At 38.9% G+C, this 144179-nt stretch overlaps 5 protein-coding genes, 3 long non-coding RNA genes and 1 pseudogene across 8 annotated transcripts; 1 reads left to right on the top strand and 8 right to left on the bottom strand.

Annotated features, from left to right (window-relative positions):
• Positions 1-7324: 7324 nt before the first annotated feature.
• On the bottom strand, positions 7325-25737 carry LOC114280328 (cinnamoyl-CoA reductase 1-like). The gene is made up of 6 exons (XM_082922410.1): positions 25453-25737; positions 25031-25200; positions 24131-24316; positions 23816-23978; positions 7864-8053; positions 7325-7647 (listed from the first exon to the last, which is right to left on the bottom strand). The coding sequence occupies exons 1-6, from the start codon at positions 25568-25570 to the stop codon at positions 7515-7517; spliced, it is 960 nt and encodes a 319-aa protein (XP_082778536.1). The 5' UTR covers positions 25571-25737; the 3' UTR covers positions 7325-7514.
• A 15292-nt stretch (positions 25738-41029) lies between these two features.
• Positions 41030-43322, bottom strand: LOC114280329 (increased DNA methylation 3-like). Its single transcript, XM_082917780.1, has 2 exons — positions 43013-43322; positions 41030-41268 (listed from the first exon to the last, which is right to left on the bottom strand). Exons 1-2 carry the CDS (start codon positions 43320-43322, stop codon positions 41030-41032), a joined length of 549 nt encoding a protein of 182 aa, XP_082773906.1.
• A 16911-nt stretch (positions 43323-60233) lies between these two features.
• Positions 60234-61775, top strand: LOC145823133 (transcription factor bHLH35-like). The gene is made up of 2 exons (XM_082922396.1): positions 60234-60432; positions 60703-61775. The coding sequence occupies exons 1-2, from the start codon at positions 60397-60399 to the stop codon at positions 60943-60945; spliced, it is 279 nt and encodes a 92-aa protein (XP_082778522.1). The 5' UTR covers positions 60234-60396; the 3' UTR covers positions 60946-61775.
• Positions 61776-66812: 5037 nt separating this feature from the next.
• On the bottom strand, positions 66813-69877 carry LOC145822270 (acid phosphatase 1-like). The gene is made up of 3 exons (XM_082918891.1): positions 69702-69877; positions 69213-69422; positions 66813-67046 (listed from the first exon to the last, which is right to left on the bottom strand). Exons 1-3 carry the CDS (start codon positions 69875-69877, stop codon positions 66869-66871), a joined length of 564 nt encoding a protein of 187 aa, XP_082775017.1. The 3' UTR covers positions 66813-66868.
• Positions 69878-70099: 222 nt separating this feature from the next.
• LOC145823139 (uncharacterized) lies at positions 70100-108076 on the bottom strand. Its single transcript, XR_014365340.1, has 2 exons — positions 107703-108076; positions 70100-70653 (listed from the first exon to the last, which is right to left on the bottom strand). It is a non-coding gene; the product is annotated as an uncharacterized LOC145823139 (long non-coding RNA).
• A 5526-nt stretch (positions 108077-113602) lies between these two features.
• Positions 113603-117567, bottom strand: LOC145822269 (AT-hook motif nuclear-localized protein 10-like; annotated as a pseudogene).
• A 4435-nt stretch (positions 117568-122002) lies between these two features.
• LOC145823138 (uncharacterized) lies at positions 122003-122662 on the bottom strand. Its single transcript, XR_014365339.1, has 2 exons — positions 122538-122662; positions 122003-122456 (listed from the first exon to the last, which is right to left on the bottom strand). It is a non-coding gene; the product is annotated as an uncharacterized LOC145823138 (long non-coding RNA).
• Positions 122663-122730: 68 nt separating this feature from the next.
• Positions 122731-123422, bottom strand: LOC145822268 (uncharacterized). Its single transcript, XM_082918890.1, has 3 exons — positions 123172-123422; positions 122973-123017; positions 122731-122832 (listed from the first exon to the last, which is right to left on the bottom strand). Exons 1-3 carry the CDS (start codon positions 123379-123381, stop codon positions 122731-122733), a joined length of 357 nt encoding a protein of 118 aa, XP_082775016.1. The 5' UTR covers positions 123382-123422.
• A 2716-nt stretch (positions 123423-126138) lies between these two features.
• Positions 126139-126773, bottom strand: LOC145823137 (uncharacterized). The gene is made up of 3 exons (XR_014365338.1): positions 126555-126773; positions 126350-126442; positions 126139-126246 (listed from the first exon to the last, which is right to left on the bottom strand). It is a non-coding gene; the product is annotated as an uncharacterized LOC145823137 (long non-coding RNA).
• Positions 126774-144179: the final 17406 nt, after the last annotated feature.

The following is a 144179-nucleotide window of genomic DNA, read 5'->3' as shown; positions in this document are numbered from 1 at the left end:
GTGAATAATTTCAATAAATATTATTCCAAGACCCTTTTTTTCTAGTATTCTCAACATGCAATACTATGCTGATAAACATCATGCATAAAAAGAAAAAAAAAATCAATAAAAGTATCTCAATGGTACCACCACGTAAACAATATCACAGGTATTCATGAAATATCTAATAATTTTTCTTATTGTACAACATGTGATTTGTGACTCGTAAAAATTCGAGATTTACTTTAAGATAGTGTTTGGTTCACTAGAATGAAATGAAATGGAACGATCATTCCATCAAAATATTCATTTTCATATTTGGTAGATTAAAAAAATAATAACAAAATACATTATAAATAAAAATAAAAAGGTTGTGACCCCCTTTTTGAGAAACCTCCACCACCCCCAATGCATTGTGATTGGTCAACTTTTTATTTTTTATTTTTTTGTTTTTTTGTCCTCTTATCTCTGGCTGACATGTGTTTGTAGGGGTTGTGGAGATAATAATAATAATAATAATAATAATAATAATAATAATAATAATAATACTAATAATAATAATAATAATAATAATAATAATAATAATAATAATAAAAGAGTTTGTATTATTTCTGTAAATAAAATCATCATTGACCATTTCAAGAGAATGATCATTCCATATAAGAGCTTAAAAAATTATCGTATTATTTCATTCCAGTGAACCAAATAAATAAGGATGATTTTAAGTATCCGGCAAGATTAGCGGGAAAATAACAGAATGACACGAGGAAGAGGAAGAGGAAGAGATGCGTATGAGAAGGAACACATACATCATGCTTCCACCATGTACTAATTTAATAAAACCATATAGACTTTCAACAACCCTACTCTTTTGTAAATCTCGAACTGAGCTGCAACAATCGAGAACAATTACGAGGCAAAGCAGAACACGACATAAGCACTTGAAAAAATTATTCAGGATTTCACCTATAACTGATATGCGTGGACAAAGTTCATTACCTACAACACACTAACTTTAAATATACATCATAAATACTCCCTTCATCCCAAAATATTGGTCCCTTTTGGGGAATCCAACTTTTTTTGGTAGTACAATTATTGCATTTGAAAAAAGTTGATTTTTCAAAATTACCCTTTTGATAGTACATTTTTTGGGAATATCAATGTCATAATTGTACTTTTTATATTGTTTATTAATTTAAAAGAAGCGCAAAATAAGAAATTTACATTATTTTTGTACTTGATTTTTGAAGAGGGACTAATATTTTGGGACAATAAAAAATGGAATAAGGGACTAGTATTTTGGGACGGAGGGAGTATTTCATTTTCAATGTTGAAATTCTGGTTAAAGTTTTCATGCTATCTTCTATCTAGAATTATTGCTTGAGGCAGATAACAAATCTAACACCAGGTACAACCCACACAAAATTGAAATAGTCAGATACTAATACCAAACAAAAAATATATATCCATCATCAAATTCAAGTTCTGAGAATGTACAAAGTAATAGGGGGAGAAACAACAATTGATCCAGCTCTGAAACAATATGGCCCCCCAAGGACAAATAATATGACAGAAACAACTGGAAAACAGGACAAGGTTCAAATTCACAATTGGAAAGCGATACAAACCAGATATGTGGGGCCTCCAATGGTCAAAAGTCACTAGGGAATGTATGTCATGCTTAGAGATATAGATAACGAGTAAAGTACAACCAGGCAAGTTAGCACCATCACACGATTGCCACCTTTACAGCTACATCAAGAAGCGATCTCATATGGGTATCGTTCCTCTTCCCCAATTTTGCCTTCTCAGCCTCTTTGAATGTTTAACTTTCGTCTTTCCTCTTAAGAGGCAATTTTTGAGACATCTTTGCTTGATCTGTTGTATTTCATGTGGCTCTTGACAAGCTGCCCAGCTGCAATGGCGGACATCAAGGAGAGCTCCCCTGCCAAAACTGAACCAGCTACTATGGTTGCTAAAAGCCTTGAATTCGATCCTGGGGACTCCTTGCTTGCACCTTTCACGCCAAGAAGGTTCAGGCAAGCCGATTGAGATGCAAGTTGAGTCCCACCTCCAACTGTGCCCACCTAGAACAAACAAAAAACCAAATAAGTTACAGTTAGTTCAATATTCTGAATACATTCTGGTTCCCTAGAAGTAAAAAATATAAGTAGCAATGCTTCACAATTAGTTGCAAAATGAAGTAATAGTGTAACAGAAAAGCACTCTTCCTTAGAGGTCCACAGATGAGGCTACATGTAACACCCTCAAAATAATAACATTAAACCCATCAATATAGACATACATTGATATATATAAAAGTTCCACATTCTTCTATTCATCAGAGTTTCATTACAAAAAGTATTACATGTTAACCACAAAAGCAAATGCCCTAAAGGCTTACAGCTTTCCAAGCTAACACTTGGTTACAACAAAAGAGTACTAACTCATTTACACATTAAGCCCTTGGCTTGAATATACATGCAATACATCAAAAGGGAAAAGACAACAAAAGTCTGCCCGTCTCTAGCCTCCCAAGCTACGTCCTTGGAGGTGGCATGCTACCTGTACCTGAAAATGATGTTCCCATATAGGGTGAGCCACAGCCCAGCAGAGATATACTAAACCAACTATGAGCAATGACTAAAAGATTAGCAATTGATAGATGGCCGATACATCCGCATATATCACGTCACAATTTCATAACATACGAGTCTGTGTCACTTTCCATTTTCCATCCTTATTTAATAGATAAGCATATTAGCTATATCAACACATCAACAGATAAACATCTTACGCATCAACAGATAAGCATATAAGCTATATCCACACATCACTAGACAAGCATAGGAGTTGTATCTACACTTCACTAGACAAGCATATGAGCTGTATCTACACTTCTCAAAGATAAGCCTATGAGCTGTATCTTCACTTCTTTAGACAAGCATATGAGCTGTGTCTACGGAGTTCATCCCCCATCTCCTCCCGATCCTATCCGGTTTAGAGGTACATCCCTCATCTTCCCCTAAACCGCGGAGTACATCCCCCATCTCCTCCTCTACACACAATGCATATAAACACAAGGGTTCTATACACAATCAATCAATACATAGAATTAATGTATTCAATTCACCGTCATACTCTATGACACATTCACTTGATTAGTTTTAGTTTGCCTAATCATCATGCATTGTCTACAACAATCAAGACTATCCTCCACCGATAGCCCAAAGCAATTATTTCTAAATAGAAAATAAATGCACAAAATGGATATTAAATCGACATTTCAATTAGGTGAGCAATAAATGATCCAACCACACTCTTTAGTCCCATACATTCCCGATTTCAACATTCTCAATTCAATTCCGCATTTCCAACAATTAATTATACAAATTAATTAACCAATGTAATTAGGGCATATTCCATAATTAACATCACAACCCTTAGGTTCCATTTCCATTAATGTTTTAACATTAATTTCACTATTCCATGCCAAACATGCATTTAGGTTTTATATGATTAAAACCCCAACTTTTGTAAAATTACACAAAGGCCCAAACTTTCTCAATATTACCCAACAACTCCCAACATATCAAAATGCCAAAATTTAAAGACAAAACCCATAAAGACGAGTAGGATATCCCTACCTCAAATTCGGAGTTCAAGGGGTGAAGATGAAGAAACTCAACGTGCTCCAAAACTCGATATTTTCGGATCAAAACGTAGCCCTCGACGATCAACACAACTTTTGTAAAGGCCAAAGGTGAGGAAACAACTCTAACTAGATCAATACCTAGAGAGAAGGCAAGGTTCTAGAGAGAGAGGCTCAACAATGGAGTTTTGGAAAAGTAAGAGAGAGAAATGAATCTGAAAAAGTGATTGTAAAAGTCAAAACACGGAGCTTTAAACCCGACGCCCCGCTCGAGCGTGGAAACTTCCGCTCGAGCGTCACTCACAGACTCCCGCTCGAGCATCCAAACTGCCGCTCGACCGCCGAATACACACTCTCAGTACTTTTACAGAACCAGGCCTCTGCTCGAGCGTCCAACTCCCCGCTAGAGCGTAACACACAAACTCCCGCTCGAGCGTCCAAACTCCCGCTCGAGCGGACAACCCTGCAGAGAAAATAATGGAAGGGTGATTTTCCCGCTCGAGCGCCAAAAGCCCCGCTCGAGCGGACAGACCAAAATCTGGGCATCTACACTTGGTTCCTAAGCTCAACCAACCTGTTTTACACCTGCCCAACACAACCCAAGACTCAAATACAAAGAGTAATGGATGTAAACGAGATGTACACAACAACCAATGAAAAGGGAAACCGGGATCGCTATACTACACAACGCTCGCAGCACAACAGTACAGAACCAAACAAACAAAAAAACACCGATATTTGGTCAAGATGGCAATACAAGCAGTGCATTGGATTTCCCTACTCCATTCTGAAAACAAACCATTCCTATTTCATCTATTCAATCCACAAAACACTAATTTCCCAAAGAAAATCTCATCGTAGGCCCCAAAAAACTCTCAAACTGTAACCCTAGATTCACATCGCCTTACCACCATCGTCGGCCACTGCTATTCCACTTCATCTCACCGCTACGAAGGTTTACATCGGAAGGAGGGTGGTTCGTTGTTCCGTGTTTCCCGTCGGTTGACTGAGTGTGGTCCATCAATTTCCATACCCACCCACAATGAGGAACAAAAGTAAGCAACATCATTCCACCTTCTGTTTTTCAATCATAATGTGATCACCGATGTATATATTTACATTGCCTATTGCTATTGTTATTTTTGGATTTGATTTTGTAAACATCAATGATGTGAACATTCACATTACTATTCAGTAATGGATAAACACACATTAGATTAGTTAGTGAGTAAATATTCAAACTGTGACATCAATGTCAGACTTGTTAGTGTTGTTGGTTATTGATGGTCATGAAATAATAAAAGTCCAAACTATGGATGGTTGTCAATCTTGTTTTGGTTACATGTGAATTCTTGTAGGCATGTTGTAAATAATATCATATTATTTCACTTGTTATTGATTAACATCAATGTCAATATGCACATTCTAAACATAATGTCAATAATTACATTCTAAACATAATGTTAATATTCACATTGTAATATTCTGAACATAATTTTAATATTCACGTTGTGAATATAATGTTAATATTTATATTGTCACATTCACATTGAATATTCACACCATATATTTGGCTATGAATATTCACAGTCAAACATATAAGTGTGATGATGTGAAGATTAACATTGTGTATACGTCGTGTTAGTTTAATAGTTGTAATGTGTGACTGTTCTCACATCTTCATGTGAATGTTGGTTTGTCATGTGCTATCGCATCTTCACGTGAACATTTGCACCAGCTATTCACATACTATTTCACCATCACCATCCCATTATTCATATGGCATATAATAATTTACACTTATCATCACTATTCATTTGTGAACAGTAATATTAAATTTGTTTGTATTTGAACAAACAGGTCTTTCCTATAGATTTGATGGCAAAAGAAAGAGAGAGGAATCCCGTGCCAAAGGCAAACTCGATCAAACAGCTAGTTCCTAACAAGTGAACATGAAAAAGGTCAACTACCGGTCAAATATTGTCACGACCCAAACCCGCCCTTAAGGGGTTAGCGTCGTAACCAGCCAGTAATCCATGATTACTAAAGGCCTGTTTTACAATAATGACAATAATACAATATAAAGGGGCAAGCGGAAGCCAATCAATAGTAACATACATCATCCAATGAGCTGTGAGGACCTGAATGGAAATAAACTTTCATACACACACATATACCAATGCACACATAAGTCCAAGTCTATGTCCAACACATATATAAAAGCTTAAGTCCAAAACATCCAAGACATGTTAGGGAGTAAAACCCCAAGCCAAAAACTAAATGTAAAACATTTACTTAGACATTAAACAACTCTCCAAAAAGGGCGGAAAAAGATCACCCAAAAAGCCTTGATAACACGTTGTTTGGTTTTAATTTTTTTAAAAATTAATTTTTTTATTTTTCGTTCTTTTTATTTTTAATAAATATTTTTAAAAATTTAAATAATTTTTTTTCTTTTTTTAGATGCACTTTACTCAGATGTATCTAAAAAATAATATTTTAAAAAATCAATAAATACATAAGAATACGAAAAATGTATTAAATTTTCGTATTTTTTTTTATATTTTTGGTATTTAGTAAATTTTTTAAAGATTTCTTTTATAAATATTATATTTTATAAGTGTATTTATGTTAGGTGTATCTAAAAATTAAAAAAAAAATTGTTTAAAATATTAAAAAAATTTAGTAAAAATAAAAAAATTAATTTTCTGAAAAATAAATCCTGAATTATGAAACCAAACAAAATATAGCTTAGTTGGTCAGAGTCTAGATGCAAGACATTCCCCCCTCTTCAGGTTATGGCCTTTGATGTACCAAAATAAATAAATAAACATGACTCGACTTGCTACTAACATTCCAAGCTCCTACAACATTTTTGGATGGTGATATTTTTAACCATTAGTTATGCAATAATGCTATAGTGACTAAATTTGGAATGAAATGTAATACATCAGTAACACATTAAATGATATTCAAAATTTGATGGCCATATATAAGGGAAGAGTCACAATCAGAGAGTGTTGGTGGGATATACAATAGTTGAGCCATTTTGAAGCCAGCGGCTAGGGTTTAAGGTCACTCAGGGAAAGGGGGTCCCAAATACAATACAACATGTTCTGTGCCATGCTGACACTACTGGTGCTGCTGCTGAGCCCTGCATATGCATTTCATGGGACCACAACACATACATACATACATACATACATACATATATATATATATATATATATATAATAGTGAATCTTTACCTTTTCGTGGTTGCGGATGAACCCTGATCTGGAAAGCCCACCAGGTAATATTTGCTGCTGCCATGACTTGTCCAATCATTTATTACAACGTGACAGAGGTAAAAAATGGGCGGGCTTGCTGTTGGTCAAAACGGATTACGTATTAAACAATCTAATTTAAACTCGTCCATTTAACAAACAGCTTTAAACGGATTAGATTAAACTAGGTAAGTGTAAAACAAATCAAGAGAAGCAGCTAAAGAAACTATGGCCCCTAAAATTGTGTTTAGATTATGGATAATCCCTGTCCAAATTCATAATTCTCACTTTCTTTCAAAATTACTACCCAAATCTATGATCGAAACAGTCACAAGACAAGACAAGTGACCAACAAACAATATACATCCTCATATCCTGTCCACAGCATCAATTTCCACAAAAACTAAAGTTCCATGTAATCGTGTAACATTAATTGCAGTGTTCAAATACCATATTTCAAATTAACTGGAGTCATGAGTCACAACGCTATTGCAAAATGAACAAGGATCGTTTACAACAATACCCAATACAACATCTATAGAACAAAGAGGTTCTGGATATGAGAATGCTTGATGATACAACTTGTAAAAACTACAACAGAATGCCAAGATCATTTAGTCCAGAAGTCCGGCTAGTTTACAGATTTCAATGGAATCAACCAGAGTTTCTTCTATCGGTCTGTAACTCCAACCCAGCTTCTGCAATTTCTCTGAACTGAGCTTTTCTTCTTCCTTTCCCTCAGTAAATCTGGCAATGTGTAATTGAATGAAACAGCAAATTTTAACCCAACAAAGGTAACCCATAGTAATAATTCAGCTACACTTATTGGTGATAGACCACAGATATAATTCAACTGCTAATACCTAATCTATTATATAATATAAAATTAAAAAAATGAAAAAGTAATTCGTACAGCAGGAAAATCCTTTTAGATGAATATATTATGGAGAGACAGAAACTTACTTCTTAGGATAATTGTAGTTCGGGTAGTTTTTCTTGAGTATTTCCACCAGATCTTGTGACTTGATCATGTAAGCTGTGCATATATACCTTCCTTCGGCTTCGGGCTTCTCATATGCCAATAGCAGTGCTTCAGCTACATCTCGTACATCTACTATCATCCTCAAATTGTTTTCGAATTCATCATATCCCTCTGTAAATAACAGGATTGCCAGAAGTCAGGACATCAAGTGCTACAGTTTTCACTGACAAACCATTTTCAAGAAGAAAAAACTATATACCAGATGACAAGTAATAAGCAACGTATTGATGAAGTCATGGCACAACTTATGAAAAATTATGCACTGCTTGAGTGCCTTTCAAGTGCGCTCTGAGCAAGCCTCTGTGGGCTCCCATTATGCAGAAATCCCAGCACCCTGCTCAAGCACACTTTCAAGTGGGCATCAAGAGCAGCTCTATGGACTTCTGTGAAGTTGAAATGTCACCACATTTCTTTAAACCTAGGGCTCTAGACATATGCAGAGCTCCCAGGTGTAACGCCCTCAAAATTAACCCATTATATATCATTGACATGCATTATTTAAAGAAGACATTTTATTAATTCATTCATCAGAGTATTATTAAATAATCGAATAAAATGCCCTACAGGCTTACATCTTTCCAAGCCAACACTTGGATACAAAAATACGAGTTCTAACTCAATACAAGAAAAGCCCTAGGCTTGAGTGTTTACATGTACTAACAAATAAAAGCAAACAACAGAAAAATAGTCTTCAGAATCCAAGTCCTTCCAAGCTAAGTCCTTGGAGGTAGCTTATCCCCTGAACCTGAAAATGATGTTCCCATAAAGGGTGAGCCACAGCCCAGTAGAAATATACTAAACCACATATAAGTAATGAATAAAGCAATAGCATTCAACAGATGGTTAACCAGGATGATCAATTACTTCATTTTACAGTCTCATGACACTATTGTCTAAGATACGTTTTACTTCCCAGTTTTATCAACATGGCTCAGAACCTGGCCAAACTTACAACAGTGAATTACATATAACGTACTCACATCCTTCCAATATCAACAAACAAATGAGACTCAAGCTCAAATAAATCAAAACACTTCATACTTCCAGATTGATACACATTTTAGTGCTGTATCAATAAAACACTTCTATATAAATAAGCACACATAAAAGTGATGCTAATGGAGTCCATCCCCTATCTCCTCCCAAACAAAATCCGGTTTAGAGGTCCATCCCCTATCTTCCCCTAAACCGTGGAGTACATCCCCTATCTCCTCCCACACACAAAACAATGTATGCAAATGCAATGCTCAATCAATACACGTATTTTCTATCAATGCAATAGTCAGAATTTATGACTTAAACAATGTGATTAGTTTCAGTTAATCCTAATCCACATGCAATGTCTACAACAATCACGACTATCCTCCACCGATAGCCCAAAACAGTTATTTCTAAACTGAAAATAACTATGTCCATAATTCAATAGACAAATGATTCAAATTATCCAATTATGCCATTTAATCAATGAATTCCCCAATTCCATGAATTTAACCATCTTTTCCCAATTCCATGAATTACTCATACAAATCAATTCAATAATTCAACTAGGGTTTTTCCCAAAATTTACCAAAGTATTCCCAACATATTAAAATACCAAAACTTAGAACATAACCTATAAATTGGAGTAGGAAATCCCTACCTCAGAGAAAACAACCCAAATGGTGAAGACAGAGATGAGTGCCCAAAGACCAAAATGCTCCAAATTGCCAAATGTTCAGATTAAATGAAAGCTCTCGACTCCCTCTATCTTTTTAATAAAGCAACTAGGGTTGAAACACTCTCTAAATAGATCAAACCTAAGAGAGAAGGTGAGTAGGGAGAGAGAGAGGTCGAACCTAGGGTTTGGAATCAAAAGAATATGAAAAAGACTGATCAAATCCCGCTGCTGTGTATTTAAACTGGACAGGCTCGCTCGAGCGAAGACTTGGTCGCTCGAGCGACCAGACACAGAGAATCTACGCTCGAGCCAAGGAAGCCTTGCTCGAGCCAACAACCCAAAAGCTCGCTCGAGCGAAAGAAAGCTCGATCGAGCGAAGAACTCAAACCCTCAGGTCTGAAACCAGACTCACGCTCGAGCGAAGGAACTATTGCTCGAGCGAAGAACAAACTAACTCGCTCGAGCGAAGAAAAGCTCGCTCGAGCCAAGAATGCAAAGCTACAGGTCCAACCCAGACGCAAACTCTCGCTCGAGCTACCAAACCCCGGCTCGAGCGAAGAACCAAAACAACATCTCGCTCGAGCGACAAACTCCTCGCTCGAGCGAATAACCAAAATTCTGGACAGCAACACTTGGTTTCTAAACCCAACCAACCTGAACAAACCTGCCCAACACATCCTATAATTCCAAATGAGAAAATAAGGAACAACAACAACAACAATTATACAATGACAGAATCTACGGAACAGTCCGGATACAATAATCAAATGGGAAAAGACCGGGGTCGCTATACCAGGGGGCACCTCGCTTGAGCGCTCTTCGATCGGTGGCCTTGGGACTTGCCCAATTAATCTTGTTTTGAATAGTTTCCGATCATAAAGACCACAAGACTAAGCATAAGTTATTCTAGTCAAACTATTACATGAAAAGCATGTGTCCTAGACTAATACAAGATATCATATGTAAGTAGGATCGAAGCACACTTTGCATTATCTCTAAAGATCTTTAATCTTGATCAGTTACAGACACTAACCTATTCTCACTAACACGCATTTTGTCTATGGAAATTAGCAAGGCATTAAATCACTTTACAAAATACTCAGGAATAAAGGGAACATGATCTCTATCTGCTGGCAATTCATTTGCATGATGTCATCTTGTGTAGCGCCCTCAAAATCAACCCATTATATATATACCATTGACATGCATTATTTAAAGAAAATAATTTATTAATTCATTCATCAGAGTATTACTAAATAAAAGCTTTACATGTAACATCGAATAAAATGCCCTACAGGCTTACATCTTTCCAAGCCAACACTTGGATACAAAAAGATGAGTTCTAACTCAATACAAGAAAAGCCCTAGGCTTGGATGTTTACATGTACTAATAAATAAAGACAATTAACTAAAGATAGTTTTCAAAATCCAAGTCCCTTCCAAGCTAAGTCCTTGGAGGTAGCTTATCACCTGAACCTGAAAATGATGTTCCCATATAGGGTGAGCCACAGCCCAGTAGAAATATACTAAACCACATATAAGCAATGAATAAAGCAATAGCATTCAACAGATGGTTAACCAAGATAATTAATTACTTCATTTTACAGTCTCATGACACTATTGTCTAAGACACGTTTTACTTTCCAATTTTATCAACATGGCTCAGAACCTGGCCAAACTTACAACAGTGAATTACATATATCATATTCACATCCTTCCAATATCAACAAACAAATGAGACTCAAGCTCAAATCAAAACACTTCATACTTCCAGATTGATACACATTTTAGTGTTGTATCAATAAAACACTTCAATATAGATAAGCACACATAAAAGTGATGCTAATGGAGTCCATCCCCTATCTCCTCCCAAACATAATCCGGTTTAGAGGTCCATCCCCTATCTTCCCCTAAACCGTGGAGTACATCCCCTATCTCCTCCCACACAAAACAATGTATGCAAATGCAATGCTCAATCAATACGCGTATTTTCTGTACCAATGCAATAGTCAAAATTAATGACTTAACCAATGTGATTAGTTTCAGTTATTCCTAATCCACATGTAATGTCTACAACAATCACGACTATCCTCCACCGATAGCCCAAAACAGTTATTTCTAAACTGAAAATAACTATGTCAACAATTCAATAGACAAATGATTCAAATTATCCAATTATGCCATTTAATCAATGAATTCCCCAATTCCATGAATTTAACCATCTTTTCCCAATTCCATGAATTAATTATACAAATTAATTAATTAATACAACTAGGGTTTTTTCCAAAATTACCAAAGTACCCCCAACATATCAAAATACTAAAACTTAGAACAAAACTTATAAGATGGAGTAGGAAATCCCTACCTTGAAGAAAACAACCCAAATGGTGAAGACCGAGATGAGTGCCCAAATACCAATGTGCTCCAAATCGCCAAATGTTCAGATTAAATGAAAGCCCTCGACTCCCTCTATATTTTTAATAAAGCAACTAGGGTAGAAACACCCTCTAAATAGATCAAATCTAAGAAAGAAGGTGAGTAGGGAGAGAGAGAAGTCGGACCTAGGGTTTAGAATCAAAAGAAGATGAAAAAGATTGATCAAAACCCGCTGCTGTGTATATAAACTGGACAGGCTCGCTCGAGCAAAGACTTTGTCGCTCGAGCGACCAGGCACAGAGAAACTACGCTCGAGCCAAGGAAGCCTTGCTCAAGCCAACAACCCAAAAGCTCGCTCGAGCGAAAGAAAACTCGATCGAGCGAAGAACTCAAACCCTCAGGTCTGTAACCAGACACATGCTTGAGCAAAGGAACTATCGCTCGAGCGAAGAACGAACTAACTCGCTCGAGCGAAGAAAAGCTCGCTCGAGCCAAGAATGCACAGCTACAGGTCCAAATCAGAAGCAACCTCTCGCTCGAGCTACCGAACCCCGGCTCGAGCGAAGAACCAAAAAAAAACTAGGTGATATCTTCAGAAAGACATGATCACCCACCTCAAACACCAAAGATCTCCTCCTACGGTCGGCATAAGATTTCTGACGACTCTGTGCTGTAACAAGTCTCTTACGGATAAGCTCAACTTTCTCCGTTGTTTCCCTCACCAACTCCGGACCCAACAGAGGTGCATCACCCACCTCGGCCCAACAAACAGGAGATCTACACGGTCGGCCATACAAGGCCTCAAATGGTGCCATACCGATACTAGACTGGAAGCTGTTGTTGTAGGCAAACTCCACCAACGGCAAGTGCCTCTCCCATGACCCACTAAAGTCTAGAACGCAACCCCGAAGCATATCCTCAAGGATCTGAATAGTACGCTCGGACTGCCCGTCAGTCTGAGGATGATAAGTCGTGCTAAAGGTCAACTTAGTGCCTAAGGCACTCTGCAAACTCTGCCACAACCTGGCAGTCAAACGAGGATCTCTATATGAGATGATCGTCACTGGAACCCCGTGTAACCTCACTATGTCCCGAATGTACAAGTCGGCAAGATGATCTACCGAATCTCTCACGCGCATAGGAATGAAGTGCGCCGACTTAGACAACCAGTCTACAACCACCCAAATAGCATCACTACCCCGCTGAGTCCTCGGAAGACCCATAACGAAGTCCATAGTGACGTGTTCCCACTTCCACTCGGCAATAGGCAAGGGTTGCAACAAACCCGCTGGCCTCTGATGTTTGGCCTTCACTTGCTGACAAGTAAGGCACTTAGATACGAAAGCTGCCACATCTCTCTTCATACCCTGCCACCAGAACTAGCGACCCAAATCCTGATACATCTTAGTGCCTCCCGGATGCACCGCAAGGCGTGAATGATGAAAAACTTGGAGTACCTCCTCTCGACAAGACTCCGGCACAAACAGACGGTCTCGGTATCTCACACTGAGGTCGGGATACACTGTCAAACCCTTCTCAACCTTCCCACCAGAAATCTTCTCACGGAGGGTTTCTACCTCAAGGTCACCCCTCTGAGCCTCTAACACTCGAGTCACGAGTGTAGGCTGTACAACAACAGAAAACAAGGCCGCAGCCTCTACGGATTCGCCTAGAAGTAAGTCAAACTCCCCAAGTGTACCCAACATCTCCCATTCCCGGATGGCTATACTAGCTATGACACCAACAGGTTTTCTGCTAAGGGCATCGGCCACCACATTGGCCTTTCCCGGATGATAATGCAACTCAAAGTCATAATCCTCTATAAATCTCATCCACCTCCTCTGCCTCAAGTTCAAATCTTTCTGTGTAAACAAATATTTCAGACTCTTGTGATCCGAGAACACCTCGAACCTCTCACCATAAGATAATGCCTTCAAATCTTCAAGGCAAATATCACAGCTGCTAACTCTAGATCATGCGTAGGGTAATTCTACTCGTGAATTTTCAACTGACGTGAGCCATAGGCAACTACTTTCCCTTCTTGCATTAACACACAACCCAGACCCTCTCGTGAGGCATCACAATAGACTGCATAACCCAACCCTCTCTCTGGAATAATCAATACTGGAGCGGTGGTCAGTCTAACTTTTAACTCCTGGAACGACTTTTCACAACTCTCACCCCATACAAATTTGACTCCCTTCCGAGTCAATCTAGTCAATGGTGACGCTAACCTGGAGAAATCTTTCACAAACCGACGGTAATACCCAGCTAATCTCAGAAAACTGCGGATCTCAAACACACTCTTAGGCTGTGCCCAATCCTGCACTGCCTCAACCTTGGATGCATCAACAGACACCCCTTCCCCGGATACTACGTGACCTAAGAATTTGACTTCCCTCAGCCAGAACTCACACTTCCCAAACTTGGCATACAGCCTATGGGCTCTAAGTAACTCAAGCACCACTCTCAAGTGTTCCTCGTGCTCCTCCTCAGAAGGCGAATAGATAAGGATATCATCCACAAAAACGACTACAAACCGATCCAAGAATTTCCGGAAGATCCGGTTCATCAAATCCATAAAAACTGCCGGTGCATTGGTGAGCCCAAATGGCATCACCAGAAACTCATAGTGGCCATACCGTGTACGGAATGCCGTCTTCGAAATATCCTCCTCCCTGACCCTCAACTGGTGGTAACCCGATCTCAAGTCTATCCTAGAGAAACAACGGGAACCCTTCAACTGGTCAAACAGATCATCTATACGAGGCATAGGGTACTTATTCTTAACCGTAGCCCGATTCAATTTCCGGTAATCTATACAAAGTCTCAAAGCACCACCTTTCTTTTTAACAAAGAGGGCCGGTGCTCCCCATGGCGAAACAATAGGACGTATAAAGCCCTTATCTAGCAACTCCTGGAGCTGAATCTTCAACTCAACTAACTCGGCTGGGGCAAAATGATAAGGTGCCATAGAAATCGGCGCCGTGCCGGGCACTAAGTCAATAAAGAACTCAATCTCCCGATGTGGTGGCAAACCAACAAGATCCTCGGGAAAGACGTCCGAGTACTCACAAACCACCCTTGGCAACACAATCTGAGTCTCAACATCCTCACTAATCGAAAGGTTAGCAAGTAGACCACAAAGCTCACTCCGCCCTCGCGGAACATACCCCGGTGGCAACACATTACCCACCCGGTCCCCCAGAAAATGAAAATACTCTCCGCTCACGGTACAACAAGTGACCCTCTGGCGGTAGCAATCAATAACTGCCCGGTATGACGATAACCAGTCCATACCCAAAATAACATCGAAACCTCTCATAGGCATAACTACAAAGGAAAATGGGATTCTATGGTAATCAACCTCTATATCACAACCCCTAACACCGTGTTTCAAAATCAATTCACCCCCAAGAGGTGACACTACACAAATAGGAGATGCTAACTGTGCTAACTCCAACTCCAAAACAGATGCAAATGCAGCAGACACAAAGGAATGAGATGCACCCGTATCAATCAAAACATTAGCAACCGAGTTGCAAAACAAGAAGGTACCTCTCACAACTGATGGTGCTGGCACAAGATCCTACGCGGTAACAGCATACACGCGCCCAGACGACCTCTGATCAACTGGCTCAACCCTAGGAGCATAAGATTGCTGCACCGACTGAGACGATGAAGCCCCCTGATTGGCCCTCGAGGCCTGACACGACTGAGCTAGCTGCTGACCCTGAATCTGCCTCAAACCAGATGCACCAGATGTGCCACCCAACTGCGGGCAATACCTCTTCATATGCCCTGGCTGACCACACTGATAACACGAGAGTGGCTGGCCTCTACCCTGACTCTGGCTCTGAGATCGAGCCGAAGATGATACTGCTCTCTGCACTCCTCCCCTCTGAGGACAAACTGGAGACTTGTGGCCCAGCTGGCCACACTTGAAACAGGTAATGTCTCCCTGACTGCCTTTTCCTGAACTGGCACTCGGCACAGGAAAAGTCGATCTAGAAAAGCTACCCTGAGACTGCTGAGGATTAAAACCCTTCTGTCTCCTACCATCACTCTGACGATCCTGACTCCTTTTGGAGCCCTTCTGTCCTTCCTCCTCCTCCTGCATCATAATTTCCATGTGGGCTGCAGCATCAACCATACGCCCATAATCCCGAATCATAGTTTCCCCCAACTCTCAACTTGAGGCCACGCCTCAACTTCTTCTCAAACTCAATACAACGGCGTTCCTCAGACGCCACCAACTCAGGTGCAAACCTGGACAAACTAGTAAATGCAGCCTCAAACTCGGCCACTGAAGCACTCGACTGCTTAAGCTGACAAAACTGGTCTCTCAGCTTCTCCCTGACTGCTGGAGATAAGAACTTCTCCTGGAAAGCATTCACAAAAGCTTCCCATGTACCTCCTATACGACCCTTAGTAAACTTCCACCACTAACCCGCATCCCCCTTCAACTGGAAAGATGCCAAGGTCACTTTCAATCCCTCGTCTTCGATGCCAAGCATCTCAAACGTCTTCGTTGTCTGTTCGAGCCATTCATCTGCCTTAAGCGGCTCTTTAGGATCACCCACAAGTTCATCCGGGTTAGACCGGAAGAACTCCCTCTTCAGAAAGGAGGGTCCTGCATCCGCAACAACAACCTGAGCTTGATTCTCAGCTCTGAGAATGCCTACTGACTCCCTGAATGCCCCTGCTATCTCTCGGGCTAGAGCGCCCATAGCCTGCTGGCCTACTGGCTCGGCCACATTGGCCTAACCAATTCCCTCCTGAACTGCCGGAATCTCCTCTGGCACAGGCACCTCCTGCCTACCCGGCCTACCACGCCTACCGCGTCCTCGTCCTCGTCCTGACATCCTAATAAAGGAACAAAGACATTAGCACATTAATAAATGTGCTGAAGCTAAACACTTACGTCCTAATGCATGGGACAAAAATAATACATTCCACGTAAACACATAATCACATAAGCACCTATGAATTTCATTCCTGGATAATGATAGTCCCAATGCGTTACTATAGTTCCAGTTGGAAGCAGCAGTGATCAAGTGCCTTTCCAACAAGACTACTAGAAACTCAAGGGTCCAATCAACATCCTAGAAACTACATTCCATACCCCCATAATCACATAAACATGTTATCACATAAGCATATAACGTTACACTAAGTCTCTATCAAACGAGACGAACCCATTGTGATACTAATCACTTCCCACGTACCCAAAGTATTCAAACCTGGTACGCTCTGATACCAAGTTGTAGCGCCCTCAAAATCAACCCATTATATATATACCATTGACATGCATTATTTAAAGAAAACAATTTATTAATTCATTCATCAGAGTATTACTAAATAAAAGCTTTACATGTAACATCGAATAAAATGCCCTACAGGCTTACATCTTTCCAAGCCAACACTTGGATACAAAAAGATGAGTTCTAACTCAATACAAGAAAAGCCCTAGGCTTGGATGTTTACATGTACTAATAAATAAAGACAATTAACTAAAGATAGTCTTCAAAATCCAAGTCCCTTCCAAGCTAAGTCCTTGGAGGCAGCTTATCACCTGAACCTGAAAATGATGTTCCCACATAGGGTGAGCCACAGCCCAGTAGAAATATACTAAACCACATATAAGCAATGAATAAAGCAATAGCATTCAACAGATGGTTAACCAAGATAATTAATTACTTCATTTTACAGTCTCATGACACTATTGTCTAAGACACGTTTTACTTTCAAATTTTATCAACATGGCTTAGAACCTGGCCAAACTTACAACAGTGAATTACATATATCATATTCACATCCTTCCAATATCAATAAACAAATGAGACTCAAGCTCAAATCAAAACACTTCATACTTCCAGATTGATACACATTTTAGTGCTGTATCAATAAAACACTTCAATATAGATAAGCACACATAAAAGTGATGCTAATGGAGTCCATCCCCTATCTCCTCCCAAACATAATCCGGTTTAGAGGTCCATCCCCTATCTTCCCCTAAACCGTGGAGTACATCCCCTATCTCCTCCCACACAAAACAATGTATGCAAATGCAATGCTCAATCAATACACGTATTTTCTGTATCAATGCAATAGTCAAAATTAATGACTTAACCAATGTGATTAGTTTCAGTTATTCCTAATCCACATGCAATGTCTACAACAATCACGACTATCCTCCACCGATAGCCCAAAACAGTTATTTCTAAACTAAAAATAACTATGTCAACAATTCAATAGACAAATGATTCAAATTATCCAATTATGCCATTTAATCAATGAATTCCCCAATTCCATGAATTTAACCATCTTTTCCCAATTCCATGAATTAATTATACAAATTAATTAATTAATACAACTAGGGTTTTTCCCAAAATTACCAAAGTACCCCCAACATATCAAAATACTAAAACTTAGAACAAAACTTATAAGATGGAGTAGGAAATCCCTACCTCGAAGAAAACAACCCAAATGGTGAAGACCGAGATGAGTGCCCAAATACCAATGTGCTCCAAATCGCCAAATGTTCAGATTAAATGAAAGCCCTCGACTCCCTCTATATTTTTAATAAAGCAACTAGGGTAGAAACACCCTCTAAATAGATCAAATCTAAGAAAGAAGGTGAGTAGGGAGAGAGAGAAGTCAGACCTAGGGTTTAGAATCAAAAGAAGATGAAAAAGACTGATCAAAACTCGCTACTGTGTATATAAACTGGACAGGCTCGCTCGAGCGAAGACTTTGTCGCTCGAGCGACCAGACACAGAGAAACTACGCTCGAGCCAAGGAAGCCTTGCTCGAGCCAACAACCCAAAAGCTCGCTCGAGCGAAGAACTCAAACCCTCAGGTCTGTAACCAGACACATGCTCGAGCGAAGGAACTATCGTTCGAGCGAAGAACGAACTAACTCGCTCGAGCGAAGAAAAGCTCGCTCGAGCCAAGAATGCACAGCTACAGGTCCAAATCAGACGCAACCTCTCGCTCGAGCTACCAAACCCCGGCTCGAGCGAAGAACAAAAAAAAAAAACAGCTCGCTCGAGCGACAAACTCCTCGCTCGAGCGAAGATCCAAAATTCTAGACAGCAACACTTGGTTTCTATACCCAACCAACCTGAAATAAACCTGTCCAACACATCCTATAGGTCCAAATCAGAAAATAAGGGACAACAACAACAATTATACAATGACAGAATCTACGGAACCTAAGTCCGGATACAATAATCAAATGGGAGAAGACCGGGGTCGCTATATCTTGAATACTGTCATGGAATCTGTGAAAATCCAAATCATCTATAAAAATTTCTACAAAATGTTAGTTACCTCAATTTATTTGGCTGTGGAGCTCACTAGGTTGGAATGTTAAGTATTTGCACGTGCCTTCTCTTCCCATTTTATTTTTTTATTGCATCTTTCTTTTACTTTTTTCCTGTGTGTGTATTTTCAGGGGTGGGGGCATAGGTTCCACAAGATTGATATCCAGCTTCAAGTGTTCCATTTAAGTGCAACCAAAGTTGACATGCTGTTTCAACATCAACCCACATCCAACGCTTTAACATTTTTGCTTTTTTTAAGAAAGCAAAAACGCAGCATGTGTTTGCACAACATTTATTTGTGCATCCGTACACATCAAATTATACACATGAATGAGTATGATTATCTGTACGTACACATGTACATTTATTATTTATACATGCTTTTATGACCACTTATATGCCTATAAGTTCTCACATAAGTATTATACATACCTTTATGCCTATATATACGCATATTTTTCTACATAGAGATGCATCGTAAGTACTTTTATCCATACATATATGCTACACATGTCTTACTAAGGCTTGGTTTGGCATAACTAAAAAAAGCCAAAAAGTCAAAAAGTCACTATCCTATTTAAGTCACATCATCTTATTTAAGTCACATCACCTCTCTACCACATCACTTCAAACCCAACCCATATCCAACCCATATTTCATAAAAGTTAAAAAATGCACTTATTTAGTTTATCCCAAACAATACCTAAATTGATTTTTAAATGTATCCATACCTAATTGTACATTATATGACCACATGCTATTATCAAAAGTAATTTCATATGCATATTAATGAAGATCATGGAAAGAAAAAAAATAGCAAATCTGGAATTTTACATGAAACACATTTAAGACATCAAGAATTAAATATTTGGAATAATTTCAAGTCTTCATATCATTATAGTATGTTTTAGTAATTAAGGGTATAATGGTAATTCCAACAATTGTTAAACATAGGTTGTAGGGGTCGCCCATGTGTTTTATTTTGGGTCAAATTATTAAATGGATCATTATATATGGGTTTTATTATGTCTAAAATAATTTTAGTAGTCAAAAGTTCAAGTTTTCTATTTTGATATTGGAGTAGAATTAGAAATCATTACAGTTTCCTATTATGATTGAAGTAGAATTAGAAGTCATAGTTGGTCTAGATCTAGAATATTAGTAGTTGTTAAATATTTTTAGTTTCTATTTGATTTATAGTCCTTATAGAATTAGGAGAGTCTTTAGCCTATAAATATATGTGTAATCTCAATGATTGAGGAAAAAGAGTTAATATTATGAAAATTTAAGATTGTGTTTGTGTGATTGGCATATTCGTTGTGAGGGTGAAGCACCTTTCTCTCTCTCTTTTCTTCTTCTTCTATCCAGCAAGATCACTGTTCACAGTGCTTAGAACAACCACCTAACAGCCTCTAAACACTTGTGTTTTCATTCCCAAAACCCTACCCCTTTACAAACCCTTAAACTCCTATATTTTTAAATACTTTTGCAGTCACAAACTCCCACCAAATCTAGCCCTATAAGTCTATTATTGTTGCTGCCAGTATAGTTAACCCGGACTCACTACTTGTAGGAAAGTAATCCATACTCGTCCTACATTAGTTTGGTATCAAAGTGTCAAGATCCTATCTTGTTCGTTACCAATCTTTTGATGAAATTTCTTTCTTTATTACAATGTTGACAAGCATTGAATTAAATTTGAAATTTGAAGCCTCGTCAACAAATTATAGAGCTACTAAGAAAGATGTTGTGATGTTAAAAGAGGATTTTGGGATAATTAAGGAGCATATTGCAACAATAAAGAGTGATGTGCATACTATCCAGACAACTTTGAATGGATTGAAAGCTTTCATGAAAATATTAGTGGCTGCTGCTTTGGAGAAGATTAATATCTAAGAGCAAAAGGATGATAGTGTTGAAGATTTTGAAGAAACTATAAAAGAGCAAGATGAACATGTTACTAATATTGAAGATCTTGAAGAAATGAAGGCTAAAATTAATTTGTTTACTAAAGAAAGCATGAAAGATCATCATGATCAAGAATCTAAAGCCAAGAAAGCCAAAGAAAATAATAAGAATTCCATTGAATTTTCTGGTCTTCACAAGAAAAATGAAGTTCACATTGAGTTTGTTATTCCTAATAAATTTGATGTGGTCAATGGAGTGATGACAACATTGAATTTTTTGATTTTCTCATCGTTCATTCAAAACAATCAATTTAAATGTTTGCAAGTGCAAGATTTCATAATCCTCATACTTCAACATTATAAAACTCGAGGTCGAGTTTTTTCGAATGCAAGGGAGAATGATGAGAATCATGGAGAAAAAAAAAGAAAAGCAAATCTGGAATTTCACATGAAGCACATTTAGGGCATCAAAAATTAAATATTTGGAATAATTTCAAATCTTCATGTCATTATAGTAAGTTTTAGTAATTAAGGGTATAATAATAATTCTAATAATTGTTGGGCATAGGTTGTAGGGGTCGCCCATAGATTTTATTTTGGATCAAGTTATTAAATGGGTTATTATATATGGGTTTTATTTAGGGATGGGCACGGGTCGGCTGCGGCCATAGAACTTCTAATTCATCATCTGTCCATCAGATTGGTGGATTGGAGAAAATCAATCCGCATCGGTCCGCTAATCCGGCAGATGTGGATTGAGCGGATTGGCAGATAGATGCGAATCGATTTGGCGGTTTAAAATTTTATAAATTTTCAACATAATTCAACTTGTGCACTTCCTAAAAAAAAAAAGAAATATTACGTCAATGACTTAAAAAAGTATTAAAATCACTGCATACCTCATCCACATATTACAATCACAACATGCCTCATCCACATAAAATATTACAATCTGTGATTCCTAAAATATAAAAATAATTCAAACCACCAAAACCATGAATAGAGTAATGGTAGAGATTTTATGTCTCTGTATTGTTACATCTATATCTATTTTTAAAAATAAAAATCAACTAGTATATATCATCTTTTTTATTTATTACTTTCAAATTTAGATTTAAAAACCAAAAAATATAGATAAATAGTACATTTATTTTTTTCAATTCAAAAAATATATTCAAGTTGAAAGCTCTTTTTCAGCAGACTATATTCAACAGAATATTTAAACTCTTTTTCAGTTGAAAACACAAACAAAATATTTAAACAAATTGAAACAGAGTCTTATAAATTAGTAGAGGTGCTGGTGGTTAGGCGGTTCGGTTGCGGCCAACGGAACCTCAAATCCGTCATCTGTCCAAAATTAGGCGGATTGAAAAAATCAATCCGCAACTATCCGCTCGTCATCACGCATCCGTTCAAAATGCGGCGGATTTATTCGGTTCAGTTCGGTCGGTTTGGATGGATCAGTATATCCACTGCTCACCCCTAGTTTTATTATGTCTAAAATAATTCTAATGGTCAAAAGTCCAAGTTTTCTATTTTGATATTGAAGTAAAATTAAAAATCATTAAAGTTTCCTATTATGATTGAAGTAGAATTGGAAGTCACTGTTGGTCTAGAATATTAGTAGTTGCTAAATATTTTTGATTTCTAAATTTGAGTTATAGTCCTTATAGAATTAGGAGAGTTTTTAGCCTATAAATATATGTGTAATCTTAATGATTGAGGAAAAAGAGTTAATATTATGAAAATTTGAGATTGTGATTGTGTGATTGGCCTATCCCTTGTGAGAGTGAAGCACCTCTCTCTCTCTTTCTCTTCCCTTCTATCCAACAAGATTACTGTTCACATCACTGTTCAGAGTACTTAGAACAGCCACCCAACAATCCCTAAACACTTGCATTTTCATTCACAAAACCCTATATTTTTACAAACCCTTAAACTCCTATTTTATTAAATACTTTTGCAGCCACAAACTCCTACCAAATCTAGAACTATAAGTCTATTTGTTGCGGCTACCAGTATACTTAACCCGGACTCACTACTTGTAGGAAAGTAATCCATACTCGTCCTACATCACATATACTTCCATATATGGCCATTTCATCCTTATGTAATGACTTTAATAGGAAAGCATAATTAAATTCTATAGGGTGACTTCAGTGCTTTTGAAAGGGTTCAATCAAAGCATTGCAACACTAAACTTTGGAGCTCAATTGGCCTCACCTTCTAGAAGTTCAATCATAATGAGAATGATTGGAAAAACAAGCATCACCATTTCTCAAGGCTTAACATCACCAAAACTCGGGCATTATATATATATATACATTTATCCTTTTAATACAAATTGGAGTCCTAGATTGTAGGCTTAAAGCATAACAAGAAGGATAAAGCAGAGCAAAAATGCTTCCCATATGGAATGTAATACCAAAAGTAACTTCTCAAGCATTAAAGTTCAAAATTTAACATTCCACCGCAGCATATAAACATGCATAGGAACACATATGAGCACACCATTTAGAATAAAAGAAAACAAGATTTACATGGATAAAAAATGCTACTTCTTCCTGAGAAAATAAAATGATATAGGTTTTATTCAATTAGGTACCTTTTGAAAGCTTAATGAGAACCAAACTACTAGCATTTGCTGTGGACTGGAGCATTGGTCCCAAAACATGGGTTGGACACACTCTTACAACATCAAGCCCACTTCTTTTCGCATACTCAAAAGCCTCACTTTCTGCTTTTGTTTTGGAAAGACAATACCAATTCTAGGGCAAAGAACCAGAAAATCAATATAAATATAGAAAACATTAGCATGGAACCTACAATTTTAAATAGCTTTGAATAATATCAAGCAGAAATGCACTACAATCGCAACATAATCATTACAAGTTTAAAGTTGGCTTGTTTAATTGATTACATTAGTTCTTCTGCAGTATTCCGTATCAGACCAACAAGTCTCGTCCTTCACTTGACCCTTGGGCCATTCAGGGTTCAAGGAAACAGCAGCTCCAGAAGATACAACCACCACTCGTTTGACATTTGCTTCAGAACATGCCTTGAGTACATTAAGAGTACCCTTCACAGCAGGCTCAATTAGTTGCACCTGCACTAAAGCTATTAGATACTATGGAAAGGAAAATCTAAAGCAGTTAAGGAGGTTAAAATTAAATTGAAGGCTTACAATGCTCTCTATCTTGAGTTGTAAGGATGGAGAACAAGATGCATAAGATGAAGAGAAAGAAAAGACGAAGACCAAGTTCAGGTAACAATTTGGATATTATCTATCTACTATGTCACCAATGAATGGTGGGACTCATTAAACCAATGGGTTGGTGACACAACAAGTGGTATTCAAAATTTGGTACCCAAAAGTCACCATAGGATAACTTGCTCAAAAAATGAACCCATGTAGGCAACCCCAATTAATTGGGACAAAAGTTTTATTGAGATGAATTAAGAATTGAACAAAACACAAGCATGGTCGGACCGGTATCATATTTTCACGATTCTTATTCTCGTAAGTTGGCTCAGTCCAAAAAAGTAGCAAAATCAAATAGCTAAACACATTAGATAAAGAGATGCAATATCCAGAAATTCTCGCCGCCATAAGAATCCAAGTTACAGTAGAATTGAAGCCATATGGGCTGATGCAGGCTGAATGTATGGACTATGAAGTAGTGTTACGTGGTCCTCCTAATATCAAGATGAGGACAATATGCAACACTCCACATAGGTTCAGAAGTCAATATAGATATAAAATTGCCAAGAAGAATGCAAATGATTTCAATAAACAAGTTCAATCACAAGGTATTCTTGCCTCCGGATTTGGCAAGCTGCCGGGGGGAACTGGACTGGCGACATAGAACACTCCGACACACCCCGTGATGGCTGCAGAAAGAGAGTTGTAATCCAGCAAGTCCACCTTGAAGAGTTTAAGCTTGTCGGATGCTTTTTCAAGTTTTTTCAAATGAGAATTTTTCTCATCATCTGCAAGATAAATTGAATAGGATTTACAAATCCATATGAAAATCTTTTAGATCAAGGAATATATGTTCATAAACATGTTATTCTAAATTAAAACAAAAAGAGCATCAACTAGAGAGAGAGAGCTACAATAATCATACGAGTTGAATAGATGATGAGATTGGTATGTAAGAGATATAACAGTGGTTAGAGAGGCGATGGAAAGTTGAGGAGAGGAAGAGGGATAGGGATAGGCATAGGGATTGGGGGACTTACAAGGATCTCTGACGGTTCCATGGATGGAGTAACCATTAGAGAGAAGAAGCTTCACCAACCAAGAAGCTACGTACCCTCCCGCCCCTGTCACGCACACTGTGCCCTTCTCTTCCGCCATTCACTCGCTAAGTCAACCACTACTATGCCCTATAGCCACCACAACCCACTCATACTGCCCTCACCTCATCAAAAACACACAAGTCTTATAAAAAAGATAATTACGAGTCGGTTACGGAGGCTTTTCCCATATTAAGTCTATTTTGTATCTTAATTTTTAAATTAGGTCTACTTTAGACGGAATTCTCAAATCAAGCTAAAGTGTTATTACAAATCGCACTTTCACTGTTTGGGGTCGAAAAGTTGTTGAACATTGAAATCGCTATTCGAAATCGCGCTTTTAATTAAGAAAAACCACGCTTTTAACATAAATTTTTTTCTGAAAAAAACGTGATTCCAAACCACGCTTTCACTGTGCATCTCGTTTTAATTTGTGTTCTGAATTTCACTGTATAGCGACCCCGGTCTTTTCCCACTTGATTATTGTATCCGGACTTAGGTTCCATAGATTCTGTCATTGTATAATTGTTGTTGTTGTCCCTTATTTTCTCATTTGGAATTATAGGATGTGTTGGGCAGGTTTGTTTCAGGTTGGTTGGGTTTAGGAACCAAGTGTTGCTGTCCAGGTTTTTTTGGTTCTTCGCTCGAGCGAGGAGTTGTTCGCTCGAGCGAATGGTTGCGTTTGTTTTGGACCTGTAGCTGTTCATTCTTGGCTCGAGCGAGATTTTCTTCGCTCGAGCGAGTTAGTTCGTCCTTCGCTCGAGCGTGTGTCTTGTTGCAGACCTGAGGGTTTGAGTTCTTCGCTCGATCGAGCTTTCTTTCGCTCGAGCGAGCTTTTGAGTTGTTGGCTCGAGCAAGGCTTCCTTGGCTCGAGCGTAGTTTCTCTGTGTCTGGTCGCTCGAGCGACAAAGTCTTCGCTCGAGCGAGCCTGTCCAGTTTATATACCCAGCAGCGGGTTTTGATCAGTCTTTTCTTATTCTTTTTGGTTCTAAATCCTAGGTCCGACTTCTCTCCCTCAAAACTCATCTTCTCTTTAGGTGTTCATCTACTTCTAGTGTGAATCCATCTTAAGTTCTTTGTAAGAAAGATAGAGGGCGGCTTGGGCTTCATTCTAATCTGAACATTTGGTGATTTGGAGCACATTGGAATTTGGGCATTCATCTCTATCTTCTCCATTTGGGTTGTTTTCTTTGAGGTAGGGATTTCCTACTCCATTATATAGGTTTTGTTCTAAGTTTTGGTATTTTAACATGTTGGGGATACTTGATAAATTTTGGGAAAAACCCTAGTTATATTATTGAATTAATTTGTATAAGTAATTCATGGAATTGGGAAAAGAGAGTTAAATTCATGGAATTCATTGATTAAATGGCGTAATTGGGTAATTGGTATCATTTGTCTATTGAATTGTTGACATAGTTATTTTCAGTTTAGAAATAACTGTTTTGGGCTATCGGTGGAGGATAGTCCTGATTGTTGTAGACATTGCATGTGGATTAGGAATAACTGAAACTAATCACATTGGTTAAGTCATTAATTTTGACTATGGCATTGATACAGAAAATACGTGTATTGATTGAGCATTGCATTTGCATACATTGTTTTGTGTGTGGGAGGAGATAGGGGATGTACTCCACGGTTTAGGGGAAGATAGGGGATGGACCTCTAAACCGGATTTTGTTTGGGAGGAGATAGGGGATGGACTCCATTAGCATCACTTTTATGTGTGCTTATTTATATAGAAGTGTTTTATTGATACAGCACTAAAATGTGTATCAATCTGGAAGTATGAAGTGTTTGATTTGAGCTTGAGTCTCATTTGTTTGTTGATATTGGAAGGATGTGAATATTATATATGTGATTCACTGTTGTAAGTTTGGCCAGGTTCTGAGCCATGTTGATAAAATTGGAAAGTAAAACGTATCTTAGACAATAGTGTCATGAGATTGTAAAATGAAGTAATTGATTATCTTGGTTAACCATCTGTTGAATACTATTGCTTTATTCATTGCTTATAAGTGGTTTAGTATATTTCTACTGGGCTGTGGCTCACCCTTTATGGGAACATCATTTTCAGGTTCAGGTGATAAACTACCTCCAAGGACTTAGCTTGGGAGGGTTTGGCTTCTGGTTTGAAGAAGACTACCTTTAGTTAATTGTCTTTATTTATTAGTACATGTAAACATTCAAGCCTAGGGCTTTTCTTGTTATGAGTTAGAACTCATATTTTTGTATCCAAGTGTTGGCTTGGAAAGATGTAAGCCTGTAAGGCATTTTATTCAATGTTACATGTAATGCTTTATTTAGTAATACTCTGATGAATGAATTAATATATTGTCTTCTTTAAGTAATGCATGTCAATGATATATATAATGGGTTATTTTTGAGGGCGTTACAACTTGGTATCAGAGCGTACCTGGTTTGAATACTTTGGGTACGTGGGAAGTGATTAGTATCACATTGGGTTCGTCTCGTTTGATAGAGACTTAGTGTAATGTTATATGCTTATGTGATAACATGTTTATGTGATTATGTGGGTATGGAATGTAGTTTCTAGGATGTTGATTGGACCCTTGAGTTTCTAGTAGTCTTGTTGGAAAGGCACTTGATCACTGCTGCTTCCAACCGGAACTATAGTAACGCATTGGGACTATCATTATCCGGGAATGAAATTCGTAGGTGCTTATGTGATTATGTGCTTACGTGGAATGTATTATTGTTGTCCATTGCATTAGGACGCGAGTGTTTAGCTTCGGCACATTTATTAATGTGCTAATGTCTCTGTTTCCTTTATTAGGATGTCAGGACGAGGACGAGGACGCGGTAGGCGTGGTAGGCCGGGTAGGCAGGAGGTGCCTGTGCCAGAAGAGATTCCGGCAGTTCAGGAGGGAATTGGCCAGGCTAATGTGGCCGAGCCAGTAGGCCAGCAGGCTATGGGCGCTTTAGCTCGAGAGATAGCAGGAGCATTCAGGGAGTCAGTAGGCATTCTCAGAGCTGAGAATCAAGCTCAGGTTGTTGCTGCTGATGCAGGACCTTCCTTTCTGAAGAGGGAGTTCTTCCGGTCTAATCCGGATGAATTTGTGGGTGATCCTAAAGAGCCGCTTAAGGCAGATGAATGGCTCGAACAGACAACGAAGACGCTTGAGATGCTTGGCATTGAAGACGAGGGGTTGAGAGTAACCTTGGCATCTTTCCAGTTGAAGGGGGATGCAGGTCAGTGGTGGAAGTTTACTATGGGGCGTATAGGAGGTACGTGGGAGGCTTTTGTGAATGCTTTCCAGGAGAAGTTCTTATCTCCAGTAGTCAGGGAGAAGCTGCGAGACCAGTTTTGTCAGCTTAAGGAGGCGAGTTCTTCAGTGGCCGAATTTGAGGCTGCATTCACTAGTTTGTCCAGGTTTGCACCTGAGTTGGTGGCGTCTGAGGAACGCCGTTGTATTGAGTTTGAGAAGAAGTTGAGGCGTGGCCTCAAGCTGAGAGTTGGGAGAACTATGATTCGGGATTATGGGCGTATGGTTGATGCTGCAGCCCACATGGAAATCATGATGCAGGAGGAGGAGGAAGGGCAGAAGGGCTCCAAGAGGAGTCAGGATGGTCAGAATGATGGTAGGAGACAGAAGGGTTTTAATCCCCAGCAGTCTCAGGGTAGCTTTTCTAGATCGACTTTTCCTGTACCGAGTGTTAGTTCGGGGAAAGGCAGTCAGGGAGACATTACCTGTTTCAAGTGTGGCCAGCTGGGCCAAAAGTCTCCAGTTTGTCCTCAGAGGGGAGGAGTTCAGAGAGCAGCATCTTCTTCGGCTCGATCTCAGAGCCAGAGTCAGGGTAGAGGTCAGCCACTCTCGTGTTTTCAGTGTGGTCAGCCAGGGCATATGAAGAGGTATTGCCCGCAGTTGGGTGGCACATCTAGTGCATCTGGTTTGAGGCCGACTCAGGGTCAGCAGCCAGCTCAGTCGGGTCAGGCCTCGAGGGCCAATCAGGGCGGGGCTTCATCGTCTCAGTCGGTGCAGCAATCTTATGCTCCTAGGGTTGAGCAAGTTGATCAGAGGTCGTCTGGGCGCGTGTATGCTGTTACCGCGCAGGATCTTGTGCCAGCACCATCAGTTGTGAGAGGTACCTTTTTGTTTTGCAACTCGGTTGCTAATGTTTTGATTGATACGGGTGCATCTCATTCCTTTGTGTCTGCTGCATTTGCATCTGTTTTGGAGTTGGAGTTAGCACAGTTAGCATCTCCTATTTGTGTGGTATCACCTCTTGGGGGTGAATTGATTTTAAAACAAGGTGTTAGGGGTTGTGATATAGTGGTTGATTATCATAGAATCCCATTTTCCTTTGTAGTTATGCCTATGAGGGGTTTCGATGTTATTTTGGGTATGGACTGGTTATCGTCATATCGGGCAGTTATTGATTGCTACCGCCAGAGGGTCACTTGTTGTACCGTGAGCGGAGAGTATTTTCATTTTCTGGGAGACCGGGTTGGTGATGTGTTGCCACCGGGGTATGTTCCCCGAGGTCGGAGTGAGCTTAGTGGACTACTTGCTAACCTTTCGATTAGTGAGGATAATGAGACTCAGATTGTGTTGCCAAGAGTGGTTTGTGAGTACTCGGACGTCTTTCCCGAGGATCTTGTTGGTTTGCCACCGCATCGAGAGATTGAGTTCTCTGTTGACCTGGTGCCCGGCACAGCGCCGATTTCTATGGCACCTTATCGTTTTGCCCCAGCCGAGTTAGTTGAGTTGAAGATTCAGCTCCAGGAGTTGCTAGATAAGGGTTTTATTCGTCCTAGTGTTTCGCCGTGGGGAGCACCAGCCCTCTTTGTTAAAAAGAAAGGTGGTGCTTTGAGACTGTGTATAGATTACCGAAAATTGAATCGGGCTACGGTTAAGAATAAGTACCCTATGCCTCGTATAGATGATCTGTTTGACCAGTTGAAGGGTTCCCGTTGTTTCTCTAAGATAGACTTGAGATCAGGTTACCACCAATTGAGGGTCAGAGAGGAGGATATTCCGAAGACGGCATTCCGTACGCGGTGTGGCCATTATGAGTTTCTGGTGATGCCATTTGGGCTCACCAATGCACCGGCAGTCTTTATGGACTTGATGAATCGGATCTTCCGGGAATTCTTGGATCGGTTTGTAGTCGTTTTTGTGGACGACATCCTTATCTATTCGCCTTCTGAGGAGGAGCATGAGTCACACTTGAGGGTGGTGCTTGAGATACTTAGAGTCCATAGGCTGTATGCCAAGTTTGGGAAGTGTGAGTTCTGGCTGAGGGAAGTCAAATTCTTAGGCCACGTGGTATCCGGGGAAGGAGTGTCTGTTGATACATCTAAGGTGGAGGCGGTGCAGGATTGGGCACAGCCTAAGAGTGTATTTGAGATCCGCAGTTTTCTGGGATTAGCTGGGTATTACCGTCGGTTTGTGAAAGATTTCTCCAGATTAGCTTCGCCTTTGACTAGATTGACTCGGAAGGGAGTCAAATTTGTATGGAGTGAGACTTGTGAAAAGTCGTTTCAGGAGTTGAAAGTTAGACTGACCACCGCTCCAGTATTGATTATTCCAGAGAGAGGGTTGGGTTATACAGTCTATTGTGACGCCTCACGAGAGGGTCTGGGTTGTGTGTTAATGCAAGAGGGGAAAGTAGTTGCCTATGGCTCACGTCAGTTGAAAATTCACGAGCAGAATTACCCTACGCATGATCTAGAGTTAGCAGCTGTTATATTTGCCTTGAAGATTTGGAGGCATTATCTTTATGGTGAGAAATTTGAGGTATTCTCGGATCATAAGAGTCTAAAATATTTGTTTACACAGAAAGATTTGAACTTGAGACAGAGGAGGTGGATGGAGTTCATAGAGGATTATGACTTTGAGTTGCATTATCATCCGGGAAAGGCCAATGTGGTGGCCGATGCCCTTAGCAGAAAACCTGTTGGTGTCATAGCTAGTATAGCCATCCGAGAATGGGAGATGTTGGGTGCACCTGGGGAGTTTGATTTACTTCTGGGCGAATCCGTTGAGGCTGCGGCCTTGTTTTCCGTTATTGCACAGCCTTCACTTGTGACTCGAGTGTTAGAGGCTCAGAGAGGTGACTTTGAGGTAGAATCTCTCCGTGAGAAGATTTCCGGTGGGAAGGTTGAGAAGGGTTTGACGGTGTATTCCGACCTGAGTGTCAGATACCGAGACCGTCTGTTTGTGCCGGAGTCTTGCCGAGAGGAGGTACTCCGAGAGTTTCATCATTCACGCCTTGCGGTGCATCCGGGAGGCACTAAGATGTATCGGGATTTGGGTCGCCAGTTTTGGTGGCAGGGTATGAAGAGAGATGTGGCAGCTTTCGTATCTAAGTGCCTTACTTGCCAGCATGTGAAGGCCGAGCATCAGAGGCCAGCGGGTTTGTTGCAACCCTTGCCTATTGCCGAGTGGAAGTGGGAGCATGTCACTATGGACTTCGTTGTAGGTCTTCCGAGGACTCAGCGGGGTAGTGATGCTATTTGGGTGGTTGTAGACCGGTTGACTAAGTCGGCGCACTTTATTCCTATGCGCGTGAGAGATACGGTGGATCATCTTGCCGACTTGTATATTCGGGACATAGTGAGATTGCACGGGGTCCCAGTGACGATCGTCTCAGATAGAGATCCTCGTTTTACTGCCAGGTTGTGGCAGAGTTTGCAGAGTGCCTTAGGCACTAAGTTGACCTTTAGCACGGCTTATCATCCTCAGACTGACGGACAGTCCGAGCGTACTATTCAGATACTTGAGGATATGCTTCGGGGTTGTGTTCTAGATTTTAGTGGGTCGTGGGAGAGGCACTTGCCGTTGGTGGAGTTTGCCTACAACAACAGTTTCCAATCTAGTATCGGTATGGCACCATTTGAGGCCTTGTATGGCCGACCGTGTAGATCTCCTGTGTGTTGGGCTGAGGTGGGTGATGCACCTCTGTTGGGTCCAGAGTTAGTGAGAGAAACGACGGAGAAAGTTGAGCTTATCCGTAAGAGGCTTGTTACAGCACAGAGTCGTCAGAAATCTTATGCTGACCGTAGGAGGAGACCCTTGGTGTTTGCGGTGGGTGATCATGTCTTTCTGAAGATATCACCTAGACGGGGTTTAATGAGGTTTGGGAAGAGTGGGAAGTTGTCCCCTCGGTTCATTGGTCCGTTTGAGATCCTTGAGAGGATTGGCGAGGCTGCTTATCGTTTAGCTTTGCCGCCGCAGTTGTCCGGAGTACATGACGTGTTTCATGTGAGTATGCTTCGGAAGTATGAGCCGGATCCATCACATGTGTTGGATTGGACCGATTTAGTGGTTGATGAGGATGTCTCGTATGAGGAGAGACCGGTTCGGGTATTGGATAGGCGGGATCAAGTTTTGCGAGGCAAGACCATCCCTTTGGTAAAAGTTTTGTGGAAACATCATGGAGTGGAGGAAGCCACTTGGGAGCGTGAATTGGAAGTCCGCGAAAAAATACCCGGACATGTTTATTCATTTGTAATCTTGTATTTAGATTTTGTAATGTTGTTGAACTTAAGAGCTTTACATATGTCTTAAGTTGTAAAACGTTGAGTATGTTTTGGTAAATGGGTGTATCTTGAAACTTACTTCATTATAGAAGTTTAGTATAGCATTGCATATGTTGTTTACATTGCTGAGTGTGTTATATATATCATGCAATTGAATATGATATGGGGATTGTTAACATTGAAAGGAATAATGCATAATAATGATACAGGTTGAGATTTATGTTGTGTTATATATTTAATATGAGATGCCTCTTGATAAAGAGATGAAATGACCAGTTTTGGGTTAAGATGTTTACTAATGAAAAAAAAAAATTGTTTTCAAAAACTTATGCTTAATTTCGGGGACGAAATTCTTTGAAGGGGGGGAGGTTATAGCGACCCCGGTCTTTTCCCACTTGATTATTGTATCCGGACTTAGGTTCCGTAGATTCTGTCATTGTATAATTGTTGTTGTTGTCCCTTATTTTCTCATTTGGAATTATAAGATGTGTTGGGCAGGTTTGTTTTAGGTTGGTTGGGTTTAGGAACCAAGTGTTGCTGTCCAGGTTTTTGGTTCTTCGCTCGAGCGAGGAGTTGTTCGCTCGAGCGAATGGTTGCGTTTGTTTTGGACCTGTAGCTGTTCATTCTTGGCTCGAGCGAGATTTTCTTCGCTCGAGCGAGTTAGTTCGTCCTTCGCTCGAGCGTGTGTCTTCTTGCAGACCTGAGGGTTTGAGTTCTTCGCTCGATCGAGCTTTCTTTCGCTCGAGCGAGCTTTTGAGTTGTTGGCTCGAGCAAGGCTTCCTTGGCTCGAGCGTAGTTTCTCTGTGTCTGGTCGCTCGAGCGACAAAGTCTTCGCTCGAGCGAGCCTGTCCAGTTTATATACCCAGCAGCGGGTTTTGATCAGTCTTTTCTTATTCTTTTTGGTTCTAAACCCTAGGTCCGACTTCTCTCCCTCAAAACTCATCTTCTCTTTAGGTGTTCATCTACTTCTAGTGTGAATCCATCTTAAGTTCTTTGTAAGAAAGATAGAGGGCGGCTTGGGCTTCATTCTAATCTGAACATTTGGTGATTTGGAGCACATTGGAATTTGGGCATTCATCACTATCTTCTCCATTTGGGTTGTTTTCTTTGAGGTAGGGATTTCCTACTCCATTATATAGGTTTTGTTCTAAGTTTTGGTATTTTAACATGTTGGGGATACTTGATAAATTTTGGGAAAAACCCTAGTTGTATTATTGAATTAATTTGTATAAGTAATTCATGGAATTGGGAAAAGAGAGTTAAATTCATGGAATTCATTGATTAAATGGCGTAATTGGGTAATTGGTATCATTTGTCTATTGAATTGTTGACATAGTTATTTTCAGTTTAGAAATAACTGTTTTGGGCTATCGGTGGAGGATAGTCCTGATTGTTGTAGACATTGCATGTGGATTAGGAATAACTGAAACTAATCACATTGGTTAAGTCATTAATTTTGACTATGGCATTGATACAGAAAATACGTGTATTGATTGAGCATTGCATTTGCATACATTGTTTTGTGTGTGGGAGGAGATAGGGGATGTACTCCACGGTTTAGGGGAAGATAGGGGATGGACCTCTAAACCGGATTTTGTTTGGGAGGAGATAGGGGATGGACTCCATTAGCATCACTTTTATGTGTGCTTATTTATATAGAAGTGTTTTATTGATACAGCACTAAAATGTGTATCAATCTGGAAGTATGAAGTGTTTGATTTGAGCTTGAGTCTCATTTGTTTGTTGATATTGGAAGGATGTGAATATTATATATGTGATTCACTGTTGTAAGTTTGGCCAGGTTCTGAGCCATGTTGATAAAATTGGAAAGTAAAACGTATCTTAGACAATAGTGTCATGAGATTGTAAAATGAAGTAATTGATTATCTTGGTTAACCATCTGTTGAATACTATTGCTTTATTCATTGCTTATAAGTGGTTTAGTATATTTCTACTGGGCTGTGGCTCACCCTTTATGGGAACATCATTTTCAGGTTCAGGTGATAAACTACCTCCAAGGACTTAGCTTGGGAGGGTTTGGCTTCTGGTTTGAAGAAGACTACCTTTAGTTAATTGTCTTTATTTATTAGTACATGTAAACATTCAAGCCTAGGGCTTTTCTTGTTATGAGTTAGAACTCATATTTTTGTATCCAAGTGTTGGCTTGGAAAGATGTAAGCCTGTAAGGCATTTTATTCAATGTTACATGTAATGCTTTATTTAGTAATACTCTGATGAATGAATTAATATATTGTCTTCTTTAAGTAATGCATGTCAATGATATATATAATGGGTTATTTTTGAGGGCGTTACACACTGTGCATATAATTTTTTTTTCCCTGAAGAAAGCACTATTCAAAATCACGCTTTTACTGTTCACTACAAGAAGCGTGGATTGAAACCACGCTTTCACTGTTCATTTAATTTAATTTTTTTTCTGTTGTCATTGTTTTGGTGGTAATGTAATTCATTAAATTTTTTTTTCTTTTCCCTTTGTTTTGGGTTAGAAGGTGTAATTGAGGAATTTTTTTTGTCTTTACTAAAGCCGTTTTTATGTAATTTTTTTTTGTTTTTTGTTTTGGGTTAGAAGGTGAGAATGTAAGTCATAAATTTTTTTTGGCTTTAATAATTTTTTTTTTGGCTTTACAAAAAAATATGTACTAAAAAATTACATAAATTAGTGTATAGGAGAAGATTGGATGGAATTGGCGGTATAGTGGGCTGAATCCAAGGACAGCGTCGGCAGAGTAGAGGCTAGGAGTTGATTTCTTACTTTTTGGACATTGAATTGGAGGTGCTGTTCGTTTTAGAGAGCGACAGCAACGGGCTCTAGGGGAATGCGACGGAGGATCCGGATTCATTTTGGCAACGCAGACAGAAGCCACAGAGAGAGAGAGAGAGAGAGTGACAGATTCTTTCCTATTCCCTGACCAACTACGCCGTGCCACCTCATGTTTTGAATGAGATCACCCGCCACTTGGCCGATGATACCCGAGTACTAACAATAAAAGGCCCATTTTACCTCTCTTGCCTATGCTCTCTGCTACCCTTCCTTGTGGGGTCTTTCTACTAGTATTACCATATCTATCAACATTTTTTTTCACCAATTTTACACTACATTTTTTTTTCACCAATTTTACAGTGATTTATTTAGGACTGAGCATGAAATCCGTGAAATTCATAATCTGATTCAGTTTAGTCCAATTCGATAGATTTAGATTGATTTTTTTAATCCGTGGTTCGGTTCTGAATTGAACTCCACGATTCCTATAGCGACCCCGGTATTTTCCCATATGATTATTGTATCCGGACTTAGGTTCCGTAACTCCTGCCATTGTATTTTGATTGTTACCATCCTTTATTTTCTTTTTCTGAGTTGGGGGATGCAATGGGCAGGTTTGTAGCAGGTTGGTTGAGCTTGGGAGCAAGGGGTTGCTGCCCAGAATTTTGACTCTTCGCTCGAGCTAGCAGTTATTCGCTCGAGCGAGCTCTTTGTTTTGGTCCGTCGCTCGAGCCAGGATTTCTTCGATCGAGCGAGGATCGCATTTTGTAGTAAGACCTGAGAGCAGAGGTTTTTGGCTCGAGTGAGCTTTTCTTCGCTCGAGCGAGTTAGTTCGTTCTTCGCTCGAGCGAGGGTTCCTTCGCTCGAGCGTGTGTCTGGTTGCAGACCTGAGGGTTTGAGTCCTTCGCTCGAGCTAGATTTCTTTCGCTCGAGCGAGCTTTTGGGTTGTTGGCTCGAGCAAGGCTTCCTTGGCTCGAGCGTAGTTTTTCTGTGTCTGGTCGCTCGAGCGACCAAGTCTTCGCTCGAGCGAGCCTGTCAGGTTTAAATAGGCAGTAGCGTGTTTCAGATCTGTTTTTCATACACTTTCATATTCCAAAACCCTAGTTACGAGTTTTCTCTCCCTCTACACACCTTCTCTATTAGGATTGATCTACTTAGGGTGTGTTTCTACCCTAGATCCTTCATTAAAAAGAGTGTGTGAGTCGAGGGTTTCGTTTTAATCTGAATTGTTGGTTGTTTGGAGCACTTTGAAGTTTGGGTCTTCATCTCCACCTTCTCTTTTGGGGCTATTTCTTCGAGGTAGGGATTTCCTACTCCATTCTATAGGTTTTGTTCTAAGTTTTGGTATTTTGATATGTTGGGGATACTTTGGTAATTTTGGAAAAACCCTAGTTGTATTAATAAATTAATTTGTATAATTAATTCATGGAATTGGGAAAATATGGTTAAACTCATGGAATTGGGGAATTCATTGATTAAATGGCGTAGTTGGTTAATTTAAATCACTCGTCGATTGAATTGTTGTTATATTTATTTCTAGTCTAGAAATAACTGTTTTGGGCTATCGGTGGAGGATAGTCGTGATTATTGTAGACATTGCATGTGGATTAGGAATAACTGAAACTAATCACATTGGTTAAGTCATTAATTTTGACTATTGCATTAATACAGAAAATACGTGTAATGTTTGAGCATTGCATTTGCATACATTGTTTTGTGTGGGAGGAGATAGGGGATGTACTCCACGGTTTAGGGGAAGATAGGGGATGGACCTCTAAACCGGATTTGTTTGGGAGGAGATAGGGGATGGACTCCATTAGCATCACTTTTATGTGTGCTTATTTATATTGAAGTGTTTTTATTGATACAGCACTAAAATGTGTATCAAACTGGAAGTATGAAGTGTTTTGATTTGAGCCTGAGTCTCATCTGTTTGTTGACATTGGAAGAATGTGAATTTTATATATATATATATATATATAGTTCACTGTTGTAAGTTTGGCCAGGTTCTGAGCCATATTGATAATGTTGGAAAGTAAAATGTGTTTTAGACATTAGTGTCATGAGACTGTATAAAGAGGTAATTGAATATCCTAGTTAACCATCTATTGAATGCTAATGCTTTATTCATTGCTTATATGTGGTTTAGTATATTTCTACTGGGCTGTGGCTCACCCTTTATGGGAACATCATTTTCAGGTTCAGGGGATAAGCTACCTCCAAGGACTTAGCTTGGAAGGACTTGGTTTTTGAAGACTATTTTTAGGTATTTGTTTTTCATTGTTAGTACATGTAAACACTCAAGCCTAGGGCTTTATTTATATTTGAGTTAGAACTCATACTTTTGTGTCCAAGTGTTGGCTTGGAAAGATGTAAGCCGGTAGGGCATTTACTTTGATGTTACATGTAATGCTTTTGTTTAGTAAGACTCTGATGGATATTATAATGAATTATTAAAGTGTTTTCTTTAAATAATGCATGTTGGTGATATACGTATAATGGGTTTATTATGAGGGCGTTACAATTCCGAATTGGAACCGATCCAGACCATATACAAATAGTCTATATTTTTATTATACACCATACCCCATAGTATCTTCTCTTATTCCATATAAAACCTAAACCCAAACCTAAACTCGCATAGGATCTTTTTTTATTACTTTTGTTTGTTAGTTTTTAGTTTTAATTTGTAATGGTCTTAATACTTATGGTGAAACCAGTTTTCTTATGGTTGTTTAAATTCTAGAACAATATGTCACTATTATAGAAAGATATGTTGCTATTGTGAAACTAATATAGTGTTATGTCTATATTCTTATGAAATTAAAGTGTTATATATATTTTTTTGTTAATTAATTATGTGAATCTGTGATACTAAACCGATCCAATCCGTGTTTAAATGGATTGGTTTGAATTGGTTTCATGATTTAAATGGATTGGATTGATTTCAATTTTTCTAGAACTATTGATAACGGATTGGTCTTGGTTTTACCTCAATCCGGTCCAATTCGGACCATGCTCGCCCCTAGATTTATTCATTTAAATATCAATTATAAAATAAATTTTAATTATTCAATAACAAAAAATTAAAGCCTCATTTGACAACTCAGTGCTTTAGCCTAAAAATCAAAAAATTAATAAAAAAAACTAAAAAGCCAGCAATTGATACCAAAAAATCAAAAGATCTCTTTTCTTTCTACTTTTTGCATATTTTTTCATATAAAATTAAAAAGTCATTCCAAACATACTAATTTTTTTTACTAAAATAATATGTTCCCAAACGAGGCCTAATTGCTTCAATAAACTCTTTTTATTACTACATAAAAAGTAAAAAAAAAATAAAAAAGTTCAAACAAAATTGAGTTATGAGGCAACATTACCTTCAAAATAAAAGAAATTTTTTGTGTGCAAAACGAAATTAAAATTGAAATAAAAATACTAGGTTGTATGAGAAATTTTCATATAAAAAAAAGTTGTATGTTTTTTGATTTTTTTTTTTGTTTAAGTAGTATATTCTGTGCGCTTTCCACCTTTCTCATCATTTGGTGAAGTATCTCTGTATTTTTTTTAATGATATTATGGCTCATTTTTTCATTCAAGGAAGAACTCTTCCAGTGTTAAGGTTTGACTCCCATGGAGCTAGACCACAAACAAGGGTAACCTCTGTGATTGTACAATTGTTGCTGTGGATTTTTTTTTTATATTTAAAAATATATACATTGGAATACAAATACAACTTTTGAAATAAAAAATCAGAAAGAACTTACGCACGCACGTACGTTGGGAGAGTAAAAACCCTTGATTTTCTAGTGAGATAGAAGATCAAGTGCTTCGGCTAACTGGGTATATCAACGGGGGTTATGCTCTAGCAAAGTGGGGTTATGGAGCCAACCAACCAATACTTCTTGCTTTTACTTCCAGACCCCTTGTATGTCCCCCTATTATACGTTACTCAGCACAAGAAACCAAATAACCCAATAATGGATAGGAAAATCTACAGGAAGTGTTGTTCTGTATATGGTTCACGGTTTCCAAGATTCACTGAATTACAGAACATGAGGTATTACTTGTTAGAACAATCTTCTGTGTAAAAAAAATAAATTGAAACTAAATCAAACAAAATAAAATAAATAACTTACAGAATTTATTTTATTGAACCGAATGAAAAATAAAAGACCAAGTCGAGTGTGTGACACTCTGTTCTTAAGACAGATTCGCCCCACTTCGGTGCTTACGGACTAATGGCGTCTATCTCCCAAGATATAATTATCTTCACAAATTCATAGTAGCACTCCAAATAAACTTGTCCGGCGAACTAGAACCTTGTGTTCTATACTCTCTTTAATTTTTCTCTAAAACTAGAATGAAGAATAAATAATGAAAACAGAGCAAAGTTGGACAGCAAGAAAATCAATTTTTTCTGTCTATTTTCTGGATGCAAAGACTGCAGAATAGATCTAAATTTATAGGCATCTAAAACTGCCGAACAGGTGCAGTATTTTGAACTGAACAGGTAAGGTTTCAAATGAACAGGTGCAAACACCAATTGACCAGATAACTGCTGGAAATAAGATCTGTTTGAACTGTGTAAACCTATCGAACAGTGCAGATTCAGAACTGTAACTGCTGGGTAGTTATGAGCAGTTTTATGCAGTTAATCTGTTGAAAATACCGACTGAATTTGGTAATATATGGACAGAAAATTAATTTTAATTTTGACACAAAATTGGAATTTAATTTCATTAAGATTTTCTGGAAAAAATTCAAATAAATTTTATCCAAAAAATTAATATCAGAACCGACCCACAACCGCGCACGGCTCGGCTCGGCCGGACGGGCGGCGGCGCGCGTGTGGTAGTTTGGGCTAAGGTTCCATTTGTCCATAACTCCTCCCTTCTACAAACTTGAGGTGCCCCTTGGGGCCCAACCCAAGTGTTGTAGTCTAGAGCTTATATACAACAAAAAAACTTTCTTAAAGTTTCAATGTGGGACAACCCATTTTAAGGAAATCCACATTTAAATCTTTAAATGTCCATTCCACGAACCCGAAAATAACGTCAACTTCTCATTCACTCATAAATGGTTTTGACGAACCGTCTTCACCGTGTGCCTTGCCACGCGGCAAGGAACACGTCACCTCTTTAGACCCACCCCAAAAGACGTTTGGAGCCCACTCCATTTTGGGCTCAAAGTTGGCCCAAAATAAGCCTGATAAACCAAATTTTCCAACATTACTCGTATTTCAGGACGACAGCTTCAAGAATACCATCAGATCTGAAGTGGGGTGAAAAAAGCCTTGGATCAACAGGTCCTGGCAGACTGAAGGAAAGTGTGAATGGACCGGGTGGGCATTGTTGCTGAAATTTCATTTCATAAATGCGGGAATGTCTCAAAACAGTTTTACCACCAGTTGATGTCACACCCCGTACATGGACCTTCCCATCACGTTCAATCTCATAGCTGAACTGACCTGCTAGAACAGATGCTATCAAGTTCTTAGAAGTAAACACAGAGTCTCGTAAAGAAAGCCACCAAAAGAGCAAAGAAAAAGATTTTTTAGATCACTCAAATGAAATACAATTACATTATCCCAAATGCAAGACAGATTTTGGTTTTAACTCGTGAAAGACTAAAAATAGAAGATCATGCATAGCATGTGTGTACATGCTTCTTGAAGCAAAAGAGTAGTCATAGTTATTAACTAAATTTAAATGGTCTAATGCAAAAACAAAGATAAACTAAGGATAAATGCACCATAAAGAAATTGTTTATCCACTCCCAAGGCATACGTAAATGCACCAAAGTACGTTCTGAAAAATAAACTAAGCATAAATGCACCATAAAGCAATTGTTTATTGACTCTCAAGACATACATAATTGCACCAAAGTATGTTCTGAACAAATAATTTCAAACTATCCTGTTTATAGATTCCACTGCAAAATTTTAGTAAACAAATTGACCACATGCTGGAGACGAATCTCGTGAATCTCTTTCTATAAATGTTGTCTAGATAACTCCAGCACTTCTATTTTACTGCTGGCCTTTCGGGAATAATCCAAACCTAAGTACATACTAAGCAAGTTGACCCGCTGGAGACAAACCTTGTGATTCTCTTTCTATAAAGGTTGTCTAGATAATGCCTGTCATAAAAAATAAAAACGAAACCCATAACTAATTAGTAGGCTCCATAATTTCCAAGAATGTAGATCCATTAACTGGCAGTGCCATTTTTCATCCAACAATTGTAAACCTTGTGGCGCAGCATAGTGTTCTTACCACCTTCTTTGCAGATTTTTTTCCGGTGGAGTCAAGAGAGTTCCTTACACAGTCTTATCAATCTAAATAACATGTTTGGCAGATATGTAGTTTTATGTAGAATAGTAAGCCTAGGCTGCTGTATATTCATCCTTACAAGATGTTATGGTGGTCTGTGTAACATGCAGTTCCATACCATAAAAAATAACGTGCTTATAGTCCTTTGAGTGTCTGGCCATGCTCATGCCTAGATTTGTTGGCATGTATGTAAGTTTATGTAGTATATGACGTCCTACTTCCTCATAGGTTTTGTCCTTTCTTGGTTTTGTTTTGAGTGCAGTTTTCTAAGTGATTTGTATATGCACACAGAAGTTTAGTTTCTAGGCTTCAGTTTTTGTATAGGGTTTTCGCCCCTTTAAGGTGGTTTTGGTAATAAATTTATGCTTACAAAAAGAAAAAAGGCCGTCTTGCTTGCCAAATAGGCAATATTTTAAGTTTTTAAAAAATTTAGAACAAAGCAAGGGAAAGGAAACACTATCCAAGAGAAAATTGCTTGAAAGCATTATATTGTTACAGGCATCAGTTGCAATTACGTTAAATGCACTAGATCAAAGTGTCAGGTGTACATGGTTGTCTCCAGGAATCAGACTCGTGCCCAAATGACATAGATACTTCAGCAGCATAAAAATATTTCTGCCAGAAGATGCAAAAACACACAGGGTAGCCCAATGCCTTGGATTCCTTGCACTGGATAGAAAGAACATGTCTTCTCATCCTTAGATGCAACAGAATCTTTTTGACCCGGTTCAGCATTAAGAAAAACTTGGATTTTTAATCCCCTGTAACTTAAAGGAGTTGCCTTGTTGGTAAGCAAGGACTATTAAATAGTACGACAATTAATATTATCATAATTTCTCTATAAATATAGCAAAAATTTAAGAAAAAGAGAGAAACAAACCAGGATCCTTTCTGACCCCAGGCAGAGCAACTTGAAAAAAATAGGCAGATTTGCTAACACCAATGTCCACAGCTCCAACAGCTGGTACAGTTCCCCCTCTTGTAGCTGTTCCAGTCAAGATAACAGATGCCTTTGAATTAGACTGTGACGCATTTGGAACCGGTAAAAGGGGCATCATGAAGGGCCCATCCAAATTGCTTGTACTTGGGACCAGTGACGTTTCAAAAGGATCACAATGCTGCCCTTTTTCCATTTCATGTTGAAACTTTGCCGATGAGTTTCCATTTGCAAGCGAATCTTTTCCTTCCATGGTCTCCCACAACTTGTTCATATAACCCTCTTAACCTTCTTCTCTAAATCTCTGGTCAAAGTGTTATGAATTTGGAATTCCGAGAGTTAAACTTGAAATTATATCTCCCAGCTAAGCGTTTAACCTTTCAAGGCTAGCCTCTTTCATATAAAATTAAGTTGATCATGAATAATAACAATCAACAAAATCTTGGGCCAAAGTAAAAGAACCGAAATATAGATAAAAAACTCAGTCCCTAGCCAAAACTTAATATTAAACTAAGAAGTATGGACACAGACACGTGACACGACACGGATACGCCGACACGTTAATTTTTAAAAAATACTAACCACGACACGTGAGGGACACTCATGAAATATATAATTTTATATATTTATTATATGTTATATATATAAATATAAGTATTAATTTAAGATTTATTAGTGCATTACCCTGAATTAAATGTTATTTGTCACGCCCCACTTTTTATTACTCGAAGTCATTACCAAATTCATTAACTTAATTCAATTTCAAGGATAACATGCGGAAATAAACTCATTCATTCAATCCGTAGAAGTGATTAACAATGCTCTCATTCGTATGCAAAGTAAATATTACATGAACATACTTAATAAATTGCCCTTGGGCTTACATCACTTAAGGTACAAGACGAAAGGTGTAACCCTTTTACAACAATGGCATTCCGCCAACATAACATAGGCCCCGTGGCCAATAAATAAGTAGATCCAAATCTTGCAGCTCAACCTGCTTAATACCTGAAAAAGATTCAACAACGTGGGATGAACATATAGTCCAGTAGGGATCTCAACATGGCCCTCAACAATTACAACATACAGATAGCTATGATCATGAATGCTTAATCTCATACATGAATAGTAATGTGACAGTTTATACAAAATATATATACGTATAAACTTTTCTCGAAAACAACCATTTCATTCAATGCTATAAATGATTCATCTTTCTTTTCTTTTCATTAAACCTCGTTCCCAATCTTTCATAACATTAACAATTCCTTAGGGATTAAATTCACTAAGCCCACTACCCACTTCCATTTTCCACACATACTATAGATGTGCCTTTTTCAAAACAAGTTTCTAAGGTGTTTGGTCTCTTTCACGTTACCAAAAGACAAAAGGGATTTTGGTTCATTCCCAATTCAATTTTAACTATGCATGCACAAGATAAACCAATGAGGCAACTCGGCCTTCCAAGACTGTAACCAACACAAATCATGATGTTCTCAGATACATTGAAACTACAACATCAACCAAACTTTGCTCAACTAGCTATGTGCGTAGTAAGCCAAAGATACACCTTTCACAACAACAAGCCAGTTTACCAGGCGCTAGCTGGAGGGGTATGGTACCTTTGATTATTAGCGCAGACAGTTCTCCAGGCGCTAGCTGGAAGGTCACGGTACCTCTGATTATTAGCGCAGGGTATAACACCACCAACCAAATGCAACAAGGCACAACCAACATGTATAACACATATACATAAACCATCCGGATACAAACAATGTGTTAAAGTATATAAACACATAACTACCTCTTCCCGAGCAAGCATACATATATAACGTATCTCAACAATTCATCACATACGATGTTCCATTAACAATGGTATAATGCATACACGACAATTCAACACAACCATGTCATCCTCCACCGATGACCAAGGACAAAACCTCTAGATGCAAATATATTGTACATCTATTAACAGACTCAATTATCATGAGATCACAAACCCATTAACAACCCAAGCATGGTAGTTACAATTTATTCCCCCAAATGTGTACACTCGACCCGCATGATACAACAATCCAATTCCCATATTTATTTTCTATGACTCACATAGAGTTAAAGTTTCATCCTTCACTTTCAAAATCAACTTTCGTAATTTTCCAAATCAATATGTTCCACCACTTATTCCAAAAACACTTTTCTCATTTTCCCAAAATCAATTCCATTCCTTCCATAACCTTCCAAACTAATTATGCAAATTAAATCATAATCATTAAGTTAGGGTTTTCCTCCCTCTTTTAATTCATCATAACACATATAAATTAGGGCTTTTCTATATTTCAACAACAACATGCTATTTCACGCCACAAATAGTCCAATGAACACCCAAAGACAATAAATCCATTTTTTATCAACCAACTCTAGGTTCCCTCATGATTTTCAAACAAACCCAACATAGGTATGGTTTTCATGCAATACAAAACTACCACATGTCTATCTATAGACGAAGTATTGAAAAAGAACAAGGAAATCCCTACCTCAAATGGAGAACTCAAATGGAGAAGATGACCCAAAATCAAAGTGCTCCAAATCCCAAATTTCTTGGATCACAACGAAGCCCTCGACGATCAACACATTTCTTGCAAAGGCCCAAGGTGAGGAAAACACTCTAGCTAGATCAATCCTAAGAGAGAAGTTAGGTTTTAGAGTGAGGTGCTCTCCAATGGCTTTTTTGGAAAAGTAAGAGAGAGAAAGGAAATCAAAAAGTGATTCAAAAAGCTGACTCTCGGTGTGTTATACAGGTCTCCCCGCTCGAGCGCCAAAAACCCAGCTCGAGCGTCACTCACAGACTCCCGCTCGAGCGCCAAAAACCCCGCTCGAACGGCGGATACAACCATCCAGAAGTTTTGCAGAACAGGCCCTTGCTCGAGCGTCCAACTCCCCGCTCCAGCGTCTCACACAAACTCCCGCTCGAGCGTCAAACCTCACGCTCGAGCATCCAACACAACAGAGGAAATACTGGGAAGATGATTTTCCCGCTCGAGCTCCGAAACCCCCGCTCGAGCGGAGAGGTCAAAAACTGGGCAAAGATTCTAGGTTTTTGAACACAACCGACTTATTCCCAACAAGACCAACACAACCCAAAACTCTAAGATAAAGAGTAAGGGACGGAAAAGAGGGTAAGACAACAACAATTCTACGGAATCGAGTTCGGATTGCAGTTCAATAACAACAGGGAATATCGGGATCGCTATAACATTCGTCATTTTAATCTATTTTTTATTCTTCCAAATTTTAACATAAAAAAAAATAATATTTCACTTCGCAGACAGGGCCTGTTTTCTGCAAAAACAAAAACAGAGAGACAGAGAGTTAGAGAGAGAGAGAGAGATGCATTTGAGCGAGAACGAGGGGATATAGGGTCAAACCTTCGTGGTAGCCGGAGGGCTTGGATTTGTTGGGTCTAGTCTTTGCTTGGAGCTCTTAAGAAGGGGTGCTCACCAAGTTCGGACCTTTGACCTTTGTACCACTTCTCCCTGCTCCCATCATCTCCTCAACAAGGGAGTCCACTGCATCCCAGGCATCTCTCTCTCTCTCTCTCTCTCTCTCTCTCTCTCTCTCTCTCTCTCTCTCTCGGGTCTTCTTTCTTTTTTCTTTTCTTTTTTTGTTTCCCTGAAAATGATGATTCAGGATCTTGAGTTCCGTTTCTGCTGAACAATTCTTTGATTACTTGATTCAGGATCATTATGTAGGATTTTTAATTTATATATATATATATATACATACATACATACATGTATTAGAATACTGATCCAAGTAAAGTAATTAGTCAAGTTAAAGATGGATTGTTGCCCCTCAATGAGATCCAGTGGATTGTCTGTTCCGGTAACTCTGAAAATGAGGAAAATAAAATAAATAGATTAATTTTTTAATCTTGCAAATTGTGTTGTTTTGTTTCCCAGAAACAGATGATCCGAGTAGTGAAATTAAATTTTTTTTAAGTTGCTCTTTTCTTTTCCTCATCTTTCTCAGCAACCAATGAAGCACTTGGAAGCTTCCGCCAGATGCAATATTTTCTTCCTTCTCTTGCATATTTAGTTCATAACATAGTCCACACACTGTTTTGAATCTACAAAACATGATTGCTTCAGAATCTGTTTAATAAAACTAATATGTGCTGTATGACTGTATCTCACACACATTTGCTTAGATTTGCTTTGCTATGAATATGATATTAAGGGAAAGTCTATAGTACATTTTGTTTAAAAAATGTATGGTACATCGAAAATCAATGGCTCAGATTGAGCCACATCATTAAAAGTGACCTGGTAAGCAAGTCACTTTTTGTAGTTATGAGCCAAAATCATATTTGTTCATAACTAGAATCAAATTAATCATAACTTAGTTATGAGCTCTCATCACTTATCTCATAACCAAATCTCATAACCAGTACCATTTTGTTGATAACCAATATCACATATTTCATAACTACAATCACATATCTCATAACTACATCTCATAACCAATATCCTTTAGCTCATAATCACACCACTCTGATCATAACCACTATCACATATCTCATAACTATTAATCACATATCTCATAACTACTACTCATATAGCTCATAACCCCATCTTATAACCAATCCCCATAGCTCATAACCACATCTTATAACCAATCCCCTTTTGACTCATAACCAACATTACATATTTCATAATCAACACCCTTTTGCTCATAACCACATCACTTTGATCATAACCAATATCACATATCTTATAACTAATAACCACATATCTCATAACCAAACACCCTTTTGACTCATAACTACATCACTTTGCTCATAACTAAAATCACATATCTCATAATCAACAATCATATATCTCATAACCATTACCCACGTATGTAACGCCCTAAAAATTAACCCATTATATATCATTGACATGCATTATTTAAAGAAGACAATTTATTAATTCATTCATCAGAGTATTACTAAATAAAGCATTACATGTAACACCGAATAAAATGCCCTACAGGCTTACATCTTTCCAAGCCAATACTTGGATTCAAAAATATGAGTTCTAATCTCAATACAAGAAAAGCCCTAGGCTTGAATGTTTACATGTACTAATAAATAAAAACTATTAACTAAAGGTAGTCTTCTTCAATCCAGAAGCCAAACCCTCCCAAGCTAAGTCCTTGGAGGTAGTTTATCACCTGAACCTGAAAATGATGTTCCCATAAAGGGTGAGCCACAGCCCAGTAGAAATATACTAAACCACATATAAGCAATGAATAAAGCAATAGCATTCAACAGATGGTTAACCAAAATAATCAATTACTTCATTTTACAGTCTCGTGACACTATTGCCAAAGATATGTTTTACTTTCCAATTTTATCAACATGGCTCAGAACCTGGCCAAACTTATAACAGTGAATCACATATATCATATTCACATCCTTCCAATATCAACAAACAAATGAGACTCAAGCTCAAATCAAACACTTCATACTTCCAAATTGATACACATTTTAGTGCTGTATCAATAAAACACTTCTATATAAATAAGCACACATAAAAGTGATGCTAATGGAGTCCATCCCCTATCTCCTCCCAAACAAAATCCGGTTTAGAGGTCCATCCCCTATCTTCCCCTAAACCGTGGAGTACATCCCTTATCTCCTCCCACACACAAAACAATGTATGCAAATGCTATGCTCAATCAATACACGTACTTTCTGTATCAATGCAATAGTCAAAATTAATGACTTAACCAATGTGATTAGTTTCAGTTATTCCTAATCCACATGTAATGTCTACAACAATCACGACTATCCTCCACCGATAGCCCAAAACAGTTATTTCTAAACTGAAAATAACTATGTCATCAATTCAATAGACAAATGATTCCAATTACCCAATTACGCTATTTAACCAATGAATTCCTCAATTCCATGAATTTAACCATCTTTTCCCAATTCCATGAATTACTTATACAAATTAATTCGATAATACATCTAGGGTTTTTCCCAAAATTTACCAAAGTAACCCCAACATATCAAATTACCAAAGCTTAGAACAAAACCTATAAAATGGAGTAGGAAATCCCTACCTTGAAGAAAATAACCCGAATGGAGAAGATAGAGATGAATGCCCAAATTCCAATGTGCTCCAAATCACCAAATGTTCAGATTAGAATGAAGCCCAAGCCGCCCTCTATCTTTTTTACAAAGAACTTAAGATGAATTCACACTAGAAGTAGATGAACACCTAAAGAGAAGATGAGTTTTGAGGGAGAGAAGTCGGACCTAGGGTTTAGAACCAAAAAGAATAAGAAAAGACTGATCAAAACCCGCTGCTGCGTATATAAACTGGACAGGCTCGCTCGAGCGAAGACTTGGTCGCTCGAGCGACCAGACACAGAGAAACTACGCTCGAGCCAAGGAAGCCTTGCTCGAGCCAACAACTCAAAAGCTCGCTCGAGTGAAAGAAAGCTCGATCGAGCGAAGAACTCAAACCCTCAGGTCTGCAACAAGACATACGCTCGAGCGAAGGAACTATTGCTCGAGCGAAGGACGAACTAACTCGCTCGAGCGAAGAAAATCTCGCTCGAGCCAAGAATGCACAGCTACAGGTCCAAATCAAACGCAACCTCTCGCTCGAGCGAAGAACCAAAAACCTGGACAGCAACACTTGGTTTCTAAACCCAACCAACCTGAAACAAACCTGCCCAACACATCCTATAATTCCAAATGAGAAAATAAGGGACAACAACAACAATTATACAATGACAGAATCTACGGAACCTAAGTCCAGATACAATAATCAAATGGGAAAAGACCGGGGTCGCTATAACCTCCCCCCCCCCCCTTCAAAGAATTTCGTCCTCGAAATTAAGCATAAGTTTTTGAAAACAGATTTTTTTTTTTTTAACAATTCATTAGTAAACATCTTGACCCAAAACTGGTCATTTCATCTCTTTATCAAAAGGCATCTCATATTAAATATATAACACAACATATGTCTCAACCTGTATCATTATTATGCATTATTCCTTTCAATGTTAACAATCCCCATATCATATTCAATCGCATGATATATATAACACACTCAGCAATGTAATCAACATATGCAATGCTATACTAAACTTCTATAATGAAGCAAGTTTCAAGATACATCCATTTACCAAAACATACTCAACGTTTTACAACTTAAGACATATGTAAAGCTCTTAAGTTCAACAACATTACAAAATCTAAATACAAGATTACAAATGAATAAACATGTCCGGGTATTTTTCGCGGACTTCCAATTCACGTTCCCAAGTGGCTTCCTCCACTCCATGATGTTTCCACAAAACTTTTACCAAAGGGATGGTCTTGCCTCGCAAAACTTGATCCCGCCTATCCAATACCCGAACCGGTCTCTCCTCATACGAGACATCCTCATCAACCACTAAATCGGTCCAATCCAACACATGTGATGGATCCGGCTCATACTTCCGAAGCATACTCACATGAAACACATCATGTACTCCGGACAACTGCGGCGGCAAAGCTAAACGATAAGCAGCCTCGCCAATCCTCTCAAGGATCTCGAACGGACCAATGAACCGAGGGGACAACTTCCCACTCTTCCCAAACCTCATCAAACCCCGTCTAGGTGATATCTTCAGAAAGGCATGATCACCTGCCTCAAACACCAAAGGTCTCCTCCTACGGTCGGCATACAATTTCTGACGACTCTGTGCTGTAATAAGCCTCTTACGGATAAGCTCAACTTTCTCCGTCGTTTCTATCACCAACTCTGGACCCAACAGAGGCGCATCACCCACCTCGGCCCAACACACAGGAGATCTACACGGGCGGCCATACAAGGCCTCAAAAGGTGCCATACCGATACTAGACTGGAAACTGTTGTTGTAGGCAAACTCCACCAACGGCAAGTGCCTCTCCCACGATCCACTAAAGTCTAGAACACAACCCCGAAGCATATCCTCAAGTATCTGAATAGTACGCTCGGACTGTCCGTCAGTCTGAGGATGATAAGCCGTGCTAAAGGTCAACTTAGTGCCTAAGGCACTCTGCAAACTCTGCCACAACCTGGCAGTAAAACGAGGATCTCTATCTGAAACAATCGTCACTGGGACCCCGTGCAATCTCACTATGTCCCGAATATACAAGTCGGCAAGATGATCTACCAAATCTCTCACGCGCATAGGAATAAAGTGCGCCGACATAGTTAACCGGTCTACAACCACCCAAATAGCATCACTACCCCGCTGAGTCCTCGGAAGACCTACAACGAAGTCCATAGTTACATGCTCCCACTTCCACTCGGCAATAGGCAAGGGTTGCAACAAACCCGCTGGCCTCTGGTGCTCGGCCTTCACTTGCTGGCAAGTAAGGCACTTAGATACGAAAGCTGCCACATCTCTCTTCATACCCTGCCACCAGAACTGGCGACCCAAATCCCGATACATCTTAGTGCCCCCCGGATGCACCGCAAGACGTGAATGATGAAACTCTCGGAGTACCTCCTCTCGGCAAGACTCCGGCACAAACAGACGGTCTCGGTATCTCACACTGAGGTCGGGATACACCGTCAAACCTTTCTCAACCTTTCCACCGGAAATCTTCTCACGGAGAGATTCTACCTCAAGGTCACCTCTCTGAGCCTCTAACACTCGAGTCACAAGCGTAGGCTGAACAACAACAGAAAACAAGGCCGCAGCCTCAACGGATTCGCCCAGAAATAAATCAAACTCCCCAAGTGCACCCAACATCTCCCATTCTCGAATGGCTATACTAGCTATGTCACCAACAGGTTTCCTGCTAAGGGCATCGGCCACCACATTGGCCTTTCCCGGATGATAATGCAACTCAAAGTCATAATCCTCTATGAACTCCATCCACCTCCTCTGCCTCAAGTTCAAGTCTTTCTGTGTAAACAAATACTTCAAACTCTTATGATCCGAGAACACCTCGAACCTCTCACCATAAAGATAATGCCTCCAAATCTTCAAGGCAAATATCACAGCTGCTAACTCTAGATCATGTGTAGGGTAATTCTGCTCGTGAATTTTCAACTGACGTGAGCCATAGGCAACTACTTTCCCCTCTTGCATTAACACACAACCCAGACCCTCTCGTGAGGCGTCACAATAGACTGTATAACCCAACCCTCTCTCTGGAATAATCAATACTGGAGCGGTAGTCAGTCTAACTTTCAACTCCTGAAACGACTTTTCACAAGTCTCACTCCATACAAATTTGACTCCCTTCCGAGTCAGTCTAGTCAACGGTGATGCTAATCTGGAGAAATCTTTCACAAACCGACGGTAATACCCAGCTAATCCCAGAAAACTGCGGATCTCAAATACACTCTTAGGCTGTGCCCAATCCTGCACTGCCTCTACCTTAGATGTATCAACAGATACTCCTTCACCGGATACTACATGGCCTAAGAATTTGACTTCTCTCAGCCAGAACTCACACTTCCCAAACTTGGCATACAGCCTATGGGCTCTAAGTAACTCAAGCACCACCCTCAAGTGTGACTCATGCTCCTCCTCAGAAGGCGAAAAGATAAGGATGTCGTCCACAAAAATGACTACAAACCGATCCAAGAATTCCCGGAAGATCCGGTTCATCAAGTCCATAAAGACTGCCGGTGCATTGGTGAGTCCAAATGGCATCACCAGAAACTCATAATGGCCATACCGCGTACGGAATGCCGTCTTCGGAATATCCTCCTCTCTGACCCTCAACTGGTGGTAACCTGATCTCAAGTCTATCTTAGAGAAACAACGAGAACCCTTCAACTGGTCAAATAGATCATCTATACGAGGCATAGGGTACTTATTCTTAACCGTAGCCCGATTCAATTTTCGGTAATCTATACACAGTCTCAAAGCGCCTCCTTTCTTTTTAACAAAGAGAGCTGGTGCTCCCCACGGCGAAACACTAGGACGTATAAAGCCCTTATCTAGCAACTCCTGGAGTTGGATTTTCAACTCAACTAACTCAGCTGGGGAAAACGGTAAGGTGCCATAGAAATCGGCGCCGTGCCGGGCACCAGGTCAATAGAGAACTCAATCTCTCGATGCGGTGGCAAACCAACAAGATCCTCGGGAAAAACGTCCGAGTACTCACAAACCACCCTTGGCAACACAATCTGAGTCTCAACATCCTCACTAATCGAATGGTTAGCAAGTAGACCACTAAGCTCACTCCGTCCTCGTGGAACATACCCCGGTGGCAACACATCACCAACCCGGTCCCCCAGAAAATGAAAATACTCTCCGCTCACGGTACAACAAGTGACCCTCTGGCGGTAGCAATCAATAACTGCCCGGTATGACGATAACCAGTCCATACCCAAAATAACATCAAAACCCCTCATAGGCATAACTACAAAGGAAAACGGGATTCTATGATAATCAACCTCTATATCACAACCCCTAACGCCTTGTTTCAAAATCAATTCACCCCCAAGAGGTGACACTACACAAATAGGAGATGCTAGCTGTGCTAACTCCAACTCCAAAACAGATGCAAATGCAGCAGACACAAAGGAATGAGATGCACCCGTATCAATCAAAACATTAGCAACCGAGTTGCAAAACAAGAAGGTACCTCTCACAACTGATGGTGCTGGCACACGATCCTGCGCGGTAACAGCATACACGCGCCCAGACGACCTCTGATCAACTTGCTCAACCCTAGGAGCATAAGATTGCTGCACCGACTGAGACGATGAAGCCCCTCCCTGATTGGCCTTCAAGGCCTGACCCGACTGAGCTGGCTGCTGACCCTGAATCGGCCTCAAACCAGATGCACCAGATGTGCCACCCAACTGTGGGCAATACCTCTTCATATGCCCTGGCTGACCACACTGATAACACGAGAGTGGCTGACCTCTACCCTGACTCTGGCTCTGAGATCGAGCCGAAGAAGATGCTGCTCTCTGAACTCCTCCCCTCTAAGGACAAACTGGAGACTTGTGGCCCAGCTGGCCACACTTGAAACAGGTAATGTCCCCCTGACTGCCTTTCCCCGAACTAACACTTGGTACAGGAAAAGTCGATCTAGAAAAGCTACCCTGAGACTGTTGGGGATTAAAACCCTTCTGTCTCCTACCATCATTCTGACCATCCTGACTCCTCTTGGAGCCCTTCTGCCCTTCCTCCTCCTCCTGCATCATGATTTCCATGTGGGCTGCAGCATCAACCATACGCCCATAATCCCGAATCATAGTTCCCCCAACTCTCAGCTTGAGGCCACGCCTCAACTTCTTCTCAAACTCAATACAACGGCGTTCCTCAGACGCCACCAACTCAGGTGCAAACCTGGACAAACTAGTAAATGCAGCCTCAAACTCGGCCACTGAAGAACTCGACTGCTTAAGTTGACAAAACTGGTCTCGCAGCTTCTCCCTGACAGCTGGAGATAAGAACTTCTCCTGGAAAGCATTCACAAAAGCCTCTCACATGCCTCCTATACGCCCCTTAGTAAACTTCCACCACTAACCTGCATCCCCCTTCAACTGGAAAGATGCCAAGGTCACTCTCAACCCCTCGTCTTCGATGCCAAGCATCTCAAACGTCTTCGTTGTCTGTTCGAGCCATTCATCTGCCTTAAGCGGCTCTTTTGGATCACCCACAAATTCATCCGGATTAGACCGGAAGAACTCCCTCTTTTGAAAGGAAGGTCCTGCATCAGCAGCAAGAACCTGAGCTTGATTCTCAGCTCTGAGAATGCCTACTGACTCCCTGAATGCTCCTGCTATCTCTCGAGCTAAAGCGCCCATAGCCTGCTGGCCTACTGGCTCAGCCACATTAGCCTGGCCAATTCCCTCCTGAACTGCCGGAATCTCCTCCGGCACAGGCACCTCCTGCCTACCCGGCCTACCACGCCTACCGCGTCCTCGTCCTCGTCCTGACATCCTAATAAAGGAAACAGAGACATTAGCACATTAATAAATGTGCCGAAGCTAAACACTCGCGTCCTAATGCAATGGACAACAATAATACATTCCACGTAAGCACATAATCACATAAGCACCTACGAATTTCATTCCCGGATAATGATAGTCCCAATGCGTTACTATAGTTCCGGTTGGAAGCAGCAGTGATCAAGTGCCTTTCCAACAAGACTACTAGAAACTTAAGGGTCCAATCAACATCCCAGAAACTACATTCCATACCCACATAATCACATAAACATGTTATCACATAAGCATATAACATTACACTAAGTCTCTATCAAACGAGACGAACCCAATGTGATGCTAATCACGTCCCACGTACCCAAAGTATTCAAACCCGGTATGCTCTGATACCAAGTTGTAACGCCCTAAAAATTAACCCATTATATATCATTGACATGCATTATTTAAAGAAGACAATTTATTAATTCATTCATCAGAGTATTACTAAATAAAGCATTACATGTAACACCGAATAAAATGCCCTACAGGCTTACATTTTTCCAAGCCAATACTTGGATTCAAAAATATGAGTTCTAATCTCAATACAAGAAAAGCCCTAGGCTTGAATGTTTACATGTACTAATAAATAAAAACTATTAACTAAAGGTAGTCTTCTTCAATCCAGAAGCCAAACCCTCCCAAGCTAAGTCCTTGGAGGTAGTTTATCACCTGAACCTGAAAATGATGTTCCCATAAAGGGTGAGCCACAGCCCAGTAGAAATATACTAAACCACATATAAGCAATAAATAAAGCAATAGCATTCAACAGATGGTTAACCAAAATAATCAATTACTTCATTTTACAGTCTCATGACACTATTGCCAAAGATATGTTTTACTTTCCAATTTTATCAACATGGCTCAGAACCTGGCCAAACTTATAACAGTGAATCACATATATCATATTCACATCCTTCCAATATCAACAAACAAATGAGACTCAAGCTCAAATCAAACACTTCATACTTCCAAATTGATACACATTTTAGTGTTGTATCAATAAAACACTTCTATATAAATAAGCACACATAAAAGTGATGCTAATGGAGTCCATCCCCTATCTCCTCCCAAACAAAATCCGGTTTAGAGGTCCATCCCCTATCTCCTCCCACACACAAAACAATGTATGCAAATGCTATGCTCAATCAATACACATACTTTCTGTATCAATGCAATAGTCAAAATTAATGACTTAACCAATGTGATTAGTTTCAGTTATTCTTAATCCACATGCAATGTCTACAACAATCACGACTATCCTCCACCGATAGCCCAAAACAGTTATTTCTAAACTGAAAATAACTACGTCATCAATTCAATAGACAAATGATTCCAATTACCCAATTACGCTATTTAACCAATAAATTCCCCAATTCCATGAATTTAACCATCTTTTCCCAATTCCATGAATTACTTATACAAATTAATTCGATAATACATCTAGGGTTTTTCCCAAAATTTACCAAAGTAACCCCAACATATCAAATTACCAAAGCTTAGAACAAAACCTATAAAATGGAGTAGGAAATCCCTACCTTGAAGAAAATAACCCGAATGGAGAAGATAGAGATGAATGCCCAAATTCCAATGTGCTCCAAATCACCAAATGTTCAGATTAGAATGAAGCCCAAGCCGCCCTCTATCTTTTTTACAAAGAACTTAAGATGAATTCACACTAGAAGTAGATGAACACCTAAAGAGAAGATGAGTTTTGAGGGAGAGAAGTCGGACCTAGGGTTTAGAACCAAAAAGAATAAGAAAAGACTGATCAAAACCCGCTGCTGCGTATATAAACTGGACAGGCTCGCTCGAGCGAAGACTTGGTCGCTCGAGCGACCAGACACAGAGAAACTACGCTCGAGCCAAGGAAGCCTTGCTCGAGCCAACAACTCGAAAGCTCGCTCGAGCGAAAGAAAGCTCGATCGAGCGAAGAACTCAAACCCTCAGGTCTGCAACAAGACATACGCTCGAGCGAAGGAACTATTGCTCGAGCGAAGGACGAACTAACTCGCTCGAGCGAAGAAAATCTCGCTCGAGCCAAGAATGCACAGCTACAGGTCCAAATCAAACGCAACCTCTCGCTCAAGCGAACAACTCCTCGCTCGAGCGAAGAACCAAAAACCTGGACAGCAACACTTGGTTTCTAAACCCAACCAACCTAAAACAAACCTGCCCAACACATCCTATAATTCCAAATGAGAAAATAAGGGACAACAACAACAATTATACAATGACAGAATCTACGAAACCTAAGTCCGGATACAATAATCAAATGGGAAAAGACCGGGGTCGCTATAACATATCTCATAACCAACACTCTTTGGCTCATAACTAACATCACATATATCATAACTACTAATCACATATCTCATAACACCCTTTAGCTCATAGTCACACCACTTTGATCATAATTAACATCACATATCTCATAACCATTAGTCATATATCTCATAATCAATACTCTTTGGCTCATAACCATACCACTTTACTTATAACCACTAATCACATATCTCATAACCAACATTCTTTGGCTCATAACCACACCACTTTACTCATAACCACTAATCACATATCTCATAACCAACATTCTTTGGCTCATAACCACACCACTTTACTCATAACCACTAATCACATATCTCATAACCAACATTCTTTGGCTCATAACCACACTACTTTACTCATAACCACTAATCACATATCTCATAACCACATCTCATAACCAATACCTTTTGGCTCGTAACCATACCATTTTGATCATAACCACCATCACATATCTCATAACCACATCTTATAACTAACATCATTTTCACCCATAACCCCTAACTTTGATCATAACCAACTCAAAACCACTAACCACATATCTCTATTTTAGATTTATTTACTAAATACAATAAAAAGGGTAATATACAAACAATATACATTTTAAAATATTTACATACACATAGACATACATATAAATAATTTGACTAAATTTTAATAAAAAATGTGTTGAAAAATTTTATCTACGATTCACTACAAGAAAAGTGGGCTTATGAGACGGAACTTTTTGCGACGGCACAACTTGCTGTCTCAAACAAAAAATGTGACTTTTTGAGACGGCATAACTTGCTGTCGCCAAAAAATGTGACTTTTTCAGACGGGACAATTTGTCGTCGTAAAAAATAGAGTATTTGTGACGGCAGAAATTGCTGTCGTAAAAAAATAGAGTATTTGCGATGGCAGAGATTGCTGTCGCAAAAAAAAAATAGAGTTTTTGCGACGGTACCAGCTGCAGTCGCAAAAAAAAAAAAAGAGTTTTTTGTGATTGTAATACGTACCGTTGCAAAAAAATAAAAAATAAAAAATAAAATATATATATATATATATTGTGGCTTTGAGACAGCTTCATATATATATAGTCATAAAATTGTTTAAATAAATGCAACGGTATTTTTCTATTGCAAAAAAAAATAAAAACGACGTCATCTTACTCTTTTGAACATTTCTCTTTTCACTCATTTTTTCATCTTTCTATCTCTCTTCTCTCTCTCTCTTGCACTCATCACTCTTCTTTGTCTCTCTATGTCTCTGTCTCTCTTCTCTTTCTCTCTCTCACTCATCACTCTTCTTTGTCTATCTGTCGGTCTCTCTTTCTCTCTGTGTCTCTCGTCCATCTCTCTTCTCTTTATCTCCCCCGTCTCTCTTCTCTTTATCTCTCTCGCCTATCTCTCTCTGTCTCTCTCTAGTTTATCTCTTTTCGCTCTTCTCTCTCTCTCTCTATATCTTTTCATCCATTTTTTCATCTCCATCTCTCTCTTCTCTTTCTCTCTCTCTCTCTTACTCATCACTCTTCTCTCTCTATTTGTCTGTCTATTTCTGTCTCTCTCTCTGTGTCTCTCACATATCTATCTCTTCTCTCATCTCTTTTCTCTCGCTGTCTCTTTCGTTCATCTCTCTTCTCTTTATCTCTCTCGCCCATCTCTCTTCTCTCAATCTCTCTCATCTCTCATCTTTCTCTGTCTCTCTCGCTCATCTCTCTATCTTTTTCTCTGTCTCTCTATCTTTCTCATTGTCTCTCTCATTCATCTCTCTTCTCTCTCTCTCTCTCTGTCTCTCTCGTCTATCTCTCTTCTCTCTCTGTCTCTTTTCTGTCTCTCACTCTCTATTTCTATCTCTATCTCTTTCTCTTTCTCTTTTTCTCTCTCTCTCTTCTCCCACTATGTTTGCGTTGTTCACTCTCTCCCTCCCGTCTTCTCTATTTACTGAGCTCCCTCTCGATTTATCGATCCACTACAAGAAAATGCACTTTTAGCGACCACTTTGTCTCTCTCTCGCTCATCACTCTGTCTCTCTTTCTCTCTCTCTCTCTCTTTCTCTCTCTCTCTCTCTCTCTCTCTCTCCTTTATCTATCTCTCATTCATCTCTCTCTCACCACCCATCTCCTCTACCACCTTCACCACTACTGCAAACGCCATTCCACCACCACCACTACTTCCACTGTTGCCACTTCACCTCTACGACTACCATGACTACTGCCATTGCCACCACTCCACTACCACCACTTCTACTACTACTATTACCTCACATCCACTACCGCCACTCCATCTCCCATACCACTACCACAACTTCATCACTAATCTCCTTCGCCATCACCACCACCACCTCTTATCCATCACTTTCACCACTACTGTTGCTCCATTTCCTCTACTACAAAAAATTTGTTTGGTTATGGTTTTTTAATAGAGTGTTGAATTGAGTTTTGAATTGTATATGGAATTGAGTTTTGAAAGTTTGATGTGACATGTCAAATAAAAAAATTTGTTTGGTGATGAGTTTTCAAAATAGTTTTCAAAACTTAATTCAACATATAATTGATAATCAAACACACAACTCATAACTCGATATCCGTATTTTTGATCAATAGTCATAACCAAACTATTTTTAAAATACTCAAATAAAAAAATGTTTTTTTTTCAATTAATTGTTTTAAAGTAATTTTTTTGAATATTTTTTTTTCAAATCATTTTTTTTTTCAAACAACTTCTATGTCAATTATTTTCTGTCAATTAATTTTTTTGTCAATTAATTTTTTAGGCCTGTATAAACATTAAAAATATTTAAAAAATTAAAAAATTAAATATTAAGAATATTAAAAATATTCCGAAAATCTAAACCTAACAAAACCTCAATTTCCCCCTGTTTTTTCCCCGTCTTTCCCCCTTTTTTTTTCATTTCCTTTCAGGTTTGTAGAGCCCAAGTTTCGGAGCCCTAACTTTCGAAACAACACACTCTCTCTCTCTCTCACGGAGGCGACGACGAGCGGCGATAGTGGTGGCTAGCGACGATCGGCGATCGGCGACAATGGCGGCGAGCAGCGATCGAATCATCGATTCGAAGGTATTCTTCTCTTCTCTTCTATTCTCTTCTTCTCTGCTCTTCTCTTCATTGCTCTATGACATTGGGAAGTGAAGGTGAAGAAGATGTGAGATGGCTTGACAGTGGTCTACAGGAGGCTATGGATAATTTGATCAAGTGTTGTGAAAATTTGAAAACTAAAAAAAGAGATGTTATGAAAATCACAGAATCTATTAAAATGTAAATCAAATTAGAAAAATTGATGTTTAGTCAATTTAATTTTGATGAAGTGTTGTGGTGATGTTGAATTAGATGGACAAGGAATCCATAATCAAAGATGCAATTGACTACATCCAAGAATTGCATGAGCAAGAGAGGAGGATCCAAGCTGATTTAATACAGCTTGAATCTGGAAAATTGAAGAAAAATGCAGTTTTTGACTTGGATCAAGAGATTCCAACCTTGTCAAGACTCAAGAAAAAGGGAATTGATCATAGTTATGATTCAAGGAGATCAATCACTTCTTCCATTGAAGATCTTGAAGGAAGTCTTTGATTAAGATTTGATTAATAATTGTTTAGTTTCTGGATAATTTTGTTTTCGGTAGTTAATTTGTTCATAATTTATACTATTTTAAGAAAATGAATAGAGGGATAAATTGGACATGTACATATGTATTAGTGATGTGATGTGTAGTTGAAATTCAGTATTAAAAATCTTAAAAGTGATTTTTTGTACCTGGCCATTAAATCTTAGTTACACAACACATCACTTATTCTAAAATTACTTCAATAAAAAAAAAAATCACTCTAAAGGATCCATACTAAAATTTTATATCAGAACTTATCCAAAAAATTTAGAAATGGGATTGTCTCCAACCAATTAGAGCATCTAGTCTGGCCTACTGTCATCCCATTTTAGATAAAATTTGACAATCCGATATCTAATCAAATTAATTTTTAGTATAAATGATATGTTCGAAAGGTTTGATCTCAATCTGAATTTGGATTTCATTAGTTATAGGACGTTTTGATTTGGGCAATTACATGAAGATATTTTGGAAAGGAAAAAAAAAATGTGACATCTACCTCAATTTTGGCCTTCCCTTTTAGATATAGATATGTATATAGAAAGGAAATCGAAATAGAGAAAGACTCAAACAAATGCAAGAGCCATGCACATGTTATTTTAGAATGGTCAGTTGAACCCTAGAAGGTGCAGAGGCTCTAGCACTATGTGCTACCCCATTTTGGTTGAATTTCTTTGATTTATCTGAAATTTGTGAATTGAACTTCACTCTTCTTCTTCTTCTTCTTCTTCTTCTTCTTCTTCTTTCTTTCTTTCTTTTTATTTATTTTTTATTATTGAATGAGGATGCATTAAAATTTTTATCAATTGGAAAGTAGTGTTCCTTAATTCAATTTTTATTGACTCAATCGCAATTTTTTTAAAAAAATTTACACACGCATCGCGTGTGCCTTAACCGCTAGTATTTATTTATTTATTCTTGTGAACTTCTGTTAATTTTCAAGTTTTGCTTGTGAAAATTCTTTGACTGAAATATGAATTTCTTTGTGGTTCAAATTTTATTCTTTGGCTTTGGGTTTGGTTTTGTTACAAATCTATGACATAAGAATGGGTTTCTATGAATAGATATGTTATGTTATTATTTGGCTTTATATATTTGGTAGTTTAGCATTATTAGTCCTATTTTGTTCTTAGTTAGTTAATTTTAAATTTTAATTTGTTATGGGATAGTTTTTAAAATTTTCACTATGTGTACATACTTTTAGTCCTATTTTTCATCCTTTTTGGCCTAGCAATAAATAAGTAAATAAAACTTCAATTTACACCTATCAAATGAATTTCAGTTTATTTATTAGTTGAGTTTTATAGGCATGGCAGCATGGGCTAGATTTACGCTAATTGGTAGGCTCCTGTTGACTGTGATACATGCTGCTGATTGTGATTTTGAGCAAGTCTTCATGAAGGGGGAATTTTTTTCTTACTTCTTATTTTAGCTCATTTTTGGTATTAATAACTGTTTGTTTACTTTTTAACAAACCATTAATAACTGTTTGTTTACTTTGGTTATGAAGTGTCAGTTTTCTCTTTGCATAAACCACCTCCTGCAAACAAACATGGGCAATTAAGTTATATATATTTTACTCTTTTTGTTTTTATTTTCTATGTTTTATCCTCAATACTTGAAATTGCAGAGAAATTTTATGCACTTAATTAGTCTGCTTTTCTAACATCCTGTGCTTTAGTGTTTTCCAAAACTAGCATGGAAGACATTCATAATGTTTACTTGTAGTTTGCATTTCTGGAATGTCAGTATGGGCCACTGATTTTCTTGAAGGTTCTGGGGATCTTTGCTTAGTTGATCACAAGAATTGACGATGTGGCCTGCATACCCGAGGTATATTTTTTTATTTTTTAAAAAATTTGACCGGAAGGAAAAGGAACTGGACTAAATTTCTGAGTGATTTAAAAGAACAAGCTTGATTTTTGGAGTGGGGCTTGTAACCCCCTAGCATATGATGAATCTGCTAGTTCTTTCTGTTGCCAAATGTGATTTTGGGCAAGTCTCCATGACCGTAAGTGTTTTCTGTAGTAGCAACATAATACAGAACATTCTGTTGGATTCATTTGCTGTTGATTATGTTGCTGTCTTCTTTCTCTAGTTCTATTTTGTAGTTAATTCTTAGCTTTAATTAGTCGATTTATAAGCAGTATTTATGTTTCTTGATCATAAGCTTAATTGGAAGATATAGAAGCACTGTTTTTGTAGGTTAGTCATATAAGTATGTTATGTTGTGTTTGGGACATTGTGTTGCTGAGAAAATATGCAATGAGGGAAAGAAAACGAGACTGCAAGTCTATTTGGGTGTGTTTTTTTTTTTTTTTTTTTTGTGTGTGCGTGTGTGTGTGTGTGTGATGTATTTGTGCTTGAAGAAGATAAATAATTGCTAATTGTTGCTTATTTCGTGTAATTAGTAGATCTATAAGCATGTACTATGCTTGGTTGCTGAGAAAATAAGTTCAGTGAAAATAAGGAAGAAGGAAACTGAAATGCTGAAATCTTTCCTTAATTTTATTTTTGATTTCCCAAAATTGACAACTTACCATATGCCCTTATGGTTTTGGATAAACTATATTGACAAAGTAGTTTACGATTCTAGTTTTTAGAGGGCAGTTATAGTTGCACTATGCAATTATGAATTCCTCATTTATTTGTCAACGTTCTTGTACACTCACAATGTTGAGTAGCAGCAGCCAAAATCCTCATTCGGGATCGTTTTTGTACACACACAATTTTGAATTGCTTTTTTTTTTTTACAAGAATTGTATTTGAGGGATAGAACAACAAAAAAAGTTTGGTCTATGGAGTTGTGAATTTGTTTAAATATGGGACAATGGTGTTTTAGCCAATCGCCGAAACATCCCCAACTATTCACACCCCCAAAACATCGCATTCAACTCTCTGTCTCCCACTCGTTGCTCCTCACCTTGCCGATCACCTCCACCTCTATCGCTGTTAGAGTTGCCAATCGCCGCTAGTGGTACCGATCATCACCGCCACGGCCACCGCCACCGCTAGCCCTACCCTCCTCTTAGATTGCCTCACCGCTTGGCAATTTGGTAAGTTTCTTTTTCTTTCTCTTTGCTTTCTCTCTCTCTCTCTATGCTTTTTGCCATGCTATCTTTGCTGTTGGCTCTTTCCCTTTGGCTTGGGCTCTTTATCTCATCCTATTTCTGGTAAGTTTTTTTTTTTTACTGACTTGATTCTATTATTGTGAAATTGTGAGAGGTTGAAAATTTCTTATATTTGATGAGCATTTGTGAAACAAATATAAATGTACTGATTTAACTTAAAATATTTGTAAGCTTTTTGGTTAAAATATAAATGTAGGTTGTTTGGTTAAAATTTTAATGTAGGGTGTTTGGTTGAAAGATTAAAATATATATATATATATATATATATATATATATTTGTAAAAAATATGAAATACAGAAAAAAAAAAAAAAGGAAGAAAAAAGTATTGATTTAGCTTAAAATATGAATGTAGGGTGTTTGGTTATATTTGATGAGCATTTGTGAAAAAAATATAAATGTACTAAAGTTTAGGAATGTTGCTTTAGTAGTTACTTTGCTATTTTTTTAGATTTTTCTCTCAAAATATCAAATAAAAAAAATGTTATATATGGTGTTGCTTCAATAGTAACTTTGCTTTTGTTAGATTGTGGCTTCACAACATTGGTTTTTAAATGATGGTTTGCAAATCCTTAGCCACTATATTTCATAGTTTTTGAAGCAGATTTAATGCCTTTGTCTTTGGCTCTTCATGATAGTGTTGAGTTCACTGGTTTTTGCTGTTCTAAATAAACAAATTCTTTTGTTGGCCCTTCTTATAGCTAGGAAGGCACCTCTTTAGGCAAGTAAATTCTTCTCTACTTAGTGAATTAAGGCTTGAATTATGGTTATTATAGTTATAACAATTCTTGTGTTTTTTAGATTCTTTGTTATCTTAATTAATTGATGTGTAGCGAAATTTGTAGGTACCAAAAGAGTATTGAGCTCCTGATATTGAAGCTTCCATTCAAGAGGCTTGTTCATGAAATTGCTCAAGACTTCAAGGTAATTGAATGGTCGCAATAGATAAATAGTGTCATATTTATCGTAATTGTTTAGGGTTTTTTTTAAAAAAAATGTTTTTGATTAGTAATTTTTTGTTCTAAACAAACAAAATGTTTTTTTTTTCTTTTTCTTTTGATTATGACAATTGATTTGTTTCATTTCCAGGATATCATGGAAGAGCCTTGTGTTGCTACTGATGGGTACACTTACGATCGCAAAGCTATACAGACATGGCTTGAGGAGAATGATAAATCCCCAATGACAAATTTGCCATTGCCAACTAGGAATCTAATTCCAAATTATACACTTCTTTCTGCTATTAGTGAGTGGAAATCTGGAAAACAATGACATTGTTTTGTTTGTAACTTTTTTTTTTTTTTTTTTGTGGGGTGGGGGTAGAATTTCTTAGAAGAATTATTCCTTTTATTTAGTTGGATTTTGTTCCAAATATGAAGGTTTTAAATTATTAGAAATATGTATATAATAATTTGAAATGATAGGATTGTGATAGAACAATATGTACAGGTTGCTGATGAACAATAAGAATGTTCTGTGTGTTGCAAGTAGAGAGAGTGATAGCTATAAGGTGCTTGAATGAGAATACTTGGTGCTAACATGATGCCTGTTGTCAATACATGGGTTGGTGGATGATCATCATGATGATAGTTGCTTCTATTCTTTTCTTTTCTTTTCTTTTTCCCTTTTTTTGTGAATTAGAAAGGAAATTACATTGAAGTATAAAAAAAAAAAAAGGTTCATACAAGGAACTATTTTACTAAGAAGGGAACCTAATCTCTCAGATAATAAAAGAAGATACAAACTTGACAATAAAATTAGCTTCTCGACAGGCAAATATGCCCCGGAAATTACTGTTAGTTGTAGGCACTTGTTCAAACAAAAGTTGGTTTGTTTAGTTATTGGCTTTCTGGTTGCAAAGATGTGTAGTGTTTTTCATGAATTAGATTCAATAATTAACCATTGGGTGTTAGCTTGAATAGTCTAAATTTCAGCTGTATTGTTACTTGTACCAATGGGATATTCGAAAGCTTAAATGCAGTGACCAGTATTATCTCTAAAGATGCCACCAATGCTTGCTCGACCAGGGTTACCTTGACAAGCACCATCCGTGTCGAGTTTGTTAACCGAGAGTGTGTACTTTAAAAGTGTTCATCAGAATAGAGAGTGCAAACTTAGCAGCATATGATATCTTGTGAAGGTGTAAAGGTTGATTTTCAAGAAGCATTTTATTCCTAGTTGTCCACATTTGCCAAGAGTAAGAAAAGTTTAAGTGAAGCATGATTGGTAAAGTTTAGATTTAGCCGAAATGATAGTGCCATTAGGGAAATAATTGGATTTAAACATCAAAGCCCATAAAGATTCAGAATGTCTCAGTAAGTGCCATCCCAACTTCATCATGTAGGGCTGGGTAAGCATCGTTAGGTTTTAATGCCTAATCCTCCATAATTAATACGGTGACAAACCGTGGACCAAGCTGATGTACTTCGTCGATAATATCCCAAAATGTTGATTTAGAAACTAGTGACCAGTTTCTAGCAATTGATAAATTGAATACATGCATCTACCTAGTTGAAGACAGCAATCTAATTCTGCAGAATATGATACAGTTATTTACAGTTAATCTCATGAACCATTGCCAGAGAGAGACAGAGAGAGAGAGAGAGAGATTATGCACAATTTATATATTAATTAAAAACTTAAATCAAGTATAGTTATGCACAATTTATATATTAATTGCAAACTTCAGTCAATGAATCGAATGTACAAATATTTGTTTGACTAGAAAGGATTAGAAAAGCTTAATAGGAACCTGTCCAATTAGGGAATATAATACATGGGATTTGGGAGCTTGAACGAGCGGATGGAAACTGATGAACCCAAAAGATCACTCCATTGGTCTCCAGAGTTGCCCAAAATCCAGTATCCCTCTTCCACCATCTCATTCCTCTTCTTCGACTTGTATATTGTCGCTAGCTTCCCATGGTCCTCAGTTGCTCTGCACGGTTTAAGACACTTGAAATTTAGTAAAAATATGCAACAAAGGAGACCATCTCTAATTTAATATTAAAAATAAAAACCATATTTAAATTGGAGGTTTAATTCCCCATCAAAGAAGGCCCATAAATTTTTTTTTTTTTTTTTTTTTTTGTTGATAAATCAGAAGGCTCATCATGTTCACCCTTCCATCATTGAAAATTAATCTGTGGCCCAAAAAACACATTAGACAAGATCATAAGGAAATTGAATTCATCCTATAAGAGGGACAAGTTAGTCACTCTTTAAAAAAATTGGCAAAAGTTGCCTTTTAGCATTGAGTAAAATTGAAATAACTTTCTTTATAAAACTAATGCTATTAAAGCAGATGAATATATTCTATAGACCATCACATCAGTGTAACATTTGAGGTACAAATTTCATAATATGAGTAGTGACAATTAACTAGCTCCTAACATCAAATCTTCTAGGAAAAAATTATTACGGTTTGATCACACAAGGTAGGCCTATAAAGGAATTGGCTATGGGCTAGCTTTAGTTGAGCCGAATTCAATTGAAGAAGAAACAAATCAGATTGGAATTTAATTTACATCATTAATTTGGCCGTTAATTCAACAATTGCTGCCACATTCATGAGTCTAGATTTGGTTTGCAATATATTTTCAACAGGAATTGACAGAATTATCAATTCACAAGAACCAAAGAACGAAAACAAGGATGTTTGTGTGTAAAAAAAAATAAAATCAAGTATGCATTTTCCCATTTGTACAAGCGATAGATGCATTACTAGATTGAGGTTTTATTCACTGAATTAAAAAAATATCCAATTTGATTCTTTTGTCAATGGACACATATTACATCACATATGCCACTGGAAGGAAATATTTCCTGGTGTATAATCGTGCAATTATTTATAAGCATTTTAAATAGTAGTAGTTGCACACATGAAAAAAAAAAAAAAAGAAGAAGAAGAAGAAGATAGCAAACCATATTTACCGGAAACCTTTTCTTATGATGGAATTTTGTATTCTGTAAACCCTATATATGAGAAAATTCTAATAAAACCTAAGGAACCATTTTCATGTTTATTTTCCAAACTTCTATGTTCCAAACTTACTATTGATTTCTAGTAGCAGACATTAATACCACACATCAGAAAGAAAAAACCCTAAAGCCTATGACTAGTCAAACATCATCATTCCTCATGTGTCAATAAGGCCCTGCATAAATGAGAGGCCAGCTCTAAAATTCAATTATGATCTCATTAAAAGCAGTCTATAAAATATGAGCTCTAACCTAAAATAATGACATATAGAAAAAGAAATTACTAGATCATTGTTTTGTATACAATCGTTTCAATATGATTCAAAGACCCACATCAGAAAGGCATTGTTAACTAGAACTTCATACCCTAATGTAGTGATGAGGAAAAATTGGAAAGTTTGATTTTGAATCTAAGATTTGAAAATTGGAACACTTCCAATCTAGGTCTAGAAAGTATAGGAACATCGTCTCTGTGATATATTCTTATAAATGTGACATGAAATTTGGGGTGCTTTGCAAATTTTCTAAGCTTCTGAGCTATGTAACAATTTTTCATTTTTGTAATTCCCCTGATGTATACTAAAATCCTAGCCAACAAAGACTGATAACAAGTTTGTTCATTTGAATAATTCTACAAGAAGATAAATTCAACTTTGAAAATCAAAGAAGATGTACAGCATCTTAAACAATAAAAATAGAGTTTGCAGTAAAAAATTTAGATATTAATATCTGTAAAATAGAATTGACTAGATCAATAAAATTGCAATAAAACAGAAGTCATTCAAGACAATACTCTATGATATGTGAGTTTGTTCACTCAAACTAAGATTTCATGAATGTAATGCTGATATTAAACATATGTTGCTTAACAAGAAAAGGTTGTACCACACGTTTTTCTTAATAAAACAAAAATTACATTTTTTTTTTCTTTTTTTCTGGAGAACCCAAAATGTTAGCCACTAGCAATAGTTGATAGTTGAAAGATGTGCAAAGCTAATAAGAAAATTATAATGATCTATCAAGCAAAATAAAAGGCATTACATCAAACAAGTTTATCCTGTTAAATCATAAACATAACAAACCCTATCAGCAATCTATGACAAAGAACAGTTTGAAAACTAACCTCAATATGAGCTTGTCCCAATCCTGAAAGCCCGAATTGATCAAATTTGCAACAGTAACACCACTTTGCTGTTCACTGCGCCCGGTAAGCAAGAAAACCTTGAATCCCAACTTCAGAACCTCTTCATAAAGCTTCAGACTGGACTCTATTGGAGGTGCCACAGCCTTGTCAACCCACTTATCAAACTCCACACCATCAAAAACCTCTAACCTACAAAATTCCACCAAGAACCCATCTCAGAATTCATATCCTCAATTTCTAGTATTTTTTTTCTATAGATAAGTTATAGTAAGTTAATAAGTTAGATTATATCGAAATAACAATCACAAAAAACAACTCTATGAACCGCTGCCATGTTCCTCAATTTCTAGTTATTTATCAGAATATCTAATATGTATCATAAAATACATATCAAAAGTGTAAATGATATACACTATTTGAAATGTATATGTCATAACATGAAAATAAAGATGTGTATTATAGCATAACCCTTCCCTTTGTTTTGTGTTATCATTAGAAACACTACAAGAAATTTGAGTTTTAGTGGTGTTTTTTAAAATGTCGCTAAAAGCCTGAAAAATGCTGTAAAATATTACAACAATGTTTAAAATTTTCGTCATTGATATGACCGCCGCAATAGCTTTACAACGTTTGAAAACCGTCATTAAAATTATTAGATGGTGTTTTTTAAAATGCCGCAAAATCTTTTACATCCGCTTCCATTTCCATCACAAACTAACGCATGACGTCATTTAGTAGCGTTCTAAAAACGTCACTTTTTTTTTCTCCTTGATTCTGAAATATGAGAAAAATTACAATCAATATTTTGTCCAAAGCGTAGCATTTCAGAAGATATGCACTGAAAGATTCAACACAATTATGAGGCCCCGTTTGCCAAGATTCTAAAATATAGTACAAGCCAAAGAATTTAACTAAAGAAGGCAGCTTGATGTAATAACAAACAAATCTAAGCCAAATAAGTGCAAAAAAATATTTAAACTAAATAAGTCCAAAAAAACAACAAAAATTTAATGCCTTTTTCACAATTTTAGTAAAGGATTATAAGCAAATGTCTTTCTTTGCCTCAAAGAACTCGCCTTCTCCCTTCTTTTTCTTCTTCTCGACTTGCTTTGCAAAATACTTGTCATCAAACTTTTCAACATTGTCCAGTTCCAAAAAAAAAAACTTTTCAACATTGACGCCAGAGATGTCCACCTTGGTCGAAGTATCAATCAAATAAGATTGATTTACATGTCTAAGAGGAACACCATTAAGCTTGAAAGGTCCCGTAGAAGCAATGGACAAAATGAGACAGTAATTCAAAAGCTACTCAACAATATCTTACCAAACCAAGTGAAAAAAACACGCCTAATGGAAATCGTAGGGCTGCCCTTGGGAGTGCACAATTCCACAATGGTATTCTTTACCAAACGAGCTCATACTACCAACAAAATCAAGCAATGGTAATGCTATCTATCAAGACCAGATCAAGAATTGCAATCCTTCCAAATCATATATTGCATAAGTCATGAACAAGTAAATTTTCCAAGGACCAACCACGGATCTCATGAGAATATGGCAATCAATACAGCCAAGTCATGTCAAACTAATATTTATGCAACAAAGCAACAGTGATCATACTCTATGATTCCACATACACAATTTTATGTGACTAAGCAACACCATTCATAGGATATCCAACATCAAACTATGCAGCATCACATAAACTAACAGGTATTTGCCATCATCAAACCCAAGAACATAAGAGAGAATAAAAATAAAATAAAAACCCACCCTGCAAAAATTAAAAATTAAAAGATACAAATTTAGTACCTTAGGTAGTGATGACGCAGCTCTTGCTTGGAGAAGACATTTTTTAATCTAAAAGTACTATGTATTTACCAACTTGCCAAGTTTACAACAAAAGAAAAAAGATGCAAGCCCTCAAATATTCAATTCCCTATAGGTCTTAAAAAAATTCAGAATTCAAACCTAAGAACCCAAAACAAAAATTTGAACATGTGGATTCAGCTATGGCAAAATCAAAAGATGGTAGGCACACTACAACATATAAAAGTTTTAGAGACCAAATGTTTTTGGTCTCTAAAAGTGAAAATTTTGTTGTAAAAGACATTTAAAGACCAATTTCCATCTTCATGAGGATAATTGCTACAAGGTCGTCCCGAAAAGTAAAAAATAAGGCATTTAGCGACAAAATTTTGAAAATGTCACTAATAAATAGACTTTTAGGGACAAAATAATTTGGTCTCAAAATGATTTATTTTTTGAGACAAAAAATTTGATCTCAAAAGGATAATAATTCATGACTAATGTCCAATTTTTGTTGCTAAAATTATAATGACGACACTTTTCCAACAAAATTATTTGGTCTCTAAAAAATAATTTTGTCCCTAAATTTTGGTTTCTAAAACCTTAATTTTTTGTAGTGACAATAACTTGAGAGAAGAAATCAACAGAAGTATCACAAATTTAAAACTAATGAGAAGGTGCATTATGTTCTTGTATACAGCTTGTTATTGAGGTGGTTGTTTGTAAGCAGCACGTCACCTATTTCTTAGTGCAATGGTTGCATATAGGACACATGTTAATAGGTGGCTACATGCAAAACCATGTCACTTGCCATTGATGTTTGCATGAACATCATGTGTCACTAGCTTGTTATGGAGTGGTTGCATTGTATGTCTACCACTAGTCCACTTGTTATTTTGTAGTTTTTCTATTCCAAAGTACTTCATAAGGAAGTAACTTCCTTGGCTACTTATATATAGGGTTGTAATTACTCTTCTTAAGGATGTCTTTGAAGAACTGAAACTTAAGATTTTGAGATTTTATTTTAGCCTTACTTTGTTATTTCTTGTGGCTTGGTTTTGAGACCCACAGCTCATGGAATTTGACCCTTACTTGCTAGATTTTGCATAAATCAATCTTAAAATTTGATTTTACAAAGTTTGAGAAAACTGCCCCCACCCCCCAAAAGAGGAGTTTTTTCCAAGTTTGACCCTAGTCAATGTCACGCCCCACTTTTTACTACTCGAAGTCATTACCAAATTCATTAACTTAATTCAATTTCACGGATAGCATGCGGAAGTAACTCATACATTCGATCCGTAGAAGTGATTAACAATACCCTCATTCGTATGCAAAGTGAATATTACATGAACATACTTAATAAATTGCCCTTGGGCTTACATCACTTAAGGTACAAGAAGAAGGGTGTAACCCTTTTACAACAATGGCATTCCGCCAACATAACTGAGGCCCTGTGGCCAATAAATAAGTAGATCCAAATCTTGCAGCTCAACCTGCTTAATACCTGAAAAAGATTCAACAACGTGGGATGAACATATAGTCCAGTAGGGATCTCAACATGGCCCTCAACAATAATAACATACAGATAGCTATGATCATGAATGCTCAATCTCATACTAGAATAGTAATGTGACAGTTTATACAAAATATACATAGGTAAGAACTTTTCTTGAAAATAACCATTTCAATCAACGCCATAAGCGATTCATCTTTCCCTTTCTTTTCATTAATCCCTGTTCTCAATCTTTCATAACATTAACAATACCTTAGGAAATAAATTCACTAAGCCCATTACTCTCTTTCGTTCTCCAAACATACTGTCACACCCCACTTTTTATTACTCGAAGTCATTACCAAATTCATTAGCTTAATTCAATTACAAGGATAACATGCGGAAATAAACTCATATATTCAATCCGTAGAAGTGATTAACGATACTCTCATTCGTATGCAAAGAAAATATTACATGAACATACTTAATAAATTGCCCTTGGGCTTACATCACTTAAGGTACAAGAAGAAGGGTGTAACCCTTTTACAATAATGGCATTCCGCCAACATAACTGAGGCCCCGTGGCCAGTAAACAAGTAGATCCCAATCTCGCAGTTCAACCTGCTTAATACCTGAAAAATATTCAACAACGTGGGATGAACATATAGTCCAGTAGGGAACTCAACATGATCCTCAACAATAACAACTTACAGATAGCTATGATCATGAACACTCATTCTCATACTAGAATAGTAATGTGACAGTTTATACAAAATATATATATATGAACTTTTCTTGAAAACAACCGTTTCATTCAACGCTACAAGTGGTTTGTCTTTCCTTTTTCCTTTCATTAACCCCCATTCCCAATCTTTCATAACATTAACAATTACTTAGGAAGTAATCTCACTAAGCCCGATACCCACTTCCATTTCCTATACATACTCAAATGTACCTTTTCAAACATGTTTATCTTTAAAACATACGTTCTCCTCCACACTTTCCAAAAGACAAAAAGACATTTTGGTTCGTTTCCATTTCTATCATAACTATACATGCATATCTTTGTAAAAATATAAATTTACAACCCACCAACATGTATACAATCAACCAATGGAGCAACTCGGTCCTCCGAACTGTAACCAATCAAAATCCATGATATTTTCAGTTACAACGAAACAACAACAATCCCATTTCACTCTACTAGCCATGTGCGTAGTAAGCCAACAATACACCCCACTCAACAACATTAACAACAAGCCAGTTTACCAGGTGCTAGCTGGAGGGGTATGGTACCCTTGATTATTAGCACAGTCAGTTCTCCAGGCGCTACTTGGAAGGGTATGATACCTTTGATTCTAAGCGTGGTCAGTTCTCCAGGCGCTAGCTGGAAGGGTATGATACCTTTGATTCTCAGCGCGGGGCATAACACCAACAATCACAGCATATCAAGGCATAACCAACATGTATAATGCATATACATAAACTATCAAGACACCAGCAATGTGTTAAAGCATATGAACACATGACTATCTCCTTCCGAGCAAATATACATATATAAAATGTATCTAGCACTTCATCACATACGATGTTCGATTAATCAATGGCAAAATACAAACCCGACAATTCTACACAACCGTGTCATCCTCCACCGATGACCAAGGACAAAACCTCTAGATGCATATAGTTAGTACATCTATTAAAAGACTCAAATTTCATGAATCACAAACCCAACAACAATATTAACATGGTAGTTAAAGAAACAACTTCTACATGTGTGTTCAACACTCAAGACACAACAATCCAATTCTTAAACTTATTTCGAAAACACTTCCCTCATTTTCACAAAAACGATTCCAATTCCTTTTTGTTATCACAAAACCAACTCCACTAATCTTGTTTCCATAAAATCAACTCCAAAGCCATGGATAATCCCTTAGGCATTAACACCCTTACCACACTCATCTTGACAAAAGAGATTTACACACAATGGTCTACAAACCCCCATTATAATTTACCCAATCAAAATATAATTTAGGGCTTTTCTTTTATTAACTATAACATGCTAATCTATATTCTAATTAGCCAAGACAACAATCAATGAAGCCAAAACCATTCTCCACACAACCAACCCTAGGTTTATTTCATGATTTTCAAACAAATCCAACATGATACAATTTTCATGCAATACAAAAATTACCACATGTCTATCTATAGACGGAGTATTGAAAAGGAACAAGGAGAATCCCTACCTCAAATGGAGAACTCAAATGGAGAAGATGACCCGAAATCAAAGTGCTCTAAATCCCAAATTTCTTGGATCACAACGAAGCCCTCGACGATCAACACACTTCTTACAAAGGCCCAAGGGAAGGAAAACACTCTAGCTAGATCAATCCTAAGAGAGAAGTTAGGTTTTAAAGTGAGGTGCTCTCCAATGGCTTTTTCGGAAAAGTAAGAGAGAGAAAGGAAATCAAAAAGTGATTCAAAAAGCTGAATCTCGGTGTGTTATACAGGTCGACCCGCTCGAGCGTCGAACTCCCCGCTCGAGCGTCACTCACAGATTCCCGCTCGAGCGCCAAAACCCCCCGCTCGAGCGGCGGATACCACCATCCAGAAGTTTTGCAGAAAAGGTCCCCGCTCGAGCGTCCAACTCCCCGCTCGAACGTCACACTCAAACTCCCGCTCGAGCGTCAAACCTCACGCTCGAGCGTCCAACACTACAGAGGAAGTACAGGGAAGGTGATTTTCCCGCTCGAGCGCCGAAACCCCCGCTCGAGTGGAGAGGCCAAAAACTGGGCAAAGATCCTAAGTTTTAAAACACAACCAACATAACCCAACAAGTCTAACACAACCCAAAACTCTAAGATAAAGAGTAAGGGACAGAAAAGAGAATGAGACAACAACAACAAATCTACGGAACCGAGTCCGGATTACGGTTCAATAACAACAGGGAATATCGGGATCGCTATACATACAAAGATAACCCTTCTCAAAATTTATAATTTCTTTTAAAGAAAATCCGTTTCCTTCACACTTTCCAAAAGACAAAGATGACATTTTGGCTTCTTCCCGATACAATCAACTCTATATGTGCACTGTTATAAATAGAGATAACAACTCACCGACATGCGTAAGATAAACCAATGAGACAACTCGGCCCTCCAAAACCATAATCAACACAATCCATGATATTTCCCAAAACACGGAAACATCAACAACAAAACTTTGCTCTACTAGCTATGTGCATAGTAAGCCAAAGATACACTTCTCACAACAACATGCCAGTTTACCAGGCGCTAGCTGGAAGGGTGTGGTACCTTAGATTCTCAGCGCATTCAGTTCTCCAGGCGCTAGCTGGAAGGCAACGGTACCTCTGATTATCAGCGCAGGGTATAACACCAACAATCGAAATGCAACAGGGCATAACCAACATGTACAACATATATACATAAACCATCCAGATACAAACAATGTGTTAAGGTATATGAACACATAGGTGTGTGGAGTCCATCCCTTATCTTCTTACACACACTGGAGTACAACCCCTCTCTCCTCCCTAATAAGTATACATATATAATGCATCTCAATATTTCATCACATAAGATGTTCAATCAACAATGGTGTAATGCATACACGACAATTCAACACAACCACGTCATCCTCCACCGATAACCAAGGACAAAACCTCTAGATGCAAATATTTAGTACATCTATTAAAAACTCAATTACTATGAGACCACAACCCGACAACAACATTAACATGGTAGTTCAAGATACAATTCCACACATGTGTGTGTTCAACACTCATGAAACAACAATCCAATTTTCATACATATTTCAAAATACCTTTCCCATTTCACAAAACAAGTTCCATATTCCTTCTGTTTTCACAAAATCAACTCCATCCCTTTTGTTGTTACAAAACCAAATTCATTCCTTTGTTTTACAAAACCACTTCCATTGATAATAAAGTCATAACTCACATTAGTCCACTACATTCATTTCAAACCATTCCAAAGCCAAAGTTAATCCCTTAGGCATTAACACCTTCACCCAACGCACATCAACACTAGAGATTTACAATATAGATTCACTATCCTCCATTTTAATTTATCAATCAATATGTGATTTAGGGCTTTTTCTTCCATCATGTAACGCCCTCAAAAAATAACCCATTATATATCATTGACATGCATTATTTAAAGAAGACAATTTATTAATTCATTCATCAGAGTATTACCAAATAAAGTATTACATGTAATATCGGATAAAACGCCCTACAGGCTTACATCTTTCCAAGCCAACACTTGGATACAAAAATATGAGTTCTAACTCAACATAAGAAAAGCCCTAGGCTTGAATGTTTACATGTACTAATAATTAAAGACAATTAACTAAAGGTAGTCTTCTCCAATCCAGAAGCCAAACCCTCCCAAGCTAAGTCCTTGGAGGTAGTTTATCACCTGAACCTGAAAATGATGTTCCCATAAAGGGTGAGCCACAGCCCAGTAGAAATATACTAAACCACTTATAAGCAATGAATAAAGCAATAGTATTCAACAGATGGTTAACCAAGATAATCAATTACTTCATTTTACAATCTCATGACACTATTGTCTAAGATACGTTTTACTTTCCAATTTTATCAACATGGCTCAGAACCTGGCCAAACTTACAACAGTGAATCACATATATAATATTCACATCCTTCCAATATCAACAAACAAATGAGACTCAAGCTCAAATCAAACACTTCATACTTCCAGATTGATACACATTTTAGTGCTGTATCAATAAAACACTTCTATATAAATAAGCACACATAAAAGTGATGCTAATGGAGTCCATCCCCTATCTCCTCCCAAACAAAATCCGGTTTAGAGGTCCATCCCCTATCTTCCCCTAAACCGTGGAGTACATCCCCTATCTCCTCCCACACACAAACAATGTATGCAAATGCAATGCTCAATCAATACACGTATTTTCTGTATCAATGCAATAGTCAAAATTAATTACTTAACCAATGTGATTAGTTTCAGTTATTCCTAATCCACATGCAATGTCTACAACAATCACGACTATCCTCCACCGATAGCCCAAAACAGTTATTTCTAAACTGAAAATAACTATGTCATCAATTCAATAAACAAATGATTCCAATTACCCAATTATACTATTTAACCAATGAATTCCCCAATTCCATGAATTTAACCATCTTTTCCCAATTCCATGAATTACTTATACAAATTAATTCAATATTACAACTAGGGTCTTTCCCAAAATTACCAAAGTATCCCCAACATATCAAATTACCAAAGCTTAGAACAAAACCTATAAAATGGAGTAGGAAATCCCTACCTCAAAGAAAATAACCCGAATGGAGAAGATAGAGATAAATGCCCAAATTCCAATGTGCTCCAAATCACCAAATGTTCAGATTAGAATGAAGCCCAAGCCGTCCTCTATCTTTCTAATGAAGGATCTAGGGTAGAAACACACCCTAAGTGGATCAAATCTAAGAGAGAAGGTGAATAGGGAGAGAGAGAAGTCGGACCTAGGGTTTGGAATCAAAAAGAATATGAAAAAGACTGATCAAAACCCGCTGTTGCGTATATAAACTGGACAGGCTCGCTCGAGCGAAGACTTGGTCGCTCGAGCGAAGACTTGGTCGCTCGAGCGACCAGACACAAAGAAACTACGCTCGAGCCAAGGAAGCCTTGCTCGAGCCAACAAGCCAAAAGCTCGCTCGAGCGAAAGAAAGCTCGATCGAGCGAAGAACTCAAACCCTCAGGTCTGTAACCAGACACACGCTCGAGCGAAGGAACAATTGCTCGAGCGAAGAACGAACTAACTCGCTCGAGCGAAGAAAAGCTCGCTCGAGCCAAGAATGCAAAGCTACAGGTCCAAACCAGAAACAAACTCTCGCTCGAGCTACCAAACCCCGGCTCGAGCGAAGAACCAAAAACAACAGCTCGCTCGAGCGACAAACTCCTCGCTCGAGCGAAGATCCAAAATACTGGACAGCAACACTTGATTTCTAAACCCAACCAACCTGAAACAAACCTGCCCAACACATCCTATAATTCCAAATGAGAAATAAGGGACAACAACAACCGTTATACAATGACAGAATCTACGGAACCTAAGTCCGGATACAATAATCAAATGGGAGAAGACCGGGGTCGCTATAACCTCCCCCCCTTCAAAAAATTTCGTCCCCGAAATTAAGCATAAGTTTTTGAAAATAGATTCTTTTTTTTTTACAATTCATTAGTAAACATCTTGACCCAAAACTGGTCATTTCATCTCTTTATCAAGAGGCATCTCACAACATATACAAAATAACATATATTTCAACCTGTATCAATATTATGCTTTATTCCTTTCAATGTTAACAATTCTCATATCATATTCAATCGCATGATATATACAACCCATTCAACAATGTACTCAACAGATGCAATATCACACTAAACTTCTATAATGAAGCAAGTTTCAAGATACATCCATGTACCAATACAAACTCAATGTTTTACAGCTTAAGACATATATAAAGCTCTTAAGTTCAACAATAAAACAGAATCTAATTATAAGATTACAAATCAACAAACATGTCCGGATATTTTTCGCGGACTTCCAATTCACGCTCCCAAGTGGCTTCCTCCACTCCATGATTTTTCCACAAAACTTTGACCAAAGGGATGGTTTTGCCTCGCAAAACTTGATCCCGCCTATCCAAGACCCGAACCGGTCTCTCCTCATACGAAATATCCTCATCAACCACTAAATCAGTCCAATCCAACACATGTGATGGATCCGGCTCATACTTCCGAAGCATACTCACATGAAACACGTCATGTACTCCGGACAACTGCGGTGGCAAAGCTAAGCGATAAGCAGCCTCGCCAATCCTCTCAAGGATCTCGAACGGACCAATGAACCGAGGGGACAACTTCCCATTCTTCCCAAACCTCATCAAACCCCGTCTTGGTGATATCTTCAGAAAGACATGATCACCTGCCTCAAACACCAAAGGTCTCCTCCTACGGTCGGCATACGATTTCTGACGACTCTGTGCTGTAACAAGCCTCTTACGGATAAGCTCAACTTTCTCCGTCGTTTCTCTCACCAACTCTGGACCCAACAGAGGTGCATCACCCACCTCGGCCCAACACACAGGAGATCTACACGGTCGGCCATACAAGGCCTCAAATGGTGCCATATCGATACTAGACTGGAAACTGTTGTTGTAGGCAAATTCCACCAACGGCAAGTGCCTCTCCCACGACCCACTAAAGTCTAGAACACAACCCCGAAGCATATCCTCAAGTATCTGAATAGTACGCTCGGACTATCCATCAGTCTGAGGATGATAAGCCGTGCTAAAGGTCAACTTAGTGCCTAAGGCACTCTGCAAACTCTGCCACAACCTGGCAGTAAAACGAGGATCTCTATCTGAGACGATCGTCACTGGGACCCCGTGCAATCTCACTATGTCCCGAATATACAAGTCGGCAAGATGATCTACCGTATCCCTTACGCGCATAGGAATAAAGTGCGCCGACTTAGTCAACCGGTCTACAACCACCCATATAGCATCACTACCCCGCTGAGTCCTCGGAAGACCTACAACGAAGTCCATAGTGACATGCTCCCACTTCCACTCGGCAATAGGCAAGGGTTGCAACAAACCCGCTGGCCTCTGATGCTCGGCCTTCACTTGCTGGAAAGTAAGGCACTTAGATACGAAAGCTGCCACATCTCTCTTCATACCCCGCCACCAAAACTGGCGACCCAAATCCCGATACATCTTAGTACCTCCCGGATGCACCGCAAAGCGTGAATGGTGGAACTCTCGGAGTACTTCCTCTCAGCAAGACTCCGGCACAAACAGACGGTCTCAGTATCTCACACTAAGGTCGGGATACACCGTCAAACCTTTCTTAACCTTTCCACCGGAAATCTTCTCACGGAGAGATTCTACCTCAAGGTCACCTCTCTGAGCCTCTAACACTCGAGTCACAAGTGTAGGCCGTGCAACAACAGAAAACAAGGCCGCAGCCTCAACGGATTCGCCCAGAAGTAAATCAAACTCCCCAAGTGCACCCAACATCTCCCATTCTCGGATGGCTATACTAGCTATATCACCAACAGGTTTCCTGCTAAGGGCATCGGCCTCCACATTGGCCTTTCCCGGATGATAATGCAACTCAAAGTCATAATCCTCTATGAACTCCATCCACCTCCTCTGCCTCAAGTTTAAGTCTTTCTGTGTGAACAAATACTTCAAACTCTTATGATCCGAGAATACCTCGAATTTTTCACCATAAAGATAATGCCTCCAAATCTTCAAGGCAAATATCATAGCTGCTAACTCTAGATCATGTGTAGGGTAATTCTGCTCGTGAATTTTCAACTGACGTGAGCCATAGGCAACTACTTTTCCCTCTTGCATTAACACACAACCCAGACCCTCTCGTGAGGCGTCACAATAGACTGTATAACCCAACCCTCTCTCTGGAATAATCAATACTGGAGCGGTAGTCAATCTAACTTTCAACTCCTGAAACGACTTTTCACAAGTCTCACTCCATACAAATTTGACTCCCTTCCGAGTCAGTCTAGTCAACGGTGATGCTAATCTGGAGAAATCTTTCACAAACCGACGGTAATACCCAGCTAATCCCAGAAAACTGCGGATCTCAAATACACTCTTAGGCTGTGCCCAATCCTGCACTGCCTCTACCTTAGATGTATCAACAGACACTCCTTCCCCGGATACCACGTGGCCTAAGAATTTGACTTCCCTCAGCCAGAACTCACACTTCCCAAACTTGGCATACAGCCTATGAGCTCTAAGTAACTCAAGCACCACCCTCAAGTGTGCCTCGTGCTCCTCCTCAGAAGGCGAATAGATAAGGATGTCGTCCACAAAAACGACTACAAACCGATCCAAGAATTCTCGGAAGATCCGGTTCATCAAATCCATAAAAACTGCCGGTGCATTGGTGAGCCCGAATGGCATCACCAAAAACTCATTATGGCCATACCGCGTACGGAATGCCGTCTTCGGAATATCCTCTTCCCTGACCCTCAACTGGTGGTAACCCGATCTCAAGTCTATCTTAGAGAAACAACGGGAACCCTTCAACTGGTCAAACAGATCATCTATACAAGGCATAGGGTACTTATTCTTAACCGTAGCCCGGTTCAATTTCCGGTAATCTATACAAAGTCTCAAAGCACCACCTTTCTTTTTAACAAAGAGGGCTGGTGCTCCCCACGGCGAAACACTAGGATGTATAAAACCCTTGTCTAGCAACTCCTGGAGCTGAATCTTCAACTCAACTAACTCGGCTGGGGCAAAACGATAAGGTGCCATAGAAATCGGCGCCGTGCCGGGCACCAGGTCAATAGAAAACTCAATCACTCGATGCGGTGGCAAACCAACAAGATCCTCGGGAACGACGTCCGAGTACTCACAAACCACCCTTGGCAACTCAATCTGAGTCTCAACATCCTAACTAATCGAAAGGTTAGCAAGTAGACCACTAAGCTCACTCCGTCCTCGCGGAACATACCCCGGTGGCAACACATCACCAACCCGGTCCCCCAGAAAATGAAAATACTCTCCGCTCACGGTACAACAAGTGACCCTCTGGCGGTAGCAATCAATAACTGCCCGGTATGACGATAACCAGTCCATACCCAAAATAACATCGAAACCCCTCATAGGCATAACTACAAAGGAAAATGGGATTCTATGATAATCAACCTCTATATCACAACCCCTAACACCTTGTTTCAAGATCAATTCACCCTCAAGAGGTGACACTACACAAATAGGAGATGCTAACTGTGCTAACTCCAACTCCAAAACAGATGCAAATGCAGCAGACACAAAGGAATGAGATGCACCCGTATCAATCAAAACACTAGCAACCGAGTTGCAAAACAAGAAGGTACCTCTCACAATTGATGGTGCTGGCACAAGATCCTGCGCGGTAACAGCATACACGCGCCCAGACGACCTCTGATCAACCTGCTCAACCCTAGGAGCATAAGATTGCTGCACCGACTGAGACGATGAAGCCCCACCCTGATTGGCCTTCGAGGCCTGACCCGACTGAGCTGGCTGCTGACCCTGAATCGGCCTCAAACCAGATGCACCCGATGTGCCACCCAACTGCGGGCAATACCTCTTCATATGCCCTGGCTGACCACACTGATAACACGAGAGTGGCTGGCCTCTACCCTGACTCTGGCTCTGAGATCGAGCTAAAGATGATGCTGTTCTCTGCACTCCTCCCCTCTGAGGACAAACTGGAGACTTGTGGCCCAGCTGGCCACACTTGAAACAGGTAATGTCTCCCTGACTGCCTTTCCCCGAACTAGCACTCGGTACAGGAAAAGTCGATCTAGAAAAGCTACCCTGAGACTGCTGGGGATTAAAACCCTTCTGTCTCCTACCATCATTCTGACCTTCCTGACTCCTCTTGGAGCCCTTCTGTCCTTCCTCCTCCTCCTGCATCATAATTTCCATGTGGGCTGCAGCATCAACCATACGTCCATAATCCCGAATCATAGTTCCCCCAACTCTCAGCTTGAGGCCACGCCTCAACTTCTTCTCAAACTCAATACAACGGCGTTCCTCAAACGCCACCAATTCAGGTGCAAACCTGGACAAACTAGTGAATGCAGCCTCAAATTCGGCCACTGAAGAACTTGCCTGCTTAAGCTGACAAAACTGGTCTCGCAGCTTCTCCCTGACAGCTGGAGATAAGAACTTCTCCTGGAAAGCATTCACAAAAGCCTCCCACGTACCTCCTATACGCCCCTTAGTAAACTTCCACCACTGACCCGCATCCCCCTTCAACTGGAAAGATGCCAAGGTCACTTTCAACCCCTCGTCTTCGATGCCAAGCATCTCAAACGTCTTCGTTGTCTGTTCGAGCCATTCATCTGCCTTAAGCGGCTCTTTTGGATCACCCACAAATTCATCCAGATTAGACCGGAAGAACTCCCTCTTCAGAAAGGAAGGTCCTGCATCAGCAGCAACAACCTGAGCTTGATTCTCAGCTCTGAGAATGCCTACTGACTCCCTGAATGCTCCTGCTATCTCTCGAGCTAAAGCGCCCATAGCCTGCTGGCCTACTGGCTCGGCCACATTGGCCTGGCCAATTCCCTCTTGAACTGCCGGAATCTCCTCTGGCACAGGCACCTCCTGCCTACCCGGCCTACCACGCCTACCGCGTCCTCGTCCTCGTCCTGACATCCTAATAAAGGAAACAAAGACATTAGCACATTAATAAATGTGCCGAAGCTAAACACTCGCGTCCTAATGCAATGGACAACAATAATTCATTCCACGTAAGCACATAATCACATAAGCACCTACGAATTTCATTCCCGGATAATGATAGTCCCAAAGCGTTACTATAGTTCCAGTTGGAAGCAGCAGTGATCAAGTGCCTTTCCAACAAGACTACTAGAAACTCAAGGGTCCAATCAACATCCTAGAAACTACATTCCATACCCACATAATCACATAAACATGTTATCACATAAGCATATAACATTACACTAAGTCTCTATCAAACGAGACGAACCCAATGTGATACTAATCACTTCCCACGTACCCAAAGTATTCAAACCCGGTACGCTCTGATACCAAGTTGTAACGCCCTCAAAAAATAACCCATTAAATATCATTGACATGCATTATTTAAAGAAGACAATTTATTAATTCATTCATCAGAGTATTACCAAATAAAGTATTACATGTAATATCGGATAAAACGCCCTACAGGCTTACATCTTTCCAAGCCAACACTTGGATACAAAAATATGAGTTCTAACTCAACATAAGAAAAGCCCTAGGCTTGAATGTTTACATGTACTAATAATTAAAGACAATTAACTAAAGGTAGTCTTCTCCAATCCAGAAGCCAAACCCTCCCAAGCTAAGTCCTTGGAGGTAGTTTATCACCTGAACCTGAAAATGATGTTCCCATAAAGGGTGAGCCACAGCCCAGTAGAAATATACTAAACCACTTATAAGCAATGAATAAAGCAATAGTATTCAACAGATGGTTAACCAAGATAATCAATTACTTCATTTTACAATCTCATGACACTATTGTCTAAGATACGTTTTACTTTCCAATTTTATCAACATGGCTCAGAACCTGGCCAAACTTACAACAGTGAATCACATATATAATATTCACATCCTTCCAATATCAACAAACAAATGAGACTCAAGCTCAAATCAAACACTTCATACTTCCAGATTGATACACATTTTAGTGTTGTATCAATAAAACACTTCTATATAAATAAGCACACATAAAAGTGATGCTAATGGAGTCCATCCCCTATCTCCTCCCAAACAAAATCCGGTTTAGAGGTCCATCCCCTATCTTCCCCTAAACCGTGGAGTACATCCCCTATCTCCTCCCACACACAAACAATGTATGCAAATGCAATGCTCAATCAATACACGTATTTTCTGTATCAATGCAATAGTCAAAATTAATTACTTAACCAATGTGATTAGTTTCAGTTATTCCTAATCCACATGCAATGTCTACAACAATCACGACTATCCTCCACCGATAGCCCAAAACAGTTATTTCTAAACTGAAAATAACTATGTCATCAATTCAATAAACAAATGATTCCAATTACCCAATTATACTATTTAACCAATGAATTCCCCAATTCCATGAATTTAACCATCTTTTCCCAATTCCATGAATTACTTATACAAATTAATTCAATATTACAACTAGGGTCTTTCCCAAAATTACCAAAGTATCCCCAACATATCAAATTACCAAAGCTTAGAACAAAACCTATAAAATGGAGTAGGAAATCCCTACCTCAAAGAAAATAACCCGAATGGAGAAGATAGAGATAAATGCCCAAATTCCAATGTGCTCCAAATCACCAAATGTTCAGATTAGAATGAAGCCCAAGCCGTCCTCTATCTTTCTAATGAAGGATCTAGGGTAGAAACACACCCTAAGTGGATCAAATCTAAGAGAGAAGGTGAATAGGGAGAGAGAGAAGTCGGACCTAGGGTTTGGAATCAAAAAGAATATGAAAAAGACTGATCAAAACCCGCTGTTGCGTATATAAACTGGACAGGCTCGCTCGAGCGAAGACTTGGTCGCTCGAGCGACCAGACACAGAGAAACTACGCTCGAGCCAAGGAAGCCTTGCTCGAGCCAACAAGCCAAAAGCTCGCTCGAGCGAAAGAAAGCTCGATCGAGCGAAGAACTCAAACCCTCAGGTCTGTAACCAGACACACGCTCGAGCGAAGGAACAATTGCTCGAGCGAAGAACGAACTAACTCGCTCGAGCGAAGAAAAGCTCGCTCGAGCCAAGAATGCAAAGCTACAGGTCCAAACCAGAAACAAACTCTCGCTCGAGCTACCAAACCCCGGCTCGAGCGAAGAACCAAAAACAACAGCTCGCTCGAGCGACAAACTCCTCGCTCGAGCGAAGATCCAAAATACTGGACAGCAACACTTGATTTCTAAACCCAACCAACCTGAAACAAACCTGCCCAACACATCCTATAATTCCAAATGAGAAATAAGGGACAACAACAACCGTTATACAATGACAGAATCTACGGAACCTAAGTCCGGATACAATAATCAAATGGGAGAAGACCGGGGTCGCTATACATCAACTACAACATGCTAATTTACACTATAATTAGCCCAAAACAACCATCAATGACAACATAACCATTTTCCAACACCCAACCCTAGGTTCCTCCTCATGATTTCAAACAAATCCAACATGGATATGATTTTTATGCAATACAAAATTACCACATGTCTATCTATAGACGAAGTATTGAAAAAGAACAAGGAGAATCCCTACCTCAAATGGAGAACTCAAACGGAGAAGATGACCCGAAATCAAAGTGCTCCAAATCCCAAATTTCTTGGATCACAACAAAGCCCTCGACGATCAACACACTTCTTACAAAGGCCCAAGGTGAGGAAAACACTCTAGCTAGATCAATCCTAAGAGAGAACTTAGGTTTTAGAGTGAGGTGCTCTCCAATGGCTTTTTCAGAAAAGTAAGAGAGAGAAAAGAAATCAAAAAGTGATTCAAAATGTTGAATCTCGGTGTGTTATACAGGTCACCCCGCTCGAGCGTGTAAAACCCCGCTCGAGCGTCACTCACAGATTCCCGCTCGAGCGCCAAAAACCCCGCTCGAGCGGCGGATACAACCATCCAGAAGTTTTGCAGAACAGACCCCTGCTCGAGCGTCCAACTCCCCGCTCGAGCGTCTCACACAAACTCCTGCTCGAGCGTCAAACCTCACGCTCGAGCGTCCAACACTACAGAGGAAATACTGGGAAGGTGATTTTCCCACTCGAGCGCCGAAACCCCCGCTCGAGCGGAGAGGTCAAAAACTGGGCAAAGATTCTAGGTTTTAAAACACAACCAACATAACCCAACAAGTCCAACACAACCCATAACTCTAAGATAAAGAGTAAGGGACAGAAAAGAGAATGAGACAACAACAAATCTACGGAACCGAGTCCGGATTACAGTTCAATAACAACAGGGAATACTGGGATCGCTATAACCTCCCCCCCTTAAAGAATTTCGTCCCCGAAATTTAGAACACGCCTAAAGCACAAGGCCAACAGATCACACAGCAACCAACACCCGAGTACAAGGAAAGAAACTATTCTCCCTACAAACTTTCGATTCACTCTTACCAAGGAAGAGACTAACTAAGGGAACACGTTCCAAACGACAACACTGTAGGCACAAATGCTACAACAAAACCAAACCTTTTCTGAAACAATTCACCAACAACCGACTAGCGCCTCAAGCCAAGTCACTATCCAACACATAATGTCCAATAAAAGGATAATCAAGGCAAATCTATTACATTAATATAAGGAAAACATTTTCTTGCTCATGAAACATTTCAAAACAAACCTTGCACTTTCAATGCAAAACTCAAAAGTTTTGTAAACATTTTTCACAAATACGGTGTTATCCAAAGCACATAACCATCCACAGTTTATTTGCCAAAAATCATTCATTTGGAATTCTTCAAAACCCTTGAATTAAATCAATTTCCCAACAACGTCTTTAGATGGCCCAAACACTAGGAAAAGTTTTGTTTTCATTTCTTTCCAAAATAACTCTATCAACAACCATCACTCACACAGTGATGCCACAACCAACACGGAACATAACTGCAACGCCCTCAAAAAAAGTCATAAAACCCATCACTTAGGACATGCATCGATACAAGAGAAATCAACACTTTCATTCATCAGAGTAGTTCTTACAGCAGCATTACAAGTTAACGACAATAATAAATGCCCTACGGGCTTACAGCTTTCCAAGTCAACACTTGGTTACAAAAAAAATAGAGTACTAACTCAAATGTATATTAAGCCCTTGGCTTGAAATTACACGTAATACATTCAAAAGGAAATAAGACAACAAAAGTTTGTCCGTCTCTAGCCTCCCAAGCTATGTCCTTGGAGGTGGCATGCTACCTGTACCTGAAAATGATGTTCCCATATAGGGTGAGCCATAGCCCAGTAAAAATATACTAAACCAACTATGAACAATGACTAAGAAATTAGCAACTGATGGATGGTCAACACTGACACTTCCATTTACATCTTATTACAATTCCATGACGGTTAAGTCTAGGTTACAATTCACCTTCCATTTCTTGTTCAACTTTAGGTTTGAAAACAAGGTTCAATACTCTGGCCAAAACATTTGATGGGATTATAGTTCATCACTAGAACATATTTGAAATTCAAGGTGGATACACATTTTGGTGTTGTATCAATAACACATAAACTACTTCCATACTTCACAAACGATGATGATATACATTTTAGTGCTATATCAAATCAAACAAACTTTTCAATAGATAAGCATGTGAGCCATATCAATACTACAACAGATAAGCGTATGAGCTGTATCAACATTCCAATAGATAAGCATATGAGCTGTATCAACACTTCAATAGATAAGCATATGAGCTGTATCAATACTTCAATGGGTGAGCATATGAGCTGCATCCCTGGGTCCATCCCCCATCTTCCCTTAACCATTAACCGGTTTAGAGGTACATCCCCCATCTTCCCCTAAACCGTGGAGTACATCCCCCATCTCCTCCCATACACAAGTAAGGCATATAAACACAGAATCACATACGCAATCAATCAATACATAAAATTAATGTATCCTATCAACCGTCTACACATAATGCATATAAACACATTGGTCACATGCACAATCCACAGATACATAAAGTTAATGTATCCTATCAACCGTCATACTCTATGACACATCCAATTGATTAGTTTTAGTTTGCCTAATCATCATGCATTGTCTACAACAATCAACACTACCCTCCACCGGTAGCCCAAAGCAATTATTTCTAAGCAGGAAATAAATGCACAAATAGATAATATATCAACATTCTCAATTCAACTCCTCGTTTTCTTCAATTAATTATATGCATTAATTAATTAAACCAATTAGGATAAACTATCATAATTCACAAAACAACCCTAAGGTTCCATTTCCATCAATGTCCCAACATAAATCTCATTTCTCTGTGCTTAACATGCATATAGGTTTATATATTCTAAACCCCAACTTTTGTAAAATTACGCAAAGGCTCCAAACTTTCTCAAAATTCCCCAACAAACCCCCAACGCATCAAAGTGCTAAAATTCAAAGACAAAGCTCATAAGATGGAGTAGGTTATCCCTACCTCGAATGATGGGACTCAACGAAGGAGATGAAGAAACGGAAATGCTCCAAATCCTGAAATTTTCAGATTAAAAGATAGCCCTCGACGATCAACACAACTTTTGTAAAGGCCCAAGGTGAGGAAACAACTCCTACTAGATCAATCCTAAGAGAGAAGTTAGGGTTTTAGTGAGAGGAACTCTCGAAATAGCTTTTTGGAAAAGTAAGAGAGAGAAAGGATGTTGAAAAGTGAACAAAAAAGTCAGATCTCGGCTTTATATAAAAGTCGCCCCGCTCGAGCGCCAAACTCCCCGCTCGAGCGTCAGTCACAGATCCCCGCTCGAGCGTCCAATTCCCCGCTCGAGCAGCAGATGCACGCTCCCAGAACTTTTACAGACATGGTTCCCGCTCGAGCGTCAAACTCCCCGCTCGAGCGTCAGACACAAACTCCCGCTTGAGCGGCCAATTCCCCCCTCCCCCCCCCCCCCGCGCTCGAGCGTCTACCTCTGCAGACGAAATACTGGATGGGTGATTTCCCCGCTCGAGCGGCAACACCCCCGCTCGAGTGGACAAGCAACAACAGAGTCCCGCTCGGGCGTCAAAAGCGCCACTCGAGCTGAGAGACCAAAAACTGGGCAAAGGTTTTACGTTTTAAAACATAACCAACTTATTTCCAACTTGCCCAACACAACTCAAAGCTCGAACACACAGAGAAAGGGATAGAAAGAGGATAAAACAACAGCACCCTTACGAAACTGAATCCGGATTACAGTTAAACACGAAAGAGAAAGCCGGGATCGCTATAACCTCCCCCGCTTAAAGAATTTCATCCCCGAAATTAAGGATACGCCAAAACACAAGGCCAATTGATCACAGAGCATTCAACAACCGAGCCCCAAGGAAAGAAATTAGTTTCAAAATAAACCTCCGACTCACTCTACCAAGGAAGAGACTAACCAAGGGAACACATTCTAAACAACACCACCTTAGGTACGCAAGCCTCAGCAAATCAAACCTCCCCCGAAACAATTCACCAATAACCGACTAGTGCTTCAAGCTAAGCCACTACTCAACAACATGACCAAAGCAAATCTTTAGAGTAGATAAAAAAAAAAATTTGTTCAAGAGGCATTTCTCAAAGATGTTTAAATTCTCAACGTTAACGTTCCGAAATAAATTTTGCATTTTCCATTTTCCATACGAAAACTCAAAAGCTTTGTAAACATTTTTCACAAATGCGGTGTTACCCAAAACGCAGAGTCACCCACAGTTTATTTGCCAAAAAGATTTATCTGGAATTTTTTAGAATCTTTGAATTAGATCAACTCTTCAACAATGCCCTTAGATGGCCCTAACACTGGGAAAAATTTTGTTTTCCATTTCTTTTCAAAACAGCTCTATCCACAACCATCACTCACGCAGTGATGCCACAACCGACACAGGATATAAAATTTCTATAATGGTAGTTAATAGAAATAACAACAGTACTAACAGCACTTAAGGCATAAGAGCACATCTCATCTCAACAATACCCCCTTGAATACACAAATGATACACATCTCAGTGCTGTATCAATAACAAACCAAATATCATACATGCATAATGTATAAAAAGCCAATCATTCACAATGATCAATCAATACACGTATTAGATGTATTATTCCTACCGTTAGCTTCAACGACAAAACATGTTCGATTGGTTTCAGTTTTCCCTAATCAACATACAAAGTCTACAACATCAAGACTAAAACTCAAGGTGACCAATGCCAACCCAAAACCCGATACCAACAAGCTGACTAATCAACTCAATAAACTCTACACTCAGTAATCCACACACTGATGTGCCACTCAAACCACTAACCCCAAACACGGAGTTCCCTACACAAACCATAAATCTTGGAATCTCACCGGATCTCCTAAAATTGAACCGCATCAACACTGCGTCTAAGGAAATCGCCGTCCCCCACCATGACTATCTAGCAAGCCTGCTCACTTCCTTGACTGAAGACCGACATGGTCAACCTCAATCACAACAACCCCAAACACGAAGGACCACTATGACCAAGGCTATACTCATTACTCTAGAACACAAACTATTCTTCCTTCAAAGAATGCTACCGGCATCCACTCACAACCCCACACCCAACAATTGATAACCAATCACAATACGAACACTACCCCTATACAACCAATGGGGTCACCACGGACTCACTAACTAGCAAGGCCCAAAACACGAACCAACATACAGGTACCATTCCCACTAACTCGAGATACAAATCTTACATTCCCTTGAACATTCTCACATAGTCTTGCCAACACCGCGCAACTCTCGAAACCATCACATCTAACACAATCAACCGTACTAGGAAAAACCTCCTTATTTTGCAAGCCCTCTTACACCCCACACCGAATCCCACAATAACTCATAGGGTCCACTCGTTACTCTACATCTTACTTGTCACCCATCTCGAGAGTACCATCAAGAGGCCCGGCCTCCGTGCTGAACCACTAGTCAAAACTACCGCTAGGCAACCATCATGAACCAAACCCCGACACCGTTACAAGTCGCCGACAAGGCTTTCAAAGATTCACTCTTCTAACTTTCCAGAGGAGTAAAAGTCCTCGCCTCCCTCGTCATTAACCCACATCCTCATCCGCAAACATCACACCACTGTGACTCCATCCACGGGTCACACCTTAACCACGGGCTATATACCCAATTAACCCTCCTGATAACATCCTCTGACTTGACCAGTGCTAAGGTACGAACCTATCACATTCGATCCAATTAAAGGAATTTGGAAACTTAGGGAAACACCCAACATACTACTGCTCGAGATATAGTACCAGTTACCACAACACACCGCTCCCGATACAACAATCACAACCTTATATAGGGACTAACATCCCCTCACTTAAAACGACCAACCAATACACCTGCAATCTCGGCAACGTTACTTACCGCGAAGGTACAAGTCCAACCTTAACAAAATTATGCGCTATGCCCCCGTAGGACACCATATTAAATACGTGTTACATCTAGTATTAATCGCACACTTCACATCCTCTCGAGTTCACCTGACAGTAGACCAAAATCTATACCACGCACAAAATTTTAAATGGGTAATACCCATGAAATTCCACACACTCGGCAAGTAAAACAGTTCTCGCTCCAATATTGCCTTGGCTAAGACACTCACCCCTCGGTGGTTTCTTTCCAAATTTTGAAAACATGGCTCCTCAGCCCTCATCTTTCCCACATCAAGTTACACGCATAATAAAAAAAAAAAAAAGCATTAATACCAAAAATTTTATGGTTTTTTGGCAACTTTATACATTAATAAAACTTTAGAGCTACAACATGCTCCAATTCACCCATTCCAGGGAAATTAACAAACATAGCATATATGTATATATATATAGATAAACAAACAGTTTAGATGTTTCAACATCCCCAAAACACATTGGTTACACAACAGAACCCAATGATTACAAAACGATAATTTGCCGATTACAAAACGGATCAGCCAAAACGAAACCAACCCCTCGGTATTACCACCACTGCCGTCCCTCGCTGGACCGCCAAAATTGGTCATCTCCAAACACAAGACACCCTACGAGCTTACTAACCACGGACAAGAACTACTGATGTGCCCCCTCTGTCCACACCTAGAACAACTACAAACTTCCCCAACTGGGGCTTGGGAACTCAACTCTACTGAGGCCCTCACAATCTGGCCTGCTAGTCCCCCAAAACGATACTGTTCCTGCCCAGTCGAATGAAACTGAGCTTGGCTAGGTTGCAAAACCCCTAAAGAAGCTCCCGGCAGAGTACAGAAACGTCGAATATGACCTGGCTGATTACACACCCAACAGGTAGGCGGTGCCTGAGCACGAGACTGGTTCAAAATCTGGGCTGGTGAAGACCCCAACAACTGCCTCCCCACTGAGCATTTGATCGGTCCAAAACCCGACTGGTTAGATGATCCTGGTGGTACAGCTATTGGTTGAACTGCTAACCCTGCCCCCTTCTTCTATGGGCAAACCGAAACCTTGTGGCCCAGCAAACCACATCTGAAACAAATGACGCCCCTCTGCTTACTTTCTCCCGAACCCAAATCCGACACTGGAAGGGTAGTTCTAGCCCGACCTCCCTATTGCGGGTTTAAAACCCTCTGCCTCTTAAAAGGCCTACCAACGCCCTGAGTCACAGGAGTCGCCGAGATGGCTTCCTCCCCACTCTGCCCTATTGCTAGCACCGCAGCCTCTACATGGACGGCCGCCTCAACAAGCACCCTATAACTTCTATGCCAAGACCCCGCAATCCTATCACGGATGTCGTCACGCAGCTTACTCTCAAACTCGTAACAACGCAAGTCCTCCGTCTCCACCAATTCTGGAGCAAACCTTGACAGGTTAGCAAACCATCTTTCGAACCGCACCAAAGGTGTAGTACCTTGGCGTAACTCCACAAACTATTTCCGCAACTCTTCCCGAGCGGAAGGAGGGAAATCGCAACTTCCTCGCCTAGGCATCCTAGTAAAGTAACAGAGACACGTTAGCACACTCATACATGTGCCGAAGCTAAACACTCACGTCCTAACACATGGACAACTGTAATTCACTCCACGTAAGCACATAAACACATAAGCACTTACGAATTTCATTTTCGGATAATGATAGTCCCGAGGCGTTACTAGAGTTCCGGTCTGAAACAGCATTGATCAAGTGCCTTTCCAGCAGGACTCCCAGAAACCCAAGGATCTGATCAACATCCAAGAAACTACATTCCATACCCAAATAATCACATAAACATGTTATCACATAAGTACATAACATTATGTCTAAGTCTCTAACAAGCGAGACAAACCCATTGTGATACTAATCACTTCCCACGTACCCAAAGTATTCGAACCCGGTACGCTCTGATACCAAGTTGTAACGCCCTCAAAAAAAGTCATAAAACCCATCACTTAGGACATGCATCGATACAAGAGAAATCAACACTTTCATTCATCAGAGTAGTTCTTACAGCAGCATTACAAGTTAACAACAATAATAAATGCCCTACGGGCTTACAACTTTCCAAGTCAACACTTGGTTACAAAAAAAATAGAGTACTAACTCAAATGTATATTAAGCCCTTGGCTTGAAATTACACGTAATACATTCAAAAGGAAATAAGACAACAAAAGTCTGTCCGTCTCTAGCCTCCTAAGCTATGTCCTTGGAGACCAGGGATGCAGCTCATATGCTCACCCATTGAAGTATTGATACAGCTCATATGCTTATCTATTGAAGTGTTGATACAGCTCATATGCTTATCTATTGGAATGTTGATACAGCTCATACGCTTATCTGTTGTAGTATTGATATGGCTCATATTCTTATCTATTGAAAAGTTTGTTTGATTTGATATAGCACTAAAATGTATATGATCATCGTTTGTGAAGTATGGAAGTAGTTTATGTGTTATTGATACAACACCAAAATGTGTATCCACCTTGAATTTCGAATATGTTCTAGTGATGAACTATAATCCCATCAAATGTTTTGGCCAGAGTATTGAACCTTGTTTTCAAACCTAAAGTTGAACAAGAAATGGAAGGTGAATTGTAACCTAGACTTAACCGTCATGGAATTGTAATAAGATGTAAATGGAAGTGTCAGTGTTGACCATCCATCAGTTGCTAATTTCTTAGTCATTGTTCATAGTTGGTTTAGTATATTTCTACTGGACTGTGGCTCACCCTATATGGGAACATCATTTTCAGGTACAGGTAGCATGCCACCTCCAAGGACATAGCTTGGGAGGCTAGAGACGGACAGACTTTTGTTGTCTTATTTCCTTTTGAATATATTACGTGTAATTTCAAGCCAAGGGCTTAATATACATTTGAGTTAGTACTCTATTTTTTTTGTAACCAAGTGTTGACTTGGAAAGCTGTAAGCCCGTAGGGCATTTATTATTGTTGTTAACTTGTAATGCTGCTGTAAGAACTACTCTGATGAATGAAAGTGTTGATTTCTCTTGTATCGATGCATGTCCTAAGTGATGGGTTTTATGACTTTTTTTGAGGGCGTTACAATAACATTTCTATAATGATAGTTAATAGAAATAACTACAGTACTATCAACACATAAGGCATAAGAAATTCATGGTTTTGCAATTTCATCCCGCCTCCCTTTACTTAACCAATTTAATAACATACACCTGGCTCAGAACCTGGCCAAACAATTAAATGAGATAATAACTCATATAAAACATTTTTCACTTCACAATAGATAAGCATACAAGCTCTATCATCACTTCCAAAGACAAGCATATGAGCTATGTCAACACATTACTAGATAAGCATATGAGCTATATCAATCTTTCAACAGATACACATTTTGGTGCTGTATCATCGGAGTCCATCCCCTATCTCCTCCCAAACAATATACATATATAATGTATAAAAAAAAATATCCAAACATTCACAATGATCATTCAATACACAAATTTGCTATATTATTATAACCGTCATATTCAATGATGCAACCAGATGATTAGTTTCAGTTTTCCCTAATCAACATACAAAGTCTACGACGAATGAGACTAACCTCACGGTGACCGATGTCAACCCAAAACCCGATACCAAAAGCTGGCTAATCCACTCAATAAACCACCACTCTTAGTAAACCACATACTGAAGTGCCACTAACCCCAAATACGGAGTTCCCCACACAAACCCCCAAATTTTGGAATCTCAACGGATCTCCTAAAACCAGACCACACCAACATTGTGTCTAAGGGAATTACCACCCTCTAAGGCTAGATAGCAAGCTTGCTCATCTCCTCAACCGAAGACTGACTTGGTAAGTCTCAGTTACAACAACCCAATCACGAAGGACAATTTTGACCAACGTTATTCTCATTACTCTAGAACTCAAATTGTTCTCCCTCCAAAGAATGCTGCCAGCATCCACTCACAAACCATACCCCACAATTGATAACCAATCTCAATACAAACACTACCCCTATACAACCGATGGGGTCACCACGGACCTCTTAACTAGCAAAGCCCAAAACACAAATCAACATACAGGTACCAAGCAAGCAACAACATCAGGATCATTGATCCCTTTAACAACTTCTCAATAGATATTATGGGGGTTTCGAAATTCCATACACACTCCCCAATACATGAGGGTTAAACAAACAGCAATATGCATACATAAGCGATACATAAACATGGTGCCTCAGCATCCAACAGTCCACCAGTCAACAACAAGATGATTTACATAGTACATCACCGGTCAATAACACAAAAAAAAAATTCCCTCCAGGGTAATACCAAAGGACTAACTAATAAGTCGCCCCTCGCGAGGCTCCCGAAGCCTGGCTTGACCGTTTCTGGTATCGATAACGTCCCCGACTGGACGAGCACGACTGAGTCTGACTGGGTTTTGAAACACCCGAAGAATTCACACACAAAGGGCAAAAACGTCTACCATGGCCCTGCTGGCCACAAACGAAACAACCACCAGGCCCCCCGCTCTGAGACTGGTCTGAAACCTGCACCTCCCCGGAAACCCCAACTGAGGTGTCCGAAACCCCTAACGAAGAAAAGGAACCAGCCCCCGACTGAGCATGTTTCCGCTTCCACCCCTTACTGAGCCTAGGGTATTTAGGAACCGAAGGACTTACCGCAATGGTCTCCTCCTTAACCCCATCATCATTCGCAACCGTGGCCTCCACATAGGCCGCTGCCTCGACTAAAGAATAATAATCCTTCCAAAAGGACCCAGCTACCTTCTCCCGAACATCGAAACACAACCGCCTTTCAAACTCACAACAACGACGCTCCTCTGTTGCCACCAACTCTGGAGCAAACCTCGACAAGCTAGCAAACCGCATCTCAAACTGTGCCACAGGAGTATCATCCTGACGCAACTCTAAAAACTGATCCCTCAACCTTTCCCGTGCAGAAGGAGGGAAATACATGGCCAAAAAGGCCTTGGTAAAAGCAGCCCACGTGCCGCCTACCGTACTCCTAGCATACTTCCACCAATAACTCGCATCGCCCTTCAACTGAAAAGTCGCCAAAGAAACCCTCAACTCCTCATCTTCGACTCTGATCATATCAAGAGTCTTGGTAATCTGCTCTAGCCAACTCTCTGCCTCCAACGGTTTTGCCTCCCCCACAAACTCAGGTGGACTGGAGCGAAAGAACTCCTTAGTAAGTTTGAGAGCATGCCCGCTGCCGCCCTCAGTGCGAGCTAGGGCATCTTGCACTGCTCTCACAATCTCTCGTGCGACATCCTCGCCGACAGCCGATGCTGCAGCGGCAGGTGCTAAAGGAACTGCTGTGCCCCTACCCACACTCCTACTACTCAACCGCCCTCTACTTCCTCGTGTAGACATCCTATAAAGCACAAAAGCAAACACCACGCTTAGTGCACAACACAATAGCCTTCTCCGAGGCATACTCCACTACCGTTAAGTTACAAGACACACTTAGTCTCCAAATTTACACCTCTATTGCATACAATCATTTAGACAGATAAACACATAATCGAATCAAGTCCACAAAGATAGCCACTCATCCCGGAACTCTCAAGGAATTCCTATCAAAAACGACGTTGATCAGGCGTGTTTCCAAAAGGACCTCAAAGTAAGTTCACCGGCTATGAATATTATCCAGGAGACTGAATCCCATGCTCACAAAAATGCAACACATAAGTCCCAACTTTCATGATATCTATATGCAACGTCCTCACAATACGTAGTAAACCCACTGTGGTAAAAACCACTTCCCACGAGCCCAAAGTATTCAAACCCGGCTCGCTCTGATACCAAGTTGTCATGCCCCACTTTTTACTACTCGAAGTCACAACCAAATTCATTAACTTAATTCAATTTCAAGGATAGCATGCAGAAGTAACTCATACATTCGATCCGTAGAAGTGATTAACAATACCCTCATTCGTATGCAAAGTGAATATTATATGAACGTACTTAATAAATTGCCCTTGGGCTTACATCACTTAAGGTACAAGAAGAAAGGTGTAACCCTTTTACAACAATGGCATTCCGCCAACATAACTGAGGCCCTGTAGACGTCCCCGAACGCCCCGGGAGGAACGAGCTCCCGTTCTGTTCATATTGGGGTCACTACAGCTCAGGACTCTCAAATTTGTCACGGTTCTAAGTCTGAACCAAAGAGTCCAAATCCGGCAAATCGTTTTGAGAAAACTGATTTTTGAAAGAAGTGCCAAACATGGACTGCTTTGCCAGATACAGAGTCGCCACCTAAATGTTTTTTTTTTATGGGAAATTTAGGAAACCCTGACTCGGTGCCAAAGGCCACATGTCCGTCATCACCAAAGTTGCCTCGGCTCGGGAACTTTGGTACGATTGGGGAAGGTCACTTCGTGAGCACCCCCGCTCGCCCGATGAAAGATCGGCCTCTACTAACCGTGATATCTATTTTTGAAAACTTTGTGTGTTCTTGTTCTGGTTATTAGCCTAGGTTACTATGTGATGCACACAGCATATAAGTATAGACTGGGTCGCCCGAATTGGAACAAAACATTTCATGCTTGTTTATTTGAAAGATGGTTCGCTACTCGCAAGCAGGCTTAAAACATTTGATGATTTATTCCAATTTAAGTAACCCAACCTTCACCCACAGGCATTCAGGCAGATATATCACATAAGCAAATAGCCTCATGGTAAGTATGCTATTCATGGCAGTTACTCACACGCATGCAAGGATACTAAAGCATAAAACTCACCGAGTACTCCAAGCCAAAACAAAAACCCATTAGGAATCATGCATGAATCCTAAGTATACAGAAATGTCTAATGCAACACATGCAAGAATGCAAACTATAGCAGGCTCGGCTATTCTAAACATGGCATATGAAATGCTACAGCTAACATGTATTCAATTTGGAATTGAAAGTACAATGCAGTTAGCATGATGCGCCGAACCCGGTGCATGCAAAACAGATGAATGAATGCAAACATGCTATCATACTGTATGCTAATTGAAATATGTCCTAATCTAACCATCAAAAGCGGATAAATAAAAGGGAGAAAGACGTGGGGTTGGAAGACATACAACACACACACGCACACTTATTACAGTTATGCCCTCGCGCAGAGGGTCCGAATAAATAATACAGTCCCGAATAAAAGAATATTACAGTCCAAATATTACGGTCCAAATAATATACAAATTCCTAATTAATTAATCAAATTAACTAAGAAAGCTGTAAAACTGGCGTGCAAGCCAGGGACTGCCTTGCTTCTGATGAATGATGTATGTTTGGGCCGCCTTGCGCGGAAATCCACTGGGATGCCCCAATTAGCCTCTGTTTTGTGATTTTTCTTGGAAAGCGCGCCAAACTCCGGAAGTTTGCTGATTCTTCATTTGCTGCAACAGAGAGCAGGAAAGGGGCATAGCAATGTATTTTCACAGATATATGCATGCCTCGATCCTCGTGCCACCAATCACGCATATCGATGCATGATGGCAGAGGAATCGAAATGTGCAACTCAATATAGAATGAATGCACGTATAAACACAACAAGAACTTAACTCCATCATGGATGATCCGGAGTGTTGGTGACTAGGGAATTGAGACACGTTCCGTCACTCGGAGTACGAAACGCACCTCGTTTCCCGTGTCCGGGCTAACTCCTACCCCGAACACGATGCAATATGCATGATATGAATGCAACTAAGATACAGCCTAGCATGCACAATGCTATGAAAATGAGATGTCTCGAAATACGTGCACACGGGCACGCAAACTGAGACAATGACTGAATGCGATCTAAGATACAACCTAGTATGCACTATGCTGTAAAAAAAGAGGTGCCTCGAAATGCGTGCACACGGGCACGCAAACCGAGACAATGACATACGCAATGTAAATGACATGGCAATATGATATGGGCTTACACTAACATGAGAGAGCCTCAGCCACACTCACGTAAGAGGCCGATGGATGAAAATGAAGTGCCTCAAAATGCATGCACACGGGCACGTAAATCGAGGCAATGGCATACGCAATGCAATATGGCTAAAATGGCATATAGAATGAAACATGGACTTACACTAACATAAGAGAGCCTCAGCCACACTCACATATGAGGCCGATGGATGAAAATGAAGTGCCTCGAAATGCGTGCACACGGGCACGCAAACCGAGGCAATGGCATACGCAATGCAATGGCATGAAAAATGATATGCAAACATGCTAATGGAATTTCAACACTGAAATGTGGGGAAAACAGCCCCGAAATAAGGCGAAAACACATCCGATGCGTGGAATAGTCCCGAAACATGGACTTTGGCACCCGAAATGGCCTATAGCTATACCAAATATGCACAATACGGACATGCAATGAAGAGACAGTAGCAAGGCAGCCCAAAAATAAGCATTTTTCCAGTACAAATCATGGCCAAACAGCAAGCAAAGATAGGGCAACAATGGCATGCAAAAATGGCCCTAAACATGAGATTATGAAGCAACTCACAGCTGCTAACTCCAAATAGGTTAGGGCTCTTCAACAAAGTTGAAGAGGGGCCCGAAATAAGCCACTTTACAGAACTGTAAAAACCTCAAAAACAAACATAGATATGGCTAAGCTCTTATGCAAGAAAATGGGCCAAAAGGTGGCCAAAGAAGCAAGTGGTATATACAAAGCCCAAACTGAAAAATTCCCTTCTACAACATTGAAGAGGGACCAAAAATATGCATATTTACAGAACTGTAAAAACCCCAAAACAGTATACAAACATGCTAGAAATGCAATGCAAAATGAGGCTCAAAAGTGGCTATAACATGAGGTATACAAAGCATTCACCAAACAAGAAAAGACCCTTAATTAAACATGAATAATGGGCCAAAATAGGACTATTTTTAGTTCTGTAAAATGAATAAAAACCGAAGCACAATAGGCTGCCAAGATATGCAAGAAAAGGGGACCAATGAGGGATATAACATGAAGTAGCATATGGAGGTCCCAAACCATGAAAGGCCCTTAATAAAACATGAAGAATGGACCAGAATAAGACTATTTTCAGTGCTGTAAAATGACCAAAAACCGAAGCATAATAGGCTGCCAAAACATGCAAGAAAAGGGGACCAAAGAGGGATATAACATGAAGTGGCATATGGGGGTCCCAAACAGTGATGATCCCTTCTTCAATGTTGAAGAGGGGCTCAAAATAAGACTATTTTTAGTTCTGTAAAACGCCCAAAAATGGAAGCATAATAGGCTGCCAAAGCATGCAAGAAAATAGCATTCAAGGAAGGTATTGAAGCAAGTGCAAGGTGGGGGGCTCAAACAGGGTTGAGCCCTTAAGAAAAAGTGAAAAAGAGCTCAAAATAAGGCCACTTTCAGTTAGGGCCGGAGCTCAAAACAGCAAGCATATATGGCTAAGGAATGTTGCAAAAATTGGCTTAAAAAGAAGGAAATGGCAACTCACCCTTGTAGACCAATCTTCGGTTGCTTCTTGGACCAAGTTGCAGCACCTTTAGCCTCTAAGAATCCCTCCTTGCTGCTGAAAATGGAGTGGTGGTGATGGTGTTAGGTGGTAGTGAAGAAAAGGGGATGAAACTTGGGTGTTTTAGGGTAGAAATGAGAGAAGGAGAGGGGATCTAATGCAAGAGGCTCAAAGGATTTTTTCTAACCCCTAATGCAAATGCTGGCCCTTGGTTATATGGAACAAAAAGAGGGAGTAAAGGTGGGGAAAAGGTGGGGGAAAAGGAGGCAATTTTTCCCCCAAAAAATATCCCCCGGATTGAGATATTTTCTGGGGGATACAGCTATACAGCTGTAAAGTGTGTATTGCAAGGAACATGGCCGGCCACCTTTTGGAGCTGCAGGTGGCTGGCCGGCCACCCCCCCTAGCCGACCGGCTAGGGGTCAAAAAGGTCAAGTTCAATTAGTGGCCGGCCACCACAAAAAGGTGTCCTCCCAGGTCCCCTCATTACAACCCTGTGGTTCGAATTTGGAAACTCTAAAATAGGAGAGAGAACAAGCCATTTTTAGGAGGGGTTCAAAAGGTCCAATTGGAGTTTATGGCCGGCCATAAACTTTTAGGGTCCTCCCATGTGTGTACAACACAAATATGTGGTTTGGGGTTGAAGAAAGTGGCCCCAAGGTGTTCAACATTGGCTCGGAAGTGAGAAAAACGGGTGTCGGAGGGCGAAAATGGAATATAACTGGTTGCCAAGATAATTGTTGGCCTCCCACCCTTCAGTGACCTTCCTGGTGATAAAACAGAGGTACCTGCCAAAAATGAACGAAAACCGATGCAAAACGAATGCTCGGGGGCCAAAACACGTAGTTCGGGGTCCCGAAAATGGGCTGTTAAGCACCGATAGTGGCGTTCGGCCACAAAGTGGGTTTCTCAGACCCCAGTGTCCCTCCAAAGGGAGAAAAAAGGAAGTATGCCAAAAATCAGAACAAACGGAGATGGTTAGGCGGTCCCGAACCGAGGCACACGGCCAACGGTCCCGAAAAATCGGAAACCGGACTCCGAAATGGGCAAAATGGCCTATAGCCACAAAATGTAGCCCACGGCCACTGAGAGATGGTCTACGGGACCTCTCCCTCCCCTCAGGAAAAGAAAAAGAGAAAACCGAGTTTGGTTCGCAAACCGAGGCAAGGCACAGAAGAGGGTTCGGAAATCCGGAGGCAGGGCTCACGGCCGCGACTCTGAGACTTCTGAACGAGCACATTATGCAACATCACCAAGCGCTCAATCGGTGACGTCTGAGTCTTAAGGTCGGTTAAAAATGGGGTGTCTACAGGCCCCGTGGCCAGTAAATAAGTAGATCCAAATCTTGCAACTCAACCTACTTAATACCTGAAAAAGATTCAACAACGTGGGATGAACATATAGTCCAGTAGGGATCTCAGCATGGCCCTCAACAATAACAACATACAGATAGCTATGTTCATGAATGCTCAATCTCATACTAGAATAGTAATGTGACAATTTATACAAAATATACATAGGTAAGAACTTTTCTTGAAAATAACCATTTCAATCAACGCCATAGGCGATTCATCTTTCCCTTTCTTTTCATTAATCCATGTTCTCAATCTTTCATAACATTAACGATACCTTAGGAAATAAATTCACTAAGTCCATTACTCTCTTTCGTTCTCCAAACATACACAGATAACCCTTCTCAAAATTTATAATTTCTTTTAAAGAAAATCCGTTTCCTTCACACTTTCCAAAAGACAAAGATGACATTTTGGCTTCTTCCCGATACAATCAACTCTATATATGCACTGTTATAAATAGAGATAACAACTCACCGACATGCGTAAGATAAACCAATGAGGCAACTCGGCCCTCCAAAACCATAATCAACACAATCCATGATATTTCCCAAAACACGGAAACATCAACAACAAAACTTTGCTCTACTAGCTATGTGCATAGTAAGCCAAAGATACACTTCTCACAACAACATGCCAATTTACCAGGCGCTAGCTGGAAGGGTGTGGTACCTTAGATTCTCAGCGCATTCAGTTCTCCAGGCGCTAGCTGGAAGGTAATGGTACCTCTGATTATCAACGCAGGGTATAACACCAACAATCGAAATGCAACAGGGCATAACCAACATGTACAACATATATACATAAACCATCCAGATACAAACAATGTGTTAAGGTATATGAACACATAGGTGTGTGGAGTCCATCCCCTATCTTTTCACACACACTGGAGTACAACCCCTCTCTCCTCCCTAATAAGTATACATATATAATGCATCTCAATATTTCATCACATAATATGTTCAATCAACAATGGTGTAATGCATACACGACAATTCAACACAACCACGTCATCCTCCACCGATGACCAAGGACAAAACCTCTAGATGCAAATATTTAGTACATCTATTAAAAACTCAATTACTATGAGACCACAACCTGACAACAACATTAACATGGTAGTTCAAGATACAATTCCACACATGTGTGTGTTCAACACTCATGAAACAACAATCCAATTTTCATACATATTTCAAAATACCTTTCCCATTTCACAAAACAAGTTCCATATTCCCTTTGTTTTCACAAAATCAACTCCATCCCTTTTGTTGTTACAAAACCAAATTCATTCCTTTGTTTTACAAAACCACTTCCATTGATAATAAAGTCATAACTCACATTAGTCCACTACATTCATTTCAAACCATTCCAAAGCCAAAGTTAATCCCTTAGGCATTAACACCTTCACCCAACACACATCAACACTAGAGATTTACAATATAGATTCACTATCCTCCATTTTAATTTATCAATCAATATGTGATTTAGGGCTTTTTCTTCCATCAACTACAACATGCTAATTTACACTATAATTAGCCCAAAACAACCATCAATGACAACATAACCATTTTCCAACACCCAACCCTAGGTTCCTCCTCATGATTTCAAACAAATCCAACATGGATATGATTTTTATGCAATACAAAATTACCACATGTCTATCTATAGACGAAGTATTGAAAAAGAACAAGGAGAATCCCTACCTCAAATGGAGAACTCAAATGGAGAAGATGACCCGAAATCAAAGTGCTCCAAATCCCAAATTTCTTGGATCACAACGAAGCCCTCGACGATCAACACACTTCTTACAAAGGCCCAAGGTGAGGAAAACACTCTAGCTAGATCAATCCTAAGAGAGAAGTTAGGTTTTAGAGTGAGGTGCTCTCCAATGGCTTTTTCGGAAAAGTAAGAGAGAGAAAGGAAATCAAAAAGTGATTCAAAATGCTGAATCTTGGTGTGTTATACAGGTCGCCCCGCTCGAGCGTGTAAAACCCCGCTCGAGCGTCACTCACAGACTCCCGCTCGAGCGCCAAAAACCCCGCTCGAGCGGCGGATACAACCATCCAGAAGTTTTGCAGAACAGGCCCCTGCTCGAGCGTCCAACTCCCCGCTCGAGCGTCTCACACAAACTCCCGCTCGAGCGTCAAACCTCACGCTCGAGTGTCCAACACTACAGAGGAAATATTGGGAAGGTGATTTTCCCGCTCGAGCGCCGAAACCCCCGCTCGAGCGGAGAGGTCAAAAATTGGGCAAAGATTCTAGGTTTTAAAACACAACCAACATAACCCAACAAGTCCAACACAACCCAAAACTCTAACATAAAGAGTAAGGGACAAAAAAGAGAATGAGACAACAACAAATCTACGGAACCGAGTCCGGATTACAGTTCAATAACAACAGGGAATACTGGGATCGCTATAGTCAAAGAAGTCAAAACACACAGCACCAAAAGGGCCATACTTTTGGAGATCATAACTCATAAATGTGGTTCTAAAAAAGCCTTTTCCATCCCTAACTCAATTTCTTGGTAACTATGATTAAGACCACCACCATTTATATAAACATGTTTATTGTAATAACTCAACTAACCAATTGTCAAATAAGCCTAGAAATAAAATAGTCTACATAGATATTTTATATTTATTATATACATACCCCATGTATTCTAAGGATCTTTTTTTCTACCAAAAAACTACAAAAATAACATCTTTCTCCAAGAAAGACAATCCTGATATTGCATCCTTTGCTAGCAGTGGTAACCATAATGATCACATCTTATCCTCAAGAGTTCAAGAATGCCTCCAGCAAAAAACAAAAACAAAAACAAAAAAAATTTGGTGGCATTGGATCAAATATACATTCACAATCCACATTACAAACATCAACACTTTGAATGATACTGCAGTTCAAGAAAAAAGCAAATATCACAATCACGAAGTTAAAAAGCTACATAAAAATATTGTTGTACTAAATGCCCATTATTAGCAAATATGGTGCTATTAACTTTATTTTATTGGCTGCAAATACGGTGCTATTGTTAATAGGCAACAATCTTGTCAGATTTGCTTTTCCTATTTCTAATTAGATAACCAATCAATGTTTCAAATTAGATTTCAAATATAATTCTAAAAAGCTCATCTTTGAGATAAAAACTAACGTCGATCATTTTTTATTTTTTACTTTTTTAAAAAGGTAAGGAAACAACAACTGCCATGCCATTTGAACTGCTCGTAGGTAGTAATTCAAAGCTGGGATAATGGAGTACATACACTAGTATGATCCCTAAAACAATGGAGTACCTACTACACTACAATGCAGTCAAAAGAAGTCATGACAATAACCAATTAGTGATCCCCAAGACAAAGGTAGCCTTTCTATAGTCACTGCAAAGTCCCTTTCTCTAGTAATAACATGCATGGCAGTAATCAGCTACTTGGTCATATCATGGAAAACAATATACTGCCAAGACCAGCCATGATATTGCTCCCATTATTTGCACAACTACCGCGCACCTAAATAGTAAATACAGAGTCTCTAACAAGGTAGCCCACTTAAAAGAGTATTTTCTAAACTGATTACAACCATGTAAATTAAATTTCTAAACTAATTCTCTGCAGATTATTGCTCCTATCAAATAAATTAATCGTTACAAACAACTCTGCACTCAGTTCTGATACAAATTCAAGAAGACGTACATTCAATATAAAAATTTCAAGTTCTAAACTTTACTTTAACAACGAGATTCTTATTTTATTTTTTATTTTTAGTCTCTGCATTCAAAGAAAAAACAAGAATTAATATAAAGTAGTATAGATTATCATATATGAATGATAAACCTGCATTTGATATTTTAGAACTTAGTTACAACTGGGATCTACCATTTACGTGGAATTTTCCCACAAAGAACTTCAATGTAGGCAAAGTTTTTAAAAGAATTGATATTCTACATGATTTATCTCTTCTAATTACTTCATGCTATAATTTCTTTTAATAATTTATATACATGGTTATAGATGAAGAAAACTAGGTTTGCACTGAGTTCTAACTGGATTAGAAAAACATTGTGCCAAAGTTTCAACTTGAATCAATCCATGTTTTCTTTTTTCTTCCTCCCCCTTACTCTTCATCTTCCATTCTAATTCAAATAAAATCAAATTGATGAGCTTTCTCTATGAATCTCATCCAATATAATAGAGCAATCAATCACCAATCTAACAATTACAAAGCAATCAGACAATAAAATTACTTACAAAAACTCTCTGTATAACATATCAAATCCAACTGTTGATCAGATCAAGAGGACAACAATTCAAATATAACTTTTGATTACAGCACCACAGGAAAACGTACACTAAACGAGCTTCAAAATCTGAATATAAACTAGTTTACAACTCAAATGAAATCTAACAAATTTGTTTTTTTGCAACCACCATATATATATATATATATTTTTTTTTTCATTTATTAGCAAATGAAATCTAAGAAAAAAATATATGAGAGACAATACATGAATTTTTTTAATTTTCTGAAAAACGTACCTGAGATAAAGAGCAAGATAGATCTGATCTGATTCAAACTCGATTTCGGATTTGCGATTTGCAAACTCAAGATGGGAGCTAATAGCGAGAGAGATTGAGTTCGAGTTCGATTAGCCTCGAGATCAATGAAGAACAGAGATCGTTGCGATTGATGAAGAACAACTAGAACAAACCCATGGTGGAGACGTCCAGAGAGTGAGAGCTTGCGAAGAAGATGTCGACATGGCTGAAGCCCGGATCGCCGACGAGGCTGGTGGTCCTTGGAAGCTTCAGCTATGGCGGAAGAGAAGAGGGAGGAGAAGAGCCAACAAGAGGGCCAAATACGACTGATTCAATTTTGTTTCCCCTTCTAACCGGTGTAGCCGGTTGCCTATTTGAGAGTTAAATTATTTAAGTAATTTAGTTATGACCTGGTTATGAGATAATATGGTATAAATAAATAATTGAATATAACTAAGTTATGACTCAATATGATAGTAATTATGACTAATATGATATTGGTTATGACATAAAATCATATAAGTTCATAACTAAATGTACGGTACATCTAAATGTACCATAGCATCACCCATGATATTAACTGCCATTGATAGTCATAGTCATAGTCATAGTCATATTGGCTGCAACTTTCTTAGCCAAATTCTTATAATGATAGGAGATGTCACCCGCAAACAAGATGTTCAAAAAGCGTTACACGGCGCACATTGTGTTTTTCACCTTGCTTCATATGGCATGTCTGGGAAAGAAATGCTCCAATTTGGCCACGTGGATGATGTGAATATAAATGGAACTTGCCATGTCTCGGAGGCTTGTGTTGAGCATGAGGTTAAGAGGCTTGTTTATGTGAGCACATACAACGTTGTGTTTGGGGGTAAGGAGATTATCAATGGCAATGAAACCTTACCTTATTTCCCTCTTGATGATTATGTTGATCCATACAACCGCAACAAATGTATTGCTGAACAGTTAGTTCTAAAGAGCAATGGGCGCCCTCTCAAGTAAGTAATTTTATTTTCACAAGTTCACCAGTCGGGCTGTCCTTGACATCTTGTTTAGTAGGTGTGCTTCTCACTTCTTTAACTATATTTTTATGACTCTTGTTGTTCTTGGCTTCAAGTTTCAACTGGTTTAAAAAATAAATAAACAAATAAATTGTCACTTTTATGTATTAGCAAATGGGTTGGTATGTGTCAAGCATCTACTAACATGAATATGAAATTTTCCATAATATATTTTTGAACTATAGAAGTAGCATAGAGAACAATGTTGTGATCTATTAAATAGAGGTTAAAAGAGTATGCATAACTTGTGATCCTAACAAGACACCTTAAATAAACATGAAAAAGCAGTACCTTGAACAGTGTAAAAATGATTCTGATGTGCATTGCCTCAAGCAGATCTATAAGACACTGCCTTTGTTGAGAAAAGTCATTCAACTTTCTTATGACTCATTGAATTCCCTTCTTTAATCTTGCAAATCCCAGCAATCTGAGTAAGAAGACAGTGTTCCAGATGCAATTCTTACTAGACCCCTACTACAAGTACAGGGTTCTTTGTGGAAATTATTGCTGACTGTTGAGAACTTCATCTTAGTTGTTTTCTCTCTTCAATTTACTTATTTAGGTTATATTGAAGAATTATGCATTCTCACTTTTCAAAATTTTGTTTGTTATCTGGAAAATAGCATAAGAAAGTCAAACTTAGATTGATGAAAATATCCTCCCTTTTTCAAATTTGCAGTATCAAGTTCTTCGCGCCTTTAGAGAAAGAGAATCAACACATGAATTTCAATGCTTGACCTGACCTCGTCTAGTTTGTAAGATTCTGATTTATGTACGATGTTTCTATGCTATGTAGGAAGAAGAATGGAAATCTCTATACATGCGCAATTCGTCCAGCTGCTATCTATGGACCAGGTAAGGAGAGACATCTCGCCCGCATTATAAATCTTTCGAAGTTAGGTCTGCTGCCATTCAAAATTGGTGAAGAAAGAGTGAAGTCAGACTGGGTTTATATAGATAACCTTGTTCTGGCCCTAATATTGGCTAGCATGGGACTCTTGGATGACATTCCCCAGAGGGAAGGACGTCCAATAGCTGCTGGTCAACCATACTTTATATCAGATGGTAATATTCAATCCATTTGCTTAGAAATATTTTACTTATTTCGTGGCAACTAGAGCTATTAAAGTTGAGTAATGCTATACAAACTAACACAACTTACAAAGTCACATGATTTGTACCTATTATATTATTTGAGTGGGTCTCATTTCAAATACCGAAGTCTTATAACTGCGTGTCACATATCTGTAAGAAAAGTTAGTAAGATTTGTTAGTTTGTATAGTATTGTCCATTAAAGTTATTGATTAACCCTTGATTCCAAGGAAGGACTATTTGAATGTGAAAAACTAATTAGTGACTAGAGTCAACTGTGTTTAATATTTAACTGTTTTCCATGCAATGGTTTAATATTAGGCAATGGTTTAATATTAGGCAATGATTTACAGGGTCTCCAGTCAACAGTTTTGAATTCCTCCGCCCACTACTCCAAAGCCTGGAGTACGACCTGCCAAAGCGGTCATTAGCTGTCTCTTATGCTCTTGTTTTGGGAAGGATATTCCAGTTGGTCTACACTATCTTATATCCATGGTTGAACCGATGGTGGCTTCCTCAACCATTGATGCTTCCTACTGAAGTGCACGAGGTTCACTCCTAAATTACCTCGGTTTCTGGTTGAATATAATTGTAGACTTGTAAAGCATTCCTTACTACTTACAAAAACAACAAACATTGGGTCTTGGGGGTGGGCTCCCTTCAAGGTTCAGGGATCGAAACCTCTTAGGTACTAACAATTCCTTGGGGCCACCGGACTAGGGAAAAACCCTTGAATTAATGGTGGTGCACTTACAGGAAACTCCTTGCCGAGGGCCTGTGCATCCCTAGGGATTAGTCGGGCTTTGATCCTCACACCTAGTGCCATTCCAAAAATAAAATAAATCAGAGAAAAGGGTTATCTCCCTTATATTAGGGGTTTTTTCCCATATGTTATAGTAGTACAGTCCAAAGTACAAAAGTATCCTTACACAACGCAACATAACATAAAATCACTTCCTACTTGGATCTTATAAAGGGTCATCTATATACCCCTCTACTGGTTTCAATTTAAGTGGTTAATGAAACATATCGTCACTTTGATGCATACCTCCTATTGCCACTCGGCAGTTTCCTAAAATTCTGCAGTTCTCACTTGGCCTAGTTGCAATTGATCCTGCACCTTCCCACATAGTTTACCATAATTCCTTCCACCCCATCTCAACACCCACATTTCCAGACAAACTTGAAACATTCTCTAACATCTGTTATTAGGTTTTGCAAGTTTCACTACTGTGTACTGAACCATATCTGATATATTTGTGTGTGTTTTATTTCTTGACGGGTTGGGGTTACTCATTACTTCACTTTCCTAAAAGCAAAGGAGGAGCTTGGCTATGTCTCTATGGTGAGTCCTCAGGAGGGCATGGCCGCAACCATATCATATTTTCAAGAGAGGAAAATGAGAAGTTTGGACGGGCCTACAATATATACATGGATGTTTAGTGTAATTGGAATGACTTTGCTATTTATTGCTGCATATTGGCTAGCTTTCGGACCTGTGTCGCTTTTAAGAGATTTCTGTCTCTTCTTCTTCTGGTCTATGTGGGTAATGAGAATGGTGTTCATTTTGGCTATTGCAGCTCATATTGGAGAGGCTATGTATGCGTGGCATCTGGCAAAAAAAGTGGATCCTTTGAATGCAAGAGGCTAGTTTTGGCAGACTCTTGCGCTTGGGGTTCTTTCATTGCGTTTCCTGTTGAAGAGAGCCAGGAAGTAAGTTAGAGCATCTATTGTTGATATAATCTTTTTAGCAGCTGTATTTACTACTGTATAAGGGTAGTTCCTTCATAGGCAGTAAAATAGGACACAGCTAGGGGTTTAGATTTTTTTGGTAGTGTTGAAAAATGTGATCAGAGATCCTCTTTTTATTTCTATGAACAACCACTGTGTCTCTAACAAAGGAGATTTGATTTGATTTGATTTGATTTGATTTGATCTGCGGGAGTATCTAAAGCCCGAAGTGAATCCGCCTAGTTTGAACTTTGATTGCTGAGAAAACAGGTATGTAAAAAGAGTAGATCTACCTCTGCTAATTTGCCCTGACCCAGCTCAGCTCTTCGACCTCAAGCCCAAGGCTAGTAAGCTGAGAAACCATGCTGTTTGCCTGGGTGTTAACAAGATGGGATTAATGGGCTGGAATTTGAGTTTGAGCAAGCACACCTGGGAGCCTCAAAATGCATCCTTTAAAAATAATAATAATAATAATAATAATAATAATAATAATAATAATAATAATAATAATAATAATAATAATAATAATAATAATAATAATAATAATAAAAATAAAAAATTATTTGACATTCCACCTTTCATAATTTTGTTTAGAGTAATGCTCTATACAAACAAATTTTGTTTTAAAAAATTCATACAAATGATGTATCTTATTTGTATCTTGTTTTTTGAGGAATCTCATTTATATCTATTTATGGGGAGTTGACATATCCATCATTAAGTATAAGAATCTTATTATCACATCATTCTTTTCTTAAATTTTGTGAGAAAATTTTGTTTGAATATCACTCCTCTTTAATATCATTTTACCAAGTTAAATTATTAAAAAGGACAAAAAAATCCTCCCTAATTCCGGCCAGTCCCTACCTAGATCTTCCTGTCATGGCCACACGCTTTCCCACTGTTCGGCATCAACCAGACACCTCCCCAACTTACCACCACCCTATCCCCTTCTCCCAACCAATCGCACTCACCTCCCCTATTGCAAATCGACTTATCCCTCCTTTCTGTGCAATTCTATCTCTGCCCCTCAAGGCTCTCTAATGGCAACAGTGGGGGTTAGGGTTCAAGTCTGAGAGGGAGAAGGTGGCGTTGGCAGGCCGGATATGTGGAGGGTGTGTAAAGGTAAGGTGAACTAATTTTGGGTGCATCAAACAAAAATCAACAAAATTTAAATTTGAGTGTCGAAAGGTACAGGATATCCAACAATTTTTTCGTGATGCGTTTAGATACTTCCATTAAATATTACCTCTGACAAACTGTGCCATCCAAAACAACTGGGAAAGCAAGATGAAGGCATTGAAATGGTCACAAGTTCTGCAACAAATCTTGGATGAAGAAACTGCAATTTACTAGTACGACAGTATTAACCAAGCAAAAGCTACCAGGACAAATGGGCTAGAATCATTAAGGAAACCTAAAACTTGATCACTGGAGAAACAAAACAAAGGAGACAGTTTGGTACCATTTAAATCTAATGGACAACAACAGAGACTCTACTATTCTCAACAAAAAATAAATAAATAAATAAATAAATAAAAGAGACTACAACAGCCAAAACACCGACATACTACAATCACCATGAGCTGTTCTATAGAACCTTACTAACACAACTAATTAATAACTTATCAACACAATTGGAGAAGGGCACCAACTGTCACTACAAGGTTGGCTACTCCTAACAAGACCAAGGTCACACTACAAAGTCAAGTCACCAGTTGTCTTTATTCTGCACCACTAAAATTACACAACACGCACACTTAACTTACAAACGGGGTCTCTCAAAGGGTGAACGAAAGCCAAGCTCCACAGAAAGATCACCTCCATGGCATGGTCAACATGCCTTGGGGGTTACTGTTGTTGTAAGCTCCTGTGCTGTGGTTGAGTGGGCTCCCAGGTCCACCAGATGACTCACTGAGCAGCCCATGTGATGGTGGGCTGGTAGCACCTGTTGCACCACCACCACCACCACCACCACCACCACCAACTGGGAAGAGCTTTAATGGAACTGACAGCTATTCCATTTGATTTATTGCCTTTGATTCCTTGCCACCATCAGCGATGAAACTTCCCATAATCAACTACAATGGAGGAAACCCATTATTATAGTTGTCATTATACAGACACAGCTATGTGTTAAAATGGAACTTTGGTTGAGAAATGTCTAGTGGGTGGTTAAAACCTTTTTTTTCCAATATTGATCAATAAAAATCCTTTTTTCTTTATTAATGAAAATACAAGATCTATATGTAATCAGCAAATCTGAAAGGTATTGGAAAGTATTTAAAAGGTGGAGCTGGCTTAAACTATCAATGACGAAGATAGTCAACAGGAAAATATATAATACAATAAATTACGAGGAAAATAAAAATCAGTTGTCATGCTGCAAAAGCAGAACATATGGATGGGTGTGATTTGTATGAATGGACTTCTCAAAACAAATAACAGGGTAGCATAGACAGAAATATGGTATACTGATGACACAAAATGAAACCCTGATATGACAAATTCTCAAAAAAATAGTATTGAGGAAATTATCAATGGTAAAACTATAAACATGCAGATGTATGTATGTAATGCACTCGTATGTAAATCAGAAAACAATATTTTTTTTTCCCAGAATATTGATATGAAAACTATCGTTCTTTATTGGGTAAAGTGTAAGGTTGTTTGTGAGTCAGGCAGCTGGACCTCCCCTACCATTAAATATCTACTGTTGAAGTTAATGGACGAGGGACAAGATGATGATCCATTTACATTACAGGTAATTTTATTGTGGACGTCGATTTCCCCTTTTGTAATCAATTTTCATACAACACCCAAGGATGGGGACCTACCGGTTTAGGTAAATATCTAATGCGTTCCCCCAACTTGAAACAAAAAATAATCAACAATTAAATCAGCTTATCTATAAAACATGGGGTACACTGGATTAGAATAGAGGTATACCATTAACTTCACATGATTTTGAACTTTGAATGCAATGATGAAACAAGGGGCATGAATACATGAGTATAGGGTCTATTTCGTATCACTCTCATTTTGATGTTTCTGTTTCCATTTTTAATTTTTATTTGCATTTTTTATTTTCCAAAAACATAAATAATGAAAATTTGAAAAAACACCAATTTTCATTTTTGTGTATAAATAACTTTAAAAAATTCAAAAAACAAGTTAGAAGTGTTTCTTAGAAATGGGATGTTCTAAAATATAGAAGAAAAAAAAAATCCGAACACAGTTGTCACAAATAGTTTGCCAAACAAGTTTTCCATGTCATTTTCCATTTCTTCTGTAATCTAGAACAGAAAACAGTATTCAAAAATGATACCAAATGCACCCTTAGTATCCGATATGAATGCAACACCGCAATAGAAGCATTCATGCTTCATAGGCAACCTTGGATACAAAAAAATGTTGTTGCAACTGCACAATATCACCTCATCAAACAATGGCCAGCTGCCAGGGAATGAGTATACCTGTGAGTGTGTTGCATCATTTTGAAGCATAGCGAGCTTTATTTCATCAAAAGGGCTAGCTGGTCCAGCTCTAAACTAAAGGGAAAGATGTTTTCGAAAATGGTAATAGTGGTTTTTTGCAGCAGTGATATAAAATATCCGGTGCAAGAGGAACCACTGAATTCTTGGAAACAACTCCAAAAGGACAGCCTAATTTTAACTCAAACTTCCTGGATTTGTAATAGCGAGAGATTCATGCCATGCTTCACATCTGACTATGAATTGGAATTTCTAATTGTTCCAACTTAGCAAGGCTGTTTAGGAGTTTGCCAAACTATTGAAAGGCAAAGAGAGTTTTTCATGCCACAGTTAGGACAATGAAGTAACAATACTGACTCTTTACTTTCTCAAATTTGATTCTATAAAGTACGTACCAGAGTAAGACCAAGGATTGGACCAGTAGATGAGGTGCTACCTTGCCAGGGGTGATGTTTGGGTTCGAGTCTTACCTGTTGCATGATGCAACTTCCCCTTCCCTCTTCCCCCTCCTACTGATTGTTAAAAAAAATTTTAAAAATTAAAAAAGGTATGTACCAGAGTGGATCATTGTCAAAGAACAATAATGAACTAAGGCAAGTGTCTAGATCACATCCACCAGAAATTTATGTTTTGTTTAAGTATGGACACAAATTGTCGGAGCATGGAGCCTGGTGAGACTGCAACGAATTAAGCAGGGTGTAAAGTTGCGAGCTTTCACCAGAAAACCTTTCAGTCACTCGCTTACCTGACTGTAAAACACGGACTTTGTGTTGAGGGTTATACTGCCTCGGGCACCGATTGCCACTGTAAAGATTGTTTCTCATATATATTTCCCCAATTATACCAATCAGAAAAAGGGAAAGGAGAGAGAGAGAGAGAAAGAGAAGTTAAGCTAGAAAAAGTAAAGATTGTTCTATATCTTGGCCACCCCAACACCAGTACTGATCTATTTATCAATTTCACAAGATGATAAATTTTAAAATCGAGTGCGCAGTTTTACAAAACATGCAAAAGATTTGCTAGAGAACCAGACAAACCTGTGTGAGAATATGTGTTCTCCTCGGATTAGGAATAAGTGTCCTATGTCTATTAGACTTCTATATATCTCAGTAATGTATTCATGTAGGGTTAGGAATTAGTGGTACTCTATATAAATGATGTATGTATTCTTTGTTCAAATTAATTCAAGACTAATATACAGTTTTATTCAGAAAACTTACAACCTGAACAGGGGTTGCAGCAGTAAGAAGTCCTGCAACACAGCCACCTAAAACACGTCCATCTGGTCCAGCTAATGTGACACTCAACCCACCAGTTCGGCTCCGCTGACCCACTAACCTCTGTCAGCAGAAATGAACCACACAGTGACAGAATATCGAATCGCCCCTGCATCATTAAATACAACCAACCATTTGGTAAAATAGTATTAACTATCGAAATATACACATATATTGATTACCAACCAAGCAGAAAACGTGTCAAGAATCATCATAATGATAACAAATGGATTGTGGCACCTGTATGTCACACCAAGTGTCAAACAGCCGCATGAAGAAATCACTTCCAAAACTAACTGAATCATATGGTAGATTCTCCTAACGGAATGACTCAACAATAAACAACAATTTATCACTAGTTTTGACATCAGCTATATTTTCCTATTGCAGGTGACAATTCTTCATAAACATTTAACAAAATAGCATCAATAGCACAGAAACATAGTTTAGATTCAAAATTTCGTAAATTCACCGTATTTTCCTTCAGTACATACTTGGAATTTAGGACTCACGATATTTAATACAAACTCGTAATTATTTCTGAAGAGTGAACAGGTTTGTATTCCGCTGCAACATCATTGTAAAGCAAGGTTAGACGAACCTCATATGTCGCAGTTCCACCAGATGTTGCCACTTGGCGAAGTGTCACATTGGACATGCCACCATTTGCAGAAAGGATGCAAACAGCCCTTGGACCATTCTGAGAGAATGACATTATCTTTGATGACACATCGTGAAAATAAAAATAACTCAAAAAATTAGAATAATACCAATATGAGGGAATAGGATAATACAAATTAGTATGGAATTCTGGTAGGTGCACCAAGACTAGGCAATACTTGAAATCATCATCCCGCCTATTATTTCATTTTTTAGCATCTACTACAACATATAACAAGCATTGGCTGCAAGTTTGGTGTCGACATTTATGCCGACAATACATGCCAAATTTAACAAATTACCAAAAGCTTCCTTTAGCCACTTTGAATAATTAGTAATAAAGAATTTACCAAATCAGAACATTAGGTGGTACTCAACAAATGTTATCTTGGAAGCAACTTCCCCCTTCCCTCAATCTAAGCTTGTGGTTCTTTCTATGGCTATGGTGAGCACAAAAAATGGCATGAGTATAACTCTTATATATAAAATGCCCACCAAAGACGTAGATGAACTAAATATGGAAAAAAAATTAGATTACCTACGGACCATTAATCAGGCAATAATAAAAGGGAGTCGCTATTCCCACTCCACTTTGCCCCAAATACACTTCCTTCTTTGTCCTTGAGAGGATAATTTTTGGTGAAAATTGGGCCGAGCTATGAGATGGACTTTATGGCCCAAAGTACGAAGGACTGGGTAAAAAAGGGCCGAGAAGTTTCTCCGGCCCAAGGGAGATGAGGTTACTCCGGCCAAAAGAGATGAAGTTACTTCGGCTCAGGGATTGTAAAGCTACTTCGGTCCGGAAGCAACTTGAAGTTAGACCGGTCTTGGAGTTATACCGGTCTTGGGGTTATACCGGTCGCAAATCATTGGCTCGGTCTAAACCGTACCATGAGTTCTACATGAAAAGCTGAGATAGGAAAGAGTCAACGGAAGAACCGAACTAAGGATAGTTCGGCCTACTCCGTGGCTCAGCATAGCCAGGTTTATCTCGGTCGGATGGTAGTTCAGCCATGGTGAAAACTATCCCACTTGGTTTAAGCAGTGGGGGGGTGTAAAAGGATAAGCATTATCCCATAGGAGTATGAATCGTAGGAGGACTCTGCATGGAGAAATAAAAGTCCTACTAGGATTGTGCCACTCGAAACCTATAAAAGCTCACAAACATCACCTTGGAGGAGGTAACACACGAAAACACAACACACAATTTTTGCTTCCTGAATACATTGAGCTTTGTCTATTTGTCAAGTTTTCTGACTTAGGCATCAGAGAGGTTTCCGGCACACACCCGCCGGCTAGCTCACGTTTATGTTTACAGGTGACAAAGCGACGTCGTACGGAGGAGTGTAGACTTAGTCAACAGGATTATACGAGGAGAATTATTTCTTTCCCATACAGTCCTTATTATGCATACTTACTATTCTCACGCCACTTTGCTCCAAATACACTCACTTCTATGTATTATAAGGATAAAGAAGGGAGCGTATTTGGAGCAACGTGGAGTGAAAATAGCAACTCCCTAATAAAATGCCCACAAAGAGATATCTACAAGCCTACAAGAACATATTATTTCAAAACAAGTGTTGTAGTGATGTTGAATGACAAGGGGCCACGGGACAAGGCAGAGGCAACACAACATGGGGGGGACGGGCGGGGAAGGACATGTATGTGATGCACCAGTTGGCATATCCTTCTATTTTATTAATTTATTTTTTGGGGACATGGCGACTTGTTTTTTTTTTTTTTTCCCTCACTCTTCTTTAGTGCTTTTAACTCCGCCAGGGTTGTTAACAACTCTGCCGGTCCCAAGCCGGGTTAAGGAGGAGAGTTGTGTGTTAGGTAGCCTACAGCCAACACGTAAAAAAGCCGCTCGAATCTCTTATGACAATAGCCCGATTGGTGGGATTGAGATTTATAATTATTTTTTGAACCAGGCTTGAACAAATATATAGAGACCCGATGTTAGGGCCGAACCGGGCCTAGCTTGGGTAAACACAAAATCCCTTATTATATAATGTCAGCTCAGCCCGACGTTTGTCCATGCCTAATATCGGGTACACAACATGTGTACAAGTGTGGCTTAGACAGACAGGGTTAGTACGCCATGGATACATTTCATGTACAATTATGGGTACATTTCGGGTACAATTATGGGTACATTGCGGACATAAATGTAATTTTTTAAAAATAGAGGGGTATGTTGTGCGTATTTTTATAAACTTAAAAATTACTTTAATTATTTTGTGCATTTGATTTTTAAATTGTTATATATCATGTACTGTTATAAATAACAATTTTTTTTTTCTTATCACGTAACTAACTGTACATTTATCTTATTTTTTTTTAGATTTGTCCGTATAGGCATACCCATAACGAACCATTAGCCATGCTTCCTAGACTACTAACTGAGGCTTCAACTATGAAGCACTGGTATGGGTACAAGTACTGATACCTGTACGATATGGGTATGTCGATACGTTAAAATTTGGAAAAAAGTAAGGTATGGGTACGACTTAGTACGTTTGTAAAAAAATATTTATTTTTAGTTTGGAGTAATGCAAAAATTGATTAAATGGTTTAATTTGTTAAGATCCAACATACAATTAACATTTAATGTCAAAAGTAAAGGTATAAACCAAAACTAAATATCATTATATTAAATAACTTACAAATCATAGCTTATTTTAAAATCATGCTAAGTATAAAATTAAAAATTAAAAAGAAATCTACTGAAAGAAATTTAATCTCTATAGTAAAATGAAATATTATTTTTACTAAGGTATGGTACGGTATGGTACGGTTTGGGTATATACTAGGTACGTTTGTGTCTTGGTTGTAAGAATCGTGCAACCAGGTGACGAATCTTCGTAAGAAATGCGATTCCGCGTTTCTTAGAAAGAAACGTGTAAGAATTGCGTTTCTATAAAGAGAAACGCGATCCTGTCCAAGATGGAATCATTAGTGGAAATAAAACAACTCAGAAGCTATGAAGCACGAAAGAGAAAGAGAGAACAAAAGAGAAAGAGAGAAGACCTTATCAGTTTTCGGTGGTCGTTGCCCGTCGTCTCTCGTCACTGCTCTTTTTCTTCTTTAATCTTCTTCGATCTTCTTCTTCGATCTTGTAGAGAAGACTTACAGTTGCTATAATAGGAAACGTGCACCATGCTTGGACACCGACCAATTCGCCGATCTCGTGTAGGCGATGGAAATGAAAGAGAAAGAGAGAGCTCCCTCTGTCTCTGTGTTTGTGTTTAGGGTTGTTGAAGAGACCTTTATATATATATAAAGCTAGGCAAAGCCCTAATGGGCCTTAATGGAAGGGAAGTATCGGCCCGTTTTGTATTTGGGTTTTGGATGAAACTTTGGGCCATGATTCATCATCATTTAACTTCATTGGCCCAAAAAAATAAAATAAAAGGATAAAATGATGTTTTAGCCATTAATAAAATATCTAATTAAATCATATATAATAAAAAATCTAATAAAATCTATAAAATAAATCATTCAATTTTTATTTATTATTTATTTTAACATATTTTATTATTCGTTATTTGTTATATATTTTTTTATTTATAATATATATATCAATTAAAAATAAAAAATAAATAAAAAATATTATCAATAAAAATAATACCTAAGATAAAAATAATAAATACATTTAAAAATAACTATTTAACTCATCTTTATATAATAAATATATTTAAAAAATAATTACTAAAATATATATATATATATATATATATATTACCGCTCCCTGAGGCATTCCCTACCTAAAAAACTTCTATCGGCTCATGCTTCCTCGCTCCCGCTCCCGCCTCCACTCCCGCTTCGTGCAACTAAGGTTTGGATACGTCAAAAATTAAAAAGACAAAATTTGAATACGTATTTTGTATATCCAATATGTATGTAGAAATACTATACAAAGTACTATATACCGGTAAGTACCCGGTACGGATACAGCATATTTATTGAAGTAGGCATGCTCCATACATTTTCAAACACACATTTACCAATATATGCACATTGATAAATAAGCAGGACAGGAAACTTACAACCATTGCGACGAGCACCAGGTAAAGCAACCCGAAAAATGTAGGCACTTTCGCTACGACCGATCTCAACACTACCAAAATGGTGTCCGACTCTCCGTTCATTTGCTGTTCCAGTCAAAACCACAGCTAGGTCCATATTGATGTTCCCAAATTTGGTTCTATAGACAACAACTAAAGTTTCAATTCATTCTCAAAGTTATTCACCAAAAGATTTGGGCATAAATAAACATATAGCTATGCTAGTAAAAGATGAAACCTTTGAAGCTTCACTGTTATACCATATCCAGAAAACAAATTTAGTCCAACAGAGAAATTAGGAAAAATGAAATGAAGGCAATCTTGGCTCAACTCCACACACATACACATGCAAATGTAGAAACAATCTATGAGCAAGTCAAACTATGTGCTTCAACTCTGTTATTGCCCTCTATGTCCACTCAGTTGTCCCTATCTTCATCATTATAAGTTGTAATATTCTGCACTACTATCCATTCTATTGCAAGTGCAGATGCATCATTACTGCTACCACTATAGTGTGATGAGGGATAAATAAGAGAGGATAATTAAATTCATGGAGGCAAAATTGTCTTTAAGAAAGAATGCTGCCATTTTAACAAACATTACAAGAAAAAAGGGTTTTTACGACGTGCAATGCATGCCGTAAAAACCCTTTTACGACGTGCAACAGCACGTCATATTATGACCGGTCATGGAAAGTTGTTCACTTTCAATGACATGCTTCGCACGCCGTTAAAAACTATTTAACGACCTGTTTTGTGCAATCTAATATTACAAACAAGCTTCACAAAATATTAATCAACCACGACAATATTATTTCAACCATAAAAAATAAACTATATATATAAATTATAAACATTAAAAAATTATCAATATATTCATTCCAAACATCCAAAACCTAACTGCAAGTTCAAAAACATCCAAAAGGACTATCCTTAAGTTCTAAATTATCCAAAAAGTTATAAACCATCCAAAACTATACATATATAAGTTTGTAAACATTACCCTAAAATATTCAAAAATTATAGAAATCTATTCATCAAAGTCCTCAAAAACTATCCATAGATGTTAGTTCTACTCAAAATCAAAGCTAATGAAATGGGTTGGCCAAGCAACAGTGCTTCCAATAGCATCTTCAAGCACAAACATCTCACGATTAGGGCGAAACAATGGCGCATTGACTATGACATGGTTAACCCATACTTTCCAACACCCAGGGCCAAGAGGCACGTGATGTACCAATGCTTTAGAATCTGTTGATGCAATTGTGCCTTCCGCAACCACCACCTTTGTTCCATCCCAATTCAACAATTTGCATTTGGCATTGTCCAAGGATCTACCATTTCCAGTTTCATTTGCGTCATGCAACTACCATGAAAGCAATACATAAGATAAGCTAATGAATTGAAGATAAAATTAAAGTTATTATTAATGCCATATAAAATTTACCCAAATATCTTCATCGTCTTCATTGTTTTCGTCACCCTAAAAAAAATGTAATACAATATCAAGTTATATTTGTTTTTCCAAATTTTGTAGACGATGTGGGATGTATATGAAAGTTTGACAAAAGCTCTTGAGTAGAAAAGCAAGCGAGCAAACAAACAAAAGCAGAAGCACGAGAAAAATGAAAATGAGTTAATTAATAATGCCATACAAAATTTACCCAAATATTTTGTTGTGAGTGCATCCTACATTCACGACCTCCATGCACCCTATGTTCATCTCTACCGTTTTCCTCACCCTAAAAAAATCATAATACAATGGCAAGAAGTATTTGTTTACTTAAATTTAGAATCTTAATGTAATCCATATGCAAAACGACAAGCTTGAGTAGAAAAGCAAGCAAGCAAAAGCACAAGCATGACAAATGTGCAAGTTTACCTGAGTTTCTCCATGTGAGTGTCCATTTGCCCCTTTGCTTGGCTCCTGCAAGTATTAATCAATATTTTATTTTTACAAACTTTGTGAAATATTCTTATATCTAAGATGGGAAGTACCAAAGTTAAAAAACAATTAAATTTTATAGGAAGATAAATTTAACCTCATATATTGTGACATTGTTCATTTTTTTTTTTTTTACCTCATTTGGCCTTTTTCCTTTTAACATTTCAGCTTTTATCTCCCGGAGTTCTTGTTCTAATAGCAGCAATTTTTCATTTAGTTGTCTCACATTTTGATTTTGGTATGCTGCATCAACTTTCGATGGCAATGCTCCAAATCCAAGCCCTCTTACACTATCACGCCGTTCTGGACCAAATGCTTGAACAATTGCATCATCTTTGATAGACATTGACCCTTCTTCTGTAGAAGGCTTGTGAAGCTCTTGAACCTTATTCTGCAATATATAACATTTATGATAAGGAACCCAAGTCTGCTAACTACAAAAACAAGTGCACAACTCACCTATGAATTATTTCATAAACTGAAAGGAAACACCACCCCCATTCCTTTTATTGAGCATAATTACGGCATGTTGCTGATGGTAATGCTTAGTTCAAGTCTCAAGAAAACAACACTAATATTTTTTCTCTAATCAAATCCAAAAACCCAAAATCCATAGTTTGTACTTATATTGTAACGCCCTCAAAATAACAACATTAAACCCATCAGATAAGACATGCATTTACATATAAACTAACCACATTCTTTTATTCATTAAAGTTCCATTACATAAGTATTACATGTTAACATCAAAACAAAATGCCCTACGGGCTTACAGCTTTCCAAGTTAACACTTGGTTACAACAAAAGAGTACTAACTCGTTTACACATTAAGCCCTTGGCTTGAAGTTACATGTAATACATCAAAAGTTAAGCGACAAAAGTATGTCCGCCTCTAGCCTCCCAGCTATGTCCTTGCAGGTGGCATGCTACCTGTACCTGAAAATGATATTCCCATATAGGGTGAGCCACAGCCCAGTAGAAATACACTAAACCAACCATGAACAATGACTAAAAGATTAGCAATTGATAGATGGCTAACACAGATACATTCACATAAATTACACATTTATGTCATACAACTTATGAGTCTAAGTTACCTTTCATTTTCCCTTTTTCAACAGATAAGCATGCTAGCTCTATCATCATTTCCACAGATATGTATAAAAACTATATCCCACATTCAGATAAGCATATAAGCTATATCCACATTCTCAACAGATATGTATAACAACAATATCCCACATTCACAGATAAGCATATAAGCTGTATCCACACTTTACCAAGATAAGCATATAAGGTCTATCTTCACTTCTCTAGACAAGCATATGAGCTGTATCTACGGAGTTCATCCCCTATCTTCTCCCAACACTATCCGGTTTAGAGGTACATCCCCTATCTTCCCCTAAACCGCGGAGTACATCCCCCATCTCCTCCTCTACACATAACGTATATAAACACATTGGTTCTATATACAATCACCCAATACATACAGTTAATGTATTCTATCAACCGTCAAGTTCCATGACACATTTCATTGATTAGTTTCAGTTTGCCTAATCATCATGCATTGTCTACAACAATCACGACTATCCTCCACCGATAGCCCAAAGCAGTTATTTCTAAACAGAAAATAAATGCACAAATGGATATTCAATCAACATTTCATTTCCTCATTTCTCACCATTAATTATCCCAATTAATCAAACAATGTAATTAGGCCATTTTCCATAATTACCATTTCAACCTTTAGGTCCCATTTTCATCAATGATTTAACATCAATTCCATTTCTCCATGCCGAACATGCATCTAGGTTTATTATGAATAAAACCCCAACTTTTGTAAAATTACACAAAAGCCCCAAACCTTCACAAAATTACCAAGCCAAGCCCAACATCTCAAAATACCAAAATTTAAAGACAAAATCCATAGAGAGGAGTAGGGTATCCCTACCTCGAAGTTTGAGCCAAAAAGGAGATGAAGACTCGAAGATCAACTTGCTCCAAATCTAAACTTTTTCAGATTAAAACAAAGCTCTCAGTGCCCTCTATCTTTTTAACAAAGGCCCTAGGCTAGATTCACATTCTAGGGAGATCAATTCTTAGAGAGAATATAAGTGTAGAGAGAGAGAGTCTCGGATCTAGGTTTGATCAAAAAAAAGAAGTGAAAAAGTGAAGTTCAAAATCGCTACTGTCCGCTGATATAAAACACTCTCGCTCGAGCGAAGACTTGGTCGCTCGAGCGACCAGACACAGAAAACTCTCGCTCGAGCCAAAAAACTCAAAAGTGCGCTCGAGCGAAAGAATGCTCGCTCGAGCCAACAACTCGAACCCTCAGGTCTGCAACCAGACGCACGCTCGAGCGACAGACCTCTCGCTCGAGCGAAGAGCAAACCAGACCGCTCGAGCCAAGAAAAGCTCGCTCAAGCCAAGAAACACAACTCTCAGGTCCAGAACCAGGTGCAAGCGTTCGCTCGAGCAAAGCCACTCTGGCTTGACCCACCAGACACGAACTCAACTCTCGCTCGAGCGACCAACTCCTCGCTCGAGCGAAGGTCCAAAAATCTGGGCAGCAACACTAGGCTCCCAAACACAACCAACCTGTAACAAACCTGTCCAACACATCCTAAAACTCAATAAACAAAGTAAAGAGGATGCAAACTAGATAATAAACAACTACCAACATCCACGGACACATGTCCGGATCTCTGTACAACAAGGGTAAAAACCCGGGATCGCTATATATATTCAAAGAAGAAAAAGAGGAAGAGGACGTACCAACTCTACTAACTACAAAAATAGGTACAAAACTCACCTCTGAGTTACTTCACCACAATAAGACAAGCAATTATCAAACAAATTGAAAAAATGAAGTAATATCACAAGCACAACTTCATAGGTGTTGTTTAAGACAAACTAGATCTCTACATATCAAAAAAAAAATAGTAAAACAAACTAGCAATTTGTTTAACATCCATACCAAAACAAAACAGCACAGCAGACAGCAATCTTTCAATTGTAAAGCAATTGTAACGTAGCAGCCACAATCTTTCAATTGAATTGAATGAAATCACAAGCTTTAATAACATATTAAGCTAATTCATACCACTACTTCCTTAAGCACTTCATTGATAGGTTTCCCCTTCTGCCTTGTATGTCCTTTGATCCAAACATCCACTCTAGATATGGAATCTGGGTCTTGGCTTTGATTTTTCTGGAAAAGAAATAAAAATTAAAAATTAAAACATAGTACAAAATTAGAAGCAACAAAATCAAAATCTTTTCAAAATAAATGTCGTCTATATTGCCAAACTTACCATGTCTTCCTCTAGTCGTGCATAGCCTTTTCTACTCATCGTGTGTAACACCTTCTGCTTTGCTCTCATCTCTTTGAATTTTTCACTCTTTTCCTGAGTGTAAACATTTGAAATGCCCACATTTTTTAAGAATTTGTAATCTTTATCTTAATTGTTATGAAAAGAAATGAGCTGCTACATAAAACTGTTATGAAAAAACACTTACAATGAAGCTTTTTGAAAGTCAATTTTTCACAAATGCCTTCCATTCATCCATTCCAATCTTATCAGGTTTGGTGAGGGCAATATTCCGTGCTAAATGACCTTTACCTGCTGCAGCGAGAGTTCTTACTTTTCTTGATAGTTCAGACTTGTAATTGTGCCACAATTTTGCGAACTTTTGCATCACATGTGTCTTGTGGATATCATGTACTTTGTATTTAAGCTGTATTTTCATATAACCAAACATTTAGTATTACAAGAGGGGAAAAATAATGAATTGTTGTATAAAAATTAACTGCGTAAACATACTACCTTCACACAATCCCATAACTTATCCTTAATCTCATCTGGAACTTCAAACCAATAATCTATATTAATTGGCACCATCTTCCAAGCTAAGACCCCTTCTAAGGTTGATAAGTGCACTGATTCTTGTCCTATCGGTTGGTTCCTTTCATTGAAGTCGATCTCATCACACTTTTGTTTGCCTTTGTCATGCATCTTTAACTTTGACGGCCCCCTAGTTTTCTTCTTTAGTTGTTGACTAGAGTTAGCTACTCCACTTGCATTTGGTGATTCAGTTTGTCGAGTATTGGAACCTAAATCTGAAATTCTAATAGGTCCATCACTTCTATTGTCCATTGGCAGCAACTATAGCTTCTTGCTCTTTCCTATGTCTTTTTGCTGCCTTTTTAGAACTCTTTATGACACATGAAAAAAATAAAAACAAGGGAGCCAATAATTGGTTAAAAATGTGTACCCAAAATAAATAAATTAGAAAAAAAAACACTTGTTTGAAAGTTACATCTGCACACATTGTTGGTTGGCAACTTCAATTACTAAATCCTTAGAAAAGAGTTCCACCTGCAAAAATGAAAGAACAAAGCCAAGTCAAGTAATATTTTTTATATGAGATACAAATATATGAAAGTATTTTGTAAAAGGGGAAAAAAACTACTAATTAATTTTATACAAACCACAAATATCACATAGTGAAAAAGTGATTCTTAAACATCAATCACAGTAGTGCAGCAGCAGTTTAGAAGATGAAATTTCCCATTTTCATTAAGTAAAAACCAATTGAAAAGTAAAAGTGGATAAACTTAATCCATGTAAGGAATTCAACCTTTTCCGTTTAATAGCGAAGCCTAAAATTCAACTAGAACAGTAATACCCAAAATAATCATTAGACAATCTAATTTCTATTTCTTAAAAAAAAATAAAAAATAAAAAATAAGAACCTGATCCTATGAACAAAACCAAACAAAATGATTGAGACTTTAGGTCAAATTACACATTAGTAAAGGCATTTTGAGCATCAAAGGAGGTTATAGCGATCCCAGGTTTACCCTTGATATACAGTGATCCGGACATGTGTCTGTGGATGTTGGTAGTTGTTTATTATCTTGTTTACATCCTTTTTACTTAGTATTTGAGTTATGGGATGTGCTAGGCAGGTTTGTTACAGGTTGGTTGAGTTTAGAAACCAAAACTAGTTGCCCAGATTTTTACCTGTCCGCTCGAGCGGGGGTTTTGGCGCTCGAGCGGGAATTGCACCCATCCAGTATTTCCTGTGCAGTGTTGGACGCTCGAGCGTGGAGTTGGCCGCTCGAGCGGGGTTGTGTGAGTGCCGCTCGAGCGGGGAGTTGGAAGCTCGAGCGGAGACCTGGTTATGTAAAAGTTCTGGGAGTGTGTATCCGCCGCTCGAGCGGGATTGTTGACGCTCGAGCGGGAGTCTGTGAGTGACGCTCGAGCGGGGTGTTTGACGCTCGAGCGGGTCGACTGGGTTTAAGTTCCGTGTTGACTTTTCAAATCACTTTTTCACTTTCTCTTCTCTCTCCTACTTTTCCAAAAACACCATTATTGAGCCTCTCACTCTAGAACTCTACCTTCTCTCTAGGTTTTGATCTAGTAGGAGTGATTTGCTCATCTTTGGCCTTTACAAAAAAGTTGTTGATCGTCGAGGGCTACATTTTAATCTGAAATTTTCAGGATTTGGAGCACGTTGGGTTTTGTCATCTTCTCCTTTGGGGCTCCAAATTTGAGGTAGGGATATCCTACTCCTCTCTATGGATTCTGTCTTTAAATTTTGGTATTTTGAGATGTTGGGGTTGATTTGGTAATTTTGTGAAAGTTTGGGGCTTTTGTGTTATTTTACAAAAGTTGGGGTTTTATTTATAATAAACCTAGATGCATGTTTGGTATAGAGAAATGGAATAAATGTTGAATCATTGATGAAAATGGGACCTAAGGGTTGAAATGGTAATTATGGAAAATGACCTAATTACATTATCTGATTTGTTGGGATAATTAATTGTGAGAAATGAGGAAATGAAATGGCATTGTTGAGATTGGGAGTGCATGGGGTTAAAGGGTGTAGTTGAATTGTTTATCACTCACCAAATTGAAATGTTGATTGAATATCTATTTGTGCATTTATTTTCTGTTTAGAAATAATTGCTTTGGGCTATCGGTGGAGGATAGTCGTGATTGTTGTAGACAATGCATGATGATTAGGCAAACGAAAACTAATCAATGGAATGTGTCATGGAATTTGACGGTTGATAGAATACATTACTGTATGTATTGAGTGATGGTATATAGAACCAATGTGTTTGTATACGTTATGTGTAGAGGAGGAGATGGGGGATGTACTCCGCGGTTTAGGGGAAGATAGGGGATGTACCTCTAAACCGGATAGTGTTGGGAGAAGATAGGGGATGAACTCCGTAGATACAGCTCATATGCTTGTCTAGAGAAGTGAAGATAGAGCTCATATGCTTATCTTTGTGAAGTGTGGATACAACTTATATACTTATCTGTGAATGTGGGATATTGTCGATATACATATCTGTTGAGAATGTGGATATAGCTTATATGCTTATCTGTGAATGTGGGATATAGTTTTTATACATATCTGTTGAGATGATGATAGAGCTAACATGCTTATCTGTTGAAAAAGGGAAAATGAAAAGTAACTTGGACTCATAAGTCGTATGACATAAATATGTGATTTATGTGAATGTATCAGTGTTGGTCATCTATCAATTGCCAATCTTTTAGTCATTGTTCATGGTTGGTTTAGTATATTTCTACTGGGCTGTGGCTCACCCTATATGGGAATATCATTTTCAGGTACAGGTAGCATGCCACCTCCAAGGACATAGCTTGGGAGGCTAGAGGCGAACATACTTTTGTCGTTTTATTTTTGATGTATTACATGTAAATTCAAGCCAAGGGCTTAATGTGTAAACGAGTTAGTATTCTTTTGTTGTAACCAAGTGTTAACTTGGAAAGCTGTAAGCCCGTAGAGCATTTTGCTTTTGTTGTTAACATGTAATACTTTTGTAATGAAACTCTAATGAATAGAAGAATGTGGTTATTTCATATGTCAATGAATGTCTTATTTGATGGGTTTAATGTTATTATTTTGAGGGCGTTACAATCAAAGTAGTGTTTGACCCACTAAAATAAAATGTGAAAATATTCATTCCACTGTTTGATTGAATAAAAATAATTATAAAAATAAAGTGTAGCTAAATTATTATTCACCAAAAATAATCATTCCATCTCATTCCATTGAACTAAATATAAACCTTCAATTTGTGGCTAGACTATTTATCTTCTACAAATTTTTTTTATTTAGGCAATGAGCTAAAGTGGCATAAAACTTGAGCAACCTCTACTTAAAAGTTGTCATTCTGCACAAATGAAACCTTCAAAAAACAAAAAAGAACAATACAAAACAAAATAAAAAAACAAAAAAAAAGTGTGAAGATTGAGCTTTATGTTTTATGTTTCTCTGCTTGTTTAGGTCAATCAAACTTATTCACATGCATATGCTAACAATTGCTACCAGTCTACATGAAATAAATTATTAAAATTATAAACCAAATCAAAATAAAGCTTTGTATACCAGTCTAGACATGTTCATGAAGTGATTAAGAATGTTTTTAAAAAAAATAAAGAGACAAAATTAGAGATATTACTAGAGGCAATAACAATCACCTTGCTTGGTTGGGTTTTTTTGAAAAAGTCACTTGAAAACTGTTTTTTGAAAAAAAGTGGTTGTTTGGTTTCCAAAAAAAATACATCATTACCATTTCAAATTTCCCTCCAAATTAATCATTGAAACAAATAAAAAAACACAAAAAAATCACATCAAAACATTCTCTCATTTTTTAAAATATATATATATACATACATACATATATGTATATACATCATTCGTATAATCAAATTTCCCTCCAAATTAATCATTGAAACAAATAAAAAAACACAAAAAAATCACATCAAAACATTCTCTCATTTTTTTAAATATATATATATATATACATACATACATATATGTATACATGATTGGACCTATGGTTACATTATGTGGCATGTACCCATTTATGGGTATATATCTTACCATTAACTGTATCACATTTTATAAAATTTCCACTCATTGCAACCATAGAAAACGTAATTTTTTTTTCTAATTTGGCATTAAAAAATTTATTTCGTATAATCAAATTTGACTAAATGTTATGCACAAAATGAAATCATAAATTTGTATTCGCAAAATCGTACGTTGGACAAATTTATTTAAAAAATTTCAACATAATCCAACTTTATTTACAAATTTGCAAAAATGGTAAATTCATACAAATTTCGAAAAAACGTAAATTTATACAAGTTTCCAAAAAACACAGTGAATTTATGTACACCAAATCGAAAACCGTAGGCGCCATAAAAACTCCCAATTATTTCAAATTCGCATTAAAAAAAAATGTGAATCGATGTGTTCATTTATTTATGAAATCCTAATTTTTTTTATAAATTTACGATTTAAGACATCACATATTTATGTTTATATTTATTTTCAAAATTGTTCAATTTCCATGAAATTTAAATAAATATTCAAACTGAAAAATAGTTCTGGGTTGTCTATGTAAATAACAAAAAAAGGAAAATGTACCTATATGTAACCATACTCTTCCCATGGATGATAGATACAGACACAAACAGATTAGGAATTAAACAAGCAAATATAAGACGTTTGGGTGGAACAATACACACCTTTTGTTACCAAAGCCAATATCCATATACAGATTTTATACTAAACATTCACAACATAAAATGCATAAAGGAATATGTGTGAATTTTTTTCCTGCTAAGAGTATGAAAATGTCAAACAAATTTTAAATCTAAACATTCATAACCGAAATTTATATAAGAGAAGTTGACAACTTACTAAGGCAGTGCAAGCATCCATACAATATTCAATGCACTAACATCAACAAGGGTCATTACATATATCCATATGTCCTACCGCAACACATAAGTCAAACAAACTTCATAGGTCATACATAATTCTAACCACAAAAGATTATCTGACTGAACAATACAAATGACAACTTTAATGTGGTACTATGGATGAACCCTATGGTTGTTCCACATTGCTGTCGCAATTTCATCACGAAGTTGAACCATTTCATTCATGGCTTCATCTGCTTCATTGGAAATGCCTGCCGCAGGAGTTACGGGTGCTGCATGGCCCGCACGTGCATTACGGCGCCTATTGAACCATGGATCATTTGCAGAGTGCATGCGAATCCAGTTGTGACAAGCACAACATGCTGTAACTATTGTGCCTTGTCACACTTGCATATAGTTCGGCATAGATCTCAATATAGGAAAACGATTCTTCAACACCCCAAAGCTTCGTTCTATCACATTTCATAGTGATGAATGCCGATAATTAAACAACTCCTTATACCCATTTGAACGACGTCGACCTCCACGAAATTGGTCCAAATGATAGCGTTCTGAACGATATGGTGCGAGGAATCCTATCATATTTGTGAAACCCGCATCAACCAAGTAATATTTACCTACATGAGTATGTCACATTAACACAAGTTTATTGGAAACTATTTTCAAGTAAACTTTTAAAAGCGTCGTCATTACAAACCAAAAACCCTTACCTGTAGGAGGAAGCAGGAAGGACACATCGGGCCGTGTAAGCACATCGGATAACACTCGCGAATCAGTTGCACTACCTTCTCAACCGGGATAAACAAAAGTAAATTTGAGGTCAAATGAGCATGCTGCAAGAACATTGTGTCAGTGCAACCTTCCTACCGCGATATGCTGTTCTCTTTGAAGCCGGTGCATGCGCCGCAATGTGCGTACCATCGATTGTCCCAATACAGTCCTACATTACGCAAATATGATAATTATTACATTTGTGTGCACCCAAATTTTATGAAATACCCGTCAGAAAATTGCAAACAAACAAGGGGTCCCAAGCTAACCTTAAACCATGGGTAATGCTTCCGGTTGTTTCGAATTTTAGGAAAAATAACATTCGGGTCAGGAGGTCGAATGATAAGGACAGTAAGACGACACAATGCTCTCATCATAATTTTGAAATGTCAGTGAATGGTTTCCGTTGAGTGTTGAAAACGATCAGCCGCAAGTCTATGTCTTTCACTATGTCCACATATATATAAAAATATAGCAAGGGATTGCTCTATAGATAACCTGTTCTTGTCCGCCTTTATGAATTCTCTGCGTTTCAATTCATCACAAAGGGACCTGAACGTTGGTGCATCCATCCGCAAGACCTCCCGAATTGTGCGCGGATGACCATTCAATAAATGTTGAGTGTACATTTCTCCAGTGTACGGACATGTCCGTTGGGGCTGCTTCCCCGGAATTCCGTTGGTTGCTTCCCACATCTGGCATACCATGGCAAAGTCCAAGTCATCATCGTCCGATGCAATAAATGAAGACCTCAACAGTGCTGCAATACTGTCTTCACTGTCCTCAAGATCAGCGCTGTCCGGACTGTCCTCGCTGTCTACGCTGTCCTCGGTCTCCAAGCTTTCCCCACTTGAATACATCTCCGCTGTGATGTTGTCGTAGTTGGGAAATTCATTTGACTGACTAGGGTCCATTTCTGTAAACACGAAGAAAGTAAGATGAACATGAAAATGTAATTTCACATCGACACATAAATTCATACTATTATCCATCCATAACTTTGTAGTATGAAATTTCTAATTTCTGAAATGTTTCACTAGGATTTTTAAGTGCAAGAAAAGAAATTTGAGTAGCACAAGAAAATAAACATGACAACAGTTGGTGTACGACAAGAAGTCCACCAAAAAAAAAACATTACAACAACGCGGATGAACATTTTGTTGTTGTTCTGTTGCTGCCTATGTGTTATATTTAGCAGTCTGTTTGGTTTGGTCTATGTGTTATATACAGTTGGTGAAAATCCTCACCTTGTGTCCCATTGAAGATCCAAACCCTAACTAATCATATAATATTTTTATGTAATTTAATTATAAATATATAGACTAACTTTGGTAAGTTTAATACAAAATTAGATACGAAAGATACATTTTATAGATCATAGAAGAAGCTCCATGTACAAACACATAAAGACATAGGTAAAGGCCTCTATTTCTTTTCCGTCATGTTCATGCTCAACATAGAGACATAGGTACAGGCCTTAGTTTCAATTTTTTTTTCCTGAAATATATTAGGTGCAACTGGTCACTAGTGTTATATGCACAGAAAATCTGTGCAAAGAAACTCACATGGAAGCCAATATCAAATGTGAGTTTTATATTCAAACTTCTGAGAACAACTTGATCCAATATGCATTTGGAAGTGCTAGATTATATATCCATTTTAGTGCCTCATATATGGAACATGAAGGATATACAAGTACAGGAGATTGTATCGTGAACTGCATACTCCACCCTAATACCAAACACAATTCAAATTCAAATCAATGCTATAATTTCTTCCGGATCATTTTCTACTATTTTGATAATAAATTTTTTCCAGCACCACAATAAAGGATTAATAACTGAAATGGACTTAAAAAGCCCTGTTCAAATTGTAATATTCAAAATATTTGGGGGAAAAAAGAACATACATCACTTGTAAATATTACCAATGATAAGTTCTGACTCCACAAACATTTTGAACAGTGTAACGCCCTCAAAATAAACCCAATATATGTATATCATCAACATGCATTATTTAAAGAAAACAATCTATTAATTCATTCATTAGAGTATTACTAAATAAAAACATTACATGTAACATCAAATTAAATGCCCTATGGGCTTACATCTTTCCAAGCCAACACTTGGACACAAATTATGAGTTCTAACTCAAATACAATTAAAGCCCTAGGCTTGATTATTTATCAAATAAAAACAAACAACTAAAGATAGTCTTCAAATTTCAAATCCTTCCATGCTAAGTCCTGGGAGGTAGCTTATCACCTGGACCTGAAAATGATGTTCCCATAAAGGGTGAGCCACAGCCCAGTAGAAATATACTAAACCACATATAAGCAATGAATAAAGCAATAGCATTCAACAGATGGTTAACCAAGATAATCAATTACTTCATTTTACAGTCTCATGACACTATTGTCTAAGATACGTTTTACTTTCCAACTTTATCAACATGGCTCAGAACCTGGCCAAACTTACAACAGTGAATTATATATATCATATTCACATCCTTCCAATATCAACAAACAAATGAGACTCAAGCTCAAATCAAAACACTTCATACTTCCAAATTGATACACATTTTAGTGTTGTATCAATAAAAACACTTCTATATAAATAAGCACACATAAAAGTGATGCTAATGGAGTCCATCCCCTATCTCCTCCCAAACAAAATCCGGTTTAGAGGTCCATCCCCTATCTTCCCCTAAACTGTGGAGTACATCCCCTATCTCCTCCCACACAAAACAATGTATGCAAATGCAATGCTCAATCAATACACGTATTTTCTGTATCAATGCAATAGTCAAAATTAATGACTTAACCAATGTGATTAGTTTCAGTTATTCCTAATCCACATGCAATGTCTACAACAATCACGACTATCCTCCACCGATAGCCCAAAACAGTTATTTCTAGACTGGAAATAAATATATCAACAATTCAATGGGCGAGTGATTTACATTATCCAACTACACCATTTAAGCAATAAATTTCCCAATTTCAAGAATTTAACCAAATTCCCCAATTCCCTTAAATTAATTATACAAATTAATTAATTTAAACAACTAGGGTTTTTCCCAAAATTATCAAAGTAGCCCCAACTTATCAAAATACCAAAACTTAGAACAAAACTTATAGAATGGAGTAGGAAATCCCTACCTCAAAGAAAACAACCCAAATGGTGAAGGCAGAGATGAGTGCCCAAATACCAATGTGCTCCAAATCGCCAAATGTTCAGATTAAATGAAAGCCCTCGACTCCCTCTATCTTTTTAATAAAGCAACCAGGGTAGAAACACACTCTAAATAGATCAAACCTAAGAGAGAAGGTGAGTAGGGAGAGAGAGAAGTCGGACCTAGGGTTTGGAATCAAAAAGAAGATGAAAAAGACTGATCGAAACCCGCTGCTGCGTATATAAACTGGACAGGCTCGCTCGAGCGAAGACTTGGTCGCTCGAGCGACCAGACACAGAGAAGCTACGCTCGAGCCAAGGAAGCCTTGCTCGAGCCAACAACCCAAAAGCTCTGTAACGCCCTCAAAAATAACCCATTATATATATCATTGACATGCATTACTTAAAGAAGACAATATATTAATTCATTCATCAGAGTATTACTAAATAAAGCATTACATGTAACATTGAATAAAATGCCTTACAGGCTTACATCTTTCCATGCCAACACTTGGATACAAAAATATGAGTTCTAACTCAAAACAAGAAAAGCCCTAGGCTTGAATGTTTACATGTACTAATAAATAAAGACAATTAACTAAAGGTAGTCTTCTTCAAACCAGAAGCCAAACCCTCCCAAGCTAAGTCCTTGGAGGTAGTTTATCACCTGAACCTGAAAATGATGTTCCCATAAAGGGTGAGCCACAGCCCAGTAGAAATATACTAAACCACTTATAAGCAATGAATAAAGCAATAGTATTCAACAGATGGTTAACCAAGATAATCAATTACTTCATTTTACAATCTCATGACACTATTGTCTAAGATACGTTTTACTTTCCAATTTTATCAACATGGCTCAGAACCTGGCCAAACTTACAACAGTGAATCACATATATAATATTCACATCCTTCCAATATCAACAAACAAATGAGACTCAAGCTCAAATCAAACACTTCATACTTCCAGATTGATACACATTTTAGTGCTGTATCAATAAAACACTTCTATATAAATAAGCACACATAAAAGTGATGCTAATGGAGTCCATCCCCTATCTCCTCCCAAACAAAATCCGGTTTAGAGGTCCATCCCCTATCTTCCCCTAAACCGTGGAGTACATCCCCTATCTCCTCCCACACACAAAACAATGTATGCAAATGCAATGCTCAATCAATACACGTATTTTCTGTATCAATGCCATAGTCAAAATTAATGACTTAACCAATGTGATTAGTTTCAGTTATTCCTAATCCACATGCAATGTCTACAACAATCACGACTATCCTCCACCGATAGCCCAAAACAGTTATTTCTAAACTGAAAATAACTATGTCAACAATTCAATAGACAAATGATACCAATTACCCAATTACGCCATTTAATCAATGAATTCCATGAATTTAACTCTCTTTTCCCAATTCCATGAATTACTTATACAAATTAATTCAATAATACAACTAGGGTTTTTCCCAAAATTTATCAAGTATCCCCAACATGTTAAAATACCAAAACTTAGAACAAAACCTATATAATGGAGTAGGAAATCCCTACCTCAAAGAAAACAACCCAAATGGAGAAGATAGAGATGAATGCCCAAATTCCAATGTGCTCCAAATCACCAAATGTTCAGATTAGAATGAAGCCCAAGCCGCCCTCTATCTTTCTTACAAAGAACTTAAGATGGATTCACACTAGAAGTAGATGAACACCTAAAGAGAAGATGAGTTTTGAGGGAGAGAAGTCGGACCTAGGGTTTAGAACCAAAAAGAATAAGAAAAGACTGATCAAAACCCGCTGCTGGGTATATAAACTGGACAGGCTCGCTCGAGCGAAGACTTTGTCGCTCGAGCTACCAGACACAGAGAAACTACGCTCGAGCCAAGGAAGCCTTGCTCGAGCCAACAACTCAAAAGCTCGCTCGAGCGAAAGAAAGTTCGATCGAGCGAAGAACTCAAACCCTCAGGTCTGCAACAAGACACACGCTCGAGCGAAGGAACTATTGCTCGAGCGAAGGACGAACTAACTCGCTCGAGCGAAGAAAATCTCGCTCGAGCCAAGAATGAACAGCTACAGGTCCAAAACAAACGCAACCATTCGCTCGAGCGAACAACTCCTCGCTCGAGCGAAGAACCAAAAACCTGGACAGCAACACTTGGTTCCTAAACCCAACCAACCTGAAACAAACCTGCCCAACACATCCTATAATTCCAAATGAGAAAATAAGGGACAACAACAACAATTATACAATGACAGAATCTACGGAACCTAAGTCCGGATACAATAATCAAGTGGGAAAAGACCGGGGTCGCTATAACCTCCCCCCCTTCAAAGAATTTCGTCCCCGAAATTAAGCATAAGTTTTTGAAAACAATTTTTTTTTTTCATTAGTAAACATCTTAACCCAAAACTGGTCATTTCATCTCTTTATCAAGAGGCATCTCATATTAAATATATAACACAACATAAATCTCAACCTGTATCATTATTATGCATTATTCCTTTCAATGTTAACAATCCCCATATCATATTCAATTGCATGATATATATAACACACTCAGCAATGTAATCAACATATGCAATGCTATACTAAACTTCTATAATGAAGTAAGTTTCAAGATACACCCATTTACCAAAACATACTCAACGTTTTACAACTTAAGACATATGTAAAGCTCTTAAGTTCAACAACATTACAAAATCTAAATACAAGATTACAAATGAATAAACATGTCCGGGTATTTTTTCGCGGACTTCCAATTCACGCTCCCAAGTGGCTTCCTCCACTCCATGATGTTTCCACAAAACTTTTACCAAAGGGATGGTCTTGCCTCGCAAAACTTGATCCCGCCTATCCAATACCCGAACCGGTCTCTCCTCATACGAGACATCCTCATCAACCACTAAATCGGTCCAATCCAACACATGTGATGGATCCGGCTCATACTTCCGAAGCATACTCACATGAAACACGTCATGTACTCCGGACAACTGCGGCGGCAAAGCTAAACGATAAGCAGCCTCGCCAATCCTCTCAAGGATCTCAAACGGACCAATGAACCGAGGGGACAACTTCCCACTCTTCCCAAACCTCATTAAACCCCGTCTAGGTGATATCTTCAGAAAGACATGATCACCCACCGCAAACACCAAGGGTCTCCTCCTACGGTCGGCATAAGATTTCTGACGACTCTGTGCTGTAACAAGCCTCTTACGGATAAGCTCAACTTTCTCCGTCGTTTCTCTCACTAACTCTGGACCCAACAGAGGTGCATCACCCACCTCAGCCCAACACACAGGAGATCTACACGGTCGGCCATACAAGGCCTCAAATGGTGCCATACCGATACTAGATTGGAAACTGTTGTTGTAGGCAAACTCCACCAACGGCAAGTGCCTCTCCCACGACCCACTAAAATCTAGAACACAACCCCGAAGCATATCCTCAAGTATCTGAATAGTACACTCGGACTGTCCGTCAGTCTGAGGATGATAAGCCGTGCTAAAGGTCAACTTAGTGCCTAAGGCACTCTGCAAACTCTGCCACAACCTGGCAGTAAAACGAGGATCTCTATCTGAGACGATCGTCACTGGGACCCCGTGCAATCTCACTATGTCCCGAATATACAAGTCGGCAAGATGATCCACCGTATCTCTCACGCGCATAGGAATAAAGTGCGCCGACTTAGTCAACCGGTCTACAACAACCCAAATAGCATCACTACCCCGCTGAGTCCTCGGAAGACCTACAACGAAGTCCATAGTGACATGCTCCCACTTCCACTCGGCAATAGGCAAGGGTTGCAACAAACCCGCTGGCCTCTGATGCTCGGCCTTCACTTGCTGGCAAGTAAGGCACTTAGATACGAAAGCTGCCACATCTCTCTTCATACCCTGCCACCAAAACTGGCGACCCAAATCCCGATACATCTTAGTGCCTCCCGGATGCACCGCAAGGCGTGAATGATGAAACTCTCGGAGTACCTCCTCTCGGCAAGACTCCGGCACAAACAGACGGTCTTGGTATCTCACACTCAGGTCGGAATACACCGTCAAACCCTTCTCAACCTTCCCACCGGAAATCTTCTCACGGAGAGATTCTACCTCAAAGTCACCTCTCTGAGCCTCTAACACTCGAGTCACAAGTGAAGGCTGTGCAATAACGGAAAACAAGGCCGCAGCCTCAACGGATTCGCCCAGAAGTAAATCAAACTCCCCAAGTGCACCCAACATCTCCCATTCTCGGATGGCTATACTAGCTATGACACCAACAGGTTTTCTGCTAAGGGCATCGGCCACCACATTGGCCTTTCCCGGATGATAATGCAACTCAAAGTCATAATCCTCTATGAACTCCATCCACCTCCTCTGTCTCAAGTTCAAATCTTTCTGTGTAAACAAATATTTCAGACTCTTATGATCCGAGAATACCTCAAATTTCTCACCATAAAGATAATGCCTCCAAATCTTCAAGGCAAATATAACAGCTGCTAACTCTAGATCATGCGTAGGGTAATTCTGCTCGTGAATTTTCAACTGACGTGAGCCATAGGCAACTACTTTCCCCTCTTGCATTAACACACAACCCAGACCCTCTCGTGAGGCGTCACAATAGACTGTATAACCCAACCCTCTCTCTGGAATAATCAATACTGGAGCGGTGGTCAGTCTAACTTTCAACTCCTGAAACGACTTTTCACAAGTCTCACTCCATACAAATTTGACTCCCTTCCGAGTCAATCTAGTCAAAGGCGAAGCTAATCTGGAGAAATCTTTCACAAACCGACGGTAATACCCAGCTAATCCCAGAAAACTGCGGATCTCAAATACACTCTTAGGCTGTGCCCAATCCTGCACCGCCTCCACCTTAGATGTATCAACAGACACTCCTTCCCCGGATACCACGTGGCCTAAGAATTTGACTTCCCTCAGCCAGAACTCACACTTCCCAAACTTGGCATACAGCCTATGGACTCTAAGTATCTCAAGCACCACCCTCAAGTGTGACTCATGCTCCTCCTCAGAAGGCGAATAGATAAGGATGTCGTCCACAAAAACGACTACAAACCGATCCAAGAATTCCCGGAAGATCCGGTTCATCAAGTCCATAAAGACTGCCGGTGCATTGGTGAGCCCAAATGGCATCACCAGAAACTCATAATGGCCATACCGCGTACGGAATGCCGTCTTCGGAATATCCTCCTCTCTGACCCTCAATTGGTGGTAACCTGATCTCAAGTCTATCTTAGAGAAACAACGGGAACCCTTCAACTGGTCAAACAGATCATCTATACGAGGCATAGGGTACTTATTCTTAACCGTAGCCCGATTCAATTTTCGGTAATCTATACACAGTCTCAAAGCACCACCTTTCTTTTTAACAAAGAGGGCTGGTGCTCCCCACGGCGAAACACTAGGACGAATAAAACCCTTATCTAGCAACTCCTGGAGCTGAATCTTCAACTCTACTAACTCGGCTGGGGCAAAACGATAAGGTGCCATAGAAATCGGCGCCGTGTCGGGCACCAGGTCAATAGAGAACTCAATCTCTCGATGCGGTGGCAAACCAACAAGATCCTCGGGAAAGACGTCCGAGTACTCACAAACCACTCTTGGCAACACAATCTGAGTCTCATTATCCTCACTAATCGAAAGGTTAGCAAGTAGCCCACTAAGCTCACTCCGACCTCGCGGAACATACCCCGGTGGCAACACATCACCAACCCGGTCTCCCAGAAAATGAAAATACTCTCCGCTCACGGTACAACAAGTGACCCTCTGGCGGTAGCAATCAATAACTGCCCGATATGACGATAACCAGTCCATACCCAAAATAACATCGAAACCCCTCATAGGCATAACTACAAAGGAAAATGGGATTCTATGATAATCAACCTCTATATCACAACCCCTAACGCCTTGTTTCAAAATCAATTCACCCCCAAGAGGTGACACTACACAAATAGGAGATGCTAGCTGTGCTAACTCCAACTCCAAAACAGATGCAAATGCAGCAGACACAAAGGAATGAGATGCACCCGTATCAATCAAAACATTAGCAACCGAGTTGCAAAACAAAAAGGTACCTCTCACAACTGATGGTGCTGGCACAAGATCCTGCGCGGTAACAGCATACACGCGCCCAGACGACCTCTGATCAACTTGCTCAACCCTAGGAGCATAAGATTGCTGCACCGACTGAGACGATGAAGCCCCGCCCTGATTGGCCCTCGAGGCCTGACCCGACTGAGCTGGCTGCTGACCCTGAGTCGGCCTCAAACCAGATGCACCAGATGTGCCACCCAACTGCGGGCAATACCTCTTCATATGCCCTGGCTGACCACACTGAAAACACGAGAGTGGCTGACCTCTACCCTGACTCTGGCTCTGAGATCGAGCCGAAGAAGATGCTGCTCTCTGAACTCCTCCCCTCTAAGGACAAACTGGAGACTTGTGGCCCAGCTGGCCACACTTGAAACAGGTAATGTCTCCCTGACTGCCTTTCCCCGAACTAACACTCGGTACAGGAAAAGTCGATCTAGAAAAGCTACCCTGAGACTGCTGGGGATTAAAACCCTTCTGTCTCCTACCATCATTCTGACCATCTTGACTCCTCTTGGAGCCCTTCTGCCCTTCCTCCTCCTCCTGCATCATGATTTCCATGTGGGCTGCAGCATCAACCATACGCCCATAATCCCGAATCATAGTTCCCCCAACTCTCAGCTTGAGGCCACGCCTCAACTTCTTCTCAAACTCAATACAACGGCGTTCCTCAGACGCCACCAACTCAGGTGCAAACCTGGACAAACTAGTGAATGCAGCCTCAAATTCGGCCACTGAAGAACTCGCCTGCTTAAGCTGACAAAACTGGTCTCGCAGCTTCTCCCTGACTGCTGGAGATAAGAACTTCTCCTGGAAAGCATTCACAAAAGCCTCCCACGTACCTCCTATACGCCCCTTAGTAAACTTCCACCACTCACCTGCATCCCCCTTCAACTGGAAAGATGCCAAGGTCACTCTCAACCCCTCGTCTTCAATGCCAAGCATCTCAAACGTCTTCGTTGTCTGTTCGAGCCATTCATCTGCCTTAAGCGGCTCTTTAGGATCACCCACAAATTCATCCGGATTAGACCGAAAGAACTCCCTCTTCAGAAAGGAAGGTCCTGCATCAGCAGCAACAACCTGAGCTTGATTCTCAGCTCTGAGAATGCCTACTGACTCCCTGAATGCTCCTGCTATCTCTCGAGCTAAAGCGCCCATAGCCTGCTGGCCTACTGGCTCGGCCACATTAGCCTGGCCAATTCCCTCCTGAACTGCCGGAATCTCTTCTGGCACAGGCACCTCCTGCCTACCCGGCCTACCACGCCTACCGCGTCCTCGTCCTCGTCCTGACATCCTAATAAAGGAAACAGAGACATTAGCACATTCATAAATGTGCCGAAGCTAAACACTCGCGTCCTAATGCAATGGACAACAATAATACATTCCACGTAAGCACATAATCACATAAGCACCTACGAATTTCATTCCCGGATAATGATAGTCCCAATGCGTTACTATAGTTCCGGTTGGAAGCAGCAGTGATCAAGTGCCTTTCCAACAAGACTACTAGAAACTCAAGGGTCCAATCAACATCCTAGAAACTACATTCCATACCCACATAATCACATAAACATGTTATCACATAAGCATATAACATTACACTAAGTCTCTATCAAACGAGACGAACCCAATGTGATACTAATCACTTCCATCGTACCCAAAGTATTCAAACCCGGTACGCTCTGATACCAAGTTGTAACGCCCTCAAAAATAACCCATTATATATATCATTGACATGCATTACTTAAAGAAGACAATATATTAATTCATTCATCAGAGTATTACTAAATAAAGCATTACATGTAACATTGAATAAAATGCCTTACAGGCTTACATCTTTCCAAGCCAACACTTGGATACAAAAATATGAGTTCTAACTCAAAACAAGAAAAGCCCTAGGCTTGAATGTTTACATGTACTAATAAATAAAGACAATTAACTAAAGGTAGTCTTCTTCAAACCAGAAGCCAAACCCTCCCAAGCTAAGTCCTTGGAGGTAGTTTATCACCTGAACCTAAAAATGATGTTCCCATAAAGGGTGAGCCACAGCCCAGTAGAAATATACTAAACCACTTATAAGCAATGAATAAAGCAATAGTATTCAACAGATGGTTAACCAAGATAATCAATTACTTCATTTTACAATCTCATGACACTATTGTCTAAGATACGTTTTACTTTCCAATTTTATCAACATGGCTCAGAACCTGGCCAAACTTACAACAGTGAATCACATATATAATATTCACATCCTTCCAATATCAACAAACAAATGAGACTCAAGCTCAAATCAAACACTTCATACTTCCAGATTGATACA

Source organism: Camellia sinensis, chromosome 3 (assembly GCF_055761805.1).
Source record: "Camellia sinensis isolate YWXY chromosome 3, ASM5576180v1, whole genome shotgun sequence".
Taxonomy (NCBI): Eukaryota; Viridiplantae; Streptophyta; class Magnoliopsida; order Ericales; family Theaceae; genus Camellia; species Camellia sinensis.
This window is presented reverse-complemented; position numbering and strand designations above follow the sequence as displayed.

Bases quoted from the DNA above. Each gene is read 5' to 3' on its own strand.
- LOC145822270 (XM_082918891.1), bottom strand. From the start codon at position 69,877: ATGACGGTTTTCAAACGTTGTAAAGCTATTGCGGCGGTCATATCAATG. The intron at 69,423-69,701 runs GTTATGCTATAA...GGAATTTTGTAG, and splicing joins AACACAAAACAAAGGGAAGG to GTTAGAGGTTTTTGATGGTG. The intron at 67,047-69,212 runs GTTAGTTTTCAA...TAAACCGTGCAG, and splicing joins TGGGACAAGCTCATATTGAG to AGCAACTGAGGACCATGGGA.
- LOC145823133 (XM_082922396.1), top strand. From the start codon at position 60,397: ATGGCGGCGAGCAGCGATCGAATCATCGATTCGAAG. The intron at 60,433-60,702 runs GTATTCTTCTCT...ATGTTGAATTAG, and splicing joins ATCGAATCATCGATTCGAAG to ATGGACAAGGAATCCATAAT.
- LOC114280328 (XM_082922410.1), bottom strand. From the start codon at position 25,570: ATGGCGGAAGAGAAGGGCACAGTGTGCGTGACAGGGGCGGGAGGGTAC. The intron at 25,201-25,452 runs GTAAGTCCCCCA...TTTATCTTGCAG, and splicing joins TGGAACCGTCAGAGATCCTT to ATGATGAGAAAAATTCTCAT. The intron at 7,648-7,863 runs GTAAGTTTCTGT...ACACATTGCCAG, and splicing joins AACTACAATTATCCTAAGAA to ATTTACTGAGGGAAAGGAAG.
- LOC114280329 (XM_082917780.1), bottom strand. From the start codon at position 43,322: ATGGAAGGAAAAGATTCGCTTGCAAATGGAAACTCATCGGCAAAGTTT. The intron at 41,269-43,012 runs GTTTGTTTCTCT...CTGTTCTAGCAG, and splicing joins TGGGGTCAGAAAGGATCCTG to GTCAGTTCAGCTATGAGATT.
- LOC145822268 (XM_082918890.1), bottom strand. From the start codon at position 123,381: ATGTCTATCAAAGATGATGCAATTGTTCAAGCATTTGGTCCAGAACGG. The intron at 123,018-123,171 runs GTAAAAAAAAAA...TAATACTTGCAG, and splicing joins AAGGAAAAAGGCCAAATGAG to GAGCCAAGCAAAGGGGCAAA. The intron at 122,833-122,972 runs GTAAACTTGCAC...TGATTTTTTTAG, and splicing joins ACTCACATGGAGAAACTCAG to GGTGAGGAAAACGGTAGAGA.